The sequence below is a fragment of the Spea bombifrons genome, chromosome 1 (genome assembly GCF_027358695.1).
Source record: "Spea bombifrons isolate aSpeBom1 chromosome 1, aSpeBom1.2.pri, whole genome shotgun sequence".
Classification (NCBI taxonomy): Eukaryota; Metazoa; Chordata; class Amphibia; order Anura; family Pelobatidae; genus Spea; species Spea bombifrons.
In genome coordinates this window covers 1,463,872-1,607,306 of record NC_071087.1, presented here as the reverse complement: position 1 = coordinate 1,607,306, position 143,435 = coordinate 1,463,872, and the positions used below count along the sequence as shown (strand labels likewise).

Genomic DNA, 143,435 nt, shown 5'->3' with positions numbered 1-143,435 from the left:
ACTAATATGTTGTGTTAAGCCCATTGTTTTTCCTGCTTTGGATTACTGCACACAATACATGGCACCCGGGGACTTTCACGTGGGGTCTTTACCTTTCTATTCCTCCCGGAAAGCTTCCGCCATCTTCTGCTGCTTTCTGCTCCATTGCCTTATGCTAGTTACTAAAAAGCAGTTAAGTTTCTCTGAGGCCTAGGTCTTCTCAGTTTGAAAGTAACAGGAAGCTCTCTGCCCCTATGATCCTGACACAACTCGCTCCGACTAGCCGGAATAATGAATATCCTGAAAAAAAGTGTCTTAGAGGAAGAGCCCATTTTTGAATGGTAATAAAATGTTATCATTAAAAGTAAGGTCTGCAAAATAGTTTCCATAAAGTTGTTAACCGTACACACGTGGCCGATATTTAGGTCCTCGCCAAGAGTCCTGGTGATTGGGACATGTTCTTCCTCAGGACTTTTTGGCCTAGAAGAAGCTATTAATAAGTTATTTAAGGTAAACCATTAGATAGTAAAACACATTACAAGTGGTACAAGTACAATTCCACACAGGAACTGTGCCCTTTCTGATCCAGGCCTTACAAGCTTGAGGCCCTGAACCAATTGCTCTACGTCTCCTTGGGCCTAGGGTGTACTTGGTTACGCAGCCACCATTGACGTTCCTAGAAATATGGATAACCCATAGAAAATCCACAACCCGTTCATCTCATGTCTTTTCATTTCTCAAGTATCGGGTAAAATTTACGTAATGGATTTCTATGTTAGTGAAATGATTTTTCTTTTTGCTGCTGTCTGCCTGCTGACAACTCTCAGCTTAATGAGTGCCAGATCTTTAAACCCAGGTGAGACAAGATGTGTTTATACACTACATCGGTCAAATGGAGGGCGCTTTGATTACTCGTTCAGAGTTTCACTTGTATACTCGACAGTGGGGACCGGGAAACTTTGCTACAGCACAAATTATTATATTAAATATGAATGCATGCTGGACAAGCCAAAGAATAGCATCTCAATCATTAACCTCGAGGCACCAGATTCTCTGTGCTGTTCGATTAAAACATAGCAACACACAATCGGAGCCTTCATAGAATTCTTTATTTTGGGGCATAAATGGAAGATTATGTTTCATTATTGCTTTGCTGCTGCTAATATTTACTACACTGAAAATCAAGCGATAAATGGTATTTTTTCTTTAAGCATTTTTCCGCGGCATCGTTCAATGACTGCAATCTGAATGTAGGATACGAAACCTCATCATTTTATGTCTTCTTGGTCGACTCTCAGATTGTAATGGGTAAGCCCTTTCCATTTGCCCTCGATGGTTGTCTCGTAGCCGAACATAGTGCGGATATGGGCACGATACGGCATTTCCATTTCTGCTTTCTTGACTGACGCTATCATACGGATGGCTTTGCCAGCTGGGATCTCCACCTCGCTGCTTGTAGAAAAGGTAACCTAAATGAGGTATTAAAAAAAAAACATTATACCATACATTTGACTCTTAACCCCTTAAGGACCAGGCAGTTTTTTTTATTTTTTGTACCCTTTGTGACCAAGGCTGTTTTAATACTTTTGTGGCTCTTGTGTTTAGCTGTAATTTTCCTCTCCCATTTAGTGAACCCACAAAAGTTAGATATTGTTTTTTTCAGGACAAGGCTTTCTTGAGATACTACCGTATTTGCTTGATTACAAGACAAGGTTTTTTTCACAGCAAATGCTCTGAAATATATCTCTTGTCTTATAATCGGGGTCGTCTTATAATCAGACCTCAAATAGGGTCTGCCTATGAGACTAAGATCCAGATTCCCCACAGCACTGCAGGGGACCTGGATCCTCCTGTCTTATGCCCCCCCATTTAACACCCCCCCCAAAACTTACCGGTGCTTCTGACTCCCTGGTGTGTAGTCGGGGCAGCGGGTGGACCGATTGTTACACTTGAATCAAGCCATGCTTCAGAGAGTGAGGTTGGTAGACTTCTTTTCACCAACTTGTCTTCCAAGGTCACTGCATGCAACATGCCTTTTGAATCAAAGAAAAGAGCATCCAATGTATCCCAGCCAGCGCCCCCTATCTCGGTAGCTTTTGCATAAAGCCAGGGCACATATTCGTTGTCTGGAGCTGGACCCTTGTAAAGCTTTCCATCATAGGTGGCTGCATAGAGTTCCCCCTCAGGATGGAACAAAAAAAATTTAAGGGTATCCCAATCACCTCTGCCCACTCTTTTGGCAACAGAGAACCAATCATCATGTTTTGGTGAAGGCAGAGGTCCGACATACAGGTCTCCATCTCCAAGTCTCCATTTTTTATCTTTCCCATGAAAACTAAACATGCCCTCAAAACATATCAGCTATTCAGTAAACTTCATTAAAGTGTCCCCTGCACTTCTGTACCCAGCAGCAGGTGCAGACAGCGTGATCTTTACTTAGATAATCACGGTTTGGTTTCTTTTAACCAGTTTGAAGGGGATATCAGGACAGACGTGGACATTATACATTCGTTTTACTGTATAATCATACATTATAGAACTGAAGGTATATTATAAATGCGGTTATAGCTAAAGGGTGGGATTAATATATTAAGAAACATAGCAATTTAGTTTGAAACATGAAGAAGGGGTCTGGCAGATAATACTCTTTCTTCCAGTGCCCTGTGTGGTGGGCTGTAGAAGGGTCTCCCACTACTTTCAACATTGTACCCAACACCTAATGAGATATAAAGTTTTAATAAAGCTGTCTTCTTTATTAGTATGACCACTGTAGCCATTTTTTCCAGGACACCTATACCTTTAACACGTTTAACTTCATTTTAAGAAGGCGTTGGTGGGAATTTATATGTGGGGTATTTTTGGCCATTGTCGGAGAAATTGGTAACATCTTGATTGGCTGTAACGTCTCTGAGAAGAGTCCATTACAAAATGACGGGGGGGTTACAATAGTCAAGGATAGTATAGAGGACAGACCTTGCAGAGATTTGTTTGCCCGGGGAGCGATGTAACAACCATATTGCAGTTGAGTAAAACCAAGACAAGAAAAAGGAGGATACTAGTAAAATCATAGATGGAGACATAAAGGAGAGGAATGAATAAATCAGTAAAGAAAGAATGTAATACTAAAAAGGGCAAAATTGTGAGGGGTAAAATGGTGAGGGAGAAGTAAAGGAGTGGGTTAAAAATTATAAGGAAAGACATCAAGAAGGGAGTTAATAAATAGATATAGAAATAAATTTAGCTTTAAGATTTTTTAATAACTCCTTCTCCTATAATAATTTATACATCCTTTATGGGGTACAACACAAGTATTTGTACTGATTGCACTTTTTGTAGTGTTTAGCAGGCCTTTTGATCTCTTTGGTTCATATGCACCAATTTTTTGGTACGAAGCACTACAGCACTTTGAGAACAGGCACTATAAAGATCTGAAAAATGTTTGAAGGTCATTCTCCAAATTGAGACTGAACGGAACTGCGGGAGAACACTATCATAAGACGTATCGGCACATATTTGGAAGTGCTCGACTTCTTAAAAGTGCGACCACTTCTATTGAGATATAAGATATTGCTCAATGTTGTTCCTGTTTTCTCTTTTCATTCACACCCCTAGACGTGAAGATTGTGAGAAAAGCGCAAATATCACAGCTATATAGTGAGTGCAATACTTACCACCGACCGAGATATTTTATATGTTATTATGGGCTACACTATTGTTGTTTTTTTCTCTTCTCTTTTTTTCACAAGTGGAAGTTTGTTGTTTGATATCAGCTTCCGGAGAATGCTGTTCTAGGGTAGCAGCTGTGAAATCACGGAAGTATTGTGATTTTTAATAATTTCTAATACTCTTTTCGGTAGAGGATTTTTCACCAAATATCACATTTATCTAATCATTCACTATACTGTTCGTACTGGTACCCTTGTTACTTTTCTGTTGCATTACCTACATCCAGCAGGTGACAGTGGACAGTAATTGCAGTGAAATATCTGGTTCCTTTGCTTGGATTTATGTTTCAGTCACCCTGTACCTGATTTTTTAATATTTTTTATTTTTTTTGAGAGAGAGCCCGAGGTCATGCTCTTCGGTTGACGTCTTCATACGTTAAACTAAGTGAAGAAGGGTGCAAACGGTGATCCAAAGCTGTGGAGCCGAGTCCCCAATCTACGTCTTCTGGAGCATGCACTCCCCGAAAGGATATGCATCCCCTTCCTTCCCACCCAGGCAGAAGCCATGGGTGGGCCGTATCTTCTAGGATCTCCCCGAGATGAGATCCACTGAAGTCTTCACGTCCTCCCGTACATGAAGATCTTCTTAGGGGGAGTGGGGGCCAGAAGGCACACGCCGCTCCCCCCCACCAATACTGGACTGAGTCTTCAGGGGCTCAGCTTCACTGTGACTTTAGGCGACCCAATGGTACTTAACTCACTCTGAACCTAAAATCAACGGTGCTCTGAGAAGTGTCGGTGCCAGTGAGAGTATCACGTTGCCCCAGCCAGTGACTGGTAAGATAAAAAATTCACCCTCTACCACCAGCCAATGGCCGGGGCGATTTAAGAGTGGGTATAAAAAAAAGTGCATCATGAGGGGATCCAAGGTGAATACAACATGCTTACCATCCTGTGCAAAGTGAGAAAGAAATGTGTGGCCCACCACACACCTCACAGTGCCGAGTGCCCCAGCAGATCCATGCTAGGGGACAGCATAACACCTCAGGCTCTCTGACGCCATCTCTAGCCTTAAGGCCAGAGGATCAAGCTTTCCCTCTTTCACAGGTACTCACTTGATCTTATGCGAATGGTTGGGGCGCAGGTACATGTAAGGGAAGAAGACAAATATATAGTGTAAAGAGTATAAACACTAGGAGATGTGTAAAGTTATAGTTGCACTCACAAACAGATAGAATGCTTCAGGCCTTTCAAATGGTGTTAAAGTAGAATCTTTAATTGATCTTCATACAAGATAAAACTGAACATGGTGCAGTATCTTCAATAAAACAATAGTCGTTATTTAGATTGCACTCACAGTTCATCCATGCACGGAATGCATATAAAAGCGAAAAAAGTCCACCGGGGGGAGGGGAGTCCCGTATGGTCTTTCCTCGGAAGTAAAAGTCCGCCGTGGAGGTTCCGTGTAGTCCTTCTGACGCGTTTCGCCGTATGGCTTCTTCAAGAGAAGGGTTTTCTATCCGGTATTTCTTCTATGTTCGCTGTCGCCGTTCTTTTATATCCTCATATGTGTGTTCCGTCGCATCCTCTGACGTTTTCGGTATAATCGCATTCGGGTTCCTTCGGCTATCTCCGTCTGTTTATTCTTCATTGGTGAAGTTCCGATTGAGCTTTCTTGTTTTTTTCGTAACGGAGCCGAACAGGGGATGGCGTACACATCTATCGCGGATGTGAACTTGCAGCGATCTACTGTGTGGTTGACTCAATGTGAGTGAATCGGGAAAAGAAAAAGAAAGCTGTCTTATGCCATATCGAAAATGTTTGTAGCATTCAAAGAAAGGGAGTGATTGATCTAATGTAAATGTATTTGTAGAAAAAATAATAAATGTATTTATCGTGAATCAATTGGTGTAATGAATATTCTTTGTGTGTGTATGATAGATAAAAATAATCTAAAACTGTATACTTATCAAAAAAATAATCTAAAACTGTATACTTATCAAAGAAATACGAATGATGGTGAATGGATATCATATGGATACTGAACTTCATTGTGTTATTTAGTTGCACTACCTTTAAATAAATATCTAACATAATAATTGTGTTTGGTGTCCTAACTATGTGTATATGATATGTGATTAGTGCTATTATAGTTTATTTGATTTTAGGTAGAGGTAGATATGTTAAATGGATATACTAATGAAATTTCAATAATCAGGAATTGAATTATAAATGATTATCCTGAGTAAAAAAATGATAAATCAATAATGTTATACATACATATATATTTAATATTCACAATTTGACCTAATTTAATATTCCATTGACCTAATTAAAAAGATTAAAAATAATTTTTTAAATCATTGAATGAACACATGGTAAGTATATGACTTTTAGATCCTATGAATGACCATAGAGAGATTATATATTAATTCACTTGATCTTAGTGAAAAGAAAAGAGTGATATTCAGCGCTTAAAATAAAAATGCCAGATATCTGGTGTAATGACACAACTTAAACAAGTATAATACCTTGGTGCTGCAGAACCAACACACCAAGTGTGTAAAAGATAATACATAAAACAAAGAAATAAAGGGCTGCGCAAAATTTACAAACGACACCATAATAGGTGCGGAAATGAAATTAAATAATACTTAAATTCATTAAAGTGGATTCTTCAATAGGTTCCTCGGGGAATGGAGTTTCTTCTTTGTACCGGTGTACCAGAAAAGACCGGAGGAGAAAGAGTTAAAAAAAAGTACTAGCTTTAATATAAATTAAAAAAAGTAGTATCTTACATATAAGAACACTTTAACGCTCCCGTGGGAAGGACCGGAATAATGCTGTGTTGTAGCAGTAACAGCTTGGTTCTCACAGGATTCCTCTGTGTCCACTTCCTCAATGGGTGTATTCAGCACAACGCATTTCACCAATCAGCTTCCTCAGGTGCACTTGATCTTAGCCAAGGGGCCAGGAAGCCTCTACCTTATTGGGGCGGCAACAGCAAGCAATGAGAAGCCAACACTTTCTAGATCCCAGTTCCCCCCTTCTGCCTGCTTATCTCACCTATATTATTGGTTCTGATGGCAGGATTGTGTAAGTTGGGGTGGTTTTCAGTGGTAACTAATTTGCATATGATCTGCATATTGCATTTTACATATGGTGTGATGCATGCTGGTTGTAACTCACCGCAAGCTTTTTGAAAGGCTCTTGGAGGCTGGTGGTGATTGTTTTCCACAAAAAGGTTATTGTTGGGGTGTTAAAGCACTGAGTTGCTGTGCTTCTGTATCCTATAGCGCTGCTGATGTTTCCGAAATGCTGGAAGAAGGAGGGATTGTCTGTTGGGTGTACTCGGTTGGGGTACAGGTCGTTCTTGTCACTGTAAACTGTATATGTTAGTGAGTGTTTGTGTGTATATACGCATAGCGTTATAAAAAATACACACACTGACTGTAACGCTTCATATGCTTACTAACTCTAACACAACAGTACATACTTAAACACAAGCGGGGGCCTCCTATACACCAGTGCCTCTCAGGTGGCCCTAGGTGAGGAGTCCCTTTAATAATAATAAAAAAAAAGAATAGGTTCTTATCAGGTCCTCGCATGTTCGCGTATTTGGTAATTCCGTCCGTCAGCTGCTCTGTGAGAGTCAGGTTTACCGAATCTTACACAGCATCAATTATATTTTCTTTAACATACACTATCATTAGCAGTTTAAACAATTCTTAGTCATTAACATTATAATTAAAACATGGCCTCAAAACATATGTTCTATTCAGTAAACTTAATGTGTCAGCTGTTACCTGTACGTTATAGTATGTGAAAACTAGACTTGGGCACCAGGGGGCTCTTCGTCTTCGTGCTTGTCTTCGGCAAAAAAAAAAAAACTTCGTATTCCACGAATATTCCCCCGTTCCTGTCTTCTTTTCAGGCGAATATTCGTGGACATTCTTCATGTTCGTTTTTTCTGGTCAAGGGGTTAATACGGGTTTAACGTGTACCGCAGCAGCTCTGGCGCCAAGAGTTTATCCATAGGTTAGCTGTCAGGAGTTAAAAAGGCCGTGCGAGTGAGCCTATTGGTCACCTGCAGAGTCTTCCTCTGGCATCAACAAACAGGCGACCAATAGGCTCACTCGCTCTGCCCTGTAACCCCTGACGGCGAACCTGCAGATTTCCGCTTCCATCAACTCCTGCAATGCCGTGAAGATCAGGTAGGCTAGATGGGGAAGGTACCGGGGAGATTAGTAGACGAAGACGATCACGAAGATCTTCATGGTGTGTGTCTTCATCTACGTTTTACCGCCGATCTCTTCTCTTCGTGTCTTTGGAACGAACACGAAAACGCACTCTTCGTGTTCATTTTCATGATCGCCCGAAGACGAATGCCCGAAAACATTATAATCTTTACTGCTCGGTTTCTTTTAACCAGTTCTCTTCCAACATACAGGTCTATTCACTAAAGTGGAAGTGCTTGCAACTTGGCAAAAAAAGTTAGTTTGCAGCAGTAAGGTCAAAACTCACAAATTTGCACATGTCAACTGGCGTTAGCAACTCACTAATTCTCTAAATAAATAAATAAATAAATATGGTCCCTGGGACACCTTATTAGCAAGGCTTTAATCAAATCAATGATTTTTCCTCCTTTTTTTCCCAATGTGTTGGACTCATAAGATAATGATTCATATCTGATAACTAATCAATAATATACTGTATCTTCTCTGTTATCTTCTGCGCTGCATGACTTATATAGGTATTTTGTAGATTGTGTTTTTTACAATAAATAATATCAATAATATCATAACTATGCAAAGGAAAAGAGGGCCCTGCTCTTGCGAGCTTACAATTACCTGCTTAAACAGTATTGCTGTAATGCCTCGATGTCAAGGCATTCAGCAAAACTGGCCCCTCCCTGTGGGTGTCAACATCCGCCATACACTGTATGGCGGCGGACGCCCGTTTTAAAAGTTTGGGAGGCAATCAATGATCCTAAACTTCAATGGTGTTGCTGAAATGCCTCAATCACGAGGCATTCAGCGACACCGACCACTCACCCCAGGACGCTCTGTGACCATTCCGGAGAGCGGTTACAGCCTCCACTGCGAGTGATTTTGCAAGATCGCGGCTGTCCTTTCAAAAAAAATTAAAACGTTTGCCAGAGGGTCTCCAGACCCTCTAGAGAACTCTGGTTTCACTTGCGGGTTGAATACAGGTACTCATTCAACCGTGTAAGTCAATGGGAAAATAAAAAAGCTTTAAAAAAATGGAAACATTTAAAAATTATGTTGCATCAGAGGAACCATCCAGTTCGAGCAAAATGTAAAAAAGTCCAAAAAGAATAAAATAAATAAAAGAAAAAATAAAGTTTATTATTATGAGTAAGTGCTAAAATTAGCGCTGTATCTTCCCAAAAATCTTGTCATGGAAAGAGTTAAAGTAAAAGCATTTCAAATGCCCAAGGGGTGTCTAATTTAAAAAAAATTAAAATGGTTTGATGGGGTAAATTAAGGGGGCCGGGCTTAACGATAGGGCATAGGCACAGACTGACAAAAAAATGGGGAAAAAAGTGCACTTCTCAAATGTGGCCTTTTAACCCCAAACACCAGACAAACCCATGTATAGGTGGTGTCACTGTACTCGGGAGATGTTGCTGAACATATTGGGGTGTTGTTTGATAGTGACGTATATTTGGAGCAATACATTTATTTACTACCACAAACTGTGGCAAAGGCTGGTGGTAGAATCTCATGCATGGAAAGGGTTAAAGTACTATCATTTGAAATACCTTGGGGTGTCTTATTTTCAAAAATATATGGTTGGATGGGGTAAATTGAATTAGCCGGCTTCAAAGATGGCCCTATTAGGACATGAGGGCAGAATGACCAGATGTAAAAGTTCCAAGTTAAAAAATGCGCACTTCCTAACTGTGGCATTTTACCTCCCAAACAACCCCACAAACCCATGCATGGGGGGTATGACTGTACTCGGGAGATGTTGCTGAACACATATTGGGGTGACGTATACGAGGAGCTGTGAATTCATACCTGAAGCTCAATTTTAGTGATAAAAAAAACACAAAATAAATTACTACTACAAAGTTTGACAAAGGATGGTAGTAGAATTAGTGCATGGAAAAGGTTAAAATATCAGCATTTGAAATACCTTGGGGTGTCTAGTTTTCAAAAATATACGGTTTGATGGGTAAATTGCATTGGCCGGCTTCAAAGATACCCGAAATAGCACATGTCGCAGAATGACCAGCTTTAGAAATTCGTTTGAAAATAGCAAAACGCTACTTGTACTTATTGGCCAGAAAAAAGGCAAAAAAACATTCAAAAATGTGGGTATTTCTAAACTCAGGACAAATAGTAGAATCTATTTAGTAGGTTTTTTCATTAGCCTTTTTGGATGAGTAAAAGAGTTTTTGTGTAAAAGTCGGAAAATGTGTTTTATTTTTCATCATATGTTATTATTTTTTATGGGAAATTAGATATGATCAAAAAAATTATATCTGAAGAAAGCCCTTCTTGTCCTGAAATAAAGAATATATAATTTGTGTGGGTTCACTAAATGAGTGAGGAGAAAATTACATCTAAACACGAGCGCCGCAAAACTGTTAAAACAGCCTTGGTCCCAAAGGGTACAAAAGGTAAAACACAGCCTGGTCCTTAAGGGGTTAAATAACAACCCTTAGGTGGCATCCTTGCCCTCCTGTGCCTAAATCCCTGATGGCAGGGGGTGAGAGGAGTTAAAAAATAACTTTATGCCCTTTAGAGTAGCATTTAACCCACCCTATACTTATACGGACCTTTAACTCCTGACGGCGAAACTCCAGGAGTCAAAGGTCCATGCGAGCGATTGGTCACCGGCAGGGAGCTCCTCTGACATCAACCAAATGAAGGAGCCCCCTGTCGATGACCAATAGAGTCGCTCGAACGGACCTTTAACTCCCAACGCCGAAACTTGGCCTGGGAAGGGAACAGGAGTTAAAGGTCCATAAGAGCGACTCTATAGGTCGTTGGCAGGGGCTTCCAATGGGTTGATGCCAGAGGAGACACCTGCCGGCGACCAATAGAGTTGCTCGCGTGGACCCTTAGCGCCTTGCGCGATCCTATGGATTCCCGCTCCCATTAACCCCTGTGATGCTGCGTAGACCAGGTAGGCTAGATGGGGAAGGGACCAGGGAGAATAGTAAATGAAGACGAAGATGAACACGAAGTTTCTTCGTGTTGTGTGTCTTTGTATACGTTTTGCCTCCCCCATGTTCGTTTCTTCAGTATTCGGGCTGAACAACGCAAACGCACCCTTTGTGTTCGTTTTCATCATAACCCGAATGTGAATGCACAAGTCTACTAAATGTACAGTTTCGAGGGGAATAAGTACACATAGATTTTTGCTTCATCTTAAATAGGTTAATGTGGTCTTGTGACTGTTATTATATCACGGTTTCATGAGATGTGATTCACACTAATGACCACTGTTGGACCCTCTGACAGGCGTTCCATGTTCAGTGTTATATTCAGATTCCTCCAGAGACATCCCGTTTTATTAGCGCTTACTTGATGTCTGATTTAAAATTGAACGCATCTTCCTTGCTATGCACTATAAACACATAAAGATGATGAGATCTCCATCGTGCTTTCATATCATTCTTTATTTCAATCAACAACTGTTGGGAAGCGACAAGCGACTCTTTAAAGCTTGGTTGAGTATAACAGGCATCTAATGCTGGAAGAATACAATGGCAGATCACCATTAGTGTCGTCATATTATTCTTTTTCTTAATCTACTAATCTAAAATAATATTTCAGAAGTATTTTCCAGCTTCTAAAACTTACTATGTTGGCAATCAGCAATAAAGCAGCTATTTTTATCTAATCCTACCATTTATCTAGATTATTGAAAATCCTGATTTGCATTTAGGAAATAGAAACCAAATTCTCATATGTCCTCCTGTGCCACCGTCAGGTTAAAGTGGGCGACCCCTCTCCACGTGCCCTCGATGTTTGTTTCATAGCCAAAAAGGGTGCGGACTTTGGCGCGATACGGCATTTCCATTTCTGCCTTCCTGACTGACGCGATGACGCGGATGGCTTTACCTTCTGGGACCTCCACGTCACTGCTCGAGGAAAATGAAACCTGAGAGAGAGAGAGGTTTAAATAAAAGTCATGAGTAATCTAAATTAAAATTAAAAGCGGAATAAGAAGTTTTTGTAGCCACACCGGTTTTACTTTATTTACATTTAAGCATTATAAGTAGTGTGGTTGAGAGCTAAAACATGACAACTCTTCTGGAGCCCCTAAACTTCTTTTTCTTCTTGAAGAACCTTAAACAAGCGCATAACTTATGATAAATGCCAAGAGTCTTGTTAGCCATGCCATGAATATAAATGTCATTATGTGTCACCCCATACCTCGGTCTCATTGGTCTCGGTGAAGCTCCAGGTGTGGGTTGTGCTCAGGTTGACAGTAAGTTTTAGTCCTTGTTCAGCGATTCCTGGAATTCCTGCTTTAAAGGTCATTTCGGCACCAACTTCACATGTGAATCCGTGTTCGTGGGAAAATTCACTCGACTGCTTAATGGTTTTAGTGAATCTGAAATTAATAAATACTCTATTAGGACTTTGTAAGAGCTCTCACATGTTACCACTAGATGGAAATGTAGGATTAATCAAAACGTTTATTGTGTTCCAGCCTGTGAAACCCAACCATACACTGGGTACTCGGCTGGAGGTGGCACTGCCATGTACATGTAGCCTAACTGCAGGAGGCCAGAAGGTAGCCAGGGCAGTAACCAGTACGGGGCCATGACAGCCCCACCAGAACACTACACTTAAATGAGACTTTTTAGTTTAATGGACGATGCAAACTTGGAAATTTAGTTCACAAGAAAATTCAGTGTTAATTTAATACAGAGTAGCTTGCTCCTGAAAGTGTATAGCGCAACAGTGAATATTCCAGTCAAAATCATGCTTGTTTCCTACTACAAATTCACATTTTGTGTAAACACTCTTTTACATGCATTTTAGTGAATAGACAGTGATTTGTGATGTCATCAGCATAATGTGCATTTTCAAGCTTACTTTGTCACTAGATCTAAATCTGACACAGTGTTATAGAGGAGCTGGTAGTGTTTGCGAGCGTATGCCAAAATAATTTCCTTAATCTATAAAACAATTATGAGTTCACCCCATGAAGCGTATCGTGACATTAGAATCCATTCCTGTGTTTAATTCTTTTGATAAAGTTATAATTTTACACCCCCCTCGCCCTAATAATCTTTGTGTAGACTCACAAGCCCTTCGAAACGTTCAGTGTTCATCAGTTGTGAATATATATAATAAAGAAATAACTATCGATTACTTACGAAAAGCTGTGTTTCAATGGGACGGAGCTCCTTTTGTTGTCGTAGGTCTTTTCCTGGACGACCTCAAGGTTTTCTGAGATCACTTTACCCAAATCAGGAAGGAATTCCAAGCTTATCATTCGCTGGATTGTTTTATCTCTTGTGAAAGCATTTAATCTATTTATGTGATAATTCCACCCAACTCTTTTTGCATGATAAACGCCGATTCCTGCGACTGGTGGATCTGCATAGTAAATGTTACCGTTATCTTTTTGGACACACCACAGTTTCCCATCGGGGGTGAAAGACATAAAATGGGTTAAATCACGCCAGTTTCCATGTCCAATCGTTACACTTGTGCCGGTCCAGTTGTCATCAATCGAGGTTGGTGGACTTCTTTTCACAAACCTGTCATCACTGGTCACCGCATACATCATGCCTTCTGGGTCAAAGAAAACAGCTTCTAATGTGTTCCATTTTCGACCTATCTGGGTAGCTCTTCCATAAAGCCAAGAGACATATTCATTATCTGGAGCCGGGCCTTTGAACAAACCCCCGTCTTTTGTGATTACGTAGAGATCCCCTTTGGGATGAAATAAGAGGGTTTTGACGTTCTTCCAGTCGACTTTGCCCACTCTTCTAGCAACAGAGAACCAGTCCTTCCCGGCAGAAGGCATAGGCCCCACGTACAGATCTTCTCCACGGACAGCATACAGCTTCCCTTCAGGACTGAAAGCAATAGCACTGACGCCCCTAAATCTCCCCAGCTGGGCTGCCCTTGCAAAGTAGTTATCCATTTCCTGTTTAGGTGGCGGCCCAGCTCGGATCGTATCATCATTGTGCACAGTAAAGAAAATAGTCTCTGAAATGTTATGAAAGCACAATATTGTCATAATTAGCCTTATAAATTCAATAGAAATTATTATTATACAATTTTGAAAATGACCACCAAATGCAACCTTTTTCGGCTACTGAAAAAAGTGTCCATTCACTAAACGGCAGATTAATGCTTAAAATTCTATATAAAAAAAAGGTTAGGTCCCATATCCACATTAACTATGAAATACTGGGTTAGGGAACATTAAACATTAAGAATGTGGGATTAATTGTAGACTAATGACTAAAACAAAATGTTCTTTTAAATAGCAGCTTCCAGTATTAATATGTAGTATAAAATGTCATTTCGTATATTATATACAATATTTAATGACAAATATATATACTTTTTTTTAAAAAATATACTGTATATAGGCCACACTTTTTCCCCCCCACTTTAAGTCATTAAAGTGGGGGTGTGGCCTATATTAGGGGTTTAGCAATTCGTATCGCCCAATGCCCGGGACATGCAGTTCTGGGCGCCGGTCAGACAGCAGGGTTAGGATACAGATCCCCCGCAGCAGTGCAGGGGATCTGCATCCTACTCTCCGATACGCTCAGACAGCCTCCCCTGCCAGCACTTTACACAGGGGGCGTGCTGGCACAGGAGATTGTCTAAGCGCATCGTCTGCTCCATGTGCTTTAACAATCTCCCTTCCCGGGAATTCCGGGAATTGTTTACGCTCGCATCGCCGCAGCCGGTTAACGTCTGCGTGATGCTCTTTAACAATCTTCCGCCGTGGCAAGTGCCGGCACCGGAAGTTGTATACGCATATTGCGTAGATGTGCCCCGCCGGCCCCACAAGAAACCCGGGACTCTGCACTGGTAAGTCTAGGGGGCACATGGGGGGGCAGAGTGGCAGCATATCTCGGGGGAGGGGGGCAGAATGGCAGCATATATCGGGGGGCAGAGTGGCAGCATATCTCGGGGGGCAGAGTGGCAGCAGATCTCGGGGGGGCAGAGTGGCAGCATATGTACTTTTTTTCTTTATTTACATTTTTTCTTTAAAAAAGCACCTAACTTTTAGGGTGCGGCCTATAATCGAGCCAATGCGGTATATAATTTAGGATCATTTTGTAAATATGAAGTTTTCATGAATATCACTGTACTCAGGAGATTTTGCTGAATACACATTAGGTGTTGTTTGACATATACCAGGAGTTATAAATTTAAACCTGAAGTACAATGAGTGTTAAAATATCAGCATTTGAAATATGCTGAGGTGTCTAGTTTTCCCAAATAGGACATGGGGGCAGGATTATAAGGTTTTAAAAAAATGATTTTGAAATTGCCCTATAACTTGCAAAAAAACAAATTGTCCTGAAAAAAAACAATATATAACTTGTGCGGGTAGAGTTCATGAAGACAGGGTAAGGTTGAGTAGCTGGGTGCCCTGCAGAATCTTTTACTGAGCAATTCAATGGAGGCTTTTATTAGTAACAATCATTTCACAGAATATTTTATTGAAGAGTCAATAAAAAAACTGCGTGATCAATGACAAGGAACTAGTATCGAAAAAGAACACACGCAACACACCATCAGAGTCTTAATAATTCTTTAAATTATTGTATCGAGGAAAAGTTAGATTTGAAAACTACTTTTCAACTACTAGTAATTACTGAATCAAGTGATAAATCATCCATTTCCAAAGCAATTTTTTGCCATATTTCTTTTTTGCCGTGTTTCTTGCAAGAGGAGGACCCTGCAGGTGACCAATAGACTCACTTGCATGGCGCTTTAACTCCTGATGGCGCAACTTGGCCTGGGGAGACTATGGTCTCCTCGCTCCAAGAGTTAAAGGTCCGTACAAGCGACTCTATTGGTCATTCGTATGAACCTTTAACTCTGGAGGGGGCTCGTCTGCCATCAACCAATGAAGTATTTGTCAGGAACAGAGGTGTTAAAGCGACGCTCAAGTCTCCTGAACACAGAATGTATATTAAAGAACCTTAATTTGCACTCTTATTAAACACATCTCCTGAATGGGAAATAGCTGGGGAATATGGGGGGGGGGTTCTACATAATCCCTCCATGCATTAGCAAGAAGCAGGGTGACCATCAGGAGGTACAACCAATAAGTGTCTTTTACCTGAGAGAGCAGGGAGGCTGAGCCCCCTGCTTGGCTGCAGTGTCTTCGCTACCGCAGGGCCATGTAATGCGTGACCTTGCGGTAGTAGAAACACTGGTATAAAGGAGGCCTCTAGCGGGCCACTAACCTCAGCTTTACCAACCCCTAACCCATAGGACATTTTGCTAAGCCAGTGCTGTGGGCCACGTTTCCTTAGGCCCAACATGCTGAGTCTGAGCTCCAGAATATGATGTCATTTCCTGATGCTCAGACATAGCGTGCAAGGACTTTGAGGGAGCAGGGCAGCGGCATACCTCCTCCTGGGCCAACAAGGGTAAGTTGCGCATGTGTGTAAATAAATATGTTAGTGTTTGTAAGTATGTTGCCGTTTGTATGTATGTTAATATGTGTGTGAAAGTACGTCTGTATAAGTATGTTACTGTATATGTGTGTATGTTAGTATATTTGTGTTAGTATGTTACTGTAGCTGTGTAAGTATGATACTGTGTGTGTAGGTATGTTAGTGTATGTGAGTCTGCAAGTATGTTAGGGTGTGTGTATCTCAGTATGTTGCTCTGTTTGTATAAGTATGTATATGTGTGTGCATACGTGTGTTAGTATGTTAGTGTAGGTGAAAATCTGTTACTGTGTGTAAGTACATGTTTGTGTGTAAGTAGGTTACTTTTATACAGGTAACAAACTGAGCTTAGTTTAGAGAGTGCCCCTAATCTCACTTGTTACCTGTATAAAAGACACCTGGGAGTAAAATGCAAATCAATTCATAATTTATTTAAAATGCGTTATTCTGGATTTTGTTGTTATCCTGTCTCTCGCTGTTCAAATAAACCTACCATTAAAATTATAGACTGATCATGTCTTTTTTTCCTTCATTGTATAGAGAGTGTAAGAGTCAATGGGTTCATGTTAGTATATGTTGTTGAATAGTGTGTGTATGTTTACAAGACTGTTGTTTTGGAGTTTGTCTGTGTGTGTATGTTGTTGTGTTATGCGATTTGCATAAGTGTTTATATCCACATGTAGTGTTATAAGTATGTGTATTGGTGCGTGGGGTTATGGCACATGTGCATGAGCGTATGGTGTTAGCATGTAGCGTGTATGTGTGTTTTACTGTAAGATATTAATGTACGGTGGTAAAAATAGTTTACGTGTTGGTATGTATGCGTGTTAGTTATAAGGGGCCTTGACTAAATACGCCACCCAAACACTACTAACCCTATGCTTGCCCTTATTCTCATAGGTTGTGCTTATGGGAGTATTTTAAGGCCAAGTGATGGGTGAAGCAATGGGTGGGGCAGTGGGATGGACATGGGTGGGCTGGTGGGAGGGGCATGGGGGTCCCAGGTGTTAGGCATGTACTGGGGCCCAAAGATTTCTGATGACAGCCCTGGCAAGGAGGAACATCACAGACATTTAAAGAGGCCACTAAGCTATCGTATGCAGTTTTGGGGAGAAAAATGAAAATCATAAATTTAAAATATTTCTTCTTACCAGGTCCAGACATTTTCAGAGTATTCAGAGCTGTTGTAAGTCAGACGTTCTGTGAGGGTTAGAGTCAACGAAACCAGCAACACATCGATTTATATTTTTTTATACGCTTGTTTGACATTTCTTCAGTGTAAATATTTCCCAAGAAATTTTAATTTGCCCATAAAACTAATCTGATATTCGGTAAACTTCATTAATGTGTCACCTGCGGCAGGTAAAGAAACCGCGATCTGTATTTATATAATGAACTTTGGTTTCATTTAATGGTTTATTAAGAAATCATAAGAGATGTGTTTTATAGGAAAAGTATATACCACATAATTATAGAAACCAGGGTATATCACAGAGTGGTAGGTAATCTGTTTGCCGTCTGCATAGACAGACATGGGCAGCAGAACGGGTCGTACTGAAGAGCTTGGTGGCTTTAAACATTGCGCTGTCACAGGGTGCCGCCTTTGCTACAAGTCAGTTCATGAAATGTTTTCCCTGCCAGATCTGCCCCGGTCCGCTGTAAGTGCTCTTATTGTGAAGTCTAAGTGTCAAGCAGCAACAACAGCTTAGCCACGAGGCTGTAGGCCATGCACACTCGCAGAGCGGGCCACCGAGTGCTGATACGCGTAACGCGTAATAAATCACTTATCCCCTGAAGAATCTAAACTTCTTCTGAAAGCAACATCACAAGTTCAGTGCATCTGGAGCTTTGTGAAATGGCTTTCGATGGCCAGACAGCTGCCCGCAAGCAGGAGATCACTGTGTGTGACGAACCCTGTCTGATCTTCACTGTTATTATTATTATATTTATGGGTACCCTGTTTGAATGTCTGCAGCTCCGGCCTTCAAAGAGACGATCCTATAATCTGGCTGGGGCTCTTAATCAGCCAGCACAGCCCTGTCTGCCCAGACGGCTCCCGCACTACAGGGGGGATAACACAGGTGGGGGAAACCCATTGTATCCCTTAATGTGAGTGAGGGGATGTGAGTGATGGGATTTGTGATAAGATGTGGCTGATAGGATTGGGGGTTGGGTTCGGTGCACAGTGAATGGAGATTGTATATAAGTTCTGTGTGTTTGTAATAAAGTGTTCTGTTTTAACCTCAAAGCATGAAGTTCTGTCTCATGATTGAGGGAAGTGCTGGTCTGTGACTGCTTTCTTCGGACAGCCACAGAGTGTCCGCTTACTGGGAGAGGGAAGGAGCTGACGGGCGGATGTGTCCAGTCTGGGGCACAGGACGATCCGTCACATTGGTGGCAGCGGTGGGATCTACTCTTTCCAGACCAGAGCGGACCAAAGCAACTAGCCGCAGAACAAAGTTATACCCTGGCGAGGAAGAGCCAAACCGATCCACAGATGGAGTGGATTGAACAGTCACCGGGATGCGGGGTGACTTGGAGGGGAGTCGAGACCCTCGAATCGGAGACTCCAGTATGGGAGTTTGAGAGACGGACCCGAGCCCGGCTCGTGAGATGGAGAGCGGCCCTAGAAAAGTGGAGCGCCCACCAAGGTACACATCTGCCCACCCTAGAACAACGAATCAGGGATCAGGTAAATGGGAGGCTCTACTTGTTCGGGGGACCCGCGTCTCCAGGTGAGTTTGCAGAGCTAGAGAGGCTGGTCCGACAGGAGATTGGGCTCGAAGAGGAGTACCGAGCCGTATACTGGGAAGCCCGAGGCCCACAGCGAAAATCCAGAAAGCCCCATTCTCCGGAAGGGATGGATGTTGGCGGGCCTGGCCTGTTGTGGGAGGCATTCGAGGAAAGGGGTGTCTTTGGCAATGGCAACATGGACCGATGGTGGGACATTAGTGACAAGCGCCGGAGAGCCCTGCCGCCCACTGCAACAAGTGAACTCAGCCAAGACCTTGAGAGACTAGTAGACAGAGAACGGTGCCTCGAGGCAGAATACTTGGCGCTGTTCGAGGGGAGCTACGCCCTGCAGTGTGAGCTGACAGATGTCACAGAGCGAGCTCCGGAGGCCACTCACTGTAATTGGCAAGCCTCCGGACTTGAAGGTTCAGCCACTCTGCCTCTGGTATTGCAGCCAGAGCCTGAAGAGGTAAAAGTGGGCAATCACTTTTGGGAGGAAGTCTTCCGGGTGATTATGGACCGCATGCAGTCGCCGGAATTTGAGGCAGCGGTCTATGGGTTTCCACTAGAGGCGGCAGAAGTGCCGACAACATGGCAGAGGGAGGCTGTTCTCTGCCCAGCACCATGCGCCCCTCCTAATCCGGCTGAAGCGCCGGCAGTGGGGCAGAGTGCCGCTGGCCTCTGCCCGCCCCACAGTGAAAGGTCCCTGCCTGATAGCAGGGACCCACCAAGGCAGTGCGACGCGATCCTCTGCCCAGCACCGCAAAATGCCAGACCGGCAGAAGAGCCGGCCACGGGGCAGAGTGCTGCTGGCCTCTGCTCATCCCCCAGCACAGTGTTTCCGACGGCTAACAAGGATCAACCAGCAGCGCTGGCACCCGGAGAGAGAGTCGCTGACCTCTGTCCTGCACCAGCAATCCTCGCTCTGGCTGAAACGCCGGCAACAGGGCAGAGTGCTGCTAGCCTCAACCCGCCCCACAGCGAAGGGTCCCCACCTGCTAGCAGGGAACCACCAGCGGAAGAGCTGGCCACAAGGCAGAGTGACGCTGTTCTCTGCCCAGCACCGTTCCCTGCACCAGCAGAAGCACTGGCAACCGGGCAGAGTCGCTGACCTCTGCCTTGCACTGCTTACACCCCCATTATCTGGCTCTCCCCAGCACGAGCATCCGGGAGGGGGCGCAGGCGGCGACCCTCCCCAGCGGCCGTCACCAATTATGGGAGGAAGGGCAACTGGCACTCCTCCCCAGCGGCATGGATTAGTGGGCAAAATGAGCCCCAGCTCGGAGAGCCAGGTAGGGGTAAGTGAAACTGCTGCTGCTTTGGAGTGGGCTCTTGTTGTTTGGGTGGTGGAATGTGGAGCTGACTCGGGACAAGCCCGTAGTCAGGGAAACCATGGGAGGGTTCCATCAGGTTGGGAGGGAGCCGAGTCTGGGCTGAGGGCCCAGAGGGGAAAGGAAGCCCTGGAGAAAGGTCTCCCATGCCTGCAGAGGAGACTAAAGAGGGCTGCCCACTGGAGAGGCTTCTGGGCTGGCCTCTTACCCTTTGACTACGGGCCAGGCCTAGGAGCCTGGGTGACTGACATGGGCATGCTAGGGTGCCCCAGAGGCCGCACGCCCGCTCTCCCTACCCCGCAGGACTAGAGACAGTAGAGGCCTGGTCATCCCCAAGCCGATCCGTTAGGGATCTGGCTGTGTCTGCCGGACGTTTGCACAAGAGGGGAGTAATGTGAAGAACCATGTCTGGTCTTCACTGTTATTATTATTATTATATTTATGTGTACCCGGTTTGAATGTGGCTGCAGCTCCGGCCTTCAAAGAGACGATTCTATAATCTGGCTGGGGCTCTTAATCAGCCAGCACAGCCCTGTCTGCCCAGACGGCACCCACACTACAGGGGGGATAACACAGGTGGGGAAACCCATTGTATGCCTTAATCCCCTCACCTGATACATCCCCTGTATACTGATGGGATTTGTGATGGGATGTGGCTGATGGGATTTGTGATGGGATGTGGCTGATAGGATTGGGTGTTGGGTTCGGTGCACAGTGAATGGAGATTGTATATAAGTGCTGTGTGTTTGTAATAAACAGAGTTCTGTTTTAACCTCAAAGCATGAAGTCCTGTCTCATGATTGAGGGAAGGGCTGGTCTGTGACTGCTTTCTTCGGACAGCCACAGCGTGTCCGCTTACTGGGAGAGGGAAGGAGCTGACGGGCGGATGTGTCCAGTCTGGGGCACAGGACGATCCGTCACACTGTGCACAATGCCAAGCATCAGCCGGAGTGATGTAAAGCCACCGGACTCTGGAGTGATAAATTACACCTCGATATCTGAATGTCTGATGGGTGAATCTGGGTTGATCAGATGTCAGGAGAACACTTAATGAAAAATTACTGAAAAGTAACCAAACCGGACCCCTTCAGAGCCGTACATCAGGGCAGCTGCTCCTTTTGCTACCAGCACACGGGCATGTAATGTCCACTCAAATGCACAAAAGCACAACTCTAGTTGTATGGGTGTTTGCCATGGACCCACTGAATTTAGGATGACCCTTTTGTGGACACAATAACATTATATTGTACTTCCCCAGATGAGACAAAGCTGGGAATGGAGGACTCAAAGGAGTTAATTGTAGATCCTGTGATGATTTATCAGGAGTACAAATATAATGCCAGGTTTACTTACTCTAGGTGCTGGGGAATGTGATAGCTCTTCACGGATGATAAATACAGGATGCACTTAATTGTTTTTGCAGTTAAATTAGATGTCCCGAGGCCACTGTCACACGGCAGTTTAATTAGAGAACAAGATACGTCTTTTTTTACTGTAATTGGGTCTGCAGGAGACACAGAGAACCCCGAATTATAGGTTTTCTTCAAATCTCTGACATGGGCTACTCAAGAACTAAAATCAAATTCATAGAACCACCTGTTTATTTTGCTCAGCGCCTGTGTGTGTAAATGTGTGTGTGTGTGTGTGTGCAAATGTGTGTGTAAGTGTGTGTGTGTGTAATTGTGTGTGTGTAAGTGTGTGTGTGTGTGTGTGTGTGTAAGTGTGTATATTGAACGGTTGACACCAGCAACTCTTCCTCAATGTTTTTATGTGAACTGCATACTAAGCTAAAGTATATTTTTCTTCCTTAATCCCAGATTCATAAAGAGTAGGTACATATAAAAGGTCCAAAATAACATGATATATACATAGTTTCCTTGTAACTTCATTCACAAGTTAAGCACGTATTATACCCATGATAAGCAAAATATTGTAACGTTCGGCTTAACATTGAGGGAGAGGCAAGAGGGCCACGTGGAACAGAGCTATCTAGGGAGCAGACGCAAAATTCACATTACAACCATACAGTACCTGTATAAATACGTTTTAAAAAATGTGAGTTTCAGAGAAATTCTTAAGTCAAGTCTGGCCAACCAACCTTTAGCGTGACTGATCAGTTGACTAAGACTCCATGAGTATAATACGCAAGATTTTCCTGTTTTCCTACTGATTATGGAGTAAGGTCATCCAGCCAAAGTGGTAAAAAAAATAAGAACCAGGCGGTAGTCACTGCACCCGCAAGGCTAGAGGCAGGGTGAAGCTTTAAGGCATAGCCGGCTTTCCGCAGGGTACCCTCTGCCATATATCCAGCTGTGCCTTGTAACCCGCTCTCTAGTTCCTCCCATCAGCACGACCACCTCACCACCAGCATGATGTACCAGCTGGCTCCTTTGCTGCTCCAGGTGTTTTCTAATATGGATAAGTAAGTAATATGAGAAAATAGAAATTCTGAGATATGCGTTGACTCTACCTCGGTTCTGAAGACCCCCCCCCCCACGTTCCTGCCTACACATACAACCATCAGGAAAGCAGGGCTGCAGAGCATGCAGGCAGAGACATCAGATTGAGAAGAGAGGAAAACAGAGTTTCTTCCTCATCAGAAGAAGAAATGTGACAAAAAAAGGAAATTATAAAACATTTTTACCCTTTGCAGTCCTGAATATATCCGACAAAATATTTTACCGCTTGCGGTCCAATGGTGGATTTCCTAGTGACTGCTAGATGTCGCTATTATAGAAAAAAAAATTCAGTTTGTGGCTCAGTGTTGGATTTCCTAGTGACCACTAGGTGTCGCTATTATAAGGAAGAAATAGTCATATTATTAGGATAAAAGGGGTTTGTACCGCGTTAGCCGTTGAGAAAATGTGGGAGGTCAAACTAATCTGCCGGTTTAATACCCAACTCACCGGCCTCAATAGAGACAGAGAATTCATCTCCCATCATAACATTACAAACCATTACAAACCATTACAAACCATTACAAACCATTAATCCTCTCACAATTCCATTTAACTACAAACAACTTATTTCTGGGAACACTTAACCCCTTCATGGATCTGGCATCTGTCAGATGGTTTTATGATCCCTCTAACCAGGGAGTAAACTGACCAAGGATGCTCTGACTGAACCGGATCTGTCCATTGGATCTCTGCCAGTCCGGCTAATTTACTGCTGAGCCCATCCCCCGACACCTCTGTGTTTATGTAAAGTTTTTGTTAACGTGTGAATTGGGCTTTTTGTATTTAGAAAATTCTGTGTTAGCTTCATTAATGCCGGAGGAAGGGACCGGACAACTTGGACTTGAAAGCTTGCAATTAAATGTTAGCCAATAAATGGTATCATTTTAACTATACTTTTCTCATATTATTATTACAGAGTGATTCTGAATGATGAGGATGATTCTTAAAAAAAAGTTTTAGAATAGTATTTATTAATTACTTTGTAGTTATAAGAAAATATAACTGTTTTGTATAAAAATTAACCCTTTCATGACAAAGCCTGTACATGTATGGGCTCATGATGCAATGCATTTGTGACAAAGCCCGTCCGGGCTGCTGTCAAGTACCTGCATCGCCATAATCAGCGGCTTGGCAGCATCCACGGAGGAGCCTCACAATTTTTTCATATTTTGGGGGTCGTTTTATAATCCCGCAAATATAGGCTGGAACCTGACTTGCCTTACACATCAAGTAGGGGTCCTTATGCAAGACTCCTTAACGCCTTAATATGAGAGACACCGCCAGGATTAACAAGGTCAGCGTTAGATGTTGAGGAACTGATGGAGTGTTACTACCACAGCAGACCAAATGAGAGGGGATATATGAAGCGTATGAGAGAACCATGGATGGATACATCAACACTAAGTGAGAAACAGCAACTTGATACTAACCAACTGCACAGAACAACCCAGATGCGAGGAGTCTTACAGATGCGAGTGGAAGAACAACAAATTGTGTGGCTGACAGCAGAAGCTGAAACTTCGCTACCACGCCTGTCATTACAGGGCATAGCAGCTAAGATGAGGCATAACCAAGGCTCAGTGGAGAAGGACCATGGCCTAGTATGCTAGAAGAAGGCAGACAGGGTCTAGTAAGCGTCAAACCCACTGTCCTGGATGAAACCAAGAGCATCTGGGAGTATATCACACAAAGGTGAGCTGCTGAGAGAATGCTTCAACCAGAACAAGCCAGAGGATATTGGTGGTGATACATAGTGGCGACTCTAGAAACAATATATAGGGGGGGCACACAAGATACCACAGTCAAACTGGGGGGGCATTAATAATTTCCACCATTAAATCATACCACTGAAAAAACACACACACATATATATATATATATATATATATATATATTGCCAAAAGTAATGTGCTATGGAATGATACTTTTGTTATTGGACAATACAATACTTGATCATTCAACATGGGAAGCCTGAAGCCACAATTTAGTACGAATAATCCTTGAAATCCTTTAAACAACACAATACCTTAACTTTTGCACTAAATGATTTCAGGGCCTAATATTAGATCCTGCTGCTGATATATATATATTAGCCCCTGCTGCCCAAATATATTACTATTAGCCCCAGTTGCCGATATATATTAATATTAGTCCCTGCTGACGATATAAATATATATAAATATTAGACCCTGCTGCCGATAGCAGGTATAGATCAACACATTAACACACAAACCCAGCTTTGCATGTATAGATCAATTTAAATTCACTTGTGATCTCAGCACTGAAGGTATATATCAAATAAACAGAATCAGACATACAAATCCTGTATTTGCAGGTATACAATAATAATATATGAAACGTAGCATCGCAGGTATAGATCAAATAAATACATGGAAACAGCATTGCAGGTATTAATCAACTGAACAAAAGATGAGAGTTGGTACCGTGTTAGCCGTAGAATTACAGGAGACAAGTGGAGTTTGAATGATACCTTTATTGGCTATCTATACTTACTCAGTTAGCCAATAAAGGTATCATTCAAACTCCACTTGTCAACTGAACAAGACATACAAACCCTGTATTTGCAGGTTCACATAAATAATGTATGGAAACATAGCATAGCAGATATGGATCTACAGAATAACACAGAAACCCAGCTTTGCAGGTACAGATCAATTGGAATTCACATAAAAACACGGCATTAAAGGTATATTTAAAACCCCCTATACTACAGGCATACATCACAGGTTGCACACCCCAAAGCAAGCCCTGGCATCCACACTGTCCACAAAGAACCTGGCCAGCACCCAGATAACACACATACGATTTGCCATCTTTGTCCCATATACACCCGGCCTGTGCCATCTCGGTCCCCAAGGCTCAAACATCCTGCTAGTGCCATCTTTGCCCTTCCACAATTATACATCTATGATACACACAAACACATTAATTCATGCTCTCCCTCATTCAGACAATTCATCCATTTTATGAAACTACGCCCCTTGGAGCTTCAAATGAGGGGCTACATGTATTTCTAGGACAAAAGTTGAGTGCACAAATAATGATGGAATATGTCGCTTTGGCTAGAAAATATGTTTTTTCTAACCATAGCAACATGTTCATTTGTGTCTAGCGCACTCCAGGTTTGTACTAGAAACACATACAGCCCCTCGTTTGATGCGCCAAGGGGTGTAGTTCTTGCAAATGTGTACTTTTTGTGCCATAATGTAACTTCCTACGTGAGCAGTAATGCCACGTCAAGGCTTCAACCCTAATTACTGATCATTCACACGCCTTTCATATCTCCATTCACTCACAGAAGCACACACCATACTATCTGTACATTCACTCACAGAAGCACACACCATACTATCCGTACATTCACTCACAGAAGCACACACCATTCTTTCCCCTTACAATCCCAAAGAAATGATGGTAAAGGGAGAAAAAAAATCACTTTTACAGCAAAAATAAGTTTTGCAGTAAAAATGCAAGGCGCTGCAGGGATGAGATGGTTACTCACGTACCGCACAGGCTAAATGGCTGATTTTAATAATATTTGCAGTTCATCAGGATTTCAAAAATTGCCTCCCTCTACCGTTGGCTAAATTTAACCCCATGATCAAAGGGATCAAAGGATTAAAAATTAGTATCGGCCATTTTTAAAAAGGGAATGTAACTTTTTATAGCTATATGATCGCTGTGGTAACATTGGCTACCACAGTGATCATTTAGCTAGAATACTTAAACTTTTTTTTTTTTTTTAAAGTTTAACTACTTTATGTTTAAATCATTTTTTTTACATTTTTTTTAACGTAATTTTTTTAAATTCTTTTGCAAGCTATATACCGTTGGAAAGGTGAGATAATTACCTTTCCAACTGTATATGTTGGAGGTCTGTAGCTGCTCAGATGCTTGAGATACCGGCATCTAAGCAGCATGCCCCCATACCGCTTTAACTGACAATTGTCAGTTATTAATAAAGTTGCGCGGTGACGTCATCGCGTCATTGCGCGTGCCGTCACCGCGTCATTGCGCGTGCCGTCACCGGCCGGATCGGGTGGCCCCGGTGATGCCCTTCAGTGTGAGGGGCAGATCGCCGGGGTAGGTGGTGATGGGGGTCCACAGACCTCCATCAAGGTAAGATAGTGCTAGTGACGGCATGGTGCCGTCGTTAGCACCCGACTGGGACTGCTAGCGATGGCACCATGCCGTTGTTAGCAGTCAAGGGGACTGTCCTGGGTGGCTCCAAATTCGGCGGGGGGGCAACAGGGGGGGCAAGGAATATCCTAGGGGGGGCAATTGCCCCCCCTTGCCCCCCTGTAGCGACGCCACTGGTGATAGATGTAGCAGTGCCCTGACCTGTCGAGGCATGAACTCCCCATGACCTCTGATGGTGTGCTGTGGTATCCAGCACCAAGACATTACCAGCAGGTCCTTTAAGTCCTGTAAGTGGACCAGACTTGTTTGTCCAGCACATCCCACAGATGCTCGATTGGATTGAGGTCTGGGGAATTTGGAGGCCAAACCAACACCTTGAACTTGTTGTGTTCCTCAAACCATTCGAGAAGCATTTTTGCTTTGTGGTGCATTATCCTGCTGAAAGAGGTCATCAGGGAATACCGTGTCCATGAAAGGGTGTCACGGTCTGCAACAATGCTTAGGTAGGTGGTATGTGTTGAAGTCACATGAATGGCAGGACCCAAGGCTTCCCAGCAGAACATTGTCCAAAACATCACCCTGCCTCCGCAAGCTTGCCTTCTTCCCAGAGCGAATCCTGGTACCATGTGTTCTCCAGGTAAGCGACGCACCCGGCCATCCACGTGATGTAAAAGAAAATGTGATTGATCAGCCCGGCCACCTTCTTCCAATGCTCCGTGGTCCAGTTCTTATGCTCACATGCCTGTTGTACCAACAAATTCCTGAACATTAGGACTGTCCCACAAAAGTCGTGACACTTGGGAGGTATGTTAATAATCTTGTCTATTTTTTCTTCTCTTCCTTTGATTAATGTTTATGAAATAAACTTTCATTTGTAACTTTCTAAAGACCACCATTTACCCTCTGGCATTTCTAGTTTCGAAGGGACCCATACTTCTAGTAAATCATTAAGACGGCACTGAGAAAAGAATTTTACAATTTTTCAGATTTCAGACAACTTGGTTTAATCAAAATAGCTCCAAATTCTCATTACGGGAGCTGGAGGCGCAAAATTAAAATACTAAATATTTATTTTCACATTACATTTAAGAATGTTCGCGTGTGTGTTTGCTCTTCAGTAATTATCTGGCATTCGCTCCCTTCTAGTTCTTTACCAAACACAATTATACGGAGCGTGATCTTTACTTAGATAAACAGCGCCGCTCGATTTCTCGCCCTTTAGCCCTCAGTTGGAGATGTTTAATATTACTCATTATACTTGTAACAGATGCTGATTGAGTTGTCATGGAGATGTCCATCGTAAGGTATACAGAACTCTTCAGAGGACTCTATAGTCCCCCTTCCACTGGTCCGCGGAGGTCCCGAAAGGGAATCAAACCAGTCTTCTTACCAGCAGCTAATGATCAAATCCTGACAGTCATCCCCAGGATCTCCTGATGTCCCATTGGACATCCTTTCTTACTTGCCCAGTTGGTGCACCAGGATTGCCCCTATTAAGTTGGTTTAGCTGACCGACAGTAGAATTTATTTTTGGAATTCTCCAGGTCTGACTTGGAGTCTCCAGGTGAGGAGCTTCTTCCCAGGGTCTCTGGGTCGCTTTCTCTGGTCTGGTTCCTCCATGCACAGACACTGCATTTAATTTAAAGGCTTAAAAGGGCAGGCTAGATGTACCTATCGGTTCTTCTCTGCCGTCGCTACCTACGGTACCTGTCAGATATTTTAGGCTGGAAAACAAGTATTTTATATTTCAGTATTTTACATGAACATAAGACAGAGTCAGAGCCATTTTGTTTTCTACAACCATATGAACTATTTTTGTTCTGTCCTTGTTCTCTCTATATTTGAGAACAAAGAAGCTTTTATGAATATAGCTGTTTCAGCAAATATTTCCTAATTAGTGTATCTGCTATGAGAAAATGTAATGAGTAGAAGCTGCTTATCTCTGGGAATGTAAATTGGAATGGGGGATACATTGTAAGACCACCGAAACTGATTTACTACCTAGGAGGTAACGTCTAGAGATACGTGTGACAAAATCTTCCCAGGCTGCGGAGCTGCATATCTCAATCTTGCTTCAGTTTCTCTGTTTTGCTTCAATCCATTCCTGGATTTCCTTATGCTCTGTTCTGATCTTCCATTCCTTGCTTCTAGTTCTGCTCTTTGCTTCAGCTCTGTTTCCTTTATAAGGTGTGCCCCATCCGTTATGTTTGTCTTAGTCTGCAGTCTAAAGATATGTCTCATTGCTATATGTTTAGATTTCTTGTTTGGTTTGTTTAGTACCTCTGTATGCAGGGTTTAGCGTTAGGACCCTCCGTCATTGGAGTACTTTGGCATAGTGGTGGGCTAAGCATACTATGGCCATAGGATGTGACGGAATCTCCAATAGTTATCATATAGTCCTAGGCTAGTTCCTGTATTTATGTGTTTCGGTCTGTGATGTAACCTGTGAGGTGTCCTGTCCTGTCTTGTATCCCCGGTAGAGGGGTGTCCTGTCTTGTATCCCCGGTAGAGGGGTGTCCTGTCTTGTTCATGTCTGATCTTGAGTATTCCTTGTCTTGTTCCATGTAGTGCCCTGTATTATGCATATCTTGCCTGGTTATGTTTATTCCGTGTCTTGTTCCCTGTAGTGCCCTGTATCATGTATATCTTGTCTGTTATGTCTGTATGTGGCTGCACAACCCTAGATGCTCACCACCCGGGTGAGTGCAGTTGCCCTGCATCAGGCCCTGTCCTGTGACTTTGCTACTGCACACAGTGTTGTGTTGAGTGCTGAGGTGGTGTTTCATGCTAGCACTGGTGAAATGCCCAGACACTTTCCCTCTGCTTATTAGCTTCCCACAATGTTTGCACTTTCCATAGCGCCCTTCTTCTACACTTTCATAGTGCTCCCAAATTGGGGAGCGGAGAGCCTTTGACTGTGTACTTTTGGTTGCTGGTTCTACTGCTCTGGGTGGATGAGCAGCAGCAGGGCTAGTTCTGCGAACACTGGGAGATGGCACACTCTAGATTCTGTACAGTGCTACTAACAGTGGTTGTTCTTATTGGCACAGTTACAGTACTGGTGGTGGCACTGGTAACTGTGCCAGTACAAACAGGAGTACTGGCCATAGAAATGCTTGTGGGACTGCTATTTTTCTGAATTCTACCAGATTTGGTAGGTTTTGCTGTTGGTGGTGATGATGATAGTAGTGGAGAAGGTGGAGGCTCAGGGTAAAATTGTGCACTAGTCATTCGTACACTGCTCCCTCAGGAATCTGATTCCTGACCACTCATCTCCTCTACTTCCTCTGGCTCATAGTCAAGTTCTTCATTAGCCAGATCAAATGGAATACCTGCTAGGCTGGAGCTAAGACTGATATCATGACTACTAGTAGCAGGAAGAACAGAGCCTAACTCTGTACTTGGCCTCACAGTCTCAGGCTCCTCTGGTACCTTGCTAGATGGAGTTCCACTATATGTAACCCTCTCTCTAACTGTCTTTACAAAAGTATTGTAAGGACTTGGTGGCTTGCTAGAGGTGGTGCTAGGAGGAAATGGTGTGGCGGCACCGGTGGGAACAGCAGGCACAGCAATAGTGGTGGTAGAGGTTCTACAAAAAGCCTCCATGAGAAACAACGAGATCGCTTTGGATTGGGAACACCACTCTCAGTCTTGCTGCTAAATTTGCTCCGCTTGCTACTTTGCATGCTGCTCGTGGATGAGGAAGATGCTGCTGGGGGCAAAAGGCACTTCTTTTTACTGACTGGGCTAGTAGAAGTACTAATTGTGCTACCCTTTAACTTTGAACGTGCTTCTTGTGCTTTAGGCTTTCTGTAACAAAAGTAGAGCTGGTGGGCCTAGCAGCACTACTACTGCCTGCTATTGGTGCAAGCTTCTACCTACCTTCCCTCCCCCAATATTTCCTGTCACAGAAACATAATGTGCACCTACCTTCCCTCCCCCCAATATTTTCTTGTCAGAAACATAATGTGCACCTACCTTCACTCCCCCCCCAATATTTCCTGTCACAGAAACATAACGTGCACCTACCCCCCAATATTTCCTGTCACAGAAATATAATGTGCACCTACCCCCCGAATATTTCCTGTCACAGAAACATATTGTGCACCCAGCCAATATTTCCTGTCACAGAAACATAATGTGCACCTACCCCCCCAATATTTCCTGTCACAGAAACATAATGTGCACCTACCCCCCAATATTTCCTGTCACAGAAACATAATGCGCACCCCCCCGAATATTTCCTGTCACAGAAACATAATGTGCAACTACCTTCCCTCCCCCCAATATTTCCTGTCACAGAAACATAATGTGCACCTACCTCAGTTCACTTTTATCAGTGCAGGCAGGAGTTGGGACATAAGGCTTTTTCCTCCGAGTCCGCAGGCAGAGAGCTTGCACAGGCCGGCCGGTCTGCGGATGTTGCCAGACTCCAGAGCGCCTCCGCCAATCACGCTGTCGCGGTAAGTAGCGCTGCGCTAAAGACAGAGCGGCAGGAGGGGGATCGCTCTAATGGGTGCCCCCCCTACTGCCCAGGGCCGGACTGGGAATGGAAAGCAGCCCTGGAAACATTTGGAGACCGGCCCCATATAGTTTATCTCGTCGAGCTCTTGTACCCATATGCACCCCTTATACACACCGAGTCACACTATTTGCCATACAAATAACTATAAAACATTCTTTTTATCACACTATTTGTTATACCCTCCTATATGCCACCCGGTCCCATGATATGTATTTTAACCCCCTATATGCCACTCTGCCTCCAGAAATGCCTTATACCCCTATATGCCACTCTCCCTCCAGGAATGCCTTATACCCCTATATACCCCTAGATGCCACTCTGGCATATATAGGGGGTTAAAGGGCATATCATGGGGCAGAGTGGCATATAGGGGGAATAAGGCATTTGTGGAGGCAGAGTGGCATGTAGGGAGTTAAAAGGCATTTATAGAGTGGCATATAGTGGGTTTAAGGCATATCAGGGAGGCAGAGTTACATATAGGGGTTTAAAAGGAATATCATGGGGCACTCTGCCTCCAGAAACGCCTTATGCCCCCCCATATAATACAACCCCCCCCCCCGACTTACAACTGCTTCTGACTCCCTGGTGTCTGGTGGGGGCAGTGGGTGGAGGCCGACATTCATGATGTGTGCAAGTGTGCAAGCCGGCCCCATTAATTTTATTAGGCGCCGGCAGATGGAGGAGGCGGCTTTCAATCCCGCTCGCAGTCGCTCAGCGGCTGTTTTTAATGTTGGTCTGCCCGGCCCTGCTCCTGCCAATCACATCTGCCGGTCTGCCCTGCAAAAAATACTGGCCATTGCATTGCCGGTATTTTTAATATACCGATACCGGCTGTGCCGGTGAAATACCGGCCAGGTGGCAACCCTAGGCTGCACTCACTCGCCCAACAAGTTCACTTCACTGATGGACTGAGGTGAGCAAAAAAATAAGGGTTTTTTTAACAAAATAAAATAAAAAATGAGAAAATAATATTTAGCAAAACAGTTAGCTTCACTGCTTGCTGAACAAAAAACACACAGCACTTATGTGGCTGAACTCATTAGCCCAACTCATTAGCCCAAATATATTAAGAAGAAAAATTTACTTTGTCTCTCGCTGTTGTTAACACAGAGCACAATCTAAAGCACTGCAGTACCAGTTATAGTAAGATTAGCTTAACGCTAAAATTAAAATTGATTAAATATTATTAAATATTTATTATTTTATATTATACACTAGTAGTCGTCTACACTGGTAAACTATATGACAATATTTTTATTATTATATATTATATTATTAGTAGTAGTACAAATTTAATTAATATTTCAAACAGTTCAGCTTAAATAACTAACTTATTGACTGACTGTCCTGAAATTACAAAATCTAATTAAAGGGCACCCCAGTGAGGCACTGTGTGCAGCAAACTGTCAACTCAACAGCACTACACAGTTGACAGAAGCACTGAAAAGAAATCCTACTTCAGTAAGAGTAGACTGGGAGAAATGGCGGGCTGAGGATTACCCGTCTCACACAGAACTACAGTGGGGCAAAAAAGTATTTAGTCAGCCTCCAATTGTGCAAGTTCTTCCACTTCCACAAAGATGAGAGAGGCCTGTAATTTTCACCATAGGTACACTTCAACTATGAGAGACAGAATGGGGGGAAAGAATACAGGAAATCACATTGTAGGATTTCTAATGAATTCATTGGTAAATTCCTCTGTAAAATAAGTACCGTATTTGCTTGATTATAAGACGACCCTGATTATAAGACGACCCCCCAAAATCTGAATATTAATTTAGGAAAAAAAGAAAAGGCCTGAATATAAGACGACCCTATAGAAAAAAAGTTTTACCAGTAAATGTTAATTCATGTAAATTATTTTTTTTTAATAAAAGCTATGATTGAGAAAAATATTTTGGTTTTATTTCCTTCTTTTTTCCAACCTGCCCCCCAGTTATGCACATCTGCCCCAGAAATGCCTTATACCCCCTATATGCCACTGTGCCCCGTGATATGTCTTTTAACCCTCTAAATGCCACTGTTCCCCGTGATATGCCTTTTAACCCTATATGCCACTCTGCCTCTAGAAATGCCTTATACCCCTATATGCCACTCTGGCATTTAGAGGGTTAAAAGGCATATTATGGGGCAGAGTGGCATATAGGGAGGTTTAAGGCATTTCAGGAGGCAGAGTGGCGTATAGATGGTTAAAAAGGCATTTCTGGAGGCAGAGTGGCATTATAGGGGATTAAAAGGCATTTCACAGAGCACTCTACCTCCAGAAATGCCTTATGCCCCCCCATTTAACACTAACTCCCACCACCCCCCGCCCCACTTACCGGTACTTCGGAGTCTCCTGTCATGTAGCTGGGGCAGCGTGTAGACTTCTGCTGCAGCCGGAAGGAGGTGTGGCTAGCAGCGGGAGTTGTCTGCGTGCATCGCGCAGACCTTCCCCGGCTGTCAGAGATCAGAGTTCCCCGTGCCGGTGCCGGTTACCTGGGTCACTTTCCACAGTCTGCACCTACCGCTGTGGATATGATTTGCGCAAGACGCTCCGATGGCCTCGCTGCTGGAGGCTCGCTTTCCTTGACCTTTATGGGCTTGAAAGTGGAAAAAAAGGAAGGATGCTGAGCACTTTATTTATTTTCACTATGTTCACGCGTGCCAATCAGTTGTGTTTCTGAATCACGGCTTTTGAACGTGGCGAGGAGTTGATTTTGCTTTTGGATCACGGAGTTTAGCACTTTAGTTTTTGTCACATACCTTTTTGGCTCAGTGTACGGTGCAGGATAATTTTTTTACCACACCAGCCGAAAGGCCGGGGGTTTCTATGGAGACCACTTTGTGTATGTTTTTTTCACACATGATCTGCACTGATTTTTGCACAGAGCACGTGTATTTTTCGCTTGTGATATTTAAGTTAATTTAGAATAAGACACGTCCTTTGAATCACTGGACTGAGGTAGCGTCAATGTGGTGCCCTCTTTTGTCTCCCCCCCCAAAAAAGACACAAAACACCATAGCCATTTTAACAATGCTTTATTATAAAGTCGACTATGGATCCTTTTGGCCACGGTGCAGCCCGCTTATCGCTTTCCACACCGTGACACGGATATCAAATAACTTTATTATAGTAGAAACATACAATATTTGAAAACACATTAAAAACATGATAATATGGCAATGCACGTTCCGCATCATATGACCCGCTTGTAAACACGTGCAAGCCCTGAAATATAACTATAAAGTGTTCATTGTTAAACCAACCACTTAATAACCAACTGGGACAGGCGTAAAACCGTAACACGGTAGAGACCGCCAGCGTCCCATGCACGGCAGCCATTGTCACGACTGGATTCACCAAGGCACAAGCCCAGGGAGCGTCCTGCACTTAGGCCGGGGGACTGCGCACCACGAGTTAAACCCCTGCTCTATGCCAGCCCAGGAACCAACCAAAAAGTACCAGAAATAAGGGGCGGGGGGGGACTTTCCCATGTCGGTATAGTGAATGACCTAAGCGAGGTGGGTTCATATATATATAAATATATATATATATATATATATATATATATATATATATATAGTGACCTCCACCCCTTAAGCCCACAGAGCTGACACCTGCCTATCACCCACTAGCTTTGGCTGTCAATCATTTCCTGACTGACACCCCTCAACATGACTATGCAAAAATTCTTTGGAAAAACAGGAAGAAGGGGGGGTGGCTACCTGCCGTCCCCTCAGTCATGTACCCCTCCTGCTCCATACTCTCGCCCTGGTCTTTTCTGGAAAGCCATGGTGGAGCAGCGTCATGAGTGCGACCCCCGAAGAAAATGATGAAGGGGAAATGGTGTCCACTTTTTAATTTTTCTTCACAGCGAAGCAATGACCTCGGGGCTTCAATAATAAAAAAAATGGGGGTAATCCTTGGTGCTGCCCTTGTCAGGGGGTAACGCACTGCATTACTCTGCTTCTGTATACCACAGCGCCGCTGAGGCTCCCAAAGAGCCGAGTGTCCTGCTGTCTTTGACGTCAGTCTGGCTTGACGGTTGAAGTTTCGCGTTCCCGGAGCCATGGGGAGAAGGAAGCAACGCCTGGCGGGTGAACCCAGCCGGGGTACGGGACGTTCCTGTCACATCTCTCTTTCACATTTTGAAATGTTGGGAGGTATGTTACTGGTCCAGAGTAAGAACAAGAGTAACCTTATTACTCATCGACAGACACCAGACGGCTTGTTTTTCCCTCAGAAATCTCATGGTGCTGCCACAACCACAAGGGATTCTGGGTAGGCGCATGAACAAGGATACTGATAAGCGAAGAGAGCAACACATAGGAGACAAACTCAGGCATGCATCAGGGTTGTTAGGCTTAGCATTGGTTCTTCCGTTGAAGGAGGAAACTGGCGGGTACTCGGAGGCAGGTGATATGTAGGATCTAGGTAATGGAGAAGGTTCTAGATGTTCTACACGTCTAGAAATTAGTTCTTCCATGGATGCCGCTATGCCCAGATGTGCCAGTTCGTCTTTGGCGGAATTGGTTTGTTCCGTTTGTAATCCTCTGCAGGCCTCTTGCTTTGCTGTAAGGGAAGTGGGGCGGTTTGTGCCGACGTGAAGCGTGGCTAGGAGTTCAGGATCCTGATACTGTTGTTATGGAGCAAACGATCACCCGTGAGGAGTGGGACAACTGTGCGTAGTGAACATGGTGATATAATCCGCACCACAGGCGGAGCTAACTTATGCTAATTACGTGGGTTGTGCAGAGTGGGCGGAGCTTTGGGGCAGTGGGTGTGGTGACGTTTCAAGGAATTGATAGCTGTGCTACAGTGTCCCTGTGATTAATGCACTGCCCCCAATATTTCAGGTGCCCCTGTCGTCCCGGGGTGTTCCCCACCTGTGTTGGGGTTGTGGCAGCCGGTTGAATGGGTGGGATTGGGTGCAGAAGGCAGGAGAGCATGGGGGGGTGCCCACAATGGAGGTCTGCTGAAAAGGCACAGCCTCCTAGATTAAAAGGAACTTCCCACCCGGCCAGTAATCCGCACTGCCCACAAATCCCCAAACATTGGGACTGCCCCACAAAAGTCAGGACACTTGGGGGGTATGTTAATAATCTTGTCTATTTTTTCCTCTTCCTTTGGTTTATGATTATGAACTAAACTTTCATTTGAACCTTTCCAAGGACCACCAATTGCCCCCTGGCATTTCTAGTTCCTGAGGGGTCCATACATGAGAAAGGAGGGTGCAAACTTATCTGATTCCAGACTATTTGTTTAAAACAGCTGCAGGTTCTTGCATTGAGCGGGTGCTGGAGGGTTAACTCCGGCATTAAAATACTAAATATTTATTTTTACATAAATGTAAAAATGCCCCCCGTATGTTTGCTCTTCAGTAATTATCTGGCATTCGCTCCCTTCTAGTTCTTTACCAAACACAATTATACGGAGCGTGATCTTGACTCAGTTAAATAGCCCCGCTCGATTTCTCGCCCTTTAACCCTTTAGCCCTTTAACAGTTGGAGGGGGCTTCGTTAGAACGGTGTTTAATATTACTCATTATACTTGGAACAGATGCTGATTGACTATCGTAAGGTATACAGAACTCCCCGGAGGACTCTATAGTCCCCCTTCCACCGGTCCACATAGGACTGGAGTTCCCTGCAGGTCCAGAAAGGCAATCTAACCGGTCCTCTTACCAGCTCCTTATGATTAGATCCTGACAGTCATCTCCTGTCGGAAGGTGCGTTCTCTCTTAGTTGCCCGGTTGGCGCACTGGGATTGCCCCCATTAAGTCAGTTCAGCCGACCGAATTGTTATTGGAATGTTTCCGGTTTGACTTGGAGTCTCCAGGTGAGGAGCTTCTTCCCGGGGTCTCTGACACTGCGTTTAGAGCGCTCTGCACACTTCCCCCTCCTACTCTCATAGGAGCTAAGGGCTAGCCCCACCCATATGCATTGCTAACTCCACCCTCATAAGCTTAGCCATGCCCTTTGGGTGGATAGCCCTGCCTCCACCCAAAGCCACTCCCCCAGAAGAGGAGAATAGATTGCAGGAAGTTCCTAGGTATGCCCATAATTTCCCAACAGTGATGGCGGCAGCTCTGGATCATACCAATAACAGTTATCACTTCTACCCAATAATGGAGATTGTGACAAAATCGTGCCAGATTATTGGTTAAAGGAGGAGCCCCCCCCCCCACGTTAAAGGAAGTCTGGTACCCAGAATCGTATTTATATGTTTACTGCATGTTGGAGTCTATTTTGCATTTAAGAGACTTCTGTAAATTTAACTCCTCCCCCCACTGCCTCTACTGAAACCAGGAAGTGGTTATAAGTACACTTTTTGCACATGCTCAGTAGCCCTCCCATTGCATTCCCATTGAAATCAGAGGGACAAGCAGCAGCCAATCACGTCATCTCAGCACCGATCAATTTCCTGTTGTAAAGCCCATTGCCTTGCAAAGGCTGCCTGAACCAACTTAACAGTAAGAGAGATAACTTAATGGGGAGGAATAATCATGCACTTCATGAAAGTATCAGGTTATAGTAGGTTTTTAATCCATATGTACAGTACATAGCTTATTTTAACAAATGAATACCATTATATAAGCTAATTTAACTAAAATGTAGGATTGTACAAGTTACAAAGAAGGCCGCGGAGGGATCGGCGTGGAGAATACCGAGCATGAAGGACTGGGGAAGAGTTTTCCCATGATCCTCACTGTCAGCAGACAGAGGTACAGCGGAGCTTCTACTGGAGACAGCGCCTGAAAATTAAAAGCCTGGGACACTTGGTAGCTATGATACATGACGGAAATGTAACACCCAAAGTAATGTAGGCGCTAAAACACGATGTTTGCGATGCAAATGAAGGTGTAGAATGCTGGCGCCCTCTAGTGGACAAAGGGTAGAATATCAAATCCTACGTCCCAGAATGTTTAGGCTGTGAAGTCTGACAGGCGGAAAATCAGCGCAGGAGGTCATGACCCGTTTGGAAAAGGAACCGTGAAAAAAATCAAAAGACCCCAGAATTACAATGTATTACATCAGCGAACAGACCCCCCCTCACTTAATCCATCCGGCTTCACCAACCCTGACTGTGTTACATGTACACGGGTCTGAGGACTCGCGGATCCCACGTGGCTACCTTGTGACTCCCTGAAGCTAAAGCTAAACACACCACTAGGTGGCCGGACAGGTGCGTTAGGCGGTAGGTGGTAGATGGTAGGTGGTAGGCCGTAGGCGGTAGGCGGTCCTTCCCCGCTCCGTCGTCAGTCCTCGTTCCACCCCGATGAAGGCGCTGATCCGGACACCTGAAAGTCGGGCGGAATGTCAGCACCTGAGCCACAGCCGATTAAATATCAATTTATAAAGGACTGACCAATCAGATTTTTAGATACAGAAACGAGGAGGCTTAAAGGGCAGACTAGACGCACCGATTGGTTCTTCTCTGCCGTTACTACCTACGGTACCTGAGAACTGTCTAAACGAGCTGCCCCGGAGACACTTTAAATATTAACCCTTTAATATCCCATCATGAGGATTCTACATCGTCACTGACCGACTGTGTTACCCACATGAATCTTATACCCGTCGCCACGGAAACCTTGACTTTTTTTTAATCTAAAGATGCACTTAAAAAAGTCACCTGCGTTCAAGCAGGGATATTAATCATAACATACCGGGAGCAAAAGCACCAACTGGGAGCCTTATATATGACCCCAGCGGGGGGAGAATAGGAAGGAGTCCCCGAGAATCTGTGTGACCCCGAGAGTCTGCCCCGTCACCCCGAGACTGGGGCAAACACCCCTGAGAGTTCCCAGGTGCGCTATCAGTCGGAACGCGTTCCTCGGCTCCGGCGGTGAATCCGGTTAGCACTAGGACCGGGCAGAGCCGGCAGCGCTCCTATCGCTCAGCTGCCTGTGTGTCTGTGCGCTGCAGCTTCTCGGAGCATCACCCGTGTGAATCAGCGGAGAACCCGGGGGGCACCTATCAGCCCCCCAACACAAAGCATGGCTTAACCGGCCGCGGCGGAGCTCGTTCTACAGCCTGAGGCTCTCCGTCCGCCATGCAGGGGCCATCGCGTGAGCTGGAATAGAGGAGCACGGAGAGGAACACGGCACCGGGATGGCCCAAAGCAAGAGGCACACGTACAGCCGGGTGAGTGCTGTTCCCATGGTGACAGGTGCATGTGGCAGGGTGACACACGGGGTAACGTTAGAGGCAGGTGATTGTATCCAAGAGGCAAAAAGACAATGGGGGGCTGTGTCTAACGTGCTAAAATGTGGAGCAGTTACCATGGAAACAATGGAATGTTCCTGCTGATTGCTACACATTTAGAACCGTGTGCCAGATCAGCCGTTTATCCGCAGGACTCGCTGTGCGATTAACCTGTTAGATGCTGGCAATGCAGGTTCATTGATGAATCCACGTTCCGGAGCGTTCTGCGGGGCTCGGGTTTATTTCCATAACATTTTATGAAGTTTTGGGTCGAAAAGGGTCTGCGGGATTCCGCCTCTCTCCGTAGCCCGAACTGGGGTTTTATCCTCTGCGTAAAATGAGCGGCGGGCAAGAGGTTAATGAATTGTTAATGAAACGCCTGCGTCATTGGAAGGGTTAATGTTGGGGAACACAGCCACAGATTGGCTCATCGGGGGTAATGAAGCCCCCCCCATAGCATTGTGGATACTGAAAGTGTTAATTTCTGTGCAAGGTTAAAGCTGCCGTTCCACTTACTCTGTTGAATTTAACACTTTCCTTACCAAATGCCGAATCCCTCCCCAAAATAATGATTTTATCATGTAATGTGTTGCCGCCCTAATATTTTTATGTGTGTGGGGGTAATTATCACGTGACACAAAAGCAGGCACTGATAGGTTGTTGCCATAGAAACCTTCATAGGAATGATTAGTAGGAATGGGTAACCAAAACTGATGGAAACTTAACCCATTCAGTAAGGTGAGGTGTAAAGCTGAGGCTGATGAGAGTTGTCAGACACAGCGGCAGAGTAATACACTGTGTTATGGCTGGCTGTGGATGATGGGAGTTGTGGTCCGACACAGAGGCAGAATACACTGTGTTATGGCTGGCTGCGGATGACGGGAGTTGTGGTCCGACCCTGTGTCAGACAAGGAGGCAGAATAATACACTGTGTTATGGCTGGCTGCGGATGATGGGAGTTGTGGTCGGGCCCATTGTCAGACACAGAGGCAGAATAATACACTGTTATGGCTGGCTGCGGATGATGGGAGTTGTGGTCCAACCCTGTGTCAGACACAGAGGCAGAATAATACACCATGTTATGGCTGGCAGCGGATGATGGGAGTTGTAGGCTCGTAGGGGTTAGCTGAGGGTGATGGGAGCTGAGAGGCGTTCTCCAGCAGCTGTATAAATGCTGAATGGGCCTCGTTGTTCGGAGAAGGATCTGTCCTCACCTCGCAGACGAGGCCTTTGTTGCCGGCCGCGGGGAAGGGCTCTCCATTTCAGCCGCAGACCGGTTTACGCGGAGCAGGCGTCTCGTTTTACTCACTTTTATAGTTTGTAATATTTGGAGAAATAATAGTTTTTTTAGCACAATATCACATGACGCGTGGTTTGTCCTGAAGTCGCTATTACTGTGTGTGTAAATCTATAATAATATATATAATAAACATAATATAATATATACAGTATATATACACGCTTTCTCGGGACTGCGAGGGTCCGCTGAGACTGCGTGGAAAGCGCTGCCATTGATTTCCGTAGCAGCGCTTTCCTGCCGGCGATCGGCTGCTTGCGCAGCGCGGAGGAGGAGCAGCAGGGCTGCTGTTGCTGCAGGGCAGCCTCTTCTGCGCCAGAGGTTGTTGAAGAATGAACGTTAGAGCGTTGGGGTTACTCACGGAGCCCGGAGACATTAAACTGTCCCTGTGAGATAGCCTCCCGTCTGTCCCGTGCACTTTGTAGGCATTAGGAAGAGGATCTTCCAGAATCACGGAACGTTTCTGCCTCTTTGAGCATTAAGTCCGCCGGTTACTCGGTACGGCTATTGATGGCGTATTTATTTTTGGGAACCGTCTCTCCGTTGGTCTTCACCCCGCTCTTTCTCCATCACTGGGACGCTTGGCTGTCACTTAGTGGTCGTCATGTTGGTTCGGGATGAACGAGCACTTTATCGTTTCTAAGGACCCCTAAGGTGGGCAGCGGACGGCCGCACTCCTGCCAAGATGCGAACAACGTCCCGAAGAATGGCACGAGTGCGGAGAACGGTTGGTGGTCTTCACCCAGAGGACAGAGCTGTAAATCGATGGTGGTTGTCGTGGAAACTAACGGTCCGGCAGAATCTTGACCTTTCTTCTAATTCAGAGCCGGTTAAAGAGAAAACGAGATTTGGAAACAAAGAAGGAAACGAAGCAGAACGACCTGAAGGCGAGACCATTGTGCTTCACTTGGAGTGTGTCCCGCGCACGCTTATTGTGTTACTGCCCTCGCCGCTCTCATACGGCCTTGCGTACCCTCATAAAGAGCGCCCCCTGTTAACAATCAGCGAAGGCGTGGAATAGGTGGCATCGATTGTTTACAAAAAGATCAAAAACGCTTATCGTCTCCCGGAGCCAAATGCTTACAATACAGAAAGCAGAGGCTATGAATGGGAAACACGGCGGGTAAACGGGGGGACTTGGGGTCTGGTTACCCCAGCCTGACCCAATCACGCCGGAGATTTAACCCTGGGCGTATTTACATAAAGGCGGTCAGATCCCATGCCAAGGGTCCTCCACCACCCCCTGGTTTGGACATTTTACCCGCACAAAGAACTCTTTCCAGTTGGGAACCAAATTCTATTCGCCGTCTCGATCATATACAGTGTTACAAAGTAGAAACAGTATCAAGCACCTCTCCGCCGTTCCTCTCCGCCGTTCCTCTCCGCCGTTCCTCTCCACCGTTCCTCTCCGCTGTTCCTCTCAGCTATTCCTCTCCGCCGTTCCTCTCCACCATTCCTCTCCGCCGTTCCTCTCCGCCGTTCCTCTCCACCATTTCTCTCCGCCGTTCCTCTCCACCTATGCCTTGACGTCCATCAAACTCATTGGCACCACAACCGAAAGCCTCCCAGTACAGCACTACGTTAGAGTGCGGGAGGCTGATGATCCCTTACGGGGAACGCGTACGGCCATATTGGTCAAAGAGAAGATGAGTCTGTAGACCTCCATAATACCTTCTCTTGGGCCGAGAGGCTGCAGAGTCATCCGAGTTGTTAAGACCTCTGAGGCTTCTTCTTCGGTTGGGGTCTCCTCCTCAGAATTGAGATTGAGAAGGATTCTGTTACTTGTGCTCCAGAGCACCATCCTTTTAGAGCGAGATGTTACCCCGTGCAACGGTAAAGGCATCGGGACTATTTGGGGGTATGCAGATATGGTAGAGGGTTTGTGGCCCCTGAGGGCCTTATTAGGGACACAGGGATGTGTCCGCTGTTGATGTGACGGATGACGCATGTTCCGTGCCCATGGGCACAGGTCATAGAGGTGGAATGGTTCCTTGGCTGGGGTGACGTAGGGACTTATCACTACAATCAGGTTCTGTGTGCATTGTGCTGTTTTCTACATGGGGAACACCGTGGTTGCCGTGGTAACTAAACAGTGAATAGAAGTAGAACTGAATAAGGCTCTGTGGATATTATCAGCTGACTCGGAGTCATCAGATCCAGAGGAGCCGGCTCAGAGAGTATTTACCCCAGCAGCTGGGATGGCAGATCATGACTTCACTACTCCATCATGTAGTCTCTTCACTTCACTGCGATGTAACTCGAGGGAGAGTGATGTCACAACTCAGTGACGGCCCAGCGGAGGATAGGTTCCTAGCAGTGAGGCGCGTGTGAACCTCCTTACTAGATACAGAGAACCGGCCCATACTACAGCGATGCATACCCACTAAGAGTCCCGGTTTTTGCGGGACAGTCCTGATTTTCAGATGCTGGTCCCGGTAGCTGTCATGCTTTTGTCGTCGCACTTTGCTGTTGATCCCCATGAGGTGGCTGTTTGGGTATGGTGGGTATGGGCATACCTCTGGTCCTGCCCTAGTGGCACCCCTGCCCGTACCCCCATCCTGCCACTCCTATGCTGACTTGGACCCCTGAAATGTTAGGGGGGTATGCACTGACCCAGGAACCGTAGCAAATGCGCACAGCACTGTACATGCGCGGCGCACAGCACTGTACATGCGCGGCGCACCAAGGAGGATGCCTCCTTCCTGCCCCGTGGTGGGTAGAAATGGGCAGGAATCCGGTGAGACCGTGCGCAAGATTAACGTGACCTCCTCGTGTGCCTCTTTAACCCCTTCGTTACTGCGGGGATTTTACAGACCTAGAGCTTTTTTGGGATGTTCAGCGGATTTCTCCCTTTTTCCGTTTATTCAGCGGCAGCGGGGGGGGGGGCTTTCTCTGGATGAATAACGTTTAGTGCGAATGTAATATAAAGGGTTAACTGGCAGAATATACTAAACAAGCGCGGTTTAGGCAAATCTATTGCGCTCTTCTGGTGCACCTGCTTTCATGTAAATACAATATATTAAATACAATATATTATACATGTTACTGGTGGCCGTGGTGAGCCGCCCGCTCCCTGCATTCACCGATCAGCAGCGCCCCCCGCCTCGCATGTAACCGTGATGTGACTGCGCAGGCATGCTGAACCTGCTCTCTTCACCAAGCACAAGCAGATCCCTAGCACGCATGCGCGTCAATGATTATGCGTTCCAAGCCTCCCTAACGTACTCGCGCGTTGATTGGTCTGCTACCTGCGCTCAGAGCGAGGCTTGGGCAGCGCTTTCTGTCACCGGCGTTTCTGTGTGCGAGCGGCCACAGCCCGACACCGGAACCGACCGAGGACGGACGGGCAGACAGCGGGAACCGCAAACTCCTGCGACAACCGGCCTGAGGCCTGCAGCGGTGAGAGGCGGTAAGCTGCGGGGGCTGTACGCGGGGTGTGAGGGGAGCATCTTCTGCCCGCACGGGAGGCAATAAATCCAGTGTGCGGGGTTAGTATCAGCAGCCGTCACATCATTCCGCCCATTAATGAATAGGCTGGGAGTGATAGGGGTCTCCGCCGCGTAATACAGGAGCCGAAGCGGCACTGCAACCCCTATCGTCCTCATCGCAGCTTCAAGGGCCGTGCCCAGTGACCGATCAATACATTTCTATACATTATACATATATCCTCACTGGTGCACCTGTATTATTCCTCCCCAGGTGTTTTGGGAGTGCTATGAAACCATAACAGGTTCACCGGTACGCATTAAAATAATCCGCTCGCCCCCCCTTAGAATCCGTCTTCCCGTTATATGGACCGGTATCGGCGGGTGGGCCGGTATCTGCGCTCTGTACGTCTTAAATGTGTGGCGGATGTGAATTCGCGTACGGAGAAACCCCCCGTTCTTTATTAATTACGCCCGCCATCGCTGTCAGTCATGGGATATTTTGGGTGTCTTTCCCGGCTCAAGCACAGCACTGAGCTGATGCTTTATGGCGATGCTAATGAAGTCTGTTCCTCCATAGACTTTCATTAATCACAGAGTCCCACTGGGTGATTAAGACTGAGCCATTCTATTGTTCCCCACAGGCAGTATGATAAGGAGTCGTATGTATGATTAGTAGATCGGGGGTCAGATAACAGAGCGAGGATAATGCGAACGGCTGATATGCAGCTGCCTGAAAACATTTATATTATGGGGGGGGGAAACTACAACTGGGGTAAAACATAAAAATATCTATTAATGTGTATTTGTGATCTGGTGCTGGGAGTGTTGTTGCAGTTGTTACAATGTTACGTTGGTTAATTCTCGGGGCAGCGGTACCTCTTCCCCTGTGTCTGAAGCTCCAGTCCTGCTGAGATCTGTATGTCGGGACGCCAGACGCTGCTTTAAGCGTAAAGAAGGGAAGTCGCCGGCGGTTGGCAGCCGGCAGCGGTGCCTCCATGTATACAGAGAATGGAAGCCGGGCCAACGTCGCTGAGCGATCTACCATTTACTTCGGTGCTGCATAGTTCCCTGCTGCTATCCATCTGCGGTCAGGGAACCTTTACTGAGAGGGTGGTGGATAAGTGGGACAGCCTCCCAGCAGAGGTGGTAGAGGGTAATACAGTGAGGGTATTAAGCATGCATGGGATAGACATACGGCTCCTGAATCTAAGACGAGACCAACGACTGATTAAGGTTTGGCAGGTACTGGAGTGTGCTGGGGGGGGCGCTGTTACTGGAGTGTGCTGGGGGGGCGCTGTTACTGGAGTGTGCTGGGGGGGGGCTGTTACTGGAGTGTGCTGGGAGCTGCCGCTGCTATAAATAATAATAAGAGTCTCTGCCCCCGGCCGGCGTGATCGCTGACGGCGTCTGGGAGTGGCGGCTCTTTAAAACCGGAGGCTTAGGGTGATTGGGTCTAACCCAGTTATACAGACACGGGCCCCGTAACCTGTCTATTATAAACCGGGGGCCGGGAGAGATCAGCTAACCCAATTATACAGACACGGGCCCCGTAACCTGTCTATTATAAACCGGGGGCCGGGAGAGATCGGCTAACCCAATTATACAGACACGGGGGGCCCTGTAACCTGTCTATTATAAACCGGGGGCCGGGAGAGATCATGTAGCCGGGGGGGGACAGACACGGGGCCCTGTAACCTGTCTATTATAAACCGGGAGCCGGGAGAGATCATGTAGCCGGGGGGGACAGACACGGGCCCCGTAACCTGTCTATTATAAACCGGGGGCCGGGAGAGATCATGTAGCCGGGGGGACAGGCACGGGGCCCTGTAACCTGTCTATTATAAACCGGGGGCCGGGAGAGATCATGTAGCCGGGGGGACAGACACGGGGCCCTGTAACCTGTCTATTATAAACCGGGGGCCGGGAGAGATCATGTAGCCGAGGGGGACAGACACGGGCCCCGTAACCTGTCTATTATAAACCGGGGGCCGGGAGAGATCATGTAGCCGAGGGGGACAGACACGGGGCCCTGTAACCTGTCTATTATAAACCGGGGGCTGGGAGAGATCATGTAGCCGGGGGGGACAGACACGGGGCCCGGTAACCTGTCTATTATAAACCGGGGGCCGGGAGAGATCATGTAGCCGGGGGGACAGACACGGGGCCCCGTAACCTGTCTATTATAAACCGGGGGAGAGATCATGTAGTCGGGGGACACAGACACGGGGCCCGGTAACCTGTCTATTATAAACCGGGGGCCGGGAGAGATCATGTAGTCGGGGCCCCGTAGCCCGTCGTGTATGAAGAGGATCCCCGGAGCGGGAATGATGCTTGGGTTTCGGGAAGCTTTGCGGACTTCTGGTTACTTTGTATGATGTCATGAAATGATGCGTTTCGTCATAAAGCCGCTACAAATGAAACGGATTCCGCGCTTTGCCGTCCGCCCAGCGTCGTCGCCATGGAGACGTTTGTGCAGAGCCAGCCTGTCTGATAACTTCCTGTCCCGGAGCAAAGGGGGGGGGATGACTAAATAAGATAATAGGTGGGGGAAATAATAATAGCGCGCGTTACTGATTTATATCACACCCGGGGGGGCCGCGGATTCCCTTTAACGGACATCAAAGCCAATAAATCTCACCTCGAAATCTAAAACTCCTGCAAATTTCTACGGGGGGGGGGGGATCCCATTCTGAAAAAACGTTATAAAAAAAAAATCTAAATATTTTTTAGAAATTTTTAAAATGCGCATTTTTTGAATTTTTCAGAAAACGAGAGCTTGTGGAGGAAAGATAATTGTTTTGAGATTTTTCATAGAGCGGCATTTAATCTGCATAAATAAACGATTATTATAAACGATTATCAGCCGGAATATAGGAGAAACGTTCTAGCGGTGAATAATAAATAATAATAATTCATGTAAATAATAATTCAGATTTAATAAAAACTATGATTGAGAAAAATGCATTTTTTTAAATGAAAGTCTGGGGGGCTTCCGGGTGAACGCTGTGAGTTTAATAACTGCTGCAGAGCCAATCAGAGCGGGCGGATGATGATCGGATCGCTCCTGGCCAATAGGAGTGATCGGATCGTTATGGCGGCCCCTGGATGACCCTGCCCTACAAAGAGAGAGGGGTCATCTAGGGTCATTATGAAAAAACACAAATTATTAATTTAAAAAATGCGTAATTATGACCTCATCACTCGTCGTGACATTTAAGTCGCTGATTATTGAACGGTCTCCCCGATCGATGTCAGCGGCCTAAACCTGTCACTTACACGTAATCTGATAAAAAAATATTTAAAAAAGTTTAGAAATTGAACTGCGCTCGTTCCAGTTTAACTCCGCAATGTCTGAGAATCATGATTTATCTCTGCATGCGGGGGGGGGGTCGCTGTCCTCGGGGGGGGGCACTGAACACGAATCAGGACCGATCCACTCAGAAGAATAATCCGTGAAAGCGCAGAGCGGATGTGAAAAGGTTTCTTTGTAGAGTTATTGTGGAGGCGCCGGGGTGGAATAAGCTGCGTGGGGCGGCCGATGCCCCCCTGACGAGATTCCCTGGGCTGTATAGTTTGGGGAAATGTATATTTTTAGGGGTTAAAGTGAAATATGGGGCGTCTACCGTGTCTCCATAAATTCCATGCGTGTAAACTGTACTGCGCATGTTCCAAACCCGCAGTGCCACAGAGACGTTCCCTACCCCTGTATACGGCGGGGGGGATTCCTGTACTGGGGGGGATGGGTTTTTTTCAGTAATTTTATGTAACCAGGGGTAAAACCTACTGAAATACTGTGTGTGGATAGAAGGGGTTCTGCAATGTTTAGGACGGACTGGCACTGAAAGGGTTAAATAAAAAGTGTTAAATGCCCCATGTAAAATACTTTCAAAAAATCTATACTTTTGTTGAGCAGTTTCTCTTTTTCTGGCCACTATTGGGGGGCAACTCCCCCCAGAAACAGCGATGCGCGTCGTTCATATTTAACCCTGTAAGTGCCAAAATAAATGAAAACACCCGGCATAGGAGGCGTTTCCAAAACCAGGACAAATACCCAGAATACACTTTTGGAGTTTTTTTTTCCCGTTTGCTCCGGTTTTATAGGTGAACCTGTGAAAATATTTCCTTCCTAATTTCCCCCACATTTTTAGATATTTTTCATACGAAATGATGTTTTTATATAATTATTATTTCAAAAGAAAGCCCTACTTCTGCCAAAAAAACAATATAATATGCGGGGGGGGCACTGAGAAGAGAGAATTTACTGGTGAAGAAAGACCCCCTATATGCCACTCTGCCTCCCTATATGCCACTCTGCCTCCCTGACGTTCCTTTTAACCCCCTATATGCCACTCTGCCTCCCTATATGCCACTCTGCCTCCCTGACGTTCCTTTTAACCCCCTATATGCCACTCTGCCTCCCTGACGTTCCTTTTACCCCCTTATATGCCACTCCGCCTCCCTGACTTTCCTTTTAACCCCCTATATGCCACTCCGCCTCCCTGACATTCCTTTTAACCCCCTATATGCCACTCCGCCTCCCTGACATTCCTTTTAACCCCCTATATGCCACTCTGCCTCCCTGACATTCCTTTTAACCCCCTATATGCCACTCTGCCTCCCTGACATTCCTTTTAACCCCCTATATGCCACTCCGCCTCCCTGGCATTCCTTTTAACCCCCTATATGCCACTCCGCCTCCCTGGCATTCCTTTTAACCCCCTATATGCCACTCCGCCTCCCTGACATTCCTTTTAACCCCCTATATGCCACTCCGCCTCCCTGACATTCCTTTTAACCCCCTATATGCCACTCCACCTCCCTGACGTTCCTTTTAACCACCTATATGCCACTCCACCTCCCTGACGTTCCTTTTAACCACCTATATGCCACTCCGCCTCCCTGACATTCCTTTTAACCCCCTATATGCCACTCCGCCTCCCTGACATTCCTTTTAACCCCCTATATGCCACTCCGCCTCCCTGACATTCCTTTTAACCCCCTATATGCCACTCCGCCTCCCTGACATTCCTTTTAACCCCTTATATGCCACTCCGCCTCCCTGACATTCCTTTTAACCCCCATATGCCACTCCGCTTCCCTGACGTTCCTTTTACCCCCTTATATGCCACTCCGCCTCCCTGACATTCCTTTTAACCCCCTATATGCCACTCTGCCTCCCTGACATTCTTTTTAACCCCCTATATGCCACTCTTACCACCCTCTCCCCGGATTACCAGTGCTTCTCTAGACTTCTCCCCGTGCTGCAGACTCCTTGGTGTGCAGTGGGGCTGCCGGCGAAGATCTGTGCGATGCGCGTACACAACCTCCGCTGCCGGCACTTCCGCTGGGACGTCTATGACTGAGCACCAGAAGGTCATGTGACGCCGGTGCTCCGGCATAGAAGCCCCGGCAGCAGCGGAGGTTGTCCACGCATCGCACAGACGTCCACCGGCTGCCGGAGAGGAGGATCCTTGTAGTCAGACCTCTATTTGACGTCTGATTAGAAGACGACCTTGATTACGAGGGGGATTATTCACCGTATTTGCTCTGAAAAAACCGAATTTGTCTTATAATCGAGCAAATACGGTAATAAATACATTCGAAAGAAAATGTAATTTAGGTTTAACCCCTTAACGTCCATTGACGGGTCAGGCACGTCGCGCAAAAATGTCAGATGATGACCAATGACGTGCCTGACACAAGCAAACACGTCAACCAATCATGTCAACCAATCACATCCCGTCTGGCCGGTTATTGTGCTGCGCATGCACACCGGTAACTGTAGATATCAGCGTTGGAAATGTGTGCTTTTTTTTATTTGGAAATTGTCGCGGTTTCACGTGTCGCGCGCCCGTTACCATGGAAACCGCCTGTATTCTTCCAGCCGCCTACCATGAGCCGTGTTTTGTCTCCTGTGTTCCAGACCCCCAGCTCGAGCGCCAGGATGAGCGTGGAGGCCTCGGGGAAGCCCCTGAAAGTGGGCTCCAGAGTGGAGGTGATTGGGAAGGGACACCGGGGGACCGTGGCCTACGTAGGGGCCACACTCTTCGCCTCGGGGAAATGGGTGGGAGTGATCCTGGACGAATCGAAAGGGAAGAACGACGGCACGGTGCAGGGCAGGAGGTACTTCAGCTGCGAGGAGAACCACGGCATCTTCGTGCGCCAGTCGCAGGTAACGAAGATTTTCATAGTAACCAACCTCCCCGTGGAAATGCCGCCATCCCCGTTCCTAACTCTACTTATTACTCGCTCTTTGTTTCTAGATCCAAGTTGTGGAAGACGGAGCCGACACGACGTCCCCGGAAACCCCGGAACCGGCCTCCTCCAAGCTCCCCAAGAGAGGTGCGATAGTCGCTGCGGGGTATTTCTCGTGTGTATCCCGTGTATATCCTGCTTGCTGCAGGCGTGTGTATGTCCCGCTCGTTGCATGTATATGTCATGTATGTTATATTTTCACAGATGCCCCAGAGACCCCCAAGGCCAGCAAACTGGTGAGTCCACGTGTGTTTATTAGAAACAAAAACTGTCTGCGCTTCTTACCCTAATAAAGTTGGCAACAAATACATAAACATAATATAAATGAGAGGTTTTGGTTATATGAATTGGCCAAAGCATAATTAAGCTCACCCGCCACGTCAAGGCGCACTCTCAATAGGGTGAGAACCTACTCTCACCTCCTACATAGTGGGCACACAAAGCAGTTTATACGGCTACCAAATCCTTATTAATGTGTTGGGGGAGGTGCAATTAAACCTCCTCCCTATTAACCCCTGGACAGCAAGCTGCAACCAGACTGGTGAGGAGTCCAGGGGTTAATAGGGAGGAGGTTTAATTGCACCTCCCCCAACACATTAATAAGGATTTGGTAGCAGTATAAACTGCTTTGTGTGCCCACTATATAGGAGGTGAGAGTCGGTTCTCACCCTATTGAGAGTGTGCCTTGACGTGGCGGGTGAGCTTAATTATGCTTTGGCCAATTCATATAACCAAAACCTCTCATTTATATTATGTTTATATATTTGTTGCCAACTTTATTAGGGTAAGAAGCGCAGACAGTTTTTGTTTTTTGTATACATTGTACAGCCAATACACTGTTTCTTGCAGCATGCTTACACCTGTTTGGTAGGCCTCGTATTACACACTTGTATTATTTGAGCCTGTGACTAGCTTAGCGCACCGACATTTTTTCTTTTCCACGTGTGTTTATTGCATGTATTGGCAGGGGGGGGGGTCCGCACATGTGATAATAGGATTATGTAATGCTTTTATTAATCTTACTGAGAGGGTGGTAGATAAGTGGAGCAGCCTCCCAGCAGAAGTGGTAGAGGGAAATACAGTGAGGGGATTAAACACGCATTGGGATCGACATACCGCTCCTGAATCGATTCGGGGAGGAATCACCTCAATCAAGTACCAATACCCTCACAGAAGTGCTTGGGGCGAAGTAGCCACTAGGGGGAGCCGAAGGCAAATGATTCAAAGGGAAGGGGGCACCCTGGGGTAAATATATGCCACTGGAATCTTACTGGGGTAAATCTCACGGGCCGGGGATGGGGGAGAGGAATCTAAACACAAAAAGGGGTTAATAAAGGACCGGAATCTAACCCTAGAGGGTCAGAGGCTGACGGAATGGAAGGAAGTTTTACTTTACTGAGAGGTTTGTAGATAAATGGAACAGCCTCCCAGCAGAGGTCGTAAAGGGTAATACAGTGAGGGGGGGACACGGCTCAGGATTAAGGTTTGAGTCTTTCTGTCCATTGCATGTTTCTCTCCCCCTTACATCTGATGGTAATGGGGGGCACAGGCTGGATATCTGGGGCCACCTGCTCCGTGCGGCGGGGCTCTGTATAGAAAGCCCTTATACCTGTGTATAGCATCACCGATTATAAACTGGTAATTAATGGGAGGTCACTGGGAACGGCCAGCTTCTTCCAGACAGAGCGTCTGCTGCGTTATTCCTCCCCGTCTTCCTTCATTTAACCCTGAATGATACCCAGCGATGGGGTCTCTAACCTGTCTAACCTTTAACCCTTTCCATGCAGCGCGGAGTGAAGCCTAAGAAGGTGCTGCCTGTTTCTTTATTTCTCCCCGGTGCTTGCAGACTCATCACCATGCGCATGAGACCCCCCATTCCTGTGTACCCTCTGTACTGTGCAGCCATCATTCCAGCACCGCATGGCCCCCCGTTGCATGCTGGGGCGAGGGGGTAATTAGTTCAGTCATATTATGGGGAGTCCCCCCCCAGGCTTTGCGAGCGGGGGGCTTCCATCTTTCCTAAATGACGCATGCTATTGGATAACCGCTTATGAACTACACGTGTGTTACTCGCTCGGATCCGTGTTCATGCAGCGCTCGGTTCTCGGCCCGTCTCCTGGATTGCGCCTCCGCGGCCAGCGCAGCTACTGAGAGGGTGGTGGATACGCGGAACGGACTCCCAGTAGAAGTGGTTAAAGGGACATACCAGCCATGCGTCCAATAGCTGCGTGGTCTCTTTTCGTTTCTGTGCCCATTGCATGGGGGGATTCTGCAGAAACCCCCCCTCGGTGATTTGCCGCCGCTGCGCATGCATCCCGCTGATTGCAACAGGGATCGCGTTCTGGCTGCTGATTGGCTGCAGTGACGGCTGCTGCCGGCGGTGATGAGTACCGGTCAGTGGCGGCGGCTGTCGTGATTAGTAAAATGAATGGAGGTCTGTGCTGTTCCAGCAGGTGGGTGGCCACACCTCCAGCCCTGTCCACTCCTGCCTCAGGTACCACCTCTAGCCCCGCCCTCACCCCTGAAATGTTGGCGGTACGAAGCATGTGTATAAAAGGTGCTGCACCTGGTGGCAGATCTATCACCCGAAGGGTTAATCCTATAAAAACCACAGAACTGAAGAGATTTGTTCTGTTTCTATGGCAACAGTGTATCAATGCCTGCTTTTGGTCATATGACAATTAAGTGTTCCCGGGCGTTTAATCATCCAGTGCCTTTTCACTCTACCTGTGCCTGCCAGGAATAATAATCAATTGCCGATCTAAAACCTTTTCACTCTTACACCTGCCAGGAATAATAATCAATTACCCATCTAAAGCCTTTTCACTCTTATACCTGCCAGGAATAATAATCAATTACCCATTTAAAGCCTTTTCACTCTTATACCTGCCAGGAATAATAATCAACTACCCATCTAAAGCCTTTTCACTCTTATACCTGCCAGGAATAATAATCAATTACCCATCTAAAGCCTTTTCACTCTTATACCTGCCAGGAATAATAATCAATTACTCATTTAAAGCCTTTTCACTCTTATACCTGCCAGGAATAATAATCAATTACCCATCTAAAGCCTTTTCCTCCCCTGTATTAACCCCCATGTGTTTTGAATCACGCCAGGATGTTCCACGCGTCCTCATCAGTCCCTATCTGTGTGAACTCAGGGACCGTTCTCACCCCTCGTGTCCTCTTACTCCTCCTACCACGATGATGTAATCAGCCCCCAGTTCTCACCTCTTATGTCCTCTTCCTCTCACGATGATGTCATTGGCCCCCCCGGCCCTGCTGCTCCCCCTCTTTGGGGCTCTCGTGGTGGCAGATGGCGGCAGCGAGGTGAACGGCTGATTGACCTTTAAAGCAGCCTGAAGCCATCTGCCGGCCGGCGGATTATCTGAAATGGAGAACCTCCCAAGCTCATTAATACCCTCAGTGGGGCAACTGCATCCGGGACTTCCCTCCCAGCCGGGCGGCCTTTACCCTGTAATGATACATAAAGAAATATATATAAATACACTCCGTTACCCCCCGCGTTACCCCCGCACACACCGTGCCCACGTTGTTTCCTTAATCAGCAGAGTATAGAATATCTGATACGGTCCGAACCTCAACGTGTGAGGAAAGGGATTTAGGGGTTAATTATTTCTGAGGATTTAAAGGTAGGTAGACAATGCAGTAGAGCAGCAGGTAATGCGAGCAGAATGCCGGGCTGCATAGGGAGAGGTATTAGCAGTAGAGAGGGAAGAGCTCGTGCCGTTGTACAGAGGACCGCTGAGACCTCACTTGGAGTATTGTGTACAGCACTGGAGACCGGATCTCCAGAAGGATATAGATATGTTGGAGAAAGTGCAGAGAAGGGCTACTAAAATGCTTCATGGATTACAGGATAAACCTTACCAGGAAGGGTTAAAGTGTGTGTGTGTGTGTGTGTGTGTGTGTGTGTGTATATATATATATAAAGCACTTTCAAAAGATGGTCAGCACTCCAGCTCTTTAAATTAACAATTTCTCTTTATTCAAAGTCATTGTTATATATGCTGTGCTATATACCGTGTATATATATATGCTATATACTATATATATACCGTACTATATACACATATATACTGTACTATATACATATACACTGTGCCTTATATACATATATATATACTGTACTATATATACACATATATACTGTAGTATATACTTATACACTGTGCCTTATATACATATATATATATACTGTACTATATATACACATATATACTGTACTATATACATATACACTGCCTTATATACGTATATGTATACTGTACTATATATACACATATATACTGTACTATATACATATACACTGTGCTCTATATACATATATATACCGTACTATATATACACATATATACTGTACTATATACATATACACTGTGCTCTATATACATATATATACACTGTTCTATATATACACATATATACTGTACTATATACTTATACACTGTGCTCTATATACATATATATACACTGTACTATATATACACATATATACACTGTGCTCTATATACATATATATATATACCGTACTATATACACATATATACTGTACAATATACATATACACTGTGCTCTATATATATATATACTGCACTATATATACACATATATACTGTACTATATACATATACACTGCTCTATATATATATATATATATATATACTGTACTATATATACACACAGACTGTACTATATACATATACACTGTACTCTATATACATATACACTATACTATATATACGCACATATATACTGTACTATATACATATACACTGTGCTCTATATACATATATATATACACTGTACTATATATACACATATATACTGTACTATATACATATACACTGTGCTCTATATACATATATATATACCGTACTATATACATATACACTGTGCTATATACATATACACTGTGCTATATACATATACACTGTACTATATATACACATACTTTACTATATACATATACACTGTGCGCTATATACATATATAATTTACTATATATACGCACATATATACTGTACTATATACATATACACTGTGCTCTATATACATATATATATACACTGTACTATATATACACATATATACTGTACTATATACATATACACTGTGCTCTATATACATATACATATATACTGTACTATATATACACATATATACTGTACTATATACATATACACTGTGCTATATACATATACACTGTACTATATATACACATACTTTACTATATACATATACACTGTGCGCTATATACATATATATATACACTGTACTATATATACACATATATACTGTACTATATACATATACACTGTGCTCTATATACATATATATATATATATACCGTACTATATACACATATATACTGTACTATATACATATACACTGTGCTATATACATATACACTGTACTATATATATACACATACTTTACTATATACATATACACTGTGCGCTATATACATATATAATTTACTATATATACGCACATATATACTGTACTATATACATATACACTGTGCTCTATATACATATATATATATACCGTACTATATACACATATATACTGTACTATATACATATACACTGTGCTATATACATATACACTGTACTATATATACACATACTTTACTATATACATATACACTGTGCGCTATATACATATATAATTTACTATATATACGCACATATATACTGTACTATATACATATACACTGTGCTCTATATACATATATATATATACCGTACTATATACACATATATACTGTACTATATACATATACACTGTGCGCTATATACATATATATACACTGTACTATATATACACATATATACACTGTGCTCTATATACATATATATATATACCGTACTATATACACATATATACTGTACTATATACATATACACTGTGCTCTATATACATATATATATACACTGTACTATATATACACATATATACTGTACTATATACATATACACTGTGCTCTATATACATATATATATACCGTACTATATACATATACACTGTGCTATATACATATACACTGTGCTATATACATATACACTGTACTATATATACACATACTTTACTATATACATATACACTGTGCGCTATATACATATATAATTTACTATATATACGCACATATATACTGTACTATATACATATACACTGTGCTCTATATACATATATATATACACTGTACTATATATACACATATATACTGTACTATATACATATACACTGTGCTCTATATACATATACATATATACTGTACTATATATACACATATATACTGTACTATATACATATACACTGTGCTATATACATATACACTGTACTATATATACACATACTTTACTATATACATATACACTGTGCGCTATATACATATATATATACACTGTACTATATATACACATATATACTGTACTATATACATATACACTGTGCTCTATATACATATATATATATATATACCGTACTATATACACATATATACTGTACTATATACATATACACTGTGCTATATACATATACACTGTACTATATATATACACATACTTTACTATATACATATACACTGTGCGCTATATACATATATATATACACTGTACTATATATACACATATATACTGTACTATATACATATACACTGTGCTCTATATACATATATATATATATATACCGTACTATATACACATATATACTGTACTATATACATATACACTGTGCTATATACATATACACTGTACTATATATATACACATACTTTACTATATACATATACACTGTGCGCTATATACATATATAATTTACTATATATACGCACATATATACTGTACTATATACATATACACTGTGCTCTATATACATATATATATATACCGTACTATACACATATATACTGTACTATATACATATACACTGTGCTATATACATATACACTGTACTATATATACACATACTTTACTATATACATATACACTGTGTGCTATATACATATATAATTTACTATATATACGCACATATATACTGTACTATATACATATACACTGTGCTCTATATACATATATATATATACCGTACTATACACATATATACTGTACTATATACATATACACTGTGCTATATACATATACACTGTACTATATATACACATACTTTACTATATACATATACACTGTGCGCTATATACATATATAATTTACTGTATATACGCACATATATACTGTACTATATACATATACACTGTGCTCTATATACATATATATACACTGTACTATATATACACATATATACTGTACTATATACATATACACTGTGCGCTATATACATATATATACACTGTACTATATATACACATATATACTGTACTATATACATATACACTGTGCTCTATATACATATACATATATACTGTACTATATACACACACATATATATATATTTGTACTATATACATACTGTGCTGTATACGTATGTGTAAGGTTAATGATGCCTGTGTTTGTTACCCCCGGGGGTCTCAGTCAGGGGGTCTGTGCACAGCGCTCCCTGGGGCCGCCGCCGGGAGTCGGATCTCTGTGCTGGGATGTGCCGCTGTTCCCATGATGCTTAACCCTTTCGGCTCCCTGAGCTTTGCATTCTTGGCTTTGGCGCTGAAAGGGTGCGGCGATTCTTCCCGCTGCTCCCGAGTGCCTGACAGGCTGGTTGCGTTGCCGGGTAACCTGCGGCTCCGCCCCCTGTGTGTCCTACTCCGTTAGATGACTGATGATGTAATCTGCGAACGGGGCGGTGGTTAGCGGAGCCGGCGGGGAGCGGCAGACCAGGTTGCGGTGGGAGGAAGGACTCCGTCATCCCGTCCTCCAGTATCCTGCCGCATCCCGGGGATGGAGGCGCGCGGCGGGGACCGTGACCGGCGGCCGTGACAGGCGACGCGCACACTGCGGACATTTGCCTGGGATCGCGGGAAGCTGCAGCTCCGGCCGCAGTGCCGTGATTTCATGTGTTAACCCTTTCTCTCCTTCTCTCTTCTGTTTCTCTCGTCTGGCCCTTGTGTGAAAATGAGGCAGGCGCCGACCACCCGGAAGGTACCCCCCCCCGTATTTATCCCCCATCCTCATTCACCCCACCTTTTTTTATTCATCACCCCTCTCCTCATTCACCCCCCCATCGGTTCCGTGCCTGTCGGTAGTGTGTCGCATGCCCGTGACCCGAGCCGAGTGGGGGGGGGGACGTTTCCATCTCATCTGTTAATCCTCTTTATATCCTCGCAGAGCTCGGGGACCCCCCCGGCCACAGTCCGGGTATCATATATTACTCTGGTACTCCGGGGGGGGGTCTCCAGACTCTGCGGATTTTTTTATATAAATGTCTTTTTTTTAGAAACGTATAAATAATTTATAAATTTATGAAATGCTCCAACTCGCTCTAATGGACTTTAAATCAATACTCCGAGCTGCATATAGATCCGTGTTATCATTCAACCCCCATCACCCCCCCATCCGTGTCTGGGGGTGCTGGGAGTTGTTTTATAGAGCCATTTAGCGGATTATAGATCATCCACCTGCCCCGTAGATCCGTGATACCCTGTACCCATTCCCCCCCCCCCCGAGGGTCCGGACTCGTTACCGGGGGTTGGGGGCGAGCGATTACCGTGTAGCCGGGCAGCGATGTTTGTTATTCTGCCCCGCGCTGCCACCCCGTCTACCGGGGAGAACCTGGGTCTAAATGACTTCAGCCTCGTGAACTGCCCCGGGTATCCGGACTCTAATTAGTAATTTCGCCCCCGGGGTGTGTGTTTGGGGGGCATATTAAACACCCCATCTTTATACAACCCCCACCCGGAGAAAACAATTGCCGTGCTATGAATGCGGTCGGGGATGCAAAGGGTTAAAGTGGGGCAGATATTTGACAATCGAGGCAGATGCCCCGCTCCCACCGGCCGGGGGCTTTAACCCGTTATCCTCTCTTACCCTGTCCCTTTAATAAAGAGCCCGTAGAGGGGCAATTGTGCTACAACCCCTGGGGGGCAGCTCTAATTACCCCTCTTACTGAGGCTTTCGTTGGGTTGCTGGGAGGTTTCTGGCCGCCGTTCCCTTCTCCCGTGGCTCCCTGCCGGCCCCCGGGGACGAGTGAAGTGTTTGTCGATGAGCCCTGTGTGCCGGCTCCTGCTTCACATGCCAGGCCGGCTCTCCCCCCCAGCCCCTACCGGGCCCCCCCCAACATGACTCCATGCCCCCCCCCTAGGGGCCTTCTATTATGTACCCACGGGAGAATAACACCAGCTTATGGCCCCCCGTGCCCTCGAGACACGCAGGGAAGTCCAGGCTAATGAGCTTCTGTTCTGGCCGAGAGTTTCCTGTCCCAGCCCTGCTGGGAGTCGGCTCCGGGGAGAGACCAACATGTCAAAGATTAAGAAACCACAAAAAACTAAAGTGTTCCGAGTCTGTCGCATGTATGTTTGTATGTTCCGGCCCCGTGACGCTCTGCTCTTCCTCGCCGGGGCCGTCTCTCTCTCTCTTTGTGTCACTAACTGTCTCCTGCTGTCTTATCTCCCCTGTGCCTGCTGCTGACTCTCCTGCTGTCTGTGTGCCTGCTGCTGACTCTCCTGCTGTCTGTCTGCCTGCTGCTGCCTCCGACTCACGTCCTCAGATCACCGCGCGCCGCACCAAGGTGAGAGCAGCTACCCTATTACCCCGTCCAGGGCAGGAGGTCTCTGCGGCCGTGCCGACCAACTCCCATCACTCCTTACCATCGTGAAGCCCGATTGTCGTCTCGATGGGCCGCATGTTTCTTATCCGCAGCCGGGTTCTGTGCTTTTAGGGTTAAATGGGATTCTGCTTTCATGCAGTAAGTTATTACCCTGAGACAGGCTGATGTCATTCATACCCCCCAGAGGGGTATCTCTCCAGCGCTGCCCCTACCCTCACCATTAAAATCCTCTTTGATGCCCAAGGGCCGCGCTCGGCTCCTCGTCGGGACAGGCTGTGAAATCGCATCGCGTGTAAAGTGATATGTTCTGTAATCTAGAACACTGACCGCTGCGTGTGTGCGTTCTGCAGCCACGGCGATCTAGAACTCTGTGTTTTCTGCTCTTGTCTTTAGCCGTGATCTAGAACATGGGTCTCTGGGATTACCCCGCACTCTGTATCTGTCAGTGGTTAGAATCTAGAACATGGGCACCAGTATCTGTAATCTAGAACATGGGTCTCTGGGATTACCCTGCACTCTTATAATCTAGAACATGGGTCTCGGGGATTACCCTACACTCTTATAATCTAGTACATGGGTACCTGTAGCTGTGATCTAGAACATAGGTCTCCGAGATTACCCCGCACTCATAATCTAGAACATGGGTACAAGTAGCTGTGATCTAGAACACTGTGTTTTCTATGTGGTGGTAATCTAGAATTTAGCACTGTACGTGTTCTGTACCTTTACTTGTTCTTAACGTAAAGCGCCAGGTATGAGGCTGTCTAATCCGCGATCAGGTTCCTCGCGGGGTCCCTTTCCGTTGTTGGTGGTCCGCAGGTGGCCCCGCCCCCTTTGAGGGTGTTTAGAGCGTGGCCCCCAATGTTAAATCAGTGTGGAGAACGGGCAATGACCATCTCTCTGGGTAACGTTTGCTCGGCAGCCCACCCGGCCCTCCAGCTCGGCAGCCTCCAGCGGAACCGCGGGGGCCTCGGGCTCCGCGTCCGCGTCATGTGGCGAGATCAGCAGCAGCGAGCCCAGTACTCCGGCCCAGACTCCGCTGGCGGCCCCCATCATCCCCTCACCTTCCTCCGCTCTGACCTCGCCTGTGGCCCCGATTCCGGCCCCAGGATCCAGCAAGGTAAGACCAGTTCCGCATTAGATGTTCCGTGTCTGTCTCTGTGGGAGGTTCTAGGCTGGGCTTGGACGTATGGGGGGCTCTCATCCTATCGCTGGCCTTGCAGGAGGAGGAGAACCTGCGCGCCCAGGTCAAGGACTTGGAGGAGAAGCTGGAGACGCTGAAGATGAAGCGGGCGGAAGACAAGGTGAAGCTGAAGGAGATGGAGAAATCGAAGCTGCAGCTGGAGCAGCTGCAGGAATGGAAGAGCAAGATGCAGGAGCAGCAGGCCGACCTCCAGCGCCAGCTCAAGGAGGCCAAGAAGGTAGGAGGCTGTGCGTACTCAGGGAAGCTGCAGTTATAAGCGGTGACAGCGTTCGTGTCGGGGGCAGTAAAGGGAGGGGGTAATAGGCTCACGGGATTCAGGCTTGGTTTGTTTTGGTAGGAAGCCAAAGACGCTCTAGAAGCCCAGGAACGTTACATGGAGGAGATGGCCGACACGGCCGACGCCATCGAGATGGCCACGCTGGATAAGGAGATGGCCGAGGAGCGAGCCGAGTCCCTGCAGCAGGAGGTGGAGACATTCAAGGAGAAAGTGGAGGAGCTCACCATGGACCTGGAGATCCTGAAGCATGAGATAGAAGAGAAGGGTGCGTGTCCGGGCCACCCAACGCCCAGAACCCACACACAAGAACGTAGATACTCGTAGGGAGCGCCAAGTTAATTCAGCCTCCGGGTTAAAGTCAGGAACCCAAAGTTCACGTGGAGGTTGTTGGTTGTGAAGTGAGGGAGGGGGATTGCTGTGAAGTGGTAGTGGGTTCATTGCTCAGCCTTCTGTCAGGTGTTGGTGCTCTAAGGTCCTTTGTCCCTCCCGGTGCAGGTTCGGACGGAGCGGCATCCAGTTACCAGGTCAAGCAGCTGGAGGAGCAGAACGCCCGGCTGAAGGAGGCGCTCGTCAGGTAAATGCCCAGGTTACGCCGGGCGGGGGTGCTGGGGGTATTTAGGTAGGGGGATACCCGGGAGGCTTGATGCCCCCCCTGGGTTGCAGGGTGTACGCGTTATGAAGGGTGGGGACCTCTCTCCCAGGATGCGGGATCTGTCGGCCTCGGAGAAGCAGGAGCACGTCAAGGTGCAGAAGCAGCTGGAGAAGAAGAACGCCGAGCTGGACTCGCTGCGCCAGCAGAAGGAGAAGCTGCAGGAAGAAGCTTCACAGATGGAGAAGACCATCGACGAGCTGAAGGAGCAGGTGAGTCTCGCGACCGAGCGGCGGGGTCCCTACAGAGAGCGGTGGAGCTGGGGGATCTCCGGCTTCTAGCGTCCCCCCCCCCGCAGGGTGTAATTAATAGCCGGGTTTTGCCCCAAAGTAGTGGGGGGGGTTGCTGCAGAGCGGTTTGCGTCTGGATGCGGATCTCGGGATGCAGCGCTGCAGTGACCCCGGTGACCTTTAACCCCCGTGCCGTACGTCTTCCCAGGTGGATGCTGCTCTGGGAGCCGAGGAGATGGTGGAGACCCTGACCGAGAGAAACCTGGACCTGGAGGAGAGAGTCCGCGAGCTGCGCGAGACCGTCACCGACTTGGTATGAGCGCCCCCTGCTGTAAGATACCGGCGCCGCATGGCCCGCAAATATCTGAACTTCTGTTTTATTATTCCTCCCCAGTAGGTTCCATTTATTGTAATTATTTGGTCGATTAACTCTTCTGTTGCCGGTTTAGTTTACGTTTAGTTATTGACGCCTCCGGAATGTAGAATCATTTTTTAAAACCTTCTCACCCAAACGGCCCTTTACAGGAAGCCATCAATGAAATGAACGACGAGCTGCAGGAGAACGCCCGCGAGACGGAGCTGGAGCTTCGGGAGCAGCTGGACATGGCGGGCGCCCGAGTGCGGGAGGCAGAGAAACGGGTGGAAGCGGCCCAGGAGACGGTGGCCGATTACCAGCAGACGATCAAGAAATACCGGGACCTGACCGGCCATCTACAGGTGAGGAACTGGTGGGGGGGGGGTTTAGAAAACCCAACTGAGTGTGTGAGTGTGTATGAATGTGTGTGTGAGGTGTTGGAGTGGCAGTGTGTGTGTGTGTGTAGTGTGAGGTGTTGGAGTGGCAGTGTGTGTGTAGTGTGTGGTGTATGAATGTGTGTGTGTGTGTGTATGAATGTGTGTGTGTGTGGTGTTGGAGTGGCAGTGTGTGTGTGTGTTTATGAATGTGTGGTGTGTGTGTGTGTGTAGTGTGTGGTGTTGGAGTGGCAGTGTGTGTGTGTGTTTATGAATGTGTGGTGTGTAGTGTGTGTGTAGTGTGTGTGATGTGTGAGGTGTTGGAGTGGCAGAAAATCCCTCCATGAAGGGGGGGGGTAACTCCATCTTAAAAGCTTCCACCTGTTTTCAGGGTGAAGATGTGGGGCGAGTGCCCGGCGTGGGGGGTGTCCGTAGGATTTCTAGCAGTATATACAGTCATGATGATGATCACCGCTGTTGGGGGGCGTGATGTGGCCCCCGCGTGGCCCTTGCACTCCCCAAAATGTTTTTCATGCTGTCTGTTGTTGCAGGACGTAAACCGCGAGCTCCGGAGCCAGCAGGAGGCCACGGCGGAGAAGGAGCAGCAGCCGTCGCCGGAGACCTTCGACTTCAAGATTAAGTTTGCAGAGACCAAAGCCCACGCGAAGGTACCTAGCCCAGATACACGGGCCGGCGCACCGGCGGAGGTGGCCCACGTGGCGCGTGAGTCTAGTCCCGTCTCATGCTTTGTCCTCAGGCCATCGAGATGGAGCTTCGGAAGATGGAGGTTAATCAGGCCAATCGGCACGTGTCGCTGCTCACCGCCTTCATGCCGGACAGCTTCCTGCGGCACGGCGGGGACCACGACTGCATCCTGGTGCTGCTGCTGATCCCCCGACTCATCTGCAAGGTGAGTGCTGATCAGACACCCCGCGCGGACCCTGTGAACCGCCCCGCGGAGCTAACGCTTAATTCCGCACCGGCGCGTCTCGCCCGCAGGCCGAGCTCATCAGCAGGCAGGCGCAGGAGAAGTTTGAGCTGTCGGAGGCCAAGGAGGAGCGGGCCGGCATGAGAGGAGCGGTGGGAGAGCAGATGAGCTTCGCCGCCGGGCTGGTGTACTCCCTGAGCCTGCTGGAGGCCACGCTGCACAAATACGAACAGTAAGTGGAGGGAGCGAGGCCACGGGCGGCCCCCGACACCTGCGTTAATAAGCCTGCGCGCCCCAATACCCCCCCGACACTTGCGTTAATACGCCTGCGCGCCCCAATACCCCCCCCGACACCTGCGTTAATACGCCTGCGCACCCCAATACCCCCCGACACCTGCGTTAATACGCCTGCGCGCCCCAATACCCCCCCCGACACCTGCGTTAATACGCCTGCGCGCCCCAATACCCCCCCGACACCTGCGTTAATACGCCTGCGCACCCCAATACCCCCCAACACCTGCGTTAATACGCCTGTGCGCCCCAATAACCCTCGACACCTGCGTTAATACGCCTGCGCGCCCCAATACCCCCGACACCTGCGTTTATACGCCTGCGTGCCCCAATACCCCTCCGACACCTGCGTTAATACGCCTGCGCGCCCCAATACCCCCGACACCTGCGTTTATACGCCTGCGTGCCCCAATACCCCTCCGACACCTGCGTTAATACGCCTGCGCGCCCCAATACCCCCCAACACCTGCGTTAATACTCCTGCATGCCCCAATACCTCCCCCGACACCTGCGTTAATACGCCTGCGTGCCCCAATACCCCCCCGACACCTGCGTTAATACTCCTGCATGCCCCAATACCCCCCCCGACACCTGCGTTAATACGCCTGCGCGCCCCAATACCCCCCCCGACACCTGCGTTAACCGACTAAACCCTTTAAGAGAAACGTGTTAACGGCCACGGGTGGCGACATTTAGTCAGAAATTCTAAATACATCTCATATATATATATATAGAGAGAGAGAGGTTCTTTCTCTGTGACCTGACCCCCGATATACTAAACTCCCCGACTCCTTATCATACTGCCTGTGGGGAACAATAGAATGTCTGTCTTAATCACCCAGCCGGACTCTCTGACTAATGAAAGTCTATTAGCATTGCCATAAAGCATCAGCTCAGTGTGGGGTTTGAGTCAGGAAAGTCACCCAAAATATCACATGACTGACGGCAACGGCAGCTCCAGGTCTGAAGATAAAGGGGGTTTATTGGGACAAAATGAGATATACAGTATGTGGGGGGCAGGGGTGGGGTGCACAGTGGTGGTAGAGGCGGGGTGCACAGTGGGGGTAGGCACGGGGTTTATGCGTACGCCGGACGTATGACTTTCACCTGACTGCAGACTTCAATAATCTGATGTTGAAATTTCTGCAGAATATTTAATTTGTGTGAAATATTTTTATTCCCCCCCTGGTGTAAAATCCCTGACACTGAGGGGTTATTAGCAGGGGCCCCTTCTCATCCTGCCTTCCCTGACCTGGAATACCGCGGATCCGGGTCTCCTCTTCTCCATCCCGGCCCTCCGATTGCGGGGGGGGGGTGTATTATGTAGCTATAACACCAATAAGACCATTTCAGACCTCGGTGGGTAGCAGACGGCAGGGAACGATGCTTTGTGTCATCTCCTTCCTATATAACGGGGGGGGGGCTGGTGCTGCCGGGGGGCGGGGTTTACTCCGGCAGCTGCAGGAAGTCCAGCTTCCCTCCTCCTTCCTGTGGGGATTTAGGTCCTGCCGGCAGGTGCAGCGGGAATCCCACGGCAGGGGCCCCGTTCCTCCCTCCGCTCGCAGCGTGGCTCCGTGTGAAATGTACTAATAAGTAGAATTCCTCTGTTTAAAGAGCCGGAGTGTCCCGCTGGCCCGTCCTGCTCCCCCAGAGCTTACGCTCTAAAAGGAAGCTGTCCGATTCTCAGCCTATTGAGAGTAAGCGGCACAGAGGCTGCGCCCCTCGTTGGCTGCATGAAGTTTGCCGGTCAGGAGTCTGGGGGTACTTTAAGCAGACGGCCCCTTATTCGGGGGGGGTACACTGTCGGGGCCCTCCGGTTCCGGCTCCTGGGAGCCGTGGCTGACGTGTCGTCCCGCAGGGCCCTGGGTCAGTGCGGAGTGGACGTGTATAAGAAGATCGGCTCGCTGTACCCGGAGATGAGTGTCCACGAGCGCTCCCTGGACTTCCTCATCGAGCTCCTGCACAAGGACCAGCTGGACGAGACGGTCAACGTGGAGCCCCTCACCAAGGCCATCAAATACTACCAGGTGCGCCCGGACCCCCCAAATAACTAGCCAGCGCGCCTTCTAACCCACCCTAAGAGTGCCGCGTCCGGAGGGGCCGCTCTCTGCCGCGTCTGCAGAGCCCCCTCCTCGCTGGAAGGTCGCAGGACCCCTGAAAGGCGCGAGTGTGACCCCCTCTTCTTGTTCCCTCAGCACCTGTACAGCATCCACCTGGCCGATCAGACCGAGGACTGCACCATGCAGCTCTTCGACCACATCAAGGTACGTTAACCCTTCCATCTCCTCCTTTAGATATCAGGGGGGGGGTCGTGGCGGGATCTTCCCCAGGGGTTCCTATAAATCTTCACGCTCCTCCTACGTTATTTCTCCCCAGTTTACGCAGAGCGCCCTGGACTGCGTCGGGGTGGAAGTGAGCCGGCTGCGCGCCTTCCTGCAGGTGAGTCATTGGAGCCCCTCCGCTCGCCCGCCGTCCGCTCGGCCCCTGCTTTACACTGCGTGACGCAGCCGTCTCGTTCCAGGCCGGGCAGGAGGCTTCTGATCTGGCCGTCCTGCTGAAGGATCTGGAGACCTCGTGCAGCGACGTCCGCCAGTTCTGCAAGAAGATCCGCCGCAGGATGCCGGGGACCGAGGCCGCCGGGATCCCCTCGGCGCTCAGCTTCGGGCAGCAGGTGTCGGAGTCGCTGCTCGAGTGCCGGAAGCACCTGAAGTGCGTGGTGGCCGTCTTCCAAGAAGTGGCGGCCGCCGGGGCGCAGATGATCGCACCCTTGGGGGAGAACGAGGGGCTGCAGGCTCTGAGATTGGAAGACGTGGCTTTCAAAGCCGCCGAGCAGGTGAGGTTTTAGGGCCCGGGGCGCCGGCGCTTCTCCGCGAACGCGTTCTAGAATGTTCCTCGAGCCGACGCTCTCGCACTCTGACGTCTCTGTCCTCGCAGGTTTACGGCGTGCAGGGAAGTAACCCACACGAGTGCCTGCGCCAGTCCTGCAACCTCCTCATAGCCGCCATGAACAAGATGGCCACCGCCATGCAGGAAGGCGAGTACGACGCCGAGAAGCCGCAGAACAGGGTGGGTAATCGAGGAGTCCGCGGCTGAGGGCCTCCGGTTCCTCCTCGTTCCATCGTTAACCCTGTGCTTTCTGCCCCCGCAGTCGCCTCCTCCTGTGGATCAGAGAGCTGCCACTCTGCGGGCCGAGATCACGGACGCCGAGGGCCTGGGCCTGAAGCTGGAAGACAGGGAGACGGTCATCAAGGAGCTGAAGAAGTCCCTGAAGATAAAGGTGAGTCCGGGTTCTGTGCGGGGAGGTAGCAGGGGGGTAGAGGTGGAGGAGCCGGCACGGGGGGTGATTTGATGAAGCGGAGACCTCCGTGTCGTGGGGCGAGGTACTCAATGCTTTCCTTCACTTCTTTAGGGCGAAGAACTGAGCGAGGCCAACGTCCGCCTCAGTCTCCTGGAGAAGAAGCTGGACAGCGCGTCCAGAGAGGCCGACGAGCGGGTGGAGAAGATCCAGAGCAAGCTGGAGGAGACCCAGACCGTGCTGAGGAAGAAAGAGAAGTGAGTGGTCCGCGTGTTTCCCCCGGCTTCTCCGTCAGAGCCCCCCGTTATCAGTGCGTCACGCTGCGTTCCCCCCGTCTTTAGGGAGTTCGAGGAGACCATGGACGCCCTCCAAGCGGACATCGACCAGCTGGAGTCTGAAAAGGCCGAGCTGCGGCAGAGACTGAACAACCAGTCCAAGCGGACCATCGAAGGGCTGCGCGGAGCCCCCGGGGTCGCCTCCATCGTCTCCGGCATCGCAGGAGGTGAGACTGAGGGGTAGTGTGAGGAGTACACCTGCAGATGGCCGATACGTAAAGGTAGTGTGAGGAGTACACCTGCAGACTGCCGATATGTAAAGGTAGTGTGAGGAGTACGCCTGCAGACGGCCCATATGTAAAGGTAGTGTGAGGAGTACGCCTGCAGACGGCCGATATGTAAAGGTAGTGTGCAGAGTACACCTGCAGACGGCCGATATGTAAAGGTAGTGTGAGGAGTACACCTGCAGACGGCCGATACGTAAAGGTAGTGTGAGGAGTACACCTGCAGACGGCCGATACGTAAAGGTAGTGTGAGGAGTACACCTGCAGACCGCCCATATGTAAAGGTAGTGTGAGGAGTACGCCTGCAGACGGTATGTAGAACGTGCCTTACATGCGATCGATGGCCGTTGTGCCCCCCCGGGTGGGGGGGGCGTTTAAAGGGACGGACGCGTTCTCTGCTGTAACCGCCGCTTGTCTCTTTCCTCTTTTCCGTCTCTCTAATCCTCTTCCTTCTGTCTGTCTTCTTGGTGCTCTTCACCCGTCAGAGGAAGAGCAGACAGGTACGGTCCCACGCCGCTCCCCACCATCCATCAAACCCATCCAATTACATTCCCCATCTTCAGGCAGCGACCGGCCGTGCGGCACGCGGGGCAAATCCCTGGGGGGTCGCCGGCCGACAGCTCGCCCCATCTGCCGGTCCGTACGGCCGGTGTCCGATGCCCCTCCTGCACTTATAAAATTATAATTATATACAATTATAAAACATGGAGATTTAAGGGAAATGGGGCTGCGGGTCAGATGCATGCTGGGATACGTAGTCTTCTCGTTAGGGAGTATAAGGGCCAATCTTTAGCCGCCAAAACATGTCGGCTGCGGGGGGTGACGGTCAGCCGGGGGGGTTGGCCTCGTTGGTCTCTGCACGTAACTCATCACCGTCGCGTGGGCTCTCATGGATCCTGCATGTCTGATGGGAACATGCATGTTGCGGGTAACGTGTGACCCCGTGCTGACAGAGCGAACGCTTTGTGTCCCGCGTGTCCAGGGGTGCCGTCCGGCCAGGCGGTGCTGAACGGCTCCGGCCCGGTGCAGGTGAAGGACTCTCCGCTGCTGCTCCAGCAGATCGATGCCCTGCGGCTCTCCATGAAGCACCTGAAGCACGAGAACAACCGGCTGAAGGTGAGCGGCGCTCTGCGCGGGGCAATAAGCGCTGCTCCTCGTACCCCCCCACCCCCGACCATCAGAAGGTCGTTCATGTTCTACGACGAGGGCTTCACCCGTCCGTTATCTTTAACCGTTTCTGGGGTGATTGGGGTACGAGCTGTCGGAGGCCGATTGCCCCGGGAATTGCCTAACCTCTGCCCTCCTCGTCTCCGTCCCCAGGCTGATCAGATGAAGGAGGAGCTGTCGGCGCTGCCGGCGCTTCATGTCCCCAAACTGATCCTCCCTAAAGACCGCCAGCGCGAGGATGCCGTGTCCGGGACCCTCTACCGCAAGACCAGCCAGCTGCTGGACACCCTGCAGCAGATGAGCGCCAGCACCAAGGTGGTGGACATCACACACAAGAAGACGGGTATGTGGGGCCGCCCGGGGGGAGGGGCGCTCCGCCGCCGGCGGCTTTGGGGTCCCTCTCACCCACGCTCTGTCTTGCAGGGAGCCCGGCGGCTCAGCTCCTGGAACAGACGGCGCGGCTGAAGTCACTCAGTGACACCATCGACAAGCTGAAGGTATCGGGGGGGTTCCATCCATCGGTTTCCTGTACATTCTATGATGTCATGCTGTGTGCAGCGAACCCGCCTCTGTTTACGGGACTTGTGACCGCGACACGGGGATGTGATGGCATGTAGCTGCTGGTTTGTACCGGAGATCACGCCGCTTTGTGTAACACGCTTTAATCATGTGACTCTGTCCTCCTACAGGATGAAGTCCTAAAAGAGACCGTGTCCCAGTGCCCCGGCGCCAACGTCCCGTCGCACTTCGCAACCTTCCCATCCTCTGACTTTATAAAGGTGAGAAGTCCTGCCGTGTAATGCGAGGACACGCGTGTGTAATGCGAGGACACGCGTGTGTAATGCGAGGACACGCGTGTGTAATGCGAGGACACGCGTGTCTATAATGTGTGGACACGTGTGTGTTTGTGACTCAAACCTCCCTTTTTTTCCTCCCCGCCACAGGCCAAAGAAGAGAAGAAGGAAGACACGGTTTACGTGGGTAAAGTGACCCTCCCGTGTGAGCCGGGCGACGGGCAGATCCACCGCCTCGTGCTGACCCCGGATCAGCTGTTCGAGCTGCACGAACGGCTCATCTGCTAAAACGCATCCGAAAGCGGTTCCCCGGCCCCCGGGGGCCGCACTCCCAGAACGCTTATTACCCAGCTTGTTCTATCCGGCTTCTCGTTGGACTCGGAGCTCCCAAATATCTGCTTTCAGGGCGAGGGTTATTGTTTGACATAAAGTGTTTCTGTGGCCCTTGTGCCGGCCCTCCGGAGCGCTATATACTGTCATGAATATGTATGTCTGGGGTGGGGGTACCTGTGCTGCGGATTACGAGATGTGTGGCGGGGAGGACTCGGTAGCGCTGATATCGGCCGGGTTCCTGTTTCTTATAAACTCCCCGATATCGGAGATTTTGGTGAAATGCTGATTATTAATAATAACGATTATTACGCAAAAACATTAAACTTCACAAACCCGCCCCGTTTCCATGCCTGCTCTTCTCTCCTTAACCCGCCGCGTTCTCTTCCCCTCTCGCCTTTCTGATGGGGCGGATCCTAAAGTGGCCCCTTTGGACAGGCTGAGCAGATGCCCCCTGGACAGGTGATGAGTCCAGGATGGGCCAGAGCCAAGTAGGCTCGTGCCAGGGGCATCTGACGGGGGGAGAGCTTCCTTAATTGACCCCTGGAGGTCACGGTGTGAGACCCCCGGTCTAGCCCGCACCCTCATGGTGCCCGTGACATGAATACTTAGATAAGTGGAACAGCCTCCCAGCAGAAGTGGCTAATCTAAAGAGGGAGTTTATATCCGCAGCGGAGAAGGGCAGCACGGGGGGCCGGTGGTCCCGCTGCACACATGACTGAGCGGTGGCGTGGGCTTCTCCCATCACGTGTTCCCCGGCATACAAATGCCTTTTCTTGGCGTGATCCGCATCCCATCTGCAGCTCCTTAACGTGATGTTTCACAGACAGCAGAAGTCACGGCCGCCAACTCCCAGCACTCCCAGCAGCACTAAATAACAGACACCCGAGCAGCCCCTGTGCTACGCAGCACCGAGTATCCCCGCGTATGAGCGCATACAAGACACCCGCGTGATGTCAGGCGTGTGATGTAAGCGTGTGGACTCAGAGAGCAACTTATCAGCAAGAACATCTCAGCCGGGGGTCGGATGAAAACGATTTACCAGAGACTGAGCCGCCTCAATGTGTCCTGTGGGGGGGGGGGGCATTTAAAGGGGTTAATAAAGGGGGAGAGGGAAATTATTCCACAAGAAGAGAGGGAATCTGACACTAGAGCGTCAGAGACTGAGATGGAACGGAAGGAGGTTTTACTTTACTAAGAGGGTGGTAGATAAGTGGAGCAGCCTCCCAGCAGAGGCGGTAGAGGGTAATACAGTGAGGGATGGTTATATGGCTGTTCTGGCTCCATTCCTCGTCTCCTCCGTTCTGTGATTATATCTGGACGTTCCAGCCAAGTGTCTCACTCGCAGCCCTCACTCCCCGGAGTGCTCTCTCTGGCATGCTCGTTATCTCTGCCCCGGGGCTGTGTGTCTGTCTGTCTGTCTCATCTGTCTCTGACTCCATGACTCGGGATGGACTCCCACCGACCCAACACACCGCGCACACACAGCTCACATGCCACACGCCGTGCACACGCCTGTACCGTGACTGGGTGTATGGAGAGGGCGCCGCCGCTGCCTCCCCAGATGTGCCCCGCGTGATGATTACTGATCATTACCCCGCTTATTATCTCATAACCGGCATCTTTACCACACCTGGGGTACGTCTCCATGGCAACCGGGATACACTCCCACATCCTGCGCCTGCTAGCACAGGGGTAAGTGTAGGACCTGCCCCGGCGAGGCAAAACAGACAAAACCGGGGGCTCTTGGGGCAGCCACAGGGTATGGAGCCTCGGCGCCCCCTCTCTTCCTGCAGGTGAACTGTCTGGGGGGCAGATGTTGATGAGGGTTTATTTCTCATTATTTCTGTATCTGCCGCCCGGATCGAATACTCGGCGGGGGTCGCGGGTAACTTGTGGTCTTTATCTGAAGAGTGAAATATTCTGGGAAATAAGTCACCGAGTTTGGTTATTTTCTCAGGTTGTCTCCGGCGCGTTTCTTGTAAGAAGTAAATATCCACTTGTTCTTTACGTAAGTCATTATATATTAACGATCTTTTAAAGGTAGCGTTCATCCCTTGTGCGTTCACCAAAATGATTTGAACCGTTATTTCCGCTGTGATTTTCCCAATCCGTATCCCGCGCCATAACAGAAACGACATATAACAAAAGGTCGCACATTTAGTGAGCGATTTACCTCTCCCAGAAGTTAGGTTGGCTCTGCTAACCCTTCTCATCTTTCGCATCTATAAGCTTTGATACGAAAACTATGACTTATTAAGACATAAGGCAGGAGACGTCCTCCCCTCATGAGGATAAAACCACTATTAGGGGATTTGTCAGCGAGAGAAGAAGAAAAAAATTCAAATAAAAAATAAATAATAATAAAAAAAAGTATTTCTCTGTGTATTGCTTGGGTATCGATGAGTTCAGACACTTAATTTCCTCTTAATATCAAGTGTTGAGATATATAATTCCGCCTCTACGTGATCAATTCTTTATCTTAACCCCTTAAGGACAATTGAAAACTGCATTTTGAGCCCGTACATGTATGGGCTTTGTCATTAAGGGGTTAATATGTGTTACTAAGTCATGAGATATCCTTTCCCTCCCTTTTTCATTTTACCTCACCGGCAAACTCTTAAATTCCTCTTCACGTCTAAGAAGCTCTCATTCTCTTCTGTAATCCACCTCTAGATGCCATCTTCTCTAATTCTCTTAATACGTATTTAGTACAATTCATTTACTGCGAATCGGAAAAGATTATTATGTTTAGTGTAATATAAAAATATAACCTTGGATTCTATTCATTAAGAATTTTGTTTGGGTTTTAACCAAGTTTCAAGCATTTCTGGGGAGTCAAAAATAAATGGGGAGCCTTTCCATATAATCTGTAGATTGGAGGCAAATCCCCAAGTCCGTCTAGTATCTAATCCAATCATAAAGCCTCTTCGCCATTTCCTAGTTCGGCGCGACAGGCCTCCTTTCTTTTCTGGGATCGCTCTCATAAGATGATCTCTCGTTCGAATCGAATTTTACCGTTACCCCCCCGGGGGAGTTTTCCGTATCCCCTCTTGATTTTGGGGTACGGTGAGATCTCTCGGTTGTATTTACTGGAGTTTTTATGTCTATTCCCAGTTCCGTGAGATATCCCCGTGGATTATTCTCCGAGGGCTTCTTGAGTTATATCCTCTGGTGTATCTCGCGTTGCATCTTCTCCATCTTCCATTTCCCTCGCTTTTAGCTCCATTCCAGCCATTCTCTCGGCCGTTTCATTGCGTTTTTTCTTCGAGGCTGGAGCAAAGCGCGCCGATTTCTGCAAATTTCTTTTCTATTTGTTAGAATTTTGATAGACAAATTTTTAATCTCCTCACTAATTATCTCAGAGCTGTTATTTATTTCTTCTTTGATAGTTTTTAGGGAAAAAAAATCCGCCTAAGTGTCCAAATATTTTCTCATCGCCAGAAAAACCCGCCGTTGGATGTCTTTAAATTCTTTGTGTTTTGTATCAGGAAAAATGAGGTAAGAGTCCAAAAACTACGCAGGTGGCAGCTAAGATGTCAAGGCTGTAACTTTATGTGGGTGCAGGTGGAGTCTTAGTAGACCTCTATGCCATTTATCATCTCTTCTGGTTCTGCAGCCCCCTCTTTTCTTGATATTCCCGCCAAAAACGAGTTTGTGTACCAATAGTTGAGATTATCAGCCAAGATATTACTGAATAGAGAGAGTACTAAAGACAAAATGATGTAGGTTGATCTAACCTATAGCACAGCAAGTCTCCACACCCCGCCGACAGCAAAACCATCGGCAGCGACCACAATAAAGGGACAGCAGCGCAGGCCCCAGCAGCAGCCGTGGTAAACGAGTCAATTTCTTTAGCAGCTTCTTTGGCAGTTTTGATAATTTAGCGATTTGGTAGTTTGACCATTCAGCGATATCGCAGTTTTGCGGTTTGGCGATTTTGGCAAATAAAGTGATTTAGCGATTCGGCGGTCCAAAGGAACCTTCCCTCACTAGCATTTCCCCGAGGCGGGCGCCTAAGCCTGCCTCTTCCGGTGACGTTACGTCTTCACGTCATCACGTCCCGGCCCAGCTGAGAGTCATTTCTAATCATTAGATATAGTGACGGGAAGTTCAGATCGATCGGACCATAATGGCCCCTGAAATTAACCATAACTGCCCCTAAATTAACCCTTAAAACCCCATCAACAATAAGGGTCTTTAGGGTTAATTTTGGGGGCAGTTATGGTTGATGGGGTGTTTAGGGTTAATTTAGGGGCAGTTATGGTTAATGGGGTCTTTAGGGTTAATTTCAGGGGCCATTATGGTTAATGGGGTGTTTAGGGTTAATTTAGGGGCAGTTATGGTTGATGGGGTGTTTAGGGTTAATTTAGGGGTAGTTATGGTTGATGGGTGTTAAGGGTTAATTTAGGGGCAGTTATGGTTAATGGGGTGTTTAGGGTAATTTAGGGGCAGTTATGGTTAATGGGGTCTTTAGGGTTAATTTAGGGGCAGTTATGGTTAATGGGCTCTTTAGGGTTAATTTTAGGGGCAGTTGTGGTTGATGGGGTCTTTAGGGTTAATTTAGGGGCAGTTGTGGTTGATGGGGTCTTTAGGGTTAATTTAGGGGCAGTCATGGTTAATGGAGTGTTAAGGGTTAATTTAATGCTGATGACTGAGGGTTAATTTAATTAATTTAATAAAGTTAACTGAATGGGGCAGTTAGAGGTAAGGGGAATCTAAATCCTGGGGGCAGTGATTATTAATGTATTTATTTATAACAGTATAGTGTCAGTGATATTCTCTGTAAGATCCGGATCCCTGTAAGATTCGAATCATTGAATCGTTGAATCATATGAATTATTTGAATCTTTGAACGACTCTCTGACTCTATGAGTCATCGTTCCTCTGTGAATGAATGAGCTCTAACCTGATCCAGAGTCTGTGTCTGAGTGCTCTGCAGATGACTCACTCTAGGATCATGATTCACAGACTGAACTGCTACAAATGAATCGTTCAGTCTACTGAACCGATTCATCCGGATCACTGAAAAGAATCGGATCAAGAGAACGATTCGTTCATGATCCGGACATCACTAAGTCACACTGAGTGATCCGAAGATTCGGATCATGAATCGGATCATTTCAATGAACGAGTGGAAATGATGCGATTCACTTTAATGATCCGAACTTCCCATCACTACTGAGTGCTTCACAGGGAGAAATGGGGAGGAGGCTCGAGGGTGGGGAGGTGGAGGGGAGGCTCGGGGGGGGGGGGCTGTATATAGAGGGATGGAAGGGGGGTACCGGGTGAGTAGTGGAGGAGAGGTCCTGGGATGGGGGGAGGTGGCAGTTCTCACACACACAGGGGCTCTAAGTGGCCCTGGATATGGATTTTACTTCTTCTGCCCCCCCATCCCACCCCAGGGCAGGAACTGGGTGAGTTTATGATTTAATCCTCTGCTTTAAATTGCCCTCGGAGGGGGGTGAGCTGTTGCCCCGGGAGGGGAGGATGAGCTGTTGCCCCGGGAGGGGGTGAGCTGTTGCCCCGGGAGGGGGTACTTACGAAAAATTACTGCAGTTTGTTTGTAGAAAATGCAGTTTTTTGGACATGAAAAACTCCAATACTGCACTTTTACTTCACTGAACTGGAGTTTGACTGCAGTCATTTTTTGTAAAGAAGTAAAAGTGCAGTATTGGAGTTTTTCATGTCCAAAAAACTGCATTTTCTACAAACAAACTGCAGTATTACTTAAGATAAAACTGCAGTAATTTTTCGTAAGGGCGCGCGCCGGGAGGGGGTGAGCTGCTGCCCCGGGAGGGGGTGAGCTGCTGCCCCGGGAGGGGGTGAGCTGCTGCCCCGGGAGGGGGTTGAGTTGTTGCCCCGGGAGGGGGTGAGCTGCTGCCCCGGGAGGGGGGTGAGTTGTTGCCCCGGGAGGGGGTGAGCTGTTGCCCCGGGAGGGGGTGAGCTGTTGTCCCGGGATCGCCCTGATAGATTCAGACGTTCTTACTTTTTTCGCCCCGTTTGGGGTAAAATCCCTGCCGTTGGCTTCCTTAACCCTGTAATAGCCGGAGCCCCAGCCTTTAACACGTCTATAAAGATAATGCGGGTAATGTGTTGCTGGCTCTGCCTGTCTCATCACTCTCAGCCGGCCTCGCTGCACTGACTGTGCGTTTCATGCGCTGCGGAATACGCTGGCGATATATAATAACTTTATAACGTCTAATAATAATTGGCTCAGCGTCCTGGGAGTTGCAGCCACGCGTCCCGATTGGTACGCGCGCCGGCACATGACTGAAATCCCACGGCTGGCGGACACGAGGGGGGCACCGGCTGAGATGGAACAGAAGGGAATTTTACTTTACTCAGAGGGCGGTAGATAAGTGGAACAGCCTCCCAGCAGAGGTGGTAGAGGGTAATACAGTGAGGTCTGAATCTAAGACTCGCGAGGCTCCGACGCGCAGATTATCCTCATCATTATTCTAGAAGCGGATGCAGCTTCCCGGGCAGGAGGTCCCCGGCGCGGAGATTCCTGTCTCGTCTTAGATTCAGGAGCCGTATGTCTATCCCATGCATGTTTAATCCCCTCACTGTATTACCCTCTACCACCTCTGCTGGGAGGCTGTTCCGCTTGTCATCATAATCCGCAGCGCTGTAAAATGTGTTGTATCTGACTGATGAGGGGGATACGGCCCCTTACAGCTCCGGGGGCCGCTGGTACGCGCAGGCGCGGGTTTATCTCTGCTTATCTGCTTTCTATTTAAATCCGTTGAGTGCGGAGACGCCGGGTTTCTCTATATACGGCATTCTTCAGCTTCTCGGCCAGGAAGAGGTTAAAGTGACCGGCGGATGTCAGAACATATAGCGGTGGGGGGGGGCTGTAGGGGTTAGGGAACTGAACAGCCCCCCCAACCCCCCCCGGGCCTCTCAATTGGCTGCTGGTTTTGTTTCGGACTCACTGGTGCAGGACTCGAGCGCTGCAGATGTTACGGCCGCCGTTATTGGCCGATCCGTATTTCTGGCCCGTAACTCTCGCAGATGAAGTTGTTATTCTGGAACAGCCGGCTCGCTGGGGGTCAGAGGTCACTCGTCTCAGATGATTTACTGATCGCCCGAAGCAGCTGCGGTAGAAGCGAGATCCGCCGTACAGCAGAGACGTTCGCAGTGAAGCCGCGCAGGTGTCCATTCCTGCCAAGAGCGGCTGCTGGACAAACACAGCTGTCTCGCTCTGTCACGGCGAGACCCCCGAAGCCCGACAGCGTCAAATAACTCGTATGTGTCAAATGCCCCCCGATAAACGGAGAGATGCTGATTGGTGGCAGGCGGGGGATACTGAACGGTGTCCCGCGTCTTTATAGATCAGAATAACGTCCTGCGTCTTAAGTCCGTTCCTCCATAGACTCTCATTAGTCATAGAGTCCTGCTTGGTGATTAAGCCTGAGCCATTCCATTGTAGTAATAAAAATAATGCTGGGAAGTCCCTTTTGAAAATAAAATTCTACCCCCCTCCCCCACCCCCTGCTTTGGAAGGGTCTATTAGTTGCACAAGTAGTAGGGCCTAATACCAGAAGGTAATGGCTGACAGATGCCGTGGCTGTCACGCCCCGAGGGAGCGTCTCCGGCAGAATGCGGACCGCAGAGTCTCGCCTCGTTTCGCTTCCCGCAGACCTCGTTGTCGGCCCCAAAAACCGATCCGCACGGGCTGGGGTTAGAGGATCGGGCTCTGTAGGGCCCGTGGTCTTTTATTTCGGGGCTCGTGGCTCCTAGTGTTTGGTGAAAGCTCTTTGGGGTGGTCCGTCCGCCGCGTCCCACCTTAGGGCCATAGCAGGAACCTATTTCTGATCAGTTCCCGGATCCGGGGGCCACGAGCCGGGGGTCACGACCTGTTCTACTGATTGCGGCTGCATCCTGTGTCTTGTGTCACCCGAGGATAACGTCTCCTCTTCTGCTTTTGCTTCTTCCGTTTATTCCGCCCCGTGGTTGATGTTCCGCTTTTCTGCAGGTGAAAGTTACGAGTCTCATGCCTCCCAACTCTCCTGCTTTGTGCGCGACAGTCCCTATTTGACCGCTCTGTCCCTGATCTGCTTTTCGGGGGGATTCTGGGGCACCAAAGAATGAGTTTGAGTGACACTCTCCCTCCCGAGCCTCGAGCCTGGGGTAGAAGTTGGGGGTATGGGGTCTTCCCGCTTTGCCGGTCTCCACCAATCAGGATTTACGTCTCCCAGAGACCAATAAGATGCGTTTACAGACACCGGGACTGCCTGCTGGAGCCAACGCCGTCGCCTACAGTGCCCAGCCATATATATATATAAACGTTTTCTTTATTTTATGCATTTTTTGGGAAGAAATCATGCTTTATATAAAAAATAATACAGTAACTGCCAACAGATTTAATGAAAAAAAAATAATAATAAAAATATTGAAAATAATATTTAATACAAATATTCATACATTAAGTATTTAATCTCAGGGTCAGAGGTCATTGCCCAGTGCGCTGGCATGTAGAAGGTTAATATTTATTTTTTATATTATAATAATTATTATACTGAATATATTTTTTTGGGTTGTAGAGGCAAACATTGTTTTTCCTATAAATAATATTTTATGTGATTTTTGTATATTTATTTTTATAACATTTTTTATATATATAATATATGTGTGTTTTTGGTGCATGCGCTGTGTTGGGGGAGGTGGTGCTGGATTAAAAAAACAGGAAATTGAGAAGTAAAAATAGTTATTTTTCTGCCAGTAACATGTTGCGGTGTCTCACAGGACGTGGTGTCGGGGGAGGGGTGGTTGCGGATGGGGCATTTTATCTGCGGGGGTTATCTTCTGCATCAGAGACCTCCGATGATGTCAGACGCTGCTTGGGTAAAGCGGCTCTCGTATGGGATGTCGGAGGCCATTTTTTGGTCCATGATGTCACACTCCCCTTGTGTAAAGCGGCTCCCGGATGGGACGTCGAAGGCCATTTGTAGCGATGATGTCAGACTCCCTTTGCCCCTCTGATGCTGTAATCTCCGGGCAGCGATTTGTCTCCTTGAACGTTACACGCTTGTGTGGCCAATAAGCTGCAGGACGTCGTCCATGAAAATATCTTTGGGTCAAACACCAAGCCGCTGTCTGCCCGGAGGAATGGTTGGTCTGCGGGTCTTCCCACCATGATGTCCACTTGATGGTTTCGCTGAGTAGATGGCATCTCCACCGTTATACTTCATGTTCTTCCAATCCTTCACGGCGTCTTCTATCGGAAATAATCCATGGGGTGGCGAAAGAGCGTTAAAGGGGAGGACTTACCAATGGAGCTGCGTCTAAAGCCTCAGTGTCATGCGGTCTACTCGCTAAAGCCACCACGTTTCAACGCATTCATCCAGGAGGCCCTCGGATACACATAGATAGGCCGATGGATCATACCATTCTTCGCCTTGTCCTATAGATATAATCACGTGCCCGCAGTATGGGGCATTAGAATCCCGTGCACACCGTTGGGGTAGCTTTCACCGGGGGTTCTCTAAGCTGAGCAGAATTCCAAGTCCATTATGTTTAGGTTCTGTGAAGGGGACTTCCTCGGAGGTCAGCAGGAAGTATCCCAAACTGCTGGCTTCCGACATTTTCTGGATTCTTTGGCCGGGGCAGCTCTGTCCGGACTCGAGGGAAAGTCTGTCCGGACTCGAGGGAAAGTCTGTCCGGACTCGGGGCAGCTCTGTTTCTCTTCTCTTCTTGCGGGTTGATGCCGAGGTCACGTTGGACGCTGTTTTTGACGGCTGTCTGTTTTCTTTGCCAGGTTCGGCGCGCGGAGAGGCCGTCACCGCTACGTGGCTGGAGAATGGACGGCTCAGGAGGTCGGTGGACTCCACGGATGAGGTAGGCATCCCGCATGCTGCCGTGTTCTCCAGATCTGCATGCTTTTTCCTCCTCGTTATCTGTCCTCTCTTGCTCGCTTTTGCTGATTGGTCCAGGCAGCGCTTTCATGTGACGTCTGCGCGTGTAATGGCCGTCAGTCACGGTCTCGCTCCTCTCCTGCGCTCTCGGTGTTTCAGGGCTCGTGTTGTCACCGTGGGAGGACTCTGCGGCTGTAACAATGAGACGAGTGTACTCGCGCCTCGTGGCTTTGGGTGCATTTCATGATTTATTTGCAAATCCTGAGATGTTTTGGTAACAAAAGAGAAATTGAGGCCGATGGTGGCGGCAGCTCGTGCCTCACGTGAACAATGAGGTACTTGTGGTCCTCGTTTTAAACTTCTGGTCCTCGTGGTCGAGGGTTAGACCTAAAATACGGAACTTACTGCGCAGGCCGGAGCCGCAACCAAACCATCGAGTCCAGAGCAGCTCTGGGGCAAAGTTCTAAACTCATACCTCCCAACAGTCCTGTTTTTTTCCACCGTCTCGCGTAGTTGCCCCACTGTCCTGTTTAGGCAAGAAGTTGGGATCATGGGCTGGTTTTAGATGCCCCACGTGGCCACCTCCTGATCTTCTGCAGCTGAGTGGCATGAGGGGGCTCTTTGGGCGAGCGGAGGGTGCGTGGAACCTGTGGACCCCTTTAATGCTTTGTTTATTGAGGAGCAGCAAAAACATAGACCTCTATCAGCGGGACAGTTGGGAGCTATGGCAACATATCCATAATAAAAGAAGAAGTGGTTGCACATGCACGTATTTTTTTTCGGGTGGGCCGGGGGTTTCCTGACATCTGGAGAGCGCACTCACTGCGAGAGACACTCAAACAACGAGATTCCGGAGCTTCAGGACAACAGCAGCTGCGAGGAGAACACGGATCCAACACGTGGTCCGCTCGCTCCCCCCGAGACCCTCCAACACGCAGAGAGCTCGCCAACGAACCATCGAGGGGTTAATTGATGAGCAACAAAGTAACAGAAAACAGATTGTTTACCCCGTAAAACCACCAACATTCCGGGCGGGAAACCAAACTTTCCCTTTTTGAGCAGAATTAAAGCTTCTGTTCCAATTAGAAGAACATTCTTCAACAATAAGAAGTTTTTTTTATTGTTTCTATGGCGACAACCTATCCGGGCCAGCGTTTGCGTCATTGATTATTAAGAGTTCCCGGAAAAGTTACGATAAGTCCTCGCCATGGAAACCGAAAAAAGAAGCTTCTTATAAGATTCCGCTGAGCTATATTGGTAGAGAAGCATGGCTACCTCCTTCTACCGGCGGCGGATTGGAGCGCGGGGGGCGGAGCCTGGCAGGTAGAGCGTCACCGTTTTGTGCATCTCTCCCGGGACAAAATCAGGACTGTTCTGTGCAAAGCGGGAGAGTTGGGAGGCATGCGAAAGAGAGCGTAATGAATGTTTTATGAGTGGAATGAGACTTCATTCTTTATCCTGGAGGAGAGGAATGAAATAAACAGAGATAACACGAGACAGATGTTACATAAACAGAGGCCCTGCTGGGGGCAACCAGAGTATTATTAACCCTTCTGTAAGTTATGTATAGGAAGTTTGATTACCCCGGGCAGTAGAACCCTGGCGGGCAGATCTCAAGGCTTTACCTACCACGGAAACGCCAGACTTTTCCCTCGGAAGTTATTTGACGGGCAGCTGGTTGGCGGATCTCCGGATAAAGCCGTGTGACGGATTCCAGTAAACAGCGTATATGTATCAGACCCCCCCCATGTTTAACCCATGGTAGCGTCTGTCACGAACGCACCCTACTCCAAGTGCGCGCTGACTTGGTTCTGGTGGTAAAAGGGTTAAAATTCACTATCTGTCTGCCCTAGAGCGGAAATAGTGATAAAAATACAAATATCCACCCTTACTACCACCCGCACTTAACTATAATGATATAACAAATATCAAAATAACGCTGCCACCACCAAGACAATTTATAAATGGGGTCCTCGCCCCCCCAGCGAATTATACTATAAAACCCACACAATATATTATAACCCAATAATTACGTGATTTAAAATTACCAATAAAATGGTCTAATCAGGTAACGCGAGTCTTTACCAGACAAAGGCAGAACTTAATAAAGGAATATTTATTATGAACAAAAAAATCACAGTGCATACAAAAAAGATGATAAACAGATTATTTACACCAACAGATTAAATAAAAAGGAGAAAATTACAGAAAACCTAACTACTCAGTGAATGGTAAAGTAACAGTTTTTCTGTCTGTAGGGCTCCGGAAAGATGGCGACTTACTCAAAATGAGATCTTGGCCCCCAGTAAGCACAATGACCCATCTTCTCTCATTAATTTTACACTCTTTCCCAGTTCATCTCGAGTTTCCAAGCCGGCCCAGAGGGGGTATATAGCTACCAAAAGGCCTCCTTTTGCCGGGACAGTCCCGATAACGGGGCAAATGTCCTGAGAAGCGTGGCGGTCGGCAGCCTGGATTCCACTCGTGCCTAAAAAGGGGGAGGAGACAGGGCATTCTGTGACATCACAACATAACGTGGAGGTGACGTCACACCTTGCGTTTTGGGGGTGGAGAATCCTGTGATGTCACACGTGTTGCTATATTTATGTGTGTGTGTGGGGGGGTATGAGCGTCCATGGCTGTTTCTAAGCAACCCAAAAACACCCCAAAACCAGCAGAGGGTAGGTCCCGGGTTACGCTGACCCGTTTGGGGCGACGAGCCCCGTACGTGTTCTGTGCTGGGAAGACGTATGGAAATCATCACCGTCCGCTCTTCCCCTCTGGCTTTCCGGAGTATTTCCCCCCCAGCCGCTCTCTGACCATACGCGACCCGCTCTGCTGGCTGAGAGAGTTGTTATTTTGCTGGGATCTGGCGCTGAGGCAGCTTTATTATAAACAGGCCTCCTGCCGAAAACCCAGAAACATGCGCGGGAACTTTCCTGGGGCCGCGCTGTGAGGGCAACGGCTTTATAATAAACAGGCCTCCTGCCGAAAACCCAGCGGCGTCACGCGTGTAAAGTGCGTGAGATTTACAAAGGAAGTTTTCCATATGGAGTCGTCTGTATGATTGATTTGAGGGATAATGACGGAGAGAAAGGTAGATGATAAACTCTACGAGCCCCCCGACCCCTTACCCAGGGGAAACAATAGAATGGATCAGTCTTAATCACACATGTGGACTCTCTGACTACAGACTATACAGCGCTGGGGGTTATATTACTGTATACAGCGCTGGGGGGTTATATTACTGTATACAGCGCTGGGGGTATATTACTGTATACAGCGCTGGGGGTTATATTACTGTATACAGCGCTGGGGGTTATATTACTGTATACAGCGCTGGGGGTTATTATTTTCTTTGGTCTGTGTTGTTGCTTTTCACCCCCCCCCGGTGGCGGCGGCGGCGGCTCAGTATATACACCCTTCCTGCTTCATCTGCAGCGATGCCACAAGCTGCCGGGCTGACGGTGCAAAAACATCACCTGCTGTGATTAATGAAAAACAACGGTTTAAGTTTGCCAGACTTCTACACGCTGAATAAACTCACGTAAAGCTGCTTACATGCAACATATATGTATACGAACCCACCCCCTTATGTGTATACCATGGGAGCAGCACTCTTAACCTCCTGTTCTCAGGATTATTCCTCCCCGTAATGTTATCTCTCCCCTATTGTTAAGTTGCTGGTTGGTTCAGGCAGCCTTTTCAAGAGTGTGGCTGATAAAAAGAAGAGAGCTTCAGGACAGGAAATCAGATAATAATCTCTGCCACAGCCGTTTATGGGCGGTGTATGTATATATCTATATGTGTGTGTAAGGGCAGTGTATGTGTAGGTGTGTGTGTAAGGGCAGGTGTGTGTGTGTATGTGTGTGGTGTGTGTGTAAGGGCAGTGTGTAGGGGTCCTGGGAGGGAGGGTAAAAAAGCATTATGGTGGACACCTGGCTGAGAATCATAGGAATTTTAGTTCACAGCTAGCATCTGCAGCTTTACTGTTGCTGCACTTCCTGTCTGGCTGAGCCTCATGGGAATTGAATTCAATGTTGGTTTAATATGCATGACTGTGCTGACAAAAAATGAAGCGTGTTTTAAGTGGCGATGCGAGCGCGAGATTTTAAAGTGTGATTGCTTGTATTGGTTCCACGAGATTTCAAAAGAAAAAAGTGCCCCTCTTTCTGAATGTTGGGAGGAGTGAATATAAAGTATGAATGCGGTGGAATCGAAGACAGGGCTTTACGTGGTTTCAATAACGATAAAAGCCGCTGTCATGCGAGGAGGACGAATCGCAGAAACTCCTGTTCTAAAAAAAACCCTCAAAACCAATGAAATTTCCGACTTTTATTTTAAGTCGTTCGGTTCCATATTTAGTTCCAATAACGGCTGAAATGAACCCCCCGGCGGGTAGCAGAACCGGCACGCAAGCTGCAGATTTACTGTATGAATGGGGGTGGGGGGACGGCTATAAATAGAACCTCATCTGGTGCTACTTATTTGTCTATTTTGTCGGGACTGCATTAAATCGAGCAGCTGGGGCAGAAACCCTGCCGGAATCTTAAGGAGAATTTAGCTTTTCTCCAAACACCAGAATCGTTATATCGTACGCGTTATATATCGTTATATCGTACGTGTTATATATCGTTATATCATAGTGTTATGTATCATTATATCGTACGCATTATATATCTTTATATCGTACGCGTTATATATCATTATATCGTACACGTTATATATCATTATATCGTACGCGTTATATATCATTGTATCGTAGTGTTTTATATCGTTATATCGTACGTGTTATATATCGTTATATCGTACGCGTTATATATCGTTATATCTTACATCTTATATATCGTTATATCGTACGTCATATATATTGTTATATCGTACGTGTTATATATCGTTATATCGTACGCGTTATATATCGTTTTATCGTATGCGTTATATATCGTTATATCGTAGTGTTATATATCATTATGTTGTACGTGTTATATATCGTTATACCGTACGTGTTATATATCATTATATCGTACGCGTTATATATCATTATATCGTACGCGTTATATATCATTATATCGTACGCGTTATATATCATTGTATCGTAGTGTTATATATCTATATATCGTACGTGTTATATATCCTTATATCGTACGTGTTATATATCGTTATATCGTACGTGTTATATAGCGTCATATCGTACGTGTTATATATCATCATATCGTACGTGTTATATATCGTCATGTCGTACGTCATATCGTACGTGTTATATATCGTTATATCGTAGTGTTATATATCATTATATCGTACGTGTTATATATTGTCATATCGTACGTGTTATATATCGTTATATCTTAGTGTTATATATCGTTATATCGTACGCGTTATATATCGTTATATCGTACGTGTTATATATCATTATATCGTACGCGTTATATATCATTATATCGTACGTGTTATTTATCGTTATATATCGTGGGTGTTATATATCGTCATATCGTAGTGTTCTATATCGTTATATATCGTACATGTTATATATCGTTATATCGTACGTGTTATATATCATTTTATCGTACGTGTTATATATCGTTATATTGTGCGTGTTATATATCGTTATATCGTACGTGTTATATATCGTCATATCGTACGTGTTATATATCGTCATATATCGTACGTGTTATATATCATTATATCGTAGTGTTATATATCGTTATATATCGTACGTGTTATATATAGTCATATCGTAGTGTTCTATATCGTTATATATCGTACGTGTTATATATCGTCATATCGTACGTGTTATATATCGTCATATCGTACGTGTTATATATCGTTATATCGTACGTGTTATATATCGTTATATCATACAAATGGCACCGAAGGGGTCCACCTTCTGCCCTCGAGTTCCCCCAGACAAAGAAACCTCACTGCTTTCTAACTAAATTATAGGGGCCAAAAACCTGACACATAACATTCTAATTCTACAACATAACATTCTAATTCTAAAAAAATAACATTCTAATCCTACAATATAATATTCTAATTCCCAAACATAACATTTTCATTCTAGAACATAACATATTAATACGGCGTAAGTTCTGAATGTATATCGGAGAGTCTGTGGCGGGAGGGTGACCCGTGTCAGTGATGTCACAGTCCTGGCATCTGACGCTGGGAACGTTTATCTCCGGAACGGGCAGGAGTTATCTCCAAACGTCTGCTGCCCTTATTTGGGCAAATGAATGAACGGCCGCGGGGAGAGCCGAAAGAGCTAAAAAATGCTCTCTGCATCCCGATGAAATGAGTAAAAAAGTCTGGAATTAAGTAAACATTGTAATTGAGCATTTTGGTCACGTCCTCGGCCCGCGGTGTCAAAAGCCCCCCCCCCCAGCCGACAGGGAGCCCAAAGACAATCGGGGGAGAGCCGGATCGTCCATCTCCTTTATAAAGCATAAGGTGCAAAACTAGGAGACTTCTCAGCGCTTGGTGTGCATGCGCGTACCCGGGTCTCCACCTGCAGCTCTCCTCCTGCTCCATATGGCAGGGAGAGTCAGGGGGAGCTGGTTATCTGGGAATAGTTACCCTTATCACAAAGTGGTCGGGGTGTAGAGTGGTTCCCCACAGCTTTGATACTCGGAGCCGCTGCCATTAAAGCTAAATGCCTGCTTGAATACAGGTGACCTCTTGTAAATAGCGGCACGCCGGCAGATATATATATATATACTTAGATTCCGTCTCTTGCTCTGCATGTTTATGACGCGGTTGAGACCCCGGCCATCCGAGTAGGCTGGGAGGACACTCTCTGTCCAGGTCGGCCCCTCTCTCATTACTTCCTCACACCGGAAGGAGCAGAAGCCCAGCAGCTGGCGGATGGGGCCTCGTTACCCGCCGTGCTGGAGATGGTGTGACCACGGCGACAACCCCCCCCCGCAGGGTGTGAAACGCGTCATCTAACGGAAGGGAGACTCCTGGCGGCTGCCACAATAATGCTTCTGACCTTGTGCAGGGGCCACGGGGCAGCCTTCAGCCCTCACGGGAGACTCTCTGCTACTCTCATAATACAGACGCCAGCACTAACGGCATAGAACCCCCTAGAAGGAGCTTGATAAGATCCAGTTATGGTGAGACAGACATCTGAAGACTATTCATGACATCTCTGGTGCCACCTGTGGACATCAGTAGAACTGCAAGCAAAGGAGATCCATTTGTGACCCAACGGTCCCTCTGTGACCTCACCGCTCGTCGGTCCCTCTGTGACCTCACCGCCTGGCGGTCCCTCTGTGACCTCACCGCCCGGCGGTCCCTCTGTGACCTCACCGCCTAGCGGTCCCTCTGTGACCTCACTGTTCGTCGGTCCCTCTTTGACCCCACCGCCCGGCAGTCCCTCTGTGACCTCACCGCCTGGCGGTCCCTCTGTGACCTCACTGCTCGTCGGTCCCTCTGTGACCTCACCGTCCAGCGGTCCCTCTGTGACCTCACCGCCCGGCGGTCCCTCTGTGACCTCACCGTCCGGCGGTCCCTCTGTGACCTCACCGCCCGTCTGTTTAAGTTAAGAAAATTATTGCTGATAAAGTTTTTGTGATGACATTAAAGTGTCAGCGGGGGGGGGGGCAGTTCCTGTAATAACTGGGTGCAGCCGGATTCCGTGTTTTAGGTTTCATCGTTATGTTTGGCAAACGCCCTTGCTGGGAGGCGGATGTGGTCGCGCCCTGCAGTCTAGATAACGGTTCATTTTTTGACACCTCGACTCCCAAAACTCTGCTGAGTAAAACATTTTATCAGTAAACGCAGCAGAAACTATTACCCCATAACTGCTGAACACCACAAGCCTGCCGGCCCGGGGCCGTGGGAGACAAGATGAGGGCAGGGGTAGGTAGCAAGGCTCTATTGCCATAGCAGCAGAAGTGGTAGAGGGTAATACAGTGAGGGAATTAAACATGCATGGGATAGACATACGGTTGATTAAGGAGAAACGGTCGTCTAGCCGGGGGCCGGCAGGGGCCGATCTGCCGGCGGGTTCTGGGTTTCTCTCGGCGGAGGATACTTTCCCTGGCTCTTGTGTTCTGCTGGATGTGAGAGGAAGCTCAACCAATCATTAGAGCGGCCCAAAGCGGACCGTTACTGAGCTGTAATAATACCCCAAACCCCGCAAACGACGGGTTTGCCTTCCGCGCCTCGGCATTTGCCAGCGTGGACTTTCGGGGTGGTCGTTCACCTCTTCTCTTGTCTTGCATCATCTTCCTATCTTCTTCCTGTTCCTGGACTCCCAAAATGAACGCACAAAAGTCCTCCTGTCTAAAGCTCTCTCCAATTTGTTGTGGTGGATAAGTGGCGCAGCCTCCCAGCAGAAGTGGTAATACAGTGAGGGGATTTAAACACGCATGGCATTTAGCCCCTGAATCTAAGACGAGACCAACGACTGATTAAGGAGAAATGAACAGACTAGGCGGGCCGAACGGGGGCCGATCTCCCGGCAGGTTCTGTTTGTCAGCTGAGGATACTTTCCCTTTAAATGCATCTTATAGGATGTGAGGCGCGTGAGGATGATGGGAATTGTAGTTTATTAGCCGGGATGCCGTCTGACCTCATCCTGTTTTTCTGGGTTAAGAGGAAATAATACTACAGAAGACATCGTTATGGTCTGGCTCCTCTAGATGAGAGACATGTGGCTAGATATATTGGCTTACTTAATAACGGTCGTCATGTAAAGATATTCTGAATTGTCACCTGTATTCAAGCAGGGATTCCAGCTGTGATAAAGCAGGGAGTAAAGCACCAATCTGGGGTAAAAAACCTGAGAATCTTCCAATTCACCCCGATACTGGGGTAAAAACCCTGAGAATCTGCCCCTTCACCCTGAGACTGGGGTAAAACCCTGAGAACCTGCTCCTTCACCCCGATACTGGGGTAATAACCCTGAGAATCTGCCCCTTCACCCCGATACTGGGGTAATAACCCTGAGAATCTGCCCCTTCACCCCGAGACTGGGGTAAAAACCCTGAGAATCTGCCCCTTCACCCCAAGACTGGGGTAAAACCCTGAGAATCTGCCCATTCACCCCGAGACTGGGGTAAAACCCTGAGACTCTGCCCCTTCACCCCAAGACTGGGGTAAAACCCTGAGACTCTGCCCTTTCACCCCGATACTGGGGTGAAAACCCTGAGAATCTGCCCCTTCACCCCTCTGTGTAGATGGTGGTAGGAGGGGACCCCATGGACAGACTTTTCCAGGGGCTTTATTCACTAAGCGACTCTCCCTGATGTCTAATAATGAAGGACGTGACGGTCTCTTGTTGCAGCCAGGCGGTCTCTTGTTGCCCCGCGCTGTGCCAGGCGCTCTGGTTAGTTTCAGGCGCTTCCTAATGAACGTGGAGTTTATTTATTCCTCCCCTTAGCGGGAAGCGGCCGTTCTTGCTCTTCATTCACACTTCTCGGTATAAATAACAGAGAGATAACAGAGAGCGCGGGGTTTTTGGGGCAGTCGCCGAGGCTACAAGCTGATGGGGTTTTCCTTGTTCGTTCCCCTCCCCCACACATTGCTCTGACCATTTTATCCCCCCCCCCCCGTAAAAGTGGCGATAAAAGTCTGCGTTATTTACAAAGGTTCATTTTATCTTAAACAGATGGCGCCCCCCCGAGGGGAGATCCTGGTGACCGGCCAAAAAAGACGACTCGTCCTGGAGGTGGAGAAAAACCAGTAAGTCTAATGACATAATTACTACGGGACATACGGAACAAGCCCCCCCCAAACTACCCCAGCTAGGGGCACCTTGGGTATGAAGCACGTTGAGGGGGTGGTTCCCAGCATAGTGAACTGTGGTGGCTCCAAGCTTCTGAAATAGCGATGGCGGCCTGGGTTGGGTGGCATGAGGGCAGAAGAGGACAATTAGTAGAATATGGCTGGTCTCTAACGTCGCTCTAAAAGATGTGGCTGCTGGGGTTTCTGTTGGGAGGACCACCTGCGTGATTTGCTTCTAGTGATAAGACCCCAAATAATTACTAGTAGAGTGGATTCACCGTCCTAGGGTAAAATCTGACATTTCCACCCCTCCCCCAACCACCCTTCCAAAAGCGAACCAGAACGTTAGAAAAAATGAATACAAAAACATTGGGGCGTCTCCGAGCAGCGCGAGGTTCTCCACCATCTCCTCCATTCCCGCCTGTTGACAGACGCCGGGGTTTCCAGTCCCGCTCTTGTGGTTTCATTCCTTCTGCCCACTGGGAGATCTCGAAGAGGCCACGCTGATGACAAAACCCCTGGAACATCCAAGGAAGTCATGAGGTGGGCACCTTGTGCGTTAGTGGAAGATCTGCGTGCGCGGAGGTGGTGGGGAGCGTGACGGCAGCGGGGGGGGGGGGCGTCTTCATACTTTTGTCCTCTTTGTACCCTCTCCACCGGGAGACATTAAGCCTGCGTTTATATTATTCCTTACGCCTGCCAAACAGCGTGATATCTGCTGCGGGCCAGACATAAACATTCCCCGGGACGCACGGCGCTGCGGAAATCAAATAATAATAATAATAATACGTCTGAATTCTGAGAACCGACCGGCTCATTTTCCTTTCGAGGCGAGTTGCGTGATGTCACTGGTGTCTCGTTCACTCAGGGATTAGGCCGCGATGTCCTTCGAGTTCATACTCACCAAAGAACAACGTTCAGTGTCGGGACAGTGGGGCATGGATGATGTCGTGCAAGTCTCTGCCCGCCCCCCACAGGTCATGTTATGATGTCATGCCTAATCCGTGTTATGATGGACACGCCCCCTTTTCAGATTTAGGCTGAGCTACCAGCCATCCCAATAAACTGTGACAGAGTGTCTGACGAAGGAACCGGCGTTATCACTGGGAGAACACTCAGAGTGTCCTACTCCATGTACTCCATGTAGGTGACCCTCAGATCCATGTTTTCTTTGAGCCTCAGGTTGGTCTCTCCATGGGGCCCCTGATTGGAGCTTAGACCTTCGCGCTGGTGGCCCTCACATCTCTCGATTGGTCATCGAACGTGAAGAAGACCTCTGTGTATTGGATGTCGGCCGGCGCTCTCGGCTCCTTCTCTCGGCTGTCTGATGATCTCTCCGTGACACTTTGCGTCGGACACAGCGTTGGCGCCACGTTCACCCCGTCTCAGGGCGGAGGCGCCATCGCCGCTCCACATGCGCGTCTTCGTCCATCTGGTCGCCTCTCTCCGGCTGCGATGGAGTTAAAATACGCTTGACCTGAGTCGACTTTCTGTAACAGATACTTCCCCGGAGCCCGGATCAGCTCCGTCTCTTGGACGGCAGCCTAGACAGGACATGTTTGGAGGAGGAAAAACAGAACGGCTGCTGGGAGAGGGACGGGCAGAACGTCTCATCTGTCGGCTGCTGGGAGAGGGACGGGCAGAACGTCTCATCTGTCGGCTGCTGGGAGAGGGACGGGCAGAACGTCTCATCTGTCGGCTGCTGGGAGAGGGACGGGCAGAACGTCTCATCTGTCGGCTGCTGGGAGAGGGACGGGCAGAACGTCTCATCTGTCGGCTGCCTGGGAGTGATTAGCATTCGCCAAAAAGAAAATAAAAGGCGAAACATGAATATTTCATTGTTTTTGTTTTAGAGACGGGAAAAGCGAAGCACCGAGGAACGGCCTCGAAATAACTTCATAATGTCCCTTTTCTCTCTCCCTCCTCTCCCTCTCTCTCTCTCTCTTCTCTCTCTCCTTTTTCCCTTTTCTCTCTCCCTCCTCTCTCTCTTCTCTCCCTCCTCTTTCCCTTTTCTCTCTCCCTCCTTTCTCTTTTCTCTCTCCCTCCTTTCTCTTTTCTCTCTCCTTCATTTCTCTTTTCTCTCTCCCTCCTTTCTCTTTTCTCTCCCTCCTCTCTCGCCCCCCTTTTCCCTTTTCTCTCTCCCCCTCTCTCTCTTTTCTCTCTCCCCCCTCTCTCTCTTTTCTCTCTCCCTCCTCTCTCTCTTTTCTCTCTCCCTCCTCTCTCTCTTTTCTCTCTCCCTCCTCTCTCTCTTTTCTCTCCCTCCTCTCTCTCTTTTCTCTCTCCTCGCTCTCTCTTTTTCTGTGAATTCTGCGGAATTCGATTCCACAGTAACCAAAGCCAGCTGTTTAACTCACAAAGAGCCAGCGGCAGAGGTTTGGCGAATGGTTCCTTGGCAGCGGGCGTCTCTGGGAGGGCGACATGCGCCGGAGCGGGGTCACGCAGGCGCCCGTGGCGGTCATTAAGGCAAAAGTCGCAGGGGCCCGGGAGAGAAAGGGTTAAAGTCCCCCACCCCGGATGCTCGGAGGGTGAGGTCACGTCTTGGATGAACCAATCAGACCGAAGATCCCAGCGGGTTCTATGCCAGGTTCTCGAGCGCGGATCTCAGATACAGGAAAGCAGATAAAATTTACAACAAGAGAGCGGAATCTAACACTAGAGGGTCAGAGGCTGAGAGGGAACGGAGGGGAGTTTTACTTCACTGAGAGGGTAGTAGATAAAGGGAACAGCCTCCCGGCAGAAGTGGTAGCGTGTATCCACTATAGGTTCTTTAGCACTTTTCTTATGGGCTCTTGCATTATTCATTCACGTCCTGGAACGTGCGGATTAGCGGTCTCATTCATTAAAATGAATTTATTATTAATAAATAAGCAAATAGATAAAAATGATGAAATTAGTAAAATGGGGGTGTTAATTTGCGCGGCGGGGGCCGCGATGCAGTTTTACCAAATCACTAAGACGGTAAAGCTTAAAGGGACAGGCATATTTTGTTTAAATAATATTCTTTTAAAGAGAAAATTGATGGGTTTCCATGACAACAGCTGCCGCACTATTCACCATCGTCTTCCTGACATAATTAGCGTGCCGAGGGGTATTAGTGTCTCCCAGAAAATCTCTGGGAATGACCCAGTTGTCCGCCCCGCCAGTAACTGTAATAGTTACCATGTGTCCCGCAGCCGCCTGGGACTAGTGAGAAAAAGTTGGCTTTCTCAGTTTTGTTTTTCCAGAGGACAGATTGAGGTAACCGGAGCCGAGCGGCAACTTAATCCTACGCAGAGGGGCATGCCGGGGCAATTATTCCCGCAGAGAGGGACTTGCACCCGGCCAGCGTGTAGTTAAAGGAAGTCCTATTATTATCCCCGGGGGAAGGCATTACGTGTAACGCAGCCGGTGTTCATAATACCAGATTCTAATCATATGACCCAATTATGCTCTGCCCACTTCCTGTCCGTCACCCTGACCCTTCTAACCTCCACTCACTTCCTGTCCCACACCCTGACCCTTCTAACCTCCACCCACTTCCTGTCCCACACCCTGACCCTTCTAACCTTCACCCACTTCCTGTTCTATATCCCGCCCATCTATGCCCAGCTCGCTGATTTTTCTACATTTTGATCCTTCTAACCACCCACTTCCTGTCCTTTGCTCTGACCCAAATATGCCCCACCCACTTCCTGTCGTTTAAGCTGATCCTTCGAACCCCCACCCACTTTCTACCGCTTACCCAGTCTATCCCCCGCCCACTGCTGTTCCTACATTCCGATCACTTCCGGTAAATATTTTGTGTTATTGATGTTTCGGATATTCATGTATTTTCATTTTCGTAACCAATCCATACTCTGCCCCCCCCCAGCCTCCTGCTGTCCCCCCGCTACACAGAGACCCATTACACATCTGATGGACAGAGCGTGACAGTGACCCCAAACCTCACGGTGAGTATTACCCTGGCTACGGTATAATAAAAGAGGGGGCAATAACCTGCAAATACCCCATCTGAAAACGATTTGAGCGTGCACGGAGGCAGCCATTTTGTTGAGTGGCAGTGCTCAGGCGAGGCAGCCTCCCTCGCTAACTTGCTTGGAGTATCTCATTTTTTGATACGGGGGGAATTTTTCTAGAGATTAAAAAATTTTTTAATTTTTTTAATTTTATGACCCATGTTTGCCCCGGAGAGCTTTTACAGACTTAATAAATGAATAATAAAGTATAAAATAAATATAATTATTAATCAGTGCTGTGTTATATCATTTATTATATATATATATAGAATAATGACTAGAATATATTATTATGATTATTATTAATATTATTATGATTTTTATTATCATTATTATTAATATTATTATTATTTTTGTTTGAAGGCTCATTGTTATTATCACGGCCGGGTGCGGGGCCAGCGAGACTCCTCGGTCGCTCTCAGCACCTGCGCGGGGATCAGGTAATATATTCCATTCCTTCTCTGGGGCGCACAGCGTGATAAGCTGCGGGGAGGCGGCGGCGGCGGCCATCTTTTTTCCCAGTGATATGTTTCCCATGCTGCTGCCCCCTGCAGTATGCGGGGAGGTATTACCAGGTTAGTGCCAGCTGGGAGGTTATATGCCCGGCATACTGCAGGGGGCAGCACTTTAAATGTATGAATCCCTCAATAAAGCTTCCATAGGGGCGGGGGGGGGGGTCTGCAATCAGGCCTGTGTCCCTCTAATGGAGAAAGGTAGGCTCCCCGAAAATAATTCTCCCCCAAACAGTCACATTTTATGGCATTAAAGAACAAAGCATAGAGAAAAACTCATAGAAATAGCACACATCACATCCTTTTACTTTACTGAGAGGGTGTTAGATAAATGCAACAGCCTCTCAGCAGAGGTGGTAGAGGCTGATATAGTGTAATAAAAAGGCAGTTAATGTAGAAGTGGATGTTTCTGGCCATCTCACACTCAGGTCATGATCTGCCCTATTGGTAGACCCCAGTAGGGGCAATTCCATTATGTTACCTAAGATGGCGGGGGTATCCACGCTGTTTTAATGAGATGTTTAGGGCCCGGAGTTATGGCCGCTCTTTTTGCTTCCCGCCCACTAGCGGCCTGATCGTACTGAACAGTAATGACAGCTACTACCTGAAACCAGTGAACGCGTCAGGACACCCAACCCACGCGCTGCACCGCACGGACCACCTGCCCATCTCAGGGGGCACCTGTGGACACGAGAGCCACGGGAAAGGAGCCACAGACCCACTGGGCAGCTTCCTGTCTGGGTCCGGCCATCACAGGGTAAGACCCCCTATAAAAGGAATATTTACCCTGTTAGAGATTGGAGAATTGGCAGGAAAAACGTCTTAGTGGGCGCCTGGAACAGTGACCTGGCAGGAGAGGGCTAGGAGCAAATTCAAATAAAAACACAGTAAATTGGGAAATGAAACGAGGCATTCGTTAGCTGGGCTGTGCTTTGGATTCCCACTCGCCTTGTTACACAGTCAGTGTCCGATGGGCCACATACCCAGGGCCCAGGGGGCAGGAGAAGAGCATAGGCTCCTGGACATGAATTACATGGGTGTTCTGGCGCCACCTAGTGGCTGTTCTGCAATTGGCAGGACGTGGAGGAAAGGTTTTATTTTCTATACTTACATACAAAGCAAAGATCTTTGACGACGATCCTCCCTCTTTAAATACCCCCTCCGCCTGCCCCATACCTGTCCCCACTACCCTCTCATCCTATTTATTTTGTGATTTTTGGCAGATGAAGAGGAATGTCTGGGGAGCCCAGAAATACATGGAGCTCTTTATCGTTGCTGATCACAGCCTGGTGAGTATCACATGTCACATACGCAGGGCCGGCCGAAGACTTAACGCCGCCTGGGGCGAAGTTTAAACTTCGCTGACGCCATTATTCCCCCCCCCCGGTACTTACCTTTAAACAGTCTTGCGGCGAGTCTCCCTGCTCTGCCACGGTGCCGGTTTGTAATGCTGAGCGCCGGAAATTGACGCCACTTCCTGCGCTCATCATTACAAGCCGGCACCGGGACCGAACAGGGAGACTCGCCGCAGAGGAGAGAGAGAGAGGGGCGCCGAGCGGGTAAGCGAAAACCACTCGGCGCCCCTCTCTCTCTCCTCCGCTTCAAAACAAACAACCAAAAAAAACGCTTGGGGCGGCAAAGTGCCGCCCCTTCTAAAGTGCCGCCTGGGGCAATTGCCCCAGTCGGCTCCATTGTAGGGCCGGCCCTGCACATACGGGCCGCACGCGTGTGCACACGGGATTAACCCTTTATGTCTCTTCACGGGTGGATAGCCAATGAACTGTAGTAGCGGTACATGGATGATGGGAATTGGAGTGCATGTTAGAGGCCAGTAGGCCACATGTTAAGCCCCAAAGTATGTTTAGAGCCACAATAGGGGGCTGCTGTAGGCGTGTTAGAGCTTGTTGCCCCTGCATCCTTACTACCTCCCCCACCAGTGCCCGGGGACATGCAAGGAAGTCCGGGATGGCGGTGGTGATGAGAATGCTAAAGAGTTAATTGTAAGAGGCCCCGGGCCCCGGAGTCCCTTCGTTATGACGCGCTCATTGAAATGTTTTTTAACCTCTTAAGCGCTGAGAAACGTTATTAAAAGAATAAAAGTAGTTTCAGTCGTTACTTTGTATCCGTCTGTAAACCGTTTCCATGCCGACAGTATCTCCGGCAGAGCAGGAACCTGGGTCTCACCAAACAGCGCATCCTGGATATCGCAAACTATGTGGACAAGGTGGGTCCGGTGACGTGTCTGCCCCTTCCGCGTCTGCCGCCACAGCCTCCCCCCCCAGCGTGCATCTCGCCATCAGGCCCCCCCCGCGTGCATCTCGCCATCAGCCCCCCCCCGCGTGCATCTCGCCATCAAACCCCCCCCCGTGTGCATCTCGCCATCAACCCCCCCCGCACGTCTCGCCATCAGCCCCCCGCGCACGTCTCGCCATCAGCCCCCCGCACGCGTCTCGCCATCAGCCCCCCCGCGCCCGTCTTGCCATCAGCCCCCCCGCACCCGTCTCGCCATCAGCCCCCCCCGCGCATCTCTTCATCACCCCCTGCATGTCTCGCCATCAGCCCCCCGTGCGTCTCGGCGCATCTGTAACGGCGGCTCCGCTGTCTCCGCAGTTCTACATGTCCGTGAATATCAAGGTGGCCCTCATAGGCCTCGAGGTCTGGACGGAAAGGGACCAATGTGACGTGACGGACGACGCCAACCAGACCCTGTGGAACTTCTTACTGTGGAAGCAGAAGACCAAGAAGAAGCACGATAATGCCCAGCTCCTCACGTGAGTGGCTGCTCGGCCGCTGCTAAATCTGCTAGAAGGGTGGTAGATAAGTGGAACAGCCTCCCAGCAGAAGTGGCAGAGGCTAATACTGTGAAGAAATGTAAACATGCATGTGACGGGCAAATGGCTCCTGATACCCGATCGGATATCGAAGGGGTTTGTGGAATCGTTGGGACAATAAGCATTGCTGGGTGTGATGGGAGTCTCGGCAGGATTGCCACAAACTGCCAATTTTATTTTCTCATATTTGTTTTTTTAGAGGCGTTAAATTCAGAGGGACCACCATTGGCATGGCGCCGTTAGAAGGCATGTGTACCCCCGAGAATTCTGGGGGTGTCAGCATGGTAATTATACAGCGTGTACGCAGACATACTAACACTACTAACCACCAACCTTCTGACACAGGGAGATCCGAGAGGCGCCCTGGATGATGCCCCAATCCTTGGGCAAGGACTCCCCTGCTGTCACTCGAGTCTCGGAACCCATACATTGTGTCTAGAAATGGGGGTTTATATCTATAGATCAGGTAAAGTACCAGGCGAATTATTACTGCAACTCTGCCCAAAGCGGCAAAGGAACCCACAAGCTGTGCCAACCTCCGTCCCATCTCGCTACTTAATACCGACTAGAAAGTCTACGCAAAGGTCTTGGATCTTTACCAAAAATGATAAACCAGGACCAAGCGGGCTTCACAGCGGACCGACGGGGCTCAGATGCAACACGGCGTGTGATGAACGTTGTAACCGGGAAAGCCGAATCTTCTGTCCCTGGGCGCGGAGAAGGCGTTCGACAGATGGGGATTCCTGGAGGAGACGATCCGGAAGATGGAGTTTCCGGAGAGTTTCATTAGAGCAGCCTTGGGTCTATACAATGCCCCAAGAGCCAGGGTGCTTACCCCGGGGTGCCACTCAGTCCCCTTCCCTATAACAAATGGCGCTAGACAGGGGCGCCCACTTTCCCCGCTTTTATATATTCTTTCCTTAGAGCCTCTGGCATGTGAGGTCAGAGAATCTGAATCTATTACTGGCATCGTTGGGATGGGATCCATAGCAAATGATCCATGTTTGCAGACGACGTCCTCCCGATGTTGTCAAATCCTTGAAAATCACTAGTAAATTTACATGAAGAATTCAGAGAATACGGTGACGTGTCATATCACAAGATCAACGTTAACAAATCTCAAGCCCTGCCAGTGAATGCAAAAAAAGAAGATACAGAGACACTAAAACAACTGTTTAAATTGGATGGGGGGGGGATTCGATCAAATAGTTGGGGATCAACATTTATAGTAAATTGACAGAGATAGCGAAACCTGAAAAGAGTATGGAATGGGATAAAAACCTAAGTTCAAGGGCTGGACTACTCGCAATATTTCCTGGCTTGGGAGGATTGCAGCCGTTAGAATGATGTGGGATATAGAGAGGTGGTATATAGAGAGGCGGTATACAGAGAGGTGGTATATACAGAGGTGATATATACAGAGGTGGTATATAGAGAGGTGGTATATACAGAGATGGTATATAGAGAGGTGGTATATACAGAGATGGTATATAGAGAGGTGGTATATGCAGAGGTGGTATATACAGAGGTGGTATATACAGAGGTGGTATATACAGAGGTGGCATATAGTTACATAGTTATATAGGCTGAAAAAAGACCTGCGTCCATCAAGTTCAGCCTTTCCTATATCTGTTAATTTGTTGCTGTTGATCCAAAAGAAGGTAAAAAAACCCCGGTTTCGCTCTTTCCAATTCTGCACTAACCAGGGAAAAAATTCCTTCTTGACCCCAAAATGGCCGTCAGATTTCTGCTTGGATCAATAAGCTGTAGGCGTTCTAGAATCCCAGAAACAATACGGTATCGACTTAAACTAAAAGGTGGCATGGGCATTCCCAACATCAAGATGTAGCACAAAGCTGCCATACTTCCCAGTGCCTTAACTTAATAATAATAATATAATATATATATAACATAACATAAAATAATATATATAACATAATATAATAATATATATAACATAATATAATAATAATATATATATAACATAATATATATATAACATAAAATAATATATATAACATAATATAATAATAATATATATATAACATAATATATATATAACATAAAATAATATATATAACATAATATAATAATATAATATATATAACATAATATAATAATATAATATATATAACATAATATAATAATAATAATATATATACGGTATATAACATAATATAATAATATATATAACATAACATAAAATGATATATATAACATAATATAATATATATAACATAATATATATAATATAACATAATATAATATAATATATGTAATATATATAATATAATAATGCTATATCCCCTGCACAGGGTCCAACATATAACGCGGGATAAGCAAAAAGTAATTATTAACAAAGATGCTTACTCCTCTACCAAAGCTTTCCTTGGTTATTGGAATCGTACGATAAAGAAAAAGATTCTATCTGGGGCAGGAACAATACGCAGCTCGCAGAACCGGGTGACGGATTTTAATCCCAAAAAACGGGAAGCCGGCGGAATCGTTCACCTACACCGGTTTTTTGAGAATGAAACCGTAACACCCAGGTCTAGTATTTCATTATCTACGATTAAAACGATTCCTTCAGACGCCAGCGCAAAAAGACGGATTTAGAAAAGACAATTTCACATCGACTGAGCGCAGACTCATTAACCCCAAAAATGTCAGAGGTGGCAGCTCTATATTTTACAATTTCTTATTAGAACTTTAATGATTAGAACTTTAATTATTAGAACGTAATTATTAGAACTTTAATTATTAGATCATAATTATTAGAACTTTAATTATTAGAACACAATTTAGTGCCCAATCATATAAAAATATCGAGGGAATCCCAGGGACACCGACCTCACAGGATTCGCTGTTAAGGTTCTCTTTAAGCGGCAATAAGAGACAACAGAGTCACCTCTATGCGGGGGGGGGCACTTTGTTAGAACTGTGATGGAGATCCAAACTGCGATATTCCCACGACACTTAATATAACCCGACATGTTTAATTGTAAAGTATTTATTGGTCACCCGATGGAAACCCCCCAGAGACCCCCCATACAGCAAATAATCAATAAAACCAATGAAGTCACGCAAACGGAATTAACGGGGCCACGGAATCTACAAAATCTTATGAAAAACCGTGGGATATACGGGAAGATGACTTCGACGCTTAAATAAACAACATAAAAATTACACGTGAAAGGGCGAGACCCCCAGGGAGAGACCACCGAGGGACTTAAACAATGGAAATATCAGAAAGCAAATGCCGTTCACGTATTTATGCTCACCAATAAAAAAATGACCACCAATGCTTAAGATCAATTAATACAATTATTATTATTATTATTATTATGACAGTATGACGGTATGACAGTTTCCTGTAATTAAAGTTTGATATTAATGCCTGACTGACCCCTGATTTCAATACTAACTATACTCTCCATACTAACTATACTCTATACTCAATACTCTATACTCTATACTCTCCATACTCTATACTCCATACTCTCCATACTCCATACTCTATACTCCATACTCCATACTCTATACTCCATACTCTCTATACTCTATACTCCATACTCCATACTCTATACTCCATACCCCATACTCTATACTCCATACTCTATACTCCATACTCTATACTCCATACTCCATACTCTATACTCCATACTCTATACTCTATACTCCATACTCCATACTCTATACTCCATACCCCATACTCTATACTCCATACTCTATACTCCATACTCTATACTCCATACTCCATACTCTATACTCAATACTCTATACTCTATACTCTCCATACTCTATACTCCATACTCTCCATACTCCATACTCTATACTCCATACTCCATACTCTATACTCCATACTCTCTATACTCTATACTCCATACTCCATACTCTATACTCCATACCCCATACTCTATACTCCATACTCTATACTCCATACTCTATACTCCATACTCCATACTCTATACTCCATACTCTATACTCTATACTCCATACTCCATACTCCATACTCTATACTCCATACCCCATACTCTATACTCCATACTCTATACTCTATACTCCATACTCTATACTCCATACTCCATACTCTATACTCTATACCCCATACTCTATACTCCATACCCCATACTCTATACTCCATACACCATACTCTATACTCTATACTCCATACTCTATACTCTATACTCCATACTCTATACTCCATACACCATACTCTATACTCTATACTCCATACTCTATACTCTATACCCCATACTCTATACTCCATACCCCATACTCTATACTCCATACACCATACTCTATACTCTATACTCCATACTCTATACTCTATACTCCATACTCTATACTCTATACTCCATACACCATACTCTATACTCTATACTCCATACTCTATACTCCATACTCTATACTCCATACTCTATACTCTATACTCTATACTCCATACTCTATACTCCATACTCTATACTCCATACTCTATACTCCATACTCTATACTCTATACTCCATACACCATACTCTATACTCTATACTCTATACCCCATACTCTATACTCCATACTCTATACTCTATACTCCATACACCATACTCTCCATACTCTACTCTATACTCCATACTCTATACTCCATACTCTATACTCTAAACTCTCTATACTCTATACTCCATACTCTATACTCTAAACTCTCTATACTCTATACTCCATACTCTCCATACTCTACTCTATACTCTATACTCCATACACCATACTCTATACTCTATACTCCATACTCTATACTCTATACTCCATACTCTATACTCCATACTCCATACTCTATACTCCATACTCTCCATACTCTACTCTATACTCCATACTCTATACTCCATACTCTATACTCCATACTCTATACTCTAAACTCTCTATACTCTATACTCCATACTCTATACTCTAAACTCTCTATACTCTATACTCCATACTCTCCATACTCTACTCTATACTCTAAACTCTCTATACTCTCTATACTCTATACTCCATACTCTCCATACTCTACTCTATACTCTCTATACTCTATACTCTCTATACCCTATACTCTATACTCCATACTCTATACTCTCTATACTCTCTATACCCTATACTCTATACTCCATACTCCATACTCTATACTCTATACTCCATACTCCATACTCTATACTCCGTACTCTATACTCTATACTCCATACTCCATACTCTATACTCCATACTCTATATTCCGTACTCTATACTCCATACTCCGTACTCTATACTCCATACTCCATACTCTATACTCCGTACTCTATACTCCATACTCTATACTCCGTACTCTATACTCCGTACTCCATACTCTATACTCTATACTCCATACTCTATACTCCATACTCTATACTCCATACTCTATACTCTATACTCCATACTCCATACTCTATACTCCGTACTCTATACTCCATGCTCCATACTCCATACTCCATACTCTATACTCTATACTCCATATTATTCATGTTTGACATCCTAACCATTGATGAATGTTTTTCCGTTCTGTATAATAAAAATGTTAAATAAATAGAAATGGGGGTTTATACCTCTACAGCGGGAGGGGGGTCCGGGCTGTATTTAGGGGCCACAGACACGCGTAGTAAAGCACTTGTGACCCAATACTAATGACTCGGAGAGTGCGGCCCTCGCGGACAGGACCGGCTGGAAGGAACCCGTGTCATAGAGCCGTATCTCTGTCTTCCAGGACCACGCGGACATCGCGATCGGAGCCGCGGCCACCATGGCTCACGAAATCGGCCACAATTTTGGCATGAGCCACGACAATGATGGCTGCTGTGTGGAGGCCACACCAGAGCAAGGAGGCTGCATTATGGCGGCTGCTACTGGGTGAGTGGGCGTTAGTGGGAGAGGGGGAGTGAGTGGGGAGCAGGTATGACTGGGAGAGGGGGTGTGAGTGGGGAGTGAGTATGAGTGGGAGAGGCAGTGTGAGTGGGGAGCGAGTATGAGTGGGAGGGGGGTGTCAGTGAGGAGCGGGTATGATTGGGAGAGCGGGGGTGAGTGGGGAGCGAGTATGAGTGGGAGAGGGGGTGTCAGTGAGGAGCGGGTATGACTGGGAGAGCAGGTGTGAGTGGGAGAGGAGATGTGAGTGGGGAGCGGGTGTGAGTGGGAGAGGGTGTGTCAGTGAGGAGCGGGTGTGAGTGGAGAGCGAGTATGACTGGGAGAGGGGCTCATATGGTTACTGAGTAATAACGGTCTTCCTCCCCACTCAGACATCCGTTTCCGCGCAAGTTCAGCTCGTGCAGTCAGAGGCAGCTGCGGAGCTACTTCCAGAAAGGTGGCGGCATGTGCCTCTTCAACATGCCCAACACCAAGGACCTGGTGGCCGGCAGGAAGTGCGGGAACGGCTTCCTGGAGGACGGGGAGGAGTGTGACTGCGGGGAGCCGGAGGTGAGACCCCCCCAGATATCTGCCCCCTCTTACTTCCTGCGCCCCTACCTTCTCCCTCACTGCTTACTGTAACCCTTCCCGACGTATGGGGCAGTACACAGGGTCAGTTTAACCCTCCAGGGGGCATTAGGAATCGGGGGGGGTAGGTGCAATGTATTTTTGGGCCCCAGGCCTGCACAGTACAACGCAGCCAATCCATGGCCTCCCGGGGCTAGTTGGCTGCTTTAATGAGTTTTTCAAGAAGCTTTTTTTTTCTTCTTTCTATTTCTAAGGCAACAGCCTATCAGTGCTTTTGTGTCACATGGCAATTAAGGGTTCCCATTGAAATGCTTGATGATTAACTCTTTGTGGGAAGGGTTCAGGGAGTCAGCGGGGCCAGATGTTGTGGGTACTTGCCCTTGGAGCTGACACTCTAGGTGAGATATTCGTTAGAAGGTAATTGGTCCCTGTTGGGAGTTTGATGAATGGGACGATATAGAGTGAGACGGGTTGCAGTGACCATGCTGTGATTCAATGATTGGCCACAGGGGGCGCTGCATTCATTTTAATGTGAACCGGCTGGTTTTGCCCTTTGATTCGCCCCAAATAATGTTTGTTTTTGGCTACATGATGTTAAAATGCTGGGAATTTGTGTATCTGACAGTGTTTTTCCTCCCCGCAGGAATGCACCAACCCGTGCTGTAACGCCAATAACTGCACTCTGAAGGCAGGGGCTCAGTGCGCCCACGGGGACTGCTGCCAGGGCTGCCAGGTCGGTGCCACTAAGCTACGGGGCATGCTGGGAAGTGGGGGGGGTCTGTTCTACGCAAATAAACCCCAGAAAGAAAAACAATAAACTCAAAAGAATCAGGAAAATCTTTATCTAAAATATCATTTTTTATAATATAGTCATATTAAAAAAAAACACTTTTTGTAGCAGCTTTATTAATCATACAAAGCTCTCCATGCATTCTCTAATGATCCATTAGGGGGCGCCAAACCATAGACTACAGCAGCATCAACCTGGCCAGTTGCTCTGTTGCGTGGGGGTGGTAATTAAGTGGAGCAGCCTCCCAGCAGAAGTGGTAGAGGGTAATACAGTGAGGGTGTTAAACATGCATGGGATAGACGAGCAGACGGGGGCCGGATGGGGCCGATCTGCCGGCAGCTTCTGTATTTTTGTGATTTTTTTACCCATGTATTGACTCGCTCTCTCACGTGGCAGCTGAAGGCGGCGGGGACTCTGTGCCGCGAGATGTCCGGGGCATGCGACCTGCCCGAATACTGCAAGGGAGATGCGCCTTATTGCCCCCCTAACGTCTATATGCTGGACGGCTCGCCCTGCGCCTACGACGAAGCGTACTGTTACAACGGCATGTGCCTGACTCACCACCAGCAGTGCGTGGACCTCTGGGGCCCAGGTACCCTCCTCGCCCTCCATTATTACATATGATATATATTAAATACCGGACAGACCTATATGCAAATATATGATCTCATTTGCATATGGCGCCACATGGTATACCAGAAAGGGAGCCCTTACAGCATAGTGTGTGATGTATAGATCAAACATTAACCCGAGCCCCTCAGCTTGTGCTGCCCGCTTTAAACCCGATGTTATCCCCTCCCGCAGGTGCACTTCCGGCCCCCGACAGCTGCTTCATAGCCGTCAATAAAGCCGGTGACAAATACGGGAACTGCGGCAAAAGAGGGCAGGACCAATACGTGTCGTGTAGGACTGAGTGAGTACTGAGGCTTTACTCCCCGGGGGGTTTCTCTTCCAGGAGACAGGGGGGCCAAAGACCGGTCATGATGGTCACACAACCGGCGGGAAGTCTATGCTTCGGTCGATGGTCCTCCCGAGCCGCGTCAGGGCGTGAGATAGAGGGACTTTTCTGTTATCTTCAGGAGTCATGTCAGATGTCCAGGAGCTGCATAGAGCGAGCCTCACAGGGTGACTGATGGGGGAGAAGACGACGTGTCTAAAGAAGTCCATGTCACGTGTTTTTCAGGGACGCCAAGTGTGGGAAGATCCAGTGCCAGAGCAGCGCCCAGAAGCCTAGGGACCGGGGGATGGTTCCGATGGACACCACGATCTGGCACAACGGCTACGAAGTGAAGTGTCGGGGGACGCATTCTTACTCCGTCCAGGAAGACGACGGCGACTCTTCGGACCCAGGACTGGTGATGACCGGGACCAAGTGCGGAGACGGCAGGGTGAGCCTCCAGCCGCTGGGGAACGAACGCCAGCGATGGAGTCCGGTCTACGTGGCCTCGGAAAACATCGTTCTTTGCTTGGGTGTTCCGCACTCCTGAGAGCCGAGGGGGGGCGCGGCATGGAGGGTCTGTGTCCTGGCTGTGGTGGAGAGATATTCTCCATGATCCTATATACCGTATTGTACCAATTATAGGCGCACTTTTTTACCCTACTTGAAATCTTCAGATTAGGGGTTTGGCCAATAATCGGGGTTTAGATATTCTCAGTCTCTCTACCTTCTCCGCCGACCACCGCCGTGTCCCCGTCTCCTTTCACACAGCTTCGTCTCTTCCATCCTCTTGTTCTTCTGTCTTCTGTCCGGCCTTGCTCTGCACTTCCACAAATTGGAGGGCCGAGGGAGAGGCTGTCCACGTAGGGCAGTCTCTAGCCAGTTACTCCTAGGGAGCGAAGATCTCCACAGAAGCCCCTCATTTTTGTGGAAGTGCACAGAAGACACGGGGATAAGAGGATGAAGACAGAAGAACAAGGAGATGCAAGAGAAGAAGGAGCAGCGGGAAAGGAGGCGGTTGGCGGAGATGGAATGGAGACATTGCGAGAGAGCGCGTGAGTAAGCGTGAGACCAGTAGTAAGCGTGAGAGCGTGAGTAAGCGTGAGAGTGTGAGTGCTGTTTTAGTCTTCTAGTAATGTGTGTTTTTTTATTACATTTTCTTTAAATTAGCACCAAACTTTAGGGGTGTGGCCTATGTTCTGGGCCATACGGTATTACGGAGGGCAGAGGTGGCATGCATGGTCAGTGGCCTCCTAGACCCAAGGTCGGAGGTGGTATGGTGAGCCAAGCAGCCGGTGCTCAGTCCATGTACAGTACGCGCATGACCGAAGGTGGAGACGTGTTGAGGAGAGGACTGATGTGGCGCGGCCGGCGGGTCGTTTGTCGCCCGCTCTGCACTGATTCTTTTCCTCTTATTCCAGGTTTGCCGGGATGGAAGATGCCAAAACGCCTCCTTCTTTGAGTACGATAAGTGCATGTCGCAGTGCAACGGGAACGGGGTGAGTGAGCACTCTAAGCGCGGGGAGCGCTGTGTGCCGGGGCATCACGGGAGGGCTGGCAGCCTAAGGCCTGGGGGGGCAATTCAAGTGAAGTGGCCCGTTGTGCCACGATTCAGCCCACCATACATGCCCATCTTTTCCTGAACGCATATTCATTATAAAAATACAAATATGATTCAAATGTGGTTCAACAAAACTCAATTTAATAGCAACAAAGGATGGTAAAAAAACCTAACGACCCCCTGATGCTCAGCCAGTTAAATGCCCCCCATGATACTGGCTGAGGATTATGGGAAGTATAGTACACAGCAGCAGGGAAATTGTAAAGGCGAATATGAGTATCCTTCCAGGATCACACCCTAAAGTGGGCTGATTGGGGACACGGGGGGGCTGATTGGGGACAGAGGCGACACTGAAGAGCTGAATGGGGACAGCAATGACACGGGGGAGGGGCTGAAGGGGGACAGAGGTAACACTGGGGGGGGACTGATTGGGGACAGAGGTGACACTGGGGAGCTGAATGGGGACAGCAATGACAGGGGGGGTCGAAAGGGGACAGAGGTGACACGGGGGGGCTGATTGGGGACAGCAATGACATGGGGGGGCTGAAGGAGGACAGTGGTGACACTGGGAGGGTCTGATTGGGGACAGCAATGACACGGGCTGAAGGGGGACAGAGGTGACACTGGGGACACACTTACATACACACACACACACACACATACCTATTTTTTTGTTTTTAACAAATACAAAAAAAATATTATATAGCTTGTACAAAAATAAATTGGTTTACCAACCTTCTACTTCCACTTTTCGTCTAGGCCTCCATCCCCTGGTAGCAGCAGACCGTTGTCTATGTATACAGGATGTCAGTGACACGAGATCCGGTGCGCCAGCAGTCTGAGTGCGAGGGGGCGGAGCTTTCACCCCTCACGCTGCTCCCATCACTATGCAGCCATCAGACTGCTGGAAAACTGATCTAAACGGCCACTGGGTGCTGATGCCACCGGCCGGAGCTACTTTAACACTTTTTTTAAAAAAAAAATTAATATGGCAAGCCGGATCGGCTATTAAATGAAAAAAAAAATGTTAAAGTAGCTCCGGCCGGCGGCATCAGCACCCAGCGGCCGTTTAGATCAGTTTTCCAGCAGTCTGATGGCCGCATAGTGATGGGAGCAGCGTGAGGGGTGAAAGGTGAGTGCGAGGGGGCGGAGCTTTCACCCCTCACGCTGCTCCCATCACTTGGCGGCCATCGCATACGGCCGCTGGGTACTGATGCCGGCGGCCGGCGCTGCTTTAATACTATTGGTTTTATTTATTTAATAGCCGATCTGGCTTGCCATATTACATTTTAAAACACAAGTATTAAAGTAGCGCCGGCCGCCGGCATCAGCACCCAGCGGCCGTTTAGATTAGATTTCGGGCGGCCTGTGGGGCATAAACCCACACGTGTCTTCTGGTGACGTGACGGCGATTTCACGAGGAGGCCCTTATAATTCCCACCACCAGCAGAGGCCATCGTCCACCAGTGTCTAAAAAACCCTCGTTCTCTCCGTCTCCAGGTCTGCAACAGCAACAGAAACTGTCACTGCAACTCCGGCTGGGGACCCCCGTACTGCGACAAGCCGGGCCAGGGGGGCAGCGTGGACAGCGGGCCCGTCACCGAGAGCTGTGAGTCTTTTTCTTTGGTGGTCACCATGCTGTCATAAAGTGAGACCTGCTGTTACTGCTGCAAAAATTCAGCATCATGGGAAATAATGGACAAGGAAGCTACAGGGGCTGGAAATAGACCATTTTGTGGGTTTTCCTATATTTTGCTGGTTTATAGGAAATAATACGCGGCGAGTCTTTAAGGGAATTATCCGGTTTAGTGGCAGAACGTGGCATTTTCCCAGTATGACCAGTGATTGTTGTCCTTTTACGTGTGTCTTCATGATATGGATTCCAGTTCACTCTCTTCTTTCCAGTTCATGAAGGTCTCGTGGTCTTCCTGCTTCTCCTGTTTCTTTTCGGGATCTTCTACTGGTATCGGCAGCCGGGCTCCAGCTTGAAGAAGTGTCTGAATAAGAGCAAAGCCAAATGCGGGTGAGATATCTCTCAGCGTACGCCCCATGGGGGGGGGGGCACGACCAGAACCAGGAAGGAAGAACCAGTCTTGTGGTCATGCTCCTCATGAGGCGGCCATATGGAAGCGGAGACCTCCACCAGAAAAAATATCCAATAAATGGACCTTTCGCCGAGGTCCATGTCTGAAGCAGTGGTGCCCCATCTTTACGCCTGAGCGCCAGGATATGACCTCATATCACAAAGCTCCTCCTTTTAAGGCCCGTCCTGTCCTCCAGTTAATGGTATGGTTGGGGGAGGGGGATCCGTGACCAGCAGCACCACAGGAAGTCTGATCATCCAATACCCCGTAATATGTCACCGTCCATAGGTGCCGGGTATCCAAAGATGGCCAGTTGTATCCAGTAGATCATATGTGAGGGATAATTACTACTAACATGATGTATATGGAGCCGTCTTATTCTGCAGCGTCTTATCCTCCTTTCTGATCTCCCTGCTTTTCACACAGTTTGGGAAGAGCCACCCAGCAGAAGAGGCATCGAGGTGACGCAGGCACCGTCTCCACCTTGTGCAGTTTCCCGACTCCTGGCAGATCCCAGAACGTAAGTATTTCGTGGCTTCACTGCGGTATCCCCTCACTGTATAACCCTCTGCTGGGAGGCTGTTCTACATATCTACCACCCTCTCAGTAGAGGTCGTAAGAATGGCTGTAGAGTGGCATGAAATAGATCCAAGCCGAAGCACCGTGCTGTAGGTCTTATTTACCCCTTATAAAATGCTTCTTCTTCCCGATTTGCCTCCTCTCAGGGTGCCTGGGGGGCATTCCAAGGAAAGGCTGCGGCTTCCCAGCCGGTGAATATTGTGCGCCCTCTCCGTCCTGCCCCCGGCCCGGTTACCAAGCCCTCTACAGAGTCAAAACCACTGAGACCTCCTCCACCCAACCATCAACCAGCAAGACCTCCTCCCGTGTCACCCGTCATCCACCAAAAGGAAGGCACAGCGCACGGCAAGCTGCTCCCACCCAAGAAGCCTCTCCCCACGTGCCCCGTCAAGACCCCTCAGGTATTTCCAGCCGTAGCAGGGTCTTCTCCCAAGAGACGTTATGTCGGTGTCACAGCAGGACACAGAAGGCCCCCGATGAAAGCCACTCGTAGCAGCCATGGCCGGGCCAACTGGTCTGATATCGCGTAGCAGTTCAGTCTCGCAGAGCGGAGATCGAGGTCTCTCACGGAGCTGAACTGTGACGTCATTGAAATGTAGTAGTATTACATATACTATATTATAGAGATATTTATTATTATATAAATATTATATGATCATATATATATATTAGTAGTAGTATTATAGATATATAACCGTATATAGATTATTATTAATAATGATATATCATATAGCGATATATTATCATACAGATAGTAGTAGTAGTATTATATATATATTATTTATATATTATATAGATATTATATTATCATATAGATATATAGATATTATTACAGATATTGTTAGTATTATATAGATAGATTATTATTAATAATATATCGTATAGCTATATATATTATCATACAGATATTAGTAGTAGTATTACCGTATTTGCTCGATTATAAGACGAGGTTTTTTTCAGAGCAAATGCTCTGAAAAATACCCCTCGTCTTCTAATCGGGGTCGTCTTCTAATCAGACCTCAAATAGAGGTCTGATTAGGAGACTGAGATCCAGATCCCCCGCACCGCTGCAGGGGACCTGGATCCTCCTGTCTCACCCGACCCCCCCCCCCCCCATCATACACACACTTACCGGTGCTTCCTTGCTTCCTCTGTGTTGCCGGGGCAGCGGGTTGACGTCTACACGATCCGCGTAGACAACGTCCGCTGCAGCCGGAAGGAGGTGTGGCTAGCAGCGGGGGTTGTCTGCGTCCGTCGCATAGACCTTCCCCGACTGTCAGAGATCAGAGAGCTGATCTCTGACAGCCGGGGAAAGTATACGCGACGGACGCATACAAACCCCCGCTGCTAGCCACACCTCCTTCCGGCTGCAGCAGAAGGCGACGTCAACCCGCTGCCCCGGCTGGAAGCACCGGTAAGAGAGGGGGGAGAGCGGGGGAAGGGGGATGAGAGAGTGTGTGTGTGTGTGTGTGTGTGTGTGTGTGTTAGTTAGTTAAATGTGTTAGTTAGTATAGGGTGTGTGTGTGTGTTAAATGGGGGCATAGGGCATTTCTGGAGTGGCGTTAAGGGGGCATTTAATAGAGCACTCTGCCTCCTGAAATGCCTTATACCTCCCTATATGCCACTCTGCCCCATAATATGACTTTTAACCCCCTAAATGGCAGAGTGGCATATAGGGGTATAAGGCATTTCTGGAGGCAGAGTGCTCTATACAATGCCTTTTAACTCCCTTAATGCCACTATGCCTCCTGGAATGCCGTATACCTCCCTATATGCCACTCTGCCCCATAATATGCATTTTAACCCCCTAAATGCCAGAATGGGATATAGGGGTATAAGGCATTTCTGGAGGCAGAGTGGCACATAGGGGGTCAAAAGGCATACCATGGGGCACAGTGGCATATAGAGGGTTAAAAGGCATATCATGGGCCACAGTGCCATATTGGAGTGGCAAGCCTGGGGGCAGATGTGCGTAACAGGGGGGCAGGTTGGAAAATACAAGAAATAAAAACAAAAAAAATCTTTTTCTCAATCATAGCTTTTATTAAAAAAAAATAGTTTACATGAATTAACATTTACTGGGAAAACTTTTTTCCTTTGGGGTCGTCTTATATTCAGGCTTTTTCTTTTTTTCTTAAGTTAATATTCAGATTTTGGGGGGTCGTCTTATAATCAGGGTCGTCTTATAATCGAGCAAATACGGTAATACTAACAATATCTGTAATAATATCTATACGATCATATAATATATCTATCTCTATAATATAATATCTATATAATACTAACAATAATATCTGTAATAATGATATATATATCTATACAATCATATAATATCTAGCTCTATAATATATCTATATAATACTAACAATAATATCTGTAATAATATCTATATATCTATACGATCATATAATATCTATCTCTATAATATAATATAATAATAATAATATATAATATAATAATGATATATATCTATACAATCATATAATATATATCTCTATAATATAATATCTATATAATACTAACAATAATATCTGTAATAATGATATATAGCTATACGATCATATAATATATATCTCTATAATATAATATCTATATAATACTAACAATATCTGTAATAATATCTATACGATCATATAATATATCTATCTCTATAATATAATATCTATATAATACTAACAATAATATCTGTAATAATATCTATATATCTATACGATCATATAATATCTATCTCTATAATATAATATCTATATAATACTAACAATAATATCTGTAATAATGATATATATCTATACGATCATATAATATCTATCTCTATAATATAATATCTATATAATACTAACAATAATATCTGTAATAATGATATATATCTATACGATCATATAATATATATCTCTATAATATAAAATCTTAATAATACTAACAATAATATCTGTAATAATGATATATATCTATATCATCATATAACATCTATCTCTATAATATATCTATATAATACTAACAATAATATCTGTAATAATGATATATATCTATACGATCATATAATATATATCTCTATAATATAATATCTATATAATACTAACAATAATATCTGTAATAATATCTATATATCTATACGATCATATAATATCTATCTCTATAATATAATATCTATATAATTCTAACAATAATATCTGTAGTAATGATATATATCTATACGATCATATAATATCTATCTCTATAATATAATTTCTATATAATACTAACAATAATATCTGTAGTAATGATATATATCTATACGATCATATAATATCTATCTCTATAATATAATTTCTATATAATACTAACAATAATATCTGTAGTAATGATATATAGCTATATGATCATATAATATCTATCTCTATAATATAATATCTAACATATAATAATACTACAACTAACATCTATATCATAATGTAATATCTATATTACTAATATCTATATAATAATATATAGCTATATGATATATTATTATTAGTAATAATCTATATAATACCACTAATAATATCTGTAATAATAATATCTACAGTAGATATCTATACGATCATATAATATTGTTATAATACAATATCTATGTAATACTAACAATAATATCAGTAAAAATGATATATATCTATACGATCCTATAATACCTATCTATATAATACTACTACTACTAATAATAATATCTGTGTGATAATGTAATATCTATGTAATACTGCTACTATCTGTATGATAATACATAGCTATATGATATATTATTATTATTAATAATCTATATAATATATACCGTATTTGCTCGATTATAAGACGACCCCGATTATAAGACGACCCCCCAAAATCAAAATATTAATTTAGGAAAAAAACAAAAAGCCTGAATATAAGACTACCCTATAGGGAAAAAGTTTTACCAGTAAATATTAATTAATGTAAATTATTTTCATGTTTAATAAAAGCTATGATTGAGAAAAATATATTTTTTAAATTTCCTTTTATTTGCCAACCTGCCCCCCCCAGTTATGCCACTCTGCCCCCAGAAATGCTTTATACCCCCCTATTTGCCACTCTGCCCCATGATATGCCTTATACCCCTGTATGCCACTCTGGCATATAGGGGGTTAAAAGGCATATCATGGGGCTGAGTGGCATATAGGGGGGTATAAAGCATTTCTGGAGGTATATAGGCATATCATGGGGCTGAGTGGCATATAGGGGGTTAAAATGCATTTCTGGAGGTCCAGAAATGCATTTTAACCCCCTATATGCCACTCAGCCCCATGATATGCCTTTTAACCCAGCATGTACTGGCTGCCTTGGCTTGATAGGAGTGTGATTGCTGTTAGCAGTTTGATATATATATATATATCAAACTGCTAACAGCAATCACACTCCTATCAGCCAAGGCAGCCAGTACATGCTGGAACCTGGGGATGATAGCAGTGGGATTACAGCCTCCATATGCCATGCTACAACCCCCACCCCCCTTACACATCCATGCTATCACACACACACTCACACTCATTCACAAACATTTAAATACTCATTCATTCCCTTAATCACACACACTTCACACATACTCAAAAACCCTCCCCCACCCCCTCACCTGAACTGCAGATCTCCCACTCGCAGACTTCTGCAGGGGACCGGCTGTAGCAACTTCTCTGGCCCCGCCCTCAGAGGAGGGAGGGGGAGATAGAGCTCTGTGAGGACGCTGCAAGCTTCCTGCCCTGCTTCTAACAGAAGAGACGCTGCTCGCGACCGGTAAGCAGCATGGCGCCAGCATTTTTTTGGGGTCTGATTAGAAGACGACCCCGATTATAAGACGAGGGGTATTTTTCAGAGCATTTGCTCTGGAAAAAACCTCGTCTTATAATCGAGCAAATACGGTATATAGATATTATATTATAGAGATATATATTATATGATCGTATAGCTATATATCATTATTACAGATATTATTGTTAGTATTATATAGATATTATATTATAGAGATATATATTATATGATCGTATAGCTATATATCATTATTACAGATATTATTGTTAGTATTATATAGATATTATATTAAAGAGATATATATTATATGATTGTATAGATATATATCATTATTATATTATATATTATTATTATTATATTATATTATAGAGATAGATATTATATGATCGTATAGATATATAGATATTATTACAGATATTATTGTTAGTATTATATAGATATTATATTATAGAGATATATATTATATGATTGTATAGATATATATCATTATTATATTATATATTATTATTATTATATTATATTATAGAGATAGATATTATTTGATTGTATAGCTATATATCATTATTACAGATATTATTGTTAGTATTAAATAGATTTATTATTATATTATATAGTATAAATAAATAAGGATTCAGGTACTAGTATAATTCCTAATTAAAGGAAAAAAAAGCCCAGGTCTTGGCTTCTCCGTGGTATAATATTATATATACTATATACCAAGTTTCAGAAACGGCATATGTAATTATCAAAATCCACGACCCGATGCCCAGCCCTTAGCATGTATAATGTATACGGATAAGCTCTATAATGCTGGCATCACTTCCCAGGTCAGAAGATGTTACAAAGAACATGCGCAGCACACGGTGCAAAATCTCCTGGAAATTCTCATTTTATTATTTAATCTCATTTAATTTCATCGAATTAGGTCACTTCATACAAATTTATTAGCCAAAAAACTGGCATGGAAACGGTATGGAAATTTGTAATTTATGACAAATCCTGTACACTATATCACTCAGACAGATAACTAAATGTGCATACCACCCAACAGTCCCGGTTCTTGCAAGACAGTCCCTTTTTCCATGTACTGTCCCATTGAGCTTTTGCGGGCGGTGGGTCTGCATGGGCCGGTTGGTGAGTTGAAGCACAGATCTCCAGTGGATGCCCCCGAGTGATGGTTTGGGGGGGGTGTGTATATATTACTGCCCTCCTCTATAATCATTATATAGAAGAAGCGCAGAAAAGGATTTGGCTTTTTTTTTCTGATTTTCTCTCTCGTTTCATCATTTTGCCCCTAAAGCTGAACCCTCCACGCAAACCGTTACCCGGAAACCCCGCGCAGAAAGAGACGTTTCTGGTAATGACTCCGGCCGCGAACCACAAGCCTGCGCTCACCAATGCTGCCGTCCAGCTGAAGCCCCCACACCGGTGAGAGACCCCATTGGCTACTTGCACCTAAAAAACATCTCTCGTATCTGCCCATTCCTCACCCAAGAATCCACAAAAACTCTGCTTCATTCACTTATCATTTCTCCCCCCCATAACACTGCACCCCTCCATAACACTGCCCCCCTCCATAACACTGCCCCCCATAACACTGCCCCCCTCCATAACACTGCCCCCTCCATAACACTGCCCCCCTCCATAACACTGCCCCCTCCATAACACTGCTCCACCATAACACTGCCTCCCATAACACTGCCCCCCTCCATAACACTGCTCCTCCATAACACTGCCCCCCTCCATAACACTGCCCCCCTCCATAACACTGCCCCTCCGTAACACTGCCCCCCATAACACTGCTCCTCCATAACACTGCCCCCCTCCATAACACTGTCCCCCTCCATAACACTGCCCCCTCCATAACACTACGCCCCTCCATAACACTGCCCCTGTCCATAACACTGCCCCCTTCCATAACACTGCCCCTCCATAACACTGTCCCCCTCCATAACACTGCCCCCTCCATAACACTGCCCCCTTCCATAACACTGCCCCCTCCATAACACTGCCCCCCTCCATAACACTGCCCCCTTCCATAATACTGCCCCTCCATAACACTGCCCCCTTCCATAACACTGCCCCCTCCATAACACTGCCCCCTCCATAACACTGCTCCCCTCCATAATACTGCCCCCTCCATACATTTCTACCCTCATGAGCAGATACTCTCCTACTCGATCCCTACATTCATAACAGAGTGAGAATCATACAAATGCCTGATATGCAGCTGCCTGAAAACATTTTATTTTGGGGCAAAAACTATAACTTGGGTAAAAAAAGAAAATCGAAATTAATATTTTTGAAAACATTAATTTAATCTAAAAAATAAATTGAAGGAAATCCGCTTTAAAAGCTTTACTCGCACTTTATTGTAGGAAGTACTTCCTGGGTTAGGCCCTTCACATGGATAATACAATGAAATATTTATTTGTTTTATATGGCGCCTCCATATTCCGCGGCGCTGTACAATAGGTGATTAGCTGGTGTCTTTAGTATGTTAAGCAAATAGACCTTAACAAATCCGTCATTTTGGTCATTCCGCTGAATGTTTATTCAGAAAAAAAAACATAGAAACATAAAAAGTGTTTCTTGTGTCACGTGACCATTAAATGTCCCTGGCAAAAAGTCATGCTAAAGAAATAAACCTTAAATAATTTATCATTTCATTATTTCCGCCTCATTCACAGTAAAACATAGAAACTTAGGAATAGCCTGTCAACTGCTGCTTTTGTGTCACATGACAATTAAGAGTTCCCGGCTAATACGACAAATGAGTAAAAGTCTGACACGATGAAAGAATTGTTTCTGGAAATGATGGGCCTGTGAGTGTGCGAGCGTTTTCTTGATCCATTAACACATCTTTTCTGGACAAAAATGTCTGCCGGTTGACCCCAAAGACCTGTTTTTTTTAACATTTATCACTTACGTTCCAGGCCCAAACCAGGAGGCAAAGTTCAAGCTGCAGCAGCCGCCTTCCTCCAAAAGAAGTGAAGAACCCGGAGCCGAGAGGCACCCGGAGCCTTAAGAAACTGAATTGCACTATTAGGAATAAAATACTCGTTGGGGGTTAGTACTTGTCGTGTACGACGGACGGCACCCACCCCGCGCAGACACAACGCCTACTCTGCGTGTTGTACGCTGAGGTTCCCATTGAAAGTCTTCTCCACTGGCATCGGGAACCGAGGAGAAACCGCCATGGCTGCTGGAAAGGGCTGTATTCTTTGGTTTACCTTTCAATGGTCGTAGTGCGGATGCTACGATTGCGCCTCAAAGTCCATAATACAGCCTGAAGCCCCACCGAGCTGCCTCGTTGTTTAAGACAAGCTACACTTGATATGGTTCTAGATGAGTCAACTGGCTCGTCACTGTCCACCTGCTTCTCTGCTGCTGGAGCTACGACGCTGACTCCATGGCGAAGGATCTGGCATATCTGCTGGACCACGTGGAGTTATCACCAAACGAGCGCCGAGCGGCGGACATGCTTGCTGTTGTCTGCTTTGGTCTTGATTGCGCAAAAGCCTGCAAACCGGGGGGGGGGGCGGTGGTTCATTGAAAAGATGATTCAGTTGAACGCCCTGTGATGATAGCTATAGGTCTAGGTCATGGTTGGGAGAATCCAACAAAGATGATACTTATAGGTCCAAATTATGGTTGGGACATTACAACAAAGATGACACTGGCCAGAACGTGTCGTGTTTGGGTTCATCCAACAAAGATGATAGTTATAGGTCCAGGTCATGGTTGGGATAGTCCAACAAGGATGATGGTTATTAGGTCTAAGTTATGGTTGGGTTTGTCCAACAAAGATGGCACTGGCCGGGACATGTCGTGGTCGGGTTTGTCCAGCAAAGAGCCATCTCATTACCCGATTCTTCTGCTGGAAGACATGACCTTCTTGGTGAACAAACCTCGATCCGACAAATGGTGACTATCACCGGGAGCACTTCTACTACCAGAGCCATGACTATACGTCCAGGAGTTTTATTAGAGGGATGATAAGGCCAGGTTCTCAGGAGAATAAAACCAAAGGAACCAACCACAATGGTAACCGGTAATCCAAACCACCAACAACTGGTCTGTGGACAATAAAAAAGCGCTAGACACACAGCAGCAAAGATGACAATCATCCGGGAATGACAATCCTCCATATTTATCTGCCCACCAAGACGCTTTAGGAAACCCCATGATGATCTCCCGTTCCGAGCTATGGGTGACGTAACAATCTGCCGGGTCATCCAGACCCTCCGTTCTGTGGCCTTGTCTTTGAGCTTCCGGCTTCTGAAGAGGGTTCTCCCAGATCCCGGAGAACCAAGAACCCTTAAAGGACATCAGCGGAACCATAGATATAAAAACGCACATTTAGTCCAGGGAGGGGTGACGCCGGACGCATGCCATGCCGGTTACAAGGGGTTAATGTGACCAGGTGCTGTGCAATATAGAGTAGTCTATTCCACATGGTGCTATGACCTGCAGGCTGCACTGATCTGATACATGCTACCTCTCCTGCTCTCCGGCCGCCAGTATTATCGCCATTTCTGTCCAGGCCAAGTTGCTTTCATGCCTAGCCGGGTCTATGTTAGCGCTTTAACCCTTTGTCAACACATTTTCCAGAGGGTTAAATCTGACCCAATTTCAACATATATTCTACTTTATGTGAATCTCGACGAAGATTTAGATTAAGGCCGCTTAATCTTCTAATATCCGAGAGAGAGAAAAAAAAATGTAAAAAAATCTTCCCAAGTGTGACCAAACCTGTCACATGACCAGACGCGTCACAGTAACACGGGGGGGGGGGGCAATCAGACAATGTTCAGATTATTTTTTTTGTATTTTAAAAATTCCCTATCCAGTTAAAAAAAATAATAATAATATTCAAAAATATTTTAATAAATATTTATAAAGGAAAATAATTGAGAAGCCCCCGGATACATTGAGAAGGGGGTAGTTACTTGGGGCATGGCTGACCCTGCCGGCCCCTGTATAATGCATAAGGAAAGCCCCTGTGTCACGGCGTCAGCGACTCCAGGTACCGTTACTCTGCAGGATGTTTACAGGCCTTTTATATACTGCGTAATATTTCATCTGTGGTACGGAAAATATCAAAATGTTAATAAAATGTACGTTTTTTTTATACTTGAAATAAACTTTTATTATCGACTGGCGGGTGATTAATGAACAGCCGTACTGCTGCTAGCGGACTGCAACTCCCATGAAACGGAGCCGAGTCACTGGCCGGGGTTAAGCTGCGGAGGCCTGTGATTGGCTCTGCTATTGGTGTCGCATTTCTATCCGCAGACGGGAATTAAATAATAACTGCTGTCTGTAGGAAGCATTTGTATGATTCTCGCTCTGTTATCTGATCCCAGATCTACTAACCCCCCGACTCCTTATCATACTGCCTGTGGGGAACAATAGAATGGCTCAGTCTTAATCACTCAGGTGGACACTTGGACTAATGAAAGTCTATGGAGGAACGGACTTCATTAGCATCGCCATAAAGCATCGCTGGGGGTTATATTACTGTATACAGCGCTGGGGGTTATATTACTGTATACAGCGCTGGGGGGTTATATTACTGTATACAGCGCTGGGGGGTTATATTACTGTATACAGCGCTGGGGGTTATATTACTGTATACAGCGCTGGGGGGTTATATTACTGTATACAGCACTGGGGGTTATATTACTGTATACAGCGCTGGGGGGTTATATTACTGTATACAGCGCTGGGGGGTTATATTACTGTATACAGCGCTGGGGGTTATATTACTGTATACAGCGCTGGGGGGTTATATTACTATATACAGCGCTGGGGGTTATATTACTGTATACAGCGCTGGGGGGTATATTACTGTATACAGCGCTGGGGGTTATATTACTGTATACAGCGCTGAGGGTTATATTACTGTATACAGCGCTGGGGGGTTATATTACTGTATACAGCGCTGGGGGTTATATTACTGTATACAGCGCTGGGGGTTATATTACTGTATACAGTGCTGGAGGGGTTATATTACTGTATACAGCGCTGGGGGTTATATTACTGTATACAGTGCTAGGGGTTATTAGTTTATACAGCGCTGGGGGGTTATATTACTGTATACAGCACTGGGGGTTATATTACTGTATACAGCGATGGGGGGTTATATTACTGTATACAGTGCTGGGGGGTTATATTACTGTATACAGCCCTGGGGGTTATATTACTGTATACAGTGCTGGGGGGTTATATTACTGTATACAGCGCTGGGGGTTATATTACTGTATACAGCGCTGGGGGTTATATTACTGTATACAGCACTGGGGGTTATTACTGTATACAGCGCTGGGGGTTATTACTGTATACAGCGCTGGGGGGTTATATTACTGTATACAGTGCTGGGGGGTTATATTACTGTATACAGCCCTGGGGGTTATATTACTGTATACAGTGCTGGGGGTTATATTACTGTATACAGCGCTGGGGGTTATATTACTGTATACAGTGCTGGGAGTTATATTACTGTATACAGCGCTGGGGGTTATATTACTGAATACAGCGCTGGGGGTTATATTACTGTATACAGCGCTGGGGGTTATATTACTGTATACAGTGCTGGGGGTTATATTACTGTATACAGCGCTGGGGGTTATATTACTGTATACAGCGCTGGGGGTTATATTACTGTATACAGTGCTGGAGGGGTTATATTACTGTATACAGCGCTGGGGGTTATATTACTGTATACAGCGCTGGGGGTTATATTACTGTATGATGGCGATATATAAATAATATATAATTATCCATCTCTCCCCTCCCCGATGCCCCTCTTTTCTAGGAGGTCAGAATGTTTGCAGGGTATGAGGGGATCGCAGGGTTCTACAGCCCTAAAAGCCCCGATAATGTGTATAGAAACAGCAGGGAACGGCTTTATAAATTAAACGGGGTAAATAAACCCCATTATTCTAAATGCCCCCTCAGTGACACAAATACTGAGCAATGGGGCACAAAGTCACATGAAAAGTCAGTGGGGAAGCCCCGCCTCCATCCCCGCCCCTGGCCACTCCCCCAGTGACAGTTTGAGCTGTTGCTGGTGTGTTAAAGCCCAGAGCTGCCCCGCAGGAGGGTATCAGGCAGAGCGGCCCCAGCGGAGCCCCTGGATTAATATTCACCAGAACCACTACCACGGTTACCACCACCGCCGCCACCACCACCACCACCACCACCACCACCACCACCACCACCGCGGCAGGCACCGGGCCCGGGTAAGGATTTATTGTAAATTAAATAAGATGCATTTATGTTCTGCGGCCCCAGACTGGCACCTGCCACGCACTGACCGGCACTGCTGCCCCAGGGGGCTTTATGATCCGGCTGTCGGTGCTGGGGGTCTGTGGGGTAAAATAATATCAGTGGTGTTTGCAGGGCACGGTCTGCTGGGGGATGCCGCGCTCTGAAATGGTGGGAAACCAGAGCAGGAATGGGTTAATTTGCACCTGAGACCACTAAACAGGTGGATGTTACTCCCATAATAATCTATCACCTAACGGGGGACCGACAGGGTGGTAAAGAAGTGGAACTACCACCCAGCAGACGTGGCTAATACAGCGAGGGATTTAAATTTAAACATACGTGGGATAGATATATGGCTATCAGTGACCGGCCCCTGTATAATGTATAGATAAATCAGTGACCGGCCCCCTGTATAATGTATAGATAAATCAGTGACCGGCCCCTGTATAATGTATAGATAAATCAGTGACCGGCCCCCTGTATAATGTATAGATAAATCAGTGACCGGCCCCCTGTATAATGTATAGATAAATCAGTGACCGGCCCCTGTATAATGTATAGATAAATCAGTGACCGGCCCCCTGTATAATGTATAGATAAATCAGTGACCGGCCCCTGTATAATGTATAGATATATCAGTGACCGGCCCCTGTATAATGTATAGATAAATCAGTGACCGGCCCCCTGCATAATGTATAGATAACTCAGTGACCGGCCCCTGTATAATGTATAGATAAATCAGTGACCGGCCCCTGTATAATGTATAGATAAATCAGTGACCCGGCCCCTGTATAATGTATAGATAAATCAGTGACCGGCCCCTGTATAATGTATAGATAAATCAGTGACCGGCCCCCTGTATAATGTATAGATAAATCAGTGACCGGCCCCCTGTATAATGTATAGATAAATCAGTGATCCGGCCCCCTGTATAATGTATAGATAAATCAGCGAGCCGGCCCCTGTATAATGTATAGATAAATCAGTGACCGCCCCTGTATAATGTATAGATAAATCAGTGACCGGCGCCCTGTATAATGTATAGATAAATCAGTGACCGACCCCCTGTATAATGTATAGATAAATCAGTGAGCCGGCCCCTGTATAATGTATAGATAAATCAGTGACCGGCCCCCTGTATAATGTATAGATAAATCAGCGAGCGGCCCCCTGTATAATGTATAGATAAATCAGTGACCGGCCCCCTGTATAATGTATAGATAAATCAGTGACCGGCCCCCTGTATAATGTATAGATAAATCAGTGACCGGCCCCTGTATAATGTATAGATAAATCAGTGAGCCGGCCCCCTGTATAATGTATAGATAAATCAGTGAGCCGGCCCTCTGTATAATGTATAGATAAATCAGTGACCGGCCCCTGTATAATGTATAGATAAATCAGTGACTCCCCCCTGTATAATGTATAGATAAATCAGTGACCGGCCCCTGTATAATGTATAGATAAATCAGTGACCGGACCCCTGTATAATGTATAGATAAATCAGTGACCGGCCCCTGTATAATGTATAGATAAATCAGTGACCGGCCCCCTGTATAATGTATAGATAAATCAGTGACCGGACCCCTGTGTAATGTATATATAAATCAGTGACCGGCCCCTGTATAATGTATAGATAAATCAGTGACCGGCCCCTGTATAATGTATAGATAAATCAGTGACCTGCCCCCTGTATAATGTATAGATAAATCAGTGACCGGCTCCCTGTATAATGTATAGATAAATCAGTGAGCGGCCCCCTGTATAATGTATAGATAAATCAGTGACCGGCCCCCTGTATAATGTATAGATAAATCAGTGACCGGCCCCTGTATAATGTATAGATAAATCAGTGACCGGCCCCTGTATAATGTATAAATTAATCAGTGAGCTGGGCCCTGTATAATGTATAGATAAATCAGTGACCGCTCCCCTGTATAATGTATATATAAATCAGTGACCGGCCCCCTGTATAATGTATAGATAAATCAGTGAGCCGGCCCTCTGTATAATGTATATATAAATCAGTGACCGGCCCCTGTATAATGTATAGATAAATCAGTGACCGGCCCCCTGTATAATGTATAGATAAATCAGTGAGCCGGCCCCTGTATAATGTATAGGTAAATCAGTGACCGGCCCCCTGTATAAAGTATAGATAAATCAGTGATCGGCCCCTGTATAATGTATAGATAAATCAGTGATTCTGGCCCCTGTAAATTATAACACGCATTGTACAGCGCTGCGGAGTATGACGGCGATATATAAATAATAATAATAACACATTGTACAGCGCTGCGGAGTATGACGGCGATATATATATAATAATAATAACACACATTGTACAGCGCTGCGGAGTATGACGGCGATATATAAATAATAATAACACACATTGTACAGCGCTGCGGAGTATGACGGCGATATATAAATAATAATAATAACACACATTGTACAGCGCTGCGGAGTATGACGGCGATATATAAATAATAATAATAACACATTGTACAGCGCTGCGGAGTATGACGGCGATATATAAATAATAATAATAACACATTGTACAGCACTGCGGAGTATGACGGCGATATATAAATAATAATAACACATTGTACAGCGCTGCGGAGTATGACAGTGATATATAAATAATAATAACACACATTGTACAGCGCTGCGGAGTATGACGGCGATATATAAATAATAATAACACACATTGTACAGCGCTGCGGAGTATGACGGCGATATATAAATAATAATAACACACATTGTACAGCGCTGCGGAGTATGACGGCGATATATAAATAATAATAACACACATTGTACAGCGCTGCGGAGTATGACAGTGATATATAAATAATAATAATAACACATTGTACAGCGCTGCGGAGTATGACGGCGATATATAAATAATAATAATCACACATTGTACAGCGCTGCGGAGTATGACGGCGATATATAAATAATAATAACACACATTGTACAGCACTGCGGAGTATGACGCCGATATGTAAATAATAATAATAACACACATTGTACAGCGCTGCGGAGTATGAGGGCGATATATAAATAATAATAACACACATTGTACAGCGCTGCGGAGTATGACGGCGATATATAAATAATAATAACACACACTGTACAGCGCTGCGGAGTATGACGGCGATATATAAATAATAATAATAACACATTGTACAGCGCTGCGGAGTATGACGGCGATATATAAATAATAACACATTGTACAGCGCTGCGGAGTATGACGGCGATATATAAATAATAATAACACACATTGTACAGCGCTGCGGAGTATGACGGCGATATATAAATAATAATAACACACATTGTACAGCGCTGCGGAGTATGACGGTGATATATAAATAATAATAACACATTGTACAGCGCTGCGGAGTATGACGGCGATATATAAATAATAATAACACACATTGTACAGCGCTGCGGAGTATGACGGCGATATATAAATAATAATAATAACACATTGTACAGCGCTGCGGAGTATGACGGCGATATATAAATAATAATAACACACATTGTACAGCGCTGCGGAGTATGACGGCGATATATAAATAATAATAATAACACACATTGTACAGCGCTGCGGAGTATGACGGCGATATATAAATAATAATAATAACACACATTGTACAGCGCTGCGGAGTATGACAGCGATATATAAATAATAATAACACACATTGTACAGCGCTGTGGAGTATGACGGCGATATATAAATAATAATAACACATTGTACAGCGCTGCGGAGTATGACGGTGATATATAAATAATAACAACACACATTGTACAGCGCTGCGGAGTATGACGGCGATATATAAATAATAATAACACACATTGTACAGCGCTGCGGAGTATGACGGCGATATATAAATAATAATAACACATTGTACAGCGCTGCGGAGTATGACGGCGATATATAAATAATAATAATAACACACATTGTACAGCGCTGCGGAGTATGACGGTGATATATAAATAATAATAACACACATTGTACAGCGCTGCGGAGTATGACGGCGATATATAAATAATAATAACACACATTGTACAGCGCTGCGGAGTATGACGGCGATATATAAATAATAATAACACACATTGTACAGCGCTGCGGAGTATGACGGCGATATATAAATAATAATAACACACATTGTACAGCGCTGCGGAGTATGATGGCGATATATAAATAATAATAACACACATTGTACAGCGCTGCGGAGTATGACGGCGATATATAAATAATAATAACACACATTGTACAGCGCTGCGGAGTATGACGGCGATATATAAATAATAATAACACACATTGTACAGCGCTGCGGAGTATGACGGTGATATATAAATAATAATAACACACATTGTACAGCGCTGCGGAGTATGATGGCGATATATAAATAATAATAACACATTGTACAGCGCTGCGGAGTATGACGGCGATATATAAATATTACAGCAAGAGTGTTAAGGGGTTAATGTATATGAGCAGAAGGTTATCAGGGCGGGGTTAAGAAGCTGCAGTTTGTACGTTTTAACCCCTTCGTCACTGAGGGGGTTTCCCCCCCTAAATATCTTACTTTTTCAGGATTTTTACCCGCGATGAATAATAAAATAAAAAATAAAACATTTTGGAGAAAAAATATACTTTGAAAATTGACCGTGAACCAGTATGGTGATCAAAATACCCCAAAAATGGGTGAATATGTCTGGAATTAGGAAAAACCCGAAATGCCTTGTGTGTGTTTTTTTTTTTTTTCTTCTTTCTTGGAAGTTATGGCATCACCCCCCCCCATTCAAAATACCCCCAAGAAACGTGTAAATACCCCCCCTCCCGCGCACGTTCTCACTAGGAGCGATCGGATTACTATTATTATTATTATTATTATTTATTTTATTTTTATTATTTATTTAAACCGTTGGTCGTCGATCGTTGGCCAAGGCAGCCGGAACGTTCTGTTGTCAGGGGAACCCCTGGCAGTTTTTATATATATATATATATATATTACACACGCAGCGGGGTGTGTGCACGCGCACATAGCGGTCTCCGACCGATCAGCAGCACCCTCTCGTTCACTGAGACCTGCGTGCCGTCCCAATGGGTTTTTGGGCCACCTATTTCATACCGGTAAAGAACGCCATGAAGGATTTAATGGGTTAATGCGGGCTCTCCCTCGGTGGGCTGCTTTTCAGCGATTGATTGCTATTAAAAGTTAACCGCTGAGGTGCCGGTATGTGCAGGGCCACTCAAAATGCTGTAACGATATAACCCGCCCAATTCAGATAAGGCCATTATCTCTGTAGGAGGGTGTTAGCGTGCGCGACGGGAGCCACACGGTCTCATTCGCAACCACTTTACAATAATCGGGGACGAAAAAAAAGTATTTTCCTGGATGGAACCAAAGTGGCGGCAACAATCTGGATTACCCGAAGACGGTAAAGTATGGAATGTTTACAACGTGTCCTTAATATTATTATTATTTATATATCGTGTTGGGGCTCCTGTGCGGCGGTGCGTTGGGGCTGCGGAGCGGTAGGGCTGCAGTGTATTGGTGCGCTTGGTGCTGTCTGGCGGTGCGTTGGGGCCCGCGGTGCGTTGGAGCGATAGGGCTGCATTGGGGCTGTGCGGCGGTGTATCGGTGCGTTGGGGGGGCTGGGGTGTATCGAAGCGTGGGGGGGCTGGGGTGTATCTGAGCGTTGGGGGGGGCTGAGGTGTATCTGAGCGTTGGGGGGCTGCGGTGTATCGGTGCGTTGGAGCTGTGCGGCGGTGTATCAGTGCGTTGGGGGGGCTGCGGTGTATTGGTGCGTTGGGGGGGCTGCGGTGTATTGGTGTGTTGGGGGGGCTGCGGTGTATCGGTGCGTTGGGGGGGACTGGGGTGTATTGGTGTGTTTGGGGGGGGCTGCGGTGTATCGGTGCGTTGGGGGGACTGGGGTGTATTGGGGGGCTGCGGTGTATCGGTGCGTTGGGGGAGCTGTGGTGTATCGGTGCGTTGGGGGACTGGGGTGTATTGGTGCGTTGGGGCTGTGCGGGGGTGAATGGGGTGTTACAGGGTCACCGTACCCAAGGCCGGGTCCCCCTGTTTGAGGGCTGAGGAATCACCGGTCAGTCCCTCATACGGAGCTCCTGCTATCCACGGATCAGTCAGACCGCCATTCACAGTAAAACAAGAACTTTATTTACAAACACACAGAACTTTATATATAACCTCAATTCACTGCGCACCAAACCCAACCCCCAATCCCATCACTCACATCCCACCACAAATCCCATCACTCACATCCCACCACAAATCCCATCGGTATACAGGGGATGTATCAGGTGAGGGGATTAAGGGATACGATGGGTTCCCCCACCTGTGTTACCCCCCCTGTAGTGCGGGGGCCGGCGGGGCAGACAGGGCTGTGCTGGCTGATTAAGAGCCCCAGCCGGGTTACCTGATCGTCTCTTTGAAGGCCGGAGCTGCAGCCACATTCAGTCTCTGGGCTGGTTACACAATAAACACACAATATAATATATTACCGGGTCACGGGATACGGAACCGGACACAAAAGCGCTCCGTGACCCGGCTAAACTTTACACGAACATATGAGCCGGCTAGCCCGACCCTGTCACATCAGTGCGCTGGGGGGGCTGCACGGCGGTGTATCGTGCCTTGGGGCTGCACGGCGGTGTATCGGTGCGGGGGGGGGTGCGTGGCGGTGTATCGGTGCGGTGGGGGGGTTGCGCGGCGGTGTATGGTGTTGCGCGGCGGTGCATTGGTGCGGTGGGGGGGTTGCGCGGCGGTGTATCGGTGCGGGGGGGGTGCGCGTTGGGGGTGGTGTGCGGCGGTGTATCGGTGCGGTGGGGGCGGTGTATCGGTTGGTTTGGGGGGCTGCGCGGCGGTGTATGGGGCTGCGGTGGGGTCGCCTCTGGTGCTATTCTTTTCTTGTAGTAGTCTTCCGTGGCACGGAGTTGCGTCGGGGGCTGCGGGGGTGACGCAGAGGGATGGGTAGCGAGTATCTCCGTGCTCCGTGTTTACCGTGTATGGAGGATTCTGTTATTCCGGTGCGAGGAAGAGAACTGCGGCAGGAAGGGGTTAATGGTTAAAGAAAGGGTTAATGAGGAAATATGCCGTATAAACAGGAACTATAAATGTAATTCCTCCCCGGGGCCGCAGAGCGTTGTCCCAGAGAGAGGGAGCCCTTGGGGAGTGTGATTAACGCGCGCCGTCACATAGAGTGCTACCAGGTATTACTGAAGCCACGCAGCGGGGGCTTCCAGCAATGGGGGAGTCTCTGCCGCCTATCAGAGCGCGGCGCCTGGCACTCGGAGCCGCAGCCCGTCTCGCCCCGTGAAGCTGTGCACGGCTCGGAGGGTCTCTTGGATCGGTGTATGGTGCCCGAGCCGCAGCCCATCTCGCCCCATGAAGCAGTGCACGGCTCTGAGGGTCTCTTTGCCCCCCGCCGTCAGTCTCGCTCCATGAAGCAGCGCACGGCTCTGAGGGTCTCCTGGATCCGTGTATGGTGAACGTCTCGCCCTGTGCAGCAGCGCACGGCTCTGAGGGTCTCCTGGATCCGTGTATGGTGAACGTCTCGCCCCATGAAGCAGCGCATGGCTCTGAAGGTCTCTTGGATCCGTGTATGGTGACCATCTCGCCCCATGAAGCTGTGCACAGCTCTGAGGGTCTCTTTGCCCCCCGCAGTCAGTCTCGCCCCATGAAGCAGCGCATGGCTCTGAGGGTCTCTTTGCCCCCCGCCGTCAGTCTCGCCCCATGAAGCAGCGCATGGCTCTGAGGGTCTCTGCCCCCCGCCGTCAGTCTCGCCCCATGAAGCAGCGCATGGCTCTGAGGGTCTCTGCCCCCCGCCGTCAGTCTCGCCCCATGAAGCAGCGCATGGCTCTGAGGGTCTCTGCCCCCCGCCGTCAGTCTCGCTCCATGAAGCAGCACGTGGCTCTGAGGGTCTCCTGGATCCGTGTATGGTGAACGTCTCGCCCCATGAAGCAGCGCACAGCTCTGAGGGTCTCTTTGCCCCCCGCCGTCAGTCTCGCCCCGTGAAGCAGCGCATGGCTCTGAGGGTCTCCTGGATCCGTGTATGGTGAACGTCTCGCCCTGTGAAGCAGCGCACGGCTCTGAGGGTCTCTTGGATCGCTGCCCGTCTCGCAGGAGGGAACGTAAGGAGAATCTCTCTGATTTCTTCCGTCGCTCGCTGCACTCGGATTTGGTTAAAGAGACAGTTTAATGTCATGGGCGCCCCCCAGCAGTGAGCCCCCATCCCTCTGCGAGGCCTTTTCATTTTCATTATTCGGGAGAAGCTGCAGCTCCAGCTGCCCTCTCTCTCCCAGCGCGGGGAGAGGTTAGGGGGTTGGGGAGAGAGATCGGCACACGGAGAGGTTGGGGGGGGCGGCGCGGGATCCCTGCTGTCACCCGGCCTGAGTGTCTGCGCGGCGCGGGCTCCAGGCGGTGGGGTAGATGGGAAGCTCGGCAGGCTGTTCACATGGGGCGGACGCCGACAGCTTGTGGCTTAACCCCTTTGCCACCATCTTAAAGGGCGGTGTCACGCAAATGCCCCAGTTTAAGGGTTAACAAGGCGTCCTGCCATAAATGTTATCTGGAACCCCTGGCCAGACCCCCCCACACCCACCATAAAGTCACTGGGGCAGGCAGAGCATCCAAGGGGGCATCTTCAAAGGATAGCAGATGGGTGCCATAAAATCCTACAGGGGGGGGCGCTGGGCACTGGGGTCACGTGGGGGGGGGGCAGCACAGAGCATCTTCAGAGTTATGATTTGGGAAAGGTGAGGCAGAGTGTGAGGATGGGGAGGATCGCGCGCCCCCCCGGAGGGGGGGTTATTGCCGTCGCTCCCTCCCTGGGTGACACCAGAGACGGAGTCCTCATTACTGAAGATCTCCGGCGAGAGGCTGAAGCGTGGAGATTCCCGAGCGTTACTCTCTGTTTTTGTAAGTTTTTCTGTGTTTTCTCTCGTTTTTATGTTTTTTCTCATTATTTTTGTAAAGCGCTGCGGCAGGTTATGTTACGCTCGGGTTCGGTGTAATTCTTTGTCTTTTGCTCTGATTTTTAGCTTTTTGGGGTTAATCGCTGCACCGTTTTTCTGATTTGAGAAGTTTTATGTTTTTTTGACCAAATTTCTATTTTTCTGTAATTTTGGCAGCGCGGGGATTACTGAATCCTCCTCATACAGAACTTGGTGGTGGATAAAGTTCGGGGGTCGGTGGGTGAACGGGTTTTGGGGTGTAGGGGCAGATGCCCATGTGTGGGGGTAAAGGGGTAGTAGACCGCCGGAGGGCCCGAGAAGGGGCATGAAGTCTGTCGGCCCCCTGAGCTTTCCGGTTTCGCTTCCTCCTTTATTGTCTATATTTTTATGTCATTTACATATTCTGTGATTAACCCCGTCAGAGCTGCAGTGCTCTCCCTCTGGCTCAGGGTAAGTTACCAATGGGGGTTTGGTATTCTGTGCGGATTTCGGGTGCCGGTCGTCGTGGAAACCTTGACTCGTCACCAGCAGTCAAGCAGAGGTATCAATCATAACATACTGGAAGCGAAAGCACCGACTGGGGGTCTTAGATACGATCCTGGGGGGGTAGGAAGGAGTCAGAGTGTGTGACCCCTAGAATTTTGGGGCAGCAGTAAATTTTGGGTGCAGAAGCGCTGTGTTTGGGTAATTCTGTCGCACGTGGGGTTCCGCTTGTCTTCGTTCTCTCCTATGTCATCCAGTCACCGGTATCTTCACGACTCAGTCCGCACGCTCAGCACTCCCAGCCGAACCATTTATTCCATGAGCATGGCGTGTCGGGTGGGAGATGCGTCACCAACGTCCCCGGCAGGAGGCACTCACACTCAGAGTGTACGGTATATGTATCGAGTGCGAGTGTCCCCAGCAGTCACCAGCGCTTTTTATTTTTCCTCCCCGCAGACGTTGAAGTTGTGGATGTCGTTCGCCCCGGTGACCCTTCGTCTCTAGGACTCTCCGGAGGCCGGGGGGGCTTTTATTTCGTGGAGCAACCGATGTGAAGAACCCCCCTGGACCCTGCTTCTCCGGGAGGTAGGTGAGTGTTGTACTCTATGAGTTTACGCTGGCACAGACGTGTAACCCGTCGACGTAAACCTTCAGGAAACCGGACCACCAACCGCACGGCGATGGCTTCCCATGGCCGGTGGCTCCCCGGTGATGTCGCGGCGGTGGCTCCCCGGTGATGTCGCGGCGGTGGCTCCCCGGTGATGTCGCGGCGGTGGCTCCCCGGTGATGTCGCGGCGGTGGCCCCCCGGTGATGTTGCGGCTGTGCCGGTGGCTCCCCGGTGATGTCGCGGCGGTGGCTCCCCGGTGATGTCGCGGCGGTGGCTCCCCGGTGATGTCGCGGCGGTGGCCCCCGGTGATGTCGCGGCGGTGGCCCCCGGTGATGTCGCGGCGGTGGCCCCCGGTGATGTCGCGGCGGTGGCCCCCCCGGTGATGTTGCGGCTGTGCCGGTGGCTCCCCGGTGATGTCGCGGCGGTGGCTCCCCGGTGATGTCGCGGCGGTGGCTCCCCGGTGATGTCGCGGCGGTGGCCCCCGGTGATGTCGCGGCGGTGGCCCCCGGTGATGTCGCGGCGGTGGCCCCCGGTGATGTCGCGGCGGTGGCCCCCGGTGATGTCGCGGCGGTGGCCCCCCCGGTGATGTCGCGGCGGTGGCCCCCCCGGTGATGTCGCGGCGGTGGCCCCCCGGTGATGTCGCGGCGGTGGCTCCCCGGTGATGTCGCGGCGGTGGCCCCCCCGGTGATGTCGCGGCGGTGGCCCCCCGGTGATGTCGCGGCGGTGGCCCCCGGTGATGTCGCGTGAGTCTCGGCACAGAGTCTCCGGATAAACTGTGTTTTGACTCTGGTTGTCTCCTCGCAGGTACAGATTCCGGAAGCCATGAACGACTTCTGCGCTGAGGAGGCCCAGCAGCTGCTCCACAACAAGTTCGTGGTGGTCATGGGGGACTCCAGTAAGTGTCTCCAAGTACAGCCGATCGGCCCCATCCGGCCCCTGTCTGTAACGACTCAAACCTTAATCAGTCGTTGGTCTCGTCTTAGATTCAGGAGCCGTATGTCTATCCCATGCATGTTTAATACCCTCACTGTATTACCCTCTACCACTTCTGCTGGGAGGCTGTTCCACTTATCTACTACCCTCTCAGTAAAGTAAAACGTCCTTGCATTGTAGCCTCGCACCCTGTAGTTTAAGTTTTATGGCCTCTTACGGTTGGATTAGTAAGGATGGTTATTGTGTGCAGCGCTGGGATTAAGATGCTTGTTGCCTTTTCACGCCTGTTCTTCCTCCCCGGGAGTCGGGTTATTCGGGGAGTTTTTAGTACACGGCTTCAAGGTCAGGCCTGAGCCTTGAGACGGAGAACACGGAGGAGTGAGGAGGAAGCCGGCGCCAACGGGGGCTTCGTATCAGTGAGCAGGAGCGCGAGGGAGACGCCAACAAAGAAACCTAGTATTAAAACTCCATGTCGTGTTAAAGAAACAGTCCTGACCTAGAACCCGCCGGCAGATCGGCCCCGGCGGCCCCCGTCTAGTCTGTAAAGACCTTCACTGTATTACCCTCTACCACCTCTGCTGGGAGGCTGTTCCACTTATCGACCCCTTCCTTCCATTCCATCTGAGCCTCTAGTTTGAGGTTAGGGCCTCTTGTTCTCCTGCTTTAGCTGCAGCATTTGCCAGCAGGACATGGTTAGCGTGTAGCATGTAGTTTGTTCCGTGGGTTGTAAGTCACATATGTCATGGTCTCCAGGACACGTTGCGTGGCACACGCTGCGCGTCGACTCTTCTCAATTTGTGGCAAATTTTTCACTAAGATGCGAGTCGGTAGAAAATACGTTTTTCTGCAGAATATTGACTTGAAGCTGCCGCCCAGCTGAGGACTCCGCCCCCCCCCGACGGATTAACGTAGTGAGGAGTAGCTGTATACAAAGTAACAAAATGCTGCAGAATCTCCTACAAAAAAAAAAGCTCTCGGGAGTCTTCCCTTCGTCGGGTTAAAAGCTTTTCTGACCAGATAAGTAAAACGCGCCGGTTGGGCCTGACGAGTAAACGCCCCGACGCCGGCATCGGCCACAACCGACCCTTGGCTCATGGCTGCCCAAATGACTCTCGCCCCGCGGTCTCTGCAGTCTGTAAGTTTCCCGTCTGAGATTCAGCGCGTTTTACTTCGCCCGTCAGGCTTTTTTTTCCCATACGAGATCCTTTTTGGTTACTCTGCATCCAACGGATCGCTATTTCTGTATAATAAATCGTTACTTTAGATTACAGAGATTTTGTTTGTCTGACTTATATTTGCCTTTTTTTTATATATTTTTATTATTTATTATTTTTTTTAATGTTTCAGACGAGGGCATGCAAGGTGTCACAGAGGTCGCATGACCTTCCCCCGAAACTCACAAAACGAAATTAATTTGAAATTGAGTAACTTTTCCGTAGGCAGCATTAAGAATATGATGCGATGTCTTTTCTGCCCCGCCCTAGGGGGCAACGGGGCATCTGAGATTCATAACCCAATAATCGCGTTTCACCGCTTCGCCAAAATGTCTTCTATTAACTTTTTTTTTTCCTCCTAGTCCAGAGGTCCGTTTACAAGGACCTGGTCAAACTCCTTCAAAATGACAAATACCTGACAGAGGGGCAACTGAAACGGAAGGTGAGAAAAATGTCCGCCTCTGGAGCCTCTCCTGGTCCTCCGGCCGCCGGATTATATTCCGCGTTCAAAAGGCGCAAGAAATTAAGATATGGAAAATGGAACGTAGCGCCTGGAAGAACCACGGACGGGGCCGGCCTGGTGGGACTCCGTGTGGTCCTCCCGTGACGTAGCCCAACACGTATGTATGACGTGTGCCTCCTCTGTCCGCAGGGCGAGAAGACTTTTGAAAACGACACTCTGGTAGAAGGTGGGGTTTTGAAAGAGATGCACAACGGTGTGGATTACCGCGAAGTGCGCCAGTACCGCAGCGGCCACCACCTCGTGCGTTTCTACTTCTTAACGCGGGTCTATTCCGCCTACCTGGAGAGCGTCCTGTCGGACTTTCAGGCCGGACCTGCGCCGGACGTGCTCATCATCAACTCCTGCTTCTGGGACCTCACCAGGTGGGGATCCAAAAACCGGCTCTGTGTGGCCAAAGTAAAAGTGCTGGGGGCGGCCATCTTGGTTTCTACTAGCCCCGCCTCCACATTCCAATTTTTTTTGTTCTGCTTCCTGCAGGTACAGCTTTTCGCAGATGGACGATTATCTCTCCAACCTGCAGACGCTGTTCAGCCGGCTGAATGAAGTGCTGAGTGCCGAGTGTCTGGTCCTGTGGAACATGACCATGCCGGTGGGCTACAGAGACAGCGAGTTCCCGCAGGTATTTGGAGCGGGACACGAGAATCACGCTTAACCTATCCTGCTGTGCGACCGTTTAATAAATGGGGTTTGTTTGGGTCGTAGAAGCTGATTTTATATATTTTTTTTATCTTTATTTTATTTATTTTATTATTTTTTAATTTTTTTTTTTTATTATTATTATTTTTTTTTACCCCCAAGACAAATAACTTGTAATAATGTATCTATCAGTGGGCGATACCTTTTTTTTATAATTTATTTTTGTATGATATAAGCTGTATATACCCCGTTTTAGTCCTCCCCATTCCTGTCTGCCGCAGTATCTGAAACATAACCTGCGGTGGAACATCGTGGAGGGTAACTACTACAGCGCCACTCTGGCCGACGCGTACAAGATGGACGTGCTGGACATGCACTACCACTTCCGCCGTGACCTGCAACGCCGCTGCAGGGATGCCATCCACTGGGACCAGCTAGCCCATCGCAAGTACACCCAGATCCTGCTGGCCCACGTCGCGCAGGCGTGGGGGGTGCAGCCTCCTCAGAGGAAGAGAGCCGCGGTTAATGGTAAACCGATACTCACCTGCGTGACCCCCCAACCGTCCTGGGTTTTGGGGGGGCGGTTCTGAGCTTCAGCCTCCCACGTGCTCACCTTGTGATGCTGTGAGGAGGCTCCTTAGGTGAGATAGGCCGGTGGCCACTCACGCTCATCAGGGGGCCACTCGCTTCTGGCCCTATATATATAGGTGGGCTATATGGACACCTGAAATGTTGGGGGTCAGCTATAGTGTATCGTATGCCATGCTCCTCACTGAGGTGTCCGCTTCTAAATGATGACCAAATGATGGCCGGGTCGCCACACGGGCCCCATGACCAAGGCGAGCAACGAGGAGTAGAAGTGAGGCCACCTCCAGTGCCCAGCATGCCCAGTCCTACAGAATAGTTCTGGAGTAGATTTCAACCAACGCGTTTCACCTGCCCTCTCGTCTTAGGTTATAACGACCAGACGGTCCCGACTCGTGTGGTCAGATGGCAAGAAAACGGTGGCTGTCCTGACCTACAGCACAGATTCCAGGAGAGGGCCGTCTGGGGGCCGGATCCCAGCGGCTTCGGGCTTCCCTCGTGTGCAGCGGGTGCGTACGGCGCGTTTTTCGTGGTCGTAGGAGACGCGTTCCTCTTACAAACGTCTCTAACGTAAGAACCCCAATGTTTGGTTGCGAAAATGTTCTCGGTCTCTCTGCAGACGAGCCGCCGCGCTTTGTGTTGCCCTCCCCGGGATACACCAGCTTCGACGTGAACCACAACGCCTTCCAAGGTGAGTGGCAATTACTTGGGGCAATATCTACGATCCGGCTGAACCGAGCCTGTTGTTAAAGGCAGAGACCCCGGGTCGGTGGAAGGATATGGTTTAATGCGGTTACTCGGGGGGGGGGGGTATTATTTCCCGTCTTTATTGCGCAACCTCAGCCTTTTAACTTGGGGCAAATAAATGATATATTTACATATAGACTTTTTTCCATTTAGCTATCCCACCCCAGCCGGGGGTCTACTGCCAGGGGTACACGGGCTTTGAGGAAAAGCACGGAGGCAGACTTGGTGAGTAGGACCGTGGCGCACACGCATGACACGCCGCACACGCATGACACACCGCATTAACACTCAAAGGCGGCACTCCAGCTCTGTTTTCGTATTGAACATATAGCCATGGATTTCCTGCGTACTGATTGGTTCTTTTAGTGGTTGAACTTCTCTCCTACCTGTCAATATGCCTCTTGCACGTGCTCAGTAGAACTCCAGTTCAAACCAATGGGAGTAGCAGCAGCAGCCAATCGTCTGTCAGATTGCTAATGCTAGTATACCTGTGATTGGCTGCTACTTGGATGGGAGCTCTACTGAGCATGTGCAAGACTTAGTGTACTTATGAATACTTCCTGGTTTCAGTAGAGGCGGTCGAGGGAGGAGTTAATTGACCCAAAAGTTTTTTTCATTTTCTAAATGGCTGCACCGATTCACATGCAGTACGGACCCCGACGTACATTACACATTTTTGGGGTCCTAGCCCGCTCCCTTTAAGTAACTGATCTCCATCGTAGTGAGCAGCGCATGCAATGCCCCCTCCAACCACTAGGGGCCGTTGATGCTTGGTGGTATATAAATATAAATATGCTCCAGTCCCTCTGCAGCAGCCCCCTGGAGAGACTGGGCAGAGGGGGCATTTATCGCTGTACTTATCTATGCCTAAACAGAACCATTGGCCCTCCCCACCCTCACCCTGCATTACGAGGGGCTGCCCCTGTTACCTGGGCTCCTGGGAGCGCGGTGAGGAGACGCTGTGCTTTCATTCAGTTTATTATTATTTTCTCCGTGTTTTGCTGCAGATGACTCCTTTGTTTCTGACAGTCCTCTGCTGGTCGCTGGAATCATGCCGGGCTACTTAAGCTTTGATGGAAACCGCCCTAATAACAAAGGTTTGTGACTTCAGACCAGAGCACGTTCTGCCATCCGCACGTAGCTCTATATGTTGGCGTGTTAGCATGTGCGCGATTTTTAGCATGTGCGCATGTGTTAGTATGTGTGTGTTTGCACGTGTTAGTATGTGTGCCCGGGTAAGTATGTGTGCCCGAGTTAGTATGTACGTGTGGGTTAGTGTGTGCGCCCGGGTTAGTATGTATGTGTGGGTTACTATGTGTTCCCGTGTTAGTATGTATATGTGCCCGGGTTAGTGTGTGTGCGCCCGGGTTAGTATGTATGTGTGCCCGTGTTAGTATGTACGTGTGGGTTAGTATGTGTTCCCGTGTTAGTATGTATGTGTGCCCGTGTTAGTATGTGTGCGCCCGGGTTAGTATGTATGTGTGCCCGTGTTAGTGTGTACGTGTTAGTATGTGTGCCCGTGTTAGTATGTGTGCGCCCAGGTTAGTATGTATTTGTGCCCGTGTTAGTATGTATGTGTGCCCGGGTTAGTATGTTTGCGTCTGTGTTAGTATGTGTGCCCGTGTTAGTATGTGCGCCCGTGTTAGTATGTGTGCGCCCGGGTTAGTATGTATGTGTGCCCGTGTTAGTATGTACGTGTGGGTTAGTATGTGTACGTGTGGGTTAGTATGTGTGCCCGTGTTAGTATGTGTGCACCCGGGTTAGTATGTATGTGTGCCCGTGTTAGTATGTACGTGTGGGTTAGTATGTATGTGTGCCCGTGTTAGTATGTACGTGTGGGTTAGTATGTGTGCCCGGGTTAGTATGTGTGCGCCCAGGTTAGTAAGTATGTGTGCCCGTGTTAGTATGTACGTGTGGGTTAGTATGTGTGCCCGGGTTAGTATGTGTGTGCCCGTGTTAGTATGTACGTGTGTGTTTTATTAACAAGGGGTCACTGAAGAAACACTGCACCCTGCTCTCGCCCCTGGTGAAGGTAGATGAGGAAGGGTGAGGGTGAGCGAGTCAGGGGAGGGGAAGAGATGGGATGAAAGGTGAAGGAGAGCGCAGGTTATTTCTACAGACAAATGAGAGGAGGGAGAGGGAGAACGAAGCGAGGAAGAAAAACGGGAGGAGAGAGGGAGCAGAGAAAAGAAGGAGAGAGAAAAGCTATTTGGCCACGCCTTTCAGTGATAGGTTCTTGATGTTGGTTCCGGCAGCCAATGAGAGAAAAGAATTTCAAGACAGGAAATTAATTACATAAAACACAATATTTATTAAAAATATATCGGAAAATAGCGAAACCTAAAAACCGTAACTCGGAATTTCTGCACTAGAATTGGTGTTGTAGGAACTTCTAGTACTTTCACAGAGTTATCAGACGGCTCCCATTGGCTGGCACGATAGCGCTACTGAGCATGTGCAGGAAGTGTACCGAGGAATGCTGCTTGTTTACTGCAGAGGCAGCGGGGGGGGCGGATCTGTGCACCTGTTTGCATGCAGGAAAATCCCAGGGAACTGGACTCGGGCTGGGGATGTCCTTTTTAATTTCATTTGTGGAACGGCACCTTTTTAAGTTGAGGTCACGCGTGACGCGGAATCAAAGGGCATCGTATAAAGTTACACAAAGTGCAGCAGAGACGGTAATGGGTTGTACTCTGCAGGAAGTTGCTGGACGATAAGTTATGACATCATCCATTTCATGTAACTCCTCCTTTTGTGTCTCAAACAGCTCGTCACAGGGGCAGCCACCCTTTCAGCGCCATGAACATGGCCATGAATGTCGTTCCCAACCCCAACTTCCAAAACACGAGCTTCGGCAGCTTCCCCCCCCACCTGCCGCACGCGCCGCTCGGCTTCAGACCCCACCGGTTCACCATGAAGCGCCAAGTCAGGCCAGACAGCGGCTGGTTCAATCCCTATCACCGGCCTCCCCTCCCCCCAACGTGGATATACTGAAGACCCCCTGGGAATGCTGCAGTTGGCCGGACCCCCCCCCCCAGGATGTCTCGTTAAGTTGTTTCTCCAAGTTCTACCTCACCCGAACCCCCCCACACCGGTCATTGGGGTTTCCGGCACCTTCCAAGCACTGATCGCGACTTCCCTGCAATGTGATGTTTAGTGAGACCCCGGTAACCGTAACCGGGCTTGTTTTACGCCTGAAGATGGTTGCTAGGCAACTGCTTGTTCGTTGTTTTTCTCCGAGGCACTTTTTGATTGGTCGCTTCTGTTTGAGTGACACTTTTCCCCACCAATAAGAAGTATTAAGACAAAGTATTCGCCGCTCAGCACTGGGCGGCCGCTTCTGACGTTAAAACGTTTTTTGTATGTTTTTGTTACAATTTCAGTGTTTTTTGTGAATAATATATTAATGTCTCCGCCACCTCGCGCCGCTCTATAATTGGCCGCCTCCGGGGGGCTTCTTCTGCAGGACAGGCTGGACCCCCGGTATAGTTTGGGGACGTTTTCTGATGTCGCTGATTCAACTATACATGATACAGGGCCCTGTAAGCCCTTGTCATAGAGGTTGGCCCTGCATAGAGCGTGCGTCAGGGAGTAGAACCTTCTCCGGTCGGTTATCCCTCCCACCTAATTTGGGGGTTCAGCTTCTGCCCCCCACTTCGTTTCTATAGCGAGGATGGGATTGTTGAGGCCTCTGCTGCACCAGAAAACACACTTTCACTCCGTTTTTTTTTTTCACGTTCGGCCCGTCGTGGCGACAGACCTGATCTTACCACTTTCAGAAAATGTTAAAAAAAAATAATAATAATTATATATATATATTTGTATTTTCTAAACGAATGTGAATGTTTTTTTTTGTAAAAATCTTTTTTTGTCATTTTATATATAAATTTTTCATCGTTTTTCACTAATATGGGGACGTTTTGTTATGAAGGACGTTTATTTTTGTGTTTAAATAAAAGTTTTTGGAGGAAATAATTTTGTGAAATCTGAAACTCTAAGCAGTCCCTCCCTTCCGTTTAATGGCTGCGGCTCTCCCGGATATATCGTGCGTTTTTATCTACATAATATATATTTATCTCTCTGAAGTATGCCAAAAAAAAACCGAATGTTGCAGAATCTTGTAATTCCTTTCTTATTGGACTAACAGTATTTAAAATAATAGACGAGCTTTCGGGAGTCCTCCCCCGTTTATCGATTTCAACAGCGTTTCTGACCAAGCAAGTGAAAAACACAGTTTAAAACTGACCAGTACATGTTCTAATACAGGGTTAAAACAGGGGTTAAAACAACAAGGTAGAGAATTTGCAGACAAAAAACTAAGAGGGCCGTAAATAGTAAATAGTGGCATATACTGCACAGATAAGGCTGGGGGGGAGCATGGAGGAGAGAGAAGAAAAAAACACAGGTTATAGGAAGTTTTGATAGTGTGCTAAGAAGCTCAAATCCACATTAAGTCCTCTGTTTTTACAATCATAAAAATGGATCATTTTGGCTTCAAATGTCTTTCTTTCTTGGGTGTTTTTGAAATGACCTCTCTGAAGTAAAGACTATGATTGAAATATGATTTCAAAATTACAGCTGAACTGGCAGTTTCATTAATATTAGACCCTGCTACCGCAGTGGCGACTCTAGAAACAATATATAGGGGGGGCACACAAGATACCACAGTCAAACTGGGGGGGCATTAATAATTTCCACCATTAAATGATACCACTGAAAAAACACACACACACACATATATATATATATATATATATATATATATATATATATATTGCCAAAAGTAATATGCTATGGAATGATACTTTTGTTATTGGACAATACAATACTTGATCATTCAACATGGGAAGCCTGAAGCCACAATTTAGCACGACTAATCCTTGAAATCCTTTAAACAACACAATACCTTAACTTTTGCACTAAATGATTTCAGGGCCTAATATTAGATCCTGCTGCTGATATATATAAAAATATATATATAAATATTAGACCCTGCTGCCCATATATATTAATATTAGCCCCAGTTGCCGATATATATTAATATTAGTCCCTGCTGACGATATATATATATATATATAAATATTAGACCCTGCTGCCGATAGCAGGTATAGATCAACACATTAACACACAAACCCAGCTTTGCATGTATAGATCAATTTAAATTCACTTGTGATCTCAGCACTGAAGGTATATATCAAATAAACAGAATCAGACATATAAATCCTGTATTTGCAGGTATACAATAATAATATATGAAACGTAGCATCGCAGGTATAGATCAAATAAATACATGGAAACAGCATTGCAGGTATTAATCAACTGAACAAGACATACAAACCCTGTATTTGCAGGTTTACATAAATAATGTATGGAAACATAGCATAGCAGATATGGATCTACAGAAGAACACAGAAACCCAGCTTTGCAGGTATAGATCAATTGGAATTCACATAAAAACACAGCATTAAAGCTATATTTAAAACCCCCTAAATTACAGGCATAGATCACAGGTTGCACACCCCAAAGCCAGCCCTGGCGTCCATGCTGTCCACATAGAACCTGGCCAGCACCCAGATAACACACATACGATTTGCCATCTTCGTCCCATATACACCCGGCCTGTGCCATCTCGGTCCCCAAGGCTCAAATATCCTGCTAGTGCCATCTTTGCCCTTCCACAATTATACATCTATGATACACACAAACACATTAACTCATGCTCTCCCTCATTCAGACAATTCATCCACACATTAACTCATGCTCTCCCTCATTCAGACAATTCATCCATTTTAAGAAACTACGCCCCTTGGAGCTTCAAATGAGGGGCTACACGTATTTCTAGGACAAAAGTTGAGTGCACAAATAATGATGGAATATGTCTCTTTGGCTAGAAAATATGTTTTTTCTATCCACAGCGACATGTTCATTTGTGTCTAGCGCACTCCATGTTTGTACTAGAAACACATACAGCCCCTCATTTGATGCGCCAAAGTGTGTAGTTCTTGCAAATGTGTACTTTTTGTGCCATAATTTAACTTCCTACATGAGCAGTAATGCCACGTCAAGGCTTCAACCCTAATTACTGATCATTCACACGCCTTTCATATCTCCATTCACTCGCAGAAGCACACACCATACTTTCCATACATTCACTCACATAAGCACACACACCATTCTTTCCCCTTACAATCCCAAAGAAATGATGGTAAAGGGAGAGAAAAAATCACTTTTACAGCAAAAATAAGTTTTTCAGTAAAAATGCAAGGCGCTCCAGGGATGAGATGGTTACTCACATACCGCACAGGCTAAATGGCTGATTTTAATAATATTTGCAGTTCATCAGGATTTCAAAAATTGCCTCCCTCTACCGTTGGCTAAATTTAACCCCATGATCAAAGGGATCATGGGATTAAAAATTAGTATCGGCCATTTTTAAAAAGGGAATGTGACTTTTTATAGCTATATGATCGCTGTGGTAACA

General features: G+C 47.1%; 4 protein-coding genes across 12 annotated transcripts; 3 read left to right on the top strand and 1 right to left on the bottom strand.

Annotated features, from left to right (window-relative positions):
* Window positions 1-11,289: 11,289 nt before the first annotated feature.
* LOC128467588 (uncharacterized) lies at window positions 11,290-13,883 on the bottom strand. The gene is made up of 3 exons (XM_053449254.1): window positions 13,012-13,883; window positions 12,059-12,239; window positions 11,290-11,783 (listed from the first exon to the last, which is right to left on the bottom strand). The coding sequence occupies exons 1-3, from the start codon at window positions 13,881-13,883 to the stop codon at window positions 11,586-11,588; spliced, it is 1,251 nt and encodes a 416-aa protein (XP_053305229.1). The 3' UTR covers window positions 11,290-11,585.
* Window positions 13,884-39,411: 25,528 nt separating this feature from the next.
* DCTN1 (dynactin subunit 1) lies at window positions 39,412-71,208 on the top strand. Of its 9 annotated transcripts, none has more exons than XM_053458054.1 (31): window positions 39,412-39,632; window positions 50,341-50,589; window positions 50,681-50,759; window positions 50,877-50,908; window positions 52,460-52,480; window positions 58,775-58,792; window positions 60,357-60,377; window positions 61,339-61,536; window positions 61,640-61,837; window positions 61,958-62,162; window positions 62,393-62,471; window positions 62,599-62,758; window positions 62,985-63,089; window positions 63,302-63,493; window positions 64,057-64,173; window positions 64,263-64,415; window positions 64,505-64,665; window positions 66,583-66,751; window positions 66,920-66,988; window positions 67,101-67,163; window positions 67,246-67,557; window positions 67,659-67,790; window positions 67,873-68,001; window positions 68,134-68,276; window positions 68,361-68,521; window positions 69,064-69,078; window positions 69,561-69,694; window positions 69,899-70,088; window positions 70,169-70,242; window positions 70,435-70,524; window positions 70,690-71,208. In XM_053458054.1, the coding sequence occupies exons 1-31, from the start codon at window positions 39,600-39,602 to the stop codon at window positions 70,825-70,827; spliced, it is 3,840 nt and encodes a 1,279-aa protein (XP_053314029.1). In that variant the 5' UTR covers window positions 39,412-39,599; the 3' UTR covers window positions 70,828-71,208. The 9 variants fall into 9 exon arrangements, with proteins under 9 accessions (XP_053314029.1, XP_053314031.1, XP_053314032.1 ...); XM_053458060.1 differs by lacking the exon at window positions 39,412-39,632 and adding an exon at window positions 44,382-44,398; XM_053458056.1 differs by lacking the exon at window positions 52,460-52,480.
* Window positions 71,209-76,178: 4,970 nt separating this feature from the next.
* LOC128477136 (disintegrin and metalloproteinase domain-containing protein 33-like) lies at window positions 76,179-120,127 on the top strand. The gene is made up of 23 exons (XM_053458052.1): window positions 76,179-76,286; window positions 80,633-80,712; window positions 90,343-90,416; window positions 94,309-94,387; window positions 94,817-94,893; window positions 95,533-95,722; window positions 96,189-96,254; window positions 97,118-97,189; window positions 97,576-97,736; window positions 97,996-98,080; window positions 103,525-103,667; window positions 104,051-104,228; window positions 104,890-104,979; window positions 105,433-105,628; window positions 105,841-105,949; window positions 106,220-106,424; window positions 107,395-107,472; window positions 109,035-109,143; window positions 109,440-109,557; window positions 110,045-110,138; window positions 110,344-110,598; window positions 116,268-116,395; window positions 117,904-120,127. Exons 1-23 carry the CDS (start codon window positions 76,184-76,186, stop codon window positions 117,959-117,961), a joined length of 2,748 nt encoding a protein of 915 aa, XP_053314027.1. The 5' UTR covers window positions 76,179-76,183; the 3' UTR covers window positions 117,962-120,127.
* A 7,433-nt stretch (window positions 120,128-127,560) lies between these two features.
* LOC128468360 (PC-esterase domain-containing protein 1A-like) lies at window positions 127,561-140,026 on the top strand. Its single transcript, XM_053450055.1, is given in 12 exon segments — window positions 127,561-127,690; window positions 132,165-132,297; window positions 133,121-133,211; window positions 134,826-134,905; window positions 135,116-135,348; window positions 135,464-135,605; window positions 135,904-136,150; window positions 136,576-136,763; window positions 136,766-136,898; window positions 137,108-137,179; window positions 137,962-138,051; window positions 139,722-140,026. Coding segments are annotated over 10 exon segments (1,485 nt in total). The 5' UTR covers window positions 127,561-127,690; window positions 132,165-132,297; window positions 133,121-133,138; the 3' UTR covers window positions 139,949-140,026.
* The last annotated feature ends 3,409 nt before the right edge of the window (window positions 140,027-143,435 follow it).

Excerpts from the sequence above, each read along its gene's own strand:
- DCTN1 (XM_053458054.1), top strand. The coding sequence starts at position 39,600 with ATGGCCCAAAGCAAGAGGCACACGTACAGCCGG. Across the intron at positions 61,537-61,639 it reads CGGCCCCAGGATCCAGCAAG|GAGGAGGAGAACCTGCGCGC; the intron begins GTAAGACCAGTT and ends CTGGCCTTGCAG. Across the intron at positions 63,090-63,301 it reads GCGAGACCGTCACCGACTTG|GAAGCCATCAATGAAATGAA; the intron begins GTATGAGCGCCC and ends GGCCCTTTACAG.
- LOC128477136 (XM_053458052.1), top strand. The coding sequence starts at position 76,184 with ATGGGGGGAGGTGGCAGTTCTCACACACACAGGGGCTCTAAGTGGCCC. Across the intron at positions 98,081-103,524 it reads ATTCTGGGGGTGTCAGCATG|GACCACGCGGACATCGCGAT; the intron begins GTAATTATACAG and ends TCTGTCTTCCAG. Across the intron at positions 110,599-116,267 it reads GCCCCGTCAAGACCCCTCAG|CTGAACCCTCCACGCAAACC; the intron begins GTATTTCCAGCC and ends TTGCCCCTAAAG.
- LOC128467588 (XM_053449254.1), bottom strand. The coding sequence starts at position 13,883 with ATGACAATATTGTGCTTTCATAACATTTCAGAGACTATTTTCTTTACT. Across the intron at positions 12,240-13,011 it reads CCATTGAAACACAGCTTTTC|ATTCACTAAAACCATTAAGC; the intron begins GTAAGTAATCGA and ends TATTAATTTCAG. Across the intron at positions 11,784-12,058 it reads CCGAGACCAATGAGACCGAG|GTTTCATTTTCCTCGAGCAG; the intron begins GTATGGGGTGAC and ends TCTCTCTCTCAG.